The sequence below is a fragment of the Carcharodon carcharias genome, chromosome 3 (genome assembly GCF_017639515.1).
Source record: "Carcharodon carcharias isolate sCarCar2 chromosome 3, sCarCar2.pri, whole genome shotgun sequence".
NCBI lineage: Eukaryota > Metazoa > Chordata > Chondrichthyes > Lamniformes > Lamnidae > Carcharodon > Carcharodon carcharias.
Window position 1 is genome coordinate 113,413,411 of NC_054469.1, and position 144,179 is coordinate 113,557,589.

General features: G+C 42.6%; 2 protein-coding genes across 2 annotated transcripts in view; one reads left to right on the forward strand and one right to left on the reverse strand.

The window, feature by feature from the left end:
* asb4 (ankyrin repeat and SOCS box containing 4) overlaps nucleotides 1–10,988 on the forward strand; it is an 18,469-nt gene extending 7,481 nt beyond the window's left edge. Inside the window, exons 4-5 of the mRNA XM_041183978.1 lie at nucleotides 5,008–5,121; nucleotides 10,340–10,988. Of these exons, the coding sequence (XP_041039912.1) occupies nucleotides 5,008–5,121; nucleotides 10,340–10,528 (303 nt within the window). The 3' untranslated portion in view covers nucleotides 10,529–10,988. The remainder of the gene's footprint in view (nucleotides 1–5,007; nucleotides 5,122–10,339) is intronic.
* Nucleotides 10,989–28,145: 17,157 nt separating this feature from the next.
* Nucleotides 28,146–108,723, reverse strand: pdk4 (pyruvate dehydrogenase kinase, isozyme 4). Its single transcript, XM_041183979.1, is given in 12 exon segments — nucleotides 28,146–28,310; nucleotides 42,713–42,826; nucleotides 48,546–48,656; nucleotides 50,496–50,577; nucleotides 51,268–51,364; nucleotides 65,228–65,305; nucleotides 67,386–67,475; nucleotides 68,782–68,963; nucleotides 69,388–69,442; nucleotides 69,445–69,458; nucleotides 106,468–106,609; nucleotides 108,582–108,723. Coding segments are annotated over 12 exon segments (1,272 nt in total).
* Nucleotides 108,724–144,179: the final 35,456 nt, after the last annotated feature.

Here is a 144,179-nt window from a genome sequence, read left to right on the forward strand (position 1 = left end):
CACAACTCAAGAAAGAGTAGAAGGATAAACCAGGAAACCACAGGCCAGTCAGCCTAACATCACTGGTGGGAAAGTTATTGGAAACCATTATCAGGGACAAAATAAACTTTCATTTGGAAAGGCATGGGTTATTTCAGGAGAGCCAGCATGGGTTTGTTAAAAGCAAATAATGGGATATTAATTTAATTGAATAATGAGCTAACAGAGAATTTGATTGAGGCAGTGTAAATAGATGTGGATTTTTAAAAGGCATGCAACAAAGCACCACACAGAAGGCTTATGAAGAAGATGGAAGGTATAGGAATTTAAGGGGAAGCTGACTATGTGGATACAAAATTGGCTCAACGACAGGAAGCAAAGAGTGCTGGTGGAAGGATGAGTTTCAGATTTGCAGGTGGTTTTCAGTGGTGTTCCCAAGGGTCAGTTTTGAGTCCATTACTCTTTTCAATGTTTTTAAATAAACTAGATTCAGATGTAGCGGCAGCATTATAAAGTTTGCAGATGATACAAAACTTGCCAAAGTACTAGATAGTGCTGAGAATAGTTATAGGCTTCAGAATGAGATAGGCAGGATGGTAATATGGGAAGAAACATGGAAGATGGAGTTCAAAGCAGGGAAGTGTGAAGTGATGCACTTTGAGAGGGCTTATATGAAAAGATGGTACACTATAAATTGCACAATACTGAAATATATAGGTGAGCAAAGAGACATTGATGTCCACTTGCAAAAATCCCCAAAAGGAGATAGGGCAAGTTGATTAGGTGGTAACATGGGTTTATAATAGAAGGATAGAATATAAAAACAGAGTTTATGCTAGGATTTGGAACTGTTGCGATCCCTATAGAGTCCGATAACTTTAAAAAAAAAAATTGAATTCCAATGACCAACTTAGGGAATCTCACAAGATTTCATGTTTTAAGACTTTTACTCTAACAAACTAAAATCAATATTGACCAAATATTACTTAGTTGGTAACTAATGCACTAAATTACAGAAAACACACCCCCCTTAACTTTTTAACGTAGACAAAAACCCACCCCCATTTATACTTTACACTGTACGCTCCATGGGCAGAATTTTCTGCCTGCTGGGCAGGTGGGCCTGACCCAATCTCCGATGGGCGGGGAGCTGATCCTCACCGGAGAAGTGGGCCCCACTGCCATTTTACATGGGCGGGCCTTGACGTCTGGCGGGAAGCGCTATGCACTTCCTGTACGGGGGGGGGTATTCCTCAAAAGAAGAAAGTGTGCTCTTTCACGCATGTGCACTGATAAAAGTTAGAAAAAAAAATTCCCAAACATGTTCCCCTCGTGTCACATGAGATGGGACATGTTCATAATTTATATTATAAGTTTATTAAACTTTTTAAATCCCTACATGAAACCTCCTCCCGCTGGTGGATGAGGTTTCATGTTTTTCTATTGCCCGCCGGGGCTCCTGGCCTGCCCACCAACCTTAAGTTTGAACGGGCAGGTCCTTTAAGTGTTTCAATGATCCTGTCAATGGCCTCATTTGACAATTGACAGGTCAGTGGGCACACAGCTGATTTCGCTGTGCCCCCGCCTTCATGAAAATTTAAATGGGGCGGGATGACATCGGAGGTTCCCCCCGACATCATCCCGTGTCGTTTTATGTGTTGGTAAGCAGGCCCCACCCCCCTGCTCGCCAATGGCAAAATTCTGCCCCATATATGTAGAGTCTCTATAGGAACCAGTCCAAAGTTACTCCCAGCTTCCAATGGACTTGCTTCTCCTAATTTTGCTGAGCCATAATGTCCAGTGACTGTCAAAAGTTGCTTCCCTCAGTCTTCTGAGATTTCCCAATTAGCTTCCAGCAACAAAGCCCACTTCAGTTATTCTTTCCCCTGGCTATGCCAAGACAAATCTACTAGTGTCATTAAATTTCCACTTGACCAGTCAGAATCCAGCTGTCTGGTTTAAATTTCAAATAATGCTTGGTAGTTAACTGTCAGTCGCAATCAACTGGTGCATTGCCATGGCAATGCCTCTACCAGAGCCCACTTGCCAACCAATCAGCACTCTCTTCTCATACAATATAAATATGTTGTTTCCCCTGACATTGGTATTTGCTTTTGAATTGTCCCAATGAGTGCAAGATGAAAAGCTTTAACAAAAAAATTATCTTTTTTCAGCAATACTCAAGATCTGTATTACCAAATTAGTAAACTCAAATGATGTAAAGTCACCATGCTACCTGTGTGCCATGCACGCAAAGTGCAGCAGTACCAATGCCTTTGTGACAGTAATCCATAATTTGCTCACTCTTTGGAAAGTTAAAGGATACAATCTAACGTCCTGCATTTTCAGAAGGCATTTTTGGTGTTACATCATTATTAAAAGAACTAGGCCCCAAATTCTTTCAATACCTGTATAAAAATTTCAGGGTTGGGGGTGAAGACCATCAGGATTCATTGAGTGCCTTCCCCTTTTTTTATGGTATTAACCACCAGTAATTGTGCCAGTTCTGTTGTCTTTATCCCCAGAGCAAAGTATGCCTGAATGATGCAACTGTACTTTGATTTCCAGTATTACCAACTGGTAGAAATGGTGCTCATTTTGACAGCTTCCTAATGGCAAATGCAAGAATAATCAATTTTAAATTAACAATTCCCTCTTCAGCCATTTTGACCAAGACAGCCTCTTTTACCCTGAAAGTGATGAAGTGCTGCTCCATAATTCCAGGGCCAATTCCCAAAGAGCATCATACATGGCATAGGTATCTCTCCTTTACTTAAATGATCCCATTCCATCCCTTGGGACAAGGTCAGTGTGGCGGCACACTGGCAAAGAAATTTTCCCCTCCCCACAATTTCAGGGGCTCAGTTTACAGTATGGCCAGGGAATTCCTAAACTATGAACAAAAATTATTTGATTATGATCATTTGTAAAATTGTGAATGATATGGAATTGAGATTAAGGAGTAACAGCCCTGCCATGGCTAACAAAATGGTAGAGAAAATTTTATTGGGCTCCTATCCTTGTATTCCCACTGATGAATACGTGGAATGATTCCCAGAAGCAATTAACTCTTGCAATTAGGAACTATATAAAAACTTGGTTGGGAATTATACTTATAACTATATAGTGGTGGTGAGAATTTGGTTGAATATTCCAGAATTTTGTTTAAATACCATTGCAGATAAGGGATTGTCTATGCAGAACTTTCAGATGGTTCTGGGTAGGGGAATGTACGTAGTTTGTGATGGAGTGGGATGAAGAGTCATCCGGACTCGAAATGTTAACTGTGTTCCTCTCCACAGATGCTGTCAAACCTGCTGAGTTTTTCCAGCTATTTTTTGTTTTTGTTTCATGAACTATGTGCTACTTTCTCTTTCCACACTTTCTTATATTCCTACAAATCATTATGAAAAAGAAATTCAAATTCAAGGTAGATATGAAAAGCAGAAATACTTTGTAAACACTTCAAAGAGAAATTGGAAAATATCCCAAAAAAATGCATTTCAAAATAGAACATATGATGTTATACTACTTTAACCTTGTATTAGCAAACAGTTAGACATACATAAATGGTGTTAAACATATAGATGCGCATTAGCTGTTGATTAACACACTTTAGCCTATAGTTTAAGCCTAGGGTAATTTAGCAAAATCATGCTCCCAGTATAGAGCTTGCATTTTCAGGTATGTGCACTTAATGATTTTTTATCAATTATTGTTAGTGGATGGAAAAGAAAGCAGAGTACTCATCGGAATTCCTGACATGTGCTAATGTTAGACAGGGCTCCATATTGGGAGCATATTTTCATAAAATGACTACTAGTTTAGCTTGGTCACGACATAATTTACTGTTGTTGTCATAATGACACAATTTCCACAGCTGCAAATTTCAATGAGCCTTTGAGCTATTCTAATCCTGCCAAAGTATTGGGGGTGAGGAGTATGTTCCCTAATTTAAATCATTATCGTAAGCCCCAAATTCTTTCAATACCTGTATAAACATTTCAGTGTTGGGGGTGAAGACCATCAGGATTCACTGAGTGCCTTCCCCTTTTTTATGGTATTAACCACCAGTAATTGTGGCAGTTCTGCTGCCTTCATCCCCAGAGCAAAGTAGCCTGCATGATGCAACTGTACTTTGATTTCCAGTGCCCATTTTGACAGCTTCCTAATGGCAAATGCAAGAAGAATCAATTTTAAATTAACAATTCCCTCGTCAGGCATTTTGATCAAGACAGCCTGTTTTACCCTGATAGAGCGATGAAGTGCTGCTCCATAATTCCAGGGCCAATTCCCAAAGATCACCATACATGGCATAAAAAGGAATGGTATGTGCCAGCACTACTATTGCCACATTTTGAATTCCTGCTGTTTTTGGTAGAGAGATCAGGTGGAGTGGGGGGATTGGGGGTGGATGGGGGCAGGGCAGTGGGGAAGGGCACTGGAAATCAGTACTGTACCACCAGCAACACTTGGTTGGAAGTTATACTTGTAACTATATAACGAGGGTGAGAGTTCGTTGAATGTTCCAGGGGCCCAGAAGAGGACAAAGCTTAGCTTATGTAGCCCCCTTCAAAATGTGGCACAAAAATTGTCAAATCTTTGAGGGTTCAGTCCACATGCCACATCTTGTTGGATTAACTTTGGACTGGGTAGTGTGCCAGTTTTTGCTTTATGAAGCACTGTCTAAGGATGCTGGAAATCGATGAGGCCTTTTGGCCTAATAGCCCTCGTACCTGACAGTGCTCATCATTGACATGGATGATCCTGTTTGGAGCGGGTGAAGCCCAAGGCCACAGGCTGGTGTGTCCTGCTTCTAGCCTATTTTCCCAGACTCTCTGCCACAGTCTTAGCAAGAGTACACTGCAGGGCCTGTGGAAATTTGAGGTCCATATCTTCAAATTGCAAGAACAATAAACTACAGCTTGGAAAACTTTGCATATTTATTCAATAAATCATGTAAGTCAGATTCATCTTCATGAAATAAAATTAAAAAATGAGTAAAATATACTTTTTGTGTATGTTCAGGTACTAGAATCATGCTGCGCCTGTCCAAAGGCTGTTGAAGTTATGGTCAATTCATATGAATCCATTCAATCCACCTCGAAATGGAGACAAGTTATACCTGATCATATTTTAGAGGTAATTCTGTTTGACTTTTGTTTCCTTCCTTTGAGAATTCCATTATCTAACAGAGCAAAAAAAATCAGATTAGAATGAATAGTTTCTGCAAGTTAGTCAACATCAAATTAAACACGATTAAAATTAAAATGGATCAATGCAATGGGACCAAAATTAACCAGCTGCTGATGATATTTGCCATTTTTCCATTATTTTGGAATTTGAGCCCTGATTAATTTTAGAGTGAGCGGTTCATTTGGATCCCAGTTTTATGTCCCATTGAAGACAGTGAAGTGTAAATCGACCTGAACCCACTCTGTTTCTCCTGGGTATGTTAGGCCGAAGTCAGGGTGGAGGTCCCTGGAAGACGACTTCCTTTCTGCTATGAGATTGAAATGCTGTAGACTGTGTGGAGTGTGGGGCTAATTTTAGCCTTCATTATCTATGCTGGGGAAGAAGATTACTTACTGATTTCAATGATGAAAATCGAACAGGCTTTATGGGCAATCCGCTCTGCCGGATTATTGCCCAAATTTTGAAGATCAAAATTACCCCTTGATTTCTTTGCAAACACTGTTCATTTCTGTTTGTAGCTATGAATAAACAATATATTTCGAGATGACTAAATGCCAATTAAGGTACTTTTTGGTGAACAATTCTTACAGGTTCACAGGAATAGCATGACGTATGAAAACAGGGAAACCAGAGAGATATTCAAGAGCTATACAGGGGTGATACTAGGAGGCTTTAATTACTTCAATGAGTTGATATTCGGATAATGTTAAAGTAAAAGGAAAGGAGGAGTAAGAATTTCTGAAATTTGTTCAAGAGAGCTTCTTTGGCCAGTGTATTCTCTGTCCAATTAGGAAGGGGGTATTGCTGGATTTGATGCTGGGGAAATGAGCTGGGCCAAGTGGACCCAGTGCCTGTGTGAGAACTCTGGGGCAAGATTGATGATTGTATCATGGGGTCCAGATTAGTAATGGAGAAGAGCAATGAACGATCAAAGGTAGAATTTCTAAATTGGTAGAGGACAAACTTCAATGAGTTGAGAGGGGATCTAGCCAAGTTAAATGGAACCAAAGTTTGACAGGAAAAGCTGTAACACTCCAATGGATGATCTTTAAGGAAGAGATGTTTCATGTGCAGGCCAGGTACATTCTAAGAAGAGGGAAAGACAGGGGACCTTAAGTCAGGGTTCCTTAACCAAGAGAGAGAGTTAGAGATTAGTTGAAACAAAAAGAGAGTGTATGATGCATATCAGGTGAATTCTTGACGTGAGAACCAGGCTAAATACAATAAATTGAAAGGGGATGTGAAGAGGAAAATAAAACTGGCAAAGAGAGAAAATGAAAACGTAATGGCAGTTAACGTAAAAGATAACAAAAAAATCATCTGCTAGCATGTAAATAGTAAGCAGGAGTTAGATGTGGGATGGATCCAATTAGGGACATAGAAGGTAAAATATGCTTAGGGGCACAGACCAAAGCCAGAATGCTGAATGAGTACTTTGTATCAGTGTTTACGAAGAAAGAAGCAGATTGAGATTGGCTAATCTAATTTAATTTTTTGATGAAGCATCAGATAATGTTGCTGAATGCATCGGATGTTATCTATATGGATTTAAAGAAGGCATTTGACAAAGTATCACATAAAAAGCAGGTTAACAAAATTGAATGGCAGGGTCAGTGTCAGCTAGGACAGAAAACAGCAAGTCATGGTAAATGGTTGATTTTCAGACTGGAGAATGATAGACAGTGATGTTCCCCAAGGATCTGTGTTATGACTATTGCTCTTTTTGATATATATATAAATGACTTGGATATTAGAATACAGAATAAAATTTTAAAATTTGATGATGTTACCAAACTTAGAGGTAGGGCAAACAGTGAGGATGATACTAATAGGCTAGCAAAATGGGCAAACAAATGGTAGAATTCAATGCAGAGAAGTTTGGGACAAAGCATTTTGGCAGAAGATGTAGAGAGCGAGCTGGATGTTCATCTGCATAGATCTTTGATGGCTGTAGGACCTATCGAGAAATAGTTAGCAAATCGTTTGGGATCCTGAGCTTCATATATAGAGCTATTGAGTACAAAAGCAGAGAAGTTATGCTGAACTTTTATTAAGTTCTGGTTAGGCCAAAACTAGAGTTTTGTGTCCATTTCTGGTCACCACACTTTTTAGGAAGGATGTGACAGTCCTTGAGAGTGTGCAGAGGAGGTTTACTATAGTTCCAGGAAATTTAGATACAAGGTTAGCTTGGAGAAGCTTGGGTTGTTCCCCTTAGAGCCAAGGAGGTTGAGAGAAGATCTGACAGAGGTGTATAAGATTATAATGGGTTTAGAAACAATAGACAAAGGAAAGGTCTTCCCCTTAGATGATCATACAAGGATTGGGGAACACAGGTTTAAGGGTTTGGCCAAGAGATATGGGGGCTTGTGAGCAAGAACATTTTTATTCAGTGATTAGTAATGAAATGGAACCTCCGAGGGTAGTGGAAGTGGAGAAAATCAATGATTTCAAAAGGAAATTGTATAGGCTCTGGAGGGAAATGAACTTGAGGCTATGGGGATAATCTAGCTTAATGGGATTTACTGATTGCTCTACAGAGAACCAGTAAGGACTGGATGGGTTGAATGGCCTCCTTCTGGGCTGTAATGACTCGATCACTCTACAATATCTGGTAATAATGACAAGATAATGTAAATTGTAACCATGTTACAGTTGTATATATCTGTAATATATTAAAATTGATAAGCCTATTAATATGCATTCACCTTTACAAAAACAAAATACTGTGAATGCTGAGAATCTGAAATAAAACAGAAAATACTCAGCAGCTCAGGCAACATCTGTGGTGAGAGAAATAGAGTTCATATTTCAAGTTGATGACCTATCATCAGAAATTTTGTCAACATTCATTTTTTGTCCATCACTCCTCAAACATAACACTGGCATTTCATGTCTTGTGCCACACTTTGGTATGTTACCAATGGAGTCATGAATTGTTACTACAATTTAATGTTTCCAAAGCAGTGACAAATCAAAACTCAAATCAGAACATTGTTGTTATTATTAGCAGTAAAAATAATCTAACACCCAAACCAGCAAAACCACCGCCAAAAACTGTCTTGTTTGAGCCACTATCTTGAATTCGAACATATCCCTAGCTGTAAGTTCACAAATAATAGGTAACTCCGGAGAAAAATTTTTTAAATGGTGCCGGCAGCTCATGCACAATAATGACTCTTCTTTCAGCTGCATTCTACTTCTGCATCATTGAGTCTTGGCCCCAAAACATGCGTAGACACCATAAGATCACCTCCAGTGCCCATCCCACGATCATTTGTGGTGAATATAGGAAATAAGAGCTGGAGTAGGCCATTTGACCCTTCGAGCCTACTCTGCCATGGCTGACCTTCTACCCATTGCCATTTTCCCTCACTACCCCTGTACCCCTTGATTACTTTACTATCTAGAAATCTATTGCTCTTTTTCTTGAACACTCTGACTGAGTGACCACAGCCCTCTGAGGTAGAGAATTTCAAAGATACACCACTCTCTGAGTGAAGTATTCCTCCTCATCTCAGGCCTAAATGGCTGACCTCTTATTCTGAGACTGTATCGCCTGATTCTAGCCTCTCCCATCCAAGGGAATCATCCTTCCTGCATCTACCTTGTTGATTTCTGTAAGACTTTTATGTGATTCAATGAGATCATCTCTCATTCTTCTAAACTCTAGTGAATACAGGCCTAGTCTCCTCAATCTCTCCTCAAAGGGCAATCCTGCCATCCCAAGAATCAGGCTGGTGAACCTTCACTGCACTCCCTCTATGCCAACTTTATTCCTCCTCAGGTAAGGAGACTAAAGGTGTGCACAATATTCCAGGCGCTGTCTCACCAAGGATCTACACAATTAGAGCAAGAGATCTTTAGTCCTAAACTTAAAACCTCTTGCGATGAAAGCCAACATACCGTTTGCTTTTGTAATTGCTTGCTGCACCTGCAGCTAGCTTTTAGTGACCCATGAACAAGGACACACAGGTCCCTTTGGACATCCACACTTCCCAACCTCTCACCATTTAAGAAATACTCTGCATTTCTGTTTTTCCTGCCAAAGTGGATAGTTTCACAATTTTTTCTTGCATTAGGCCATAACTTTTGAGCTCCAGGGCAGTACCCCAAAGATGTACTAGGGAAAATTACCCCCCCACCCCCCACCCCCAACCTCCATCTCCCACTCCCTGACTCTGGAAGTTCCCAGGTAAGGCTTGCATGGCAATTACCTGGGAAGTGCAAACTTCTGATGGGCAATTGCCCTGCAGAGAGAGCTATCCGAAAATGTGATTTAAACCACAAACTTAGGATGGTTCCGACTGTGTTACATCAATAGTTACCCAGATAAAGCTAGAAGAACTAAAAACACTTCTAGCTTCTGAGTAACTATTATACAGACCAACACCAACCACCACCCCCCCCCTTAAAACAGGACTCCCGCTACACCCCAACCCCCAGCAAACTACCCCCACCCACATCCCGACTATCACCCAAACAGGACTCATCCCCCGCCCCTCCACAGGACTCCCCACAGCCGTGGGACTACTCCCCATCCCGACTACAAGCCCCTGGGACTCTGCCCACCCCTGACCACCCCTCCCTCCCCAGAGAACTCCTCACCCCCATGGGAACTGCCCTTATCAAAGCCTGACTGCCAACCTCCCCCCCACCACCACCAAGGCCCAACTGCCGACCTCCCCACGCCCTGCTGACCTGATCCAACCCTCCAAATCCTATCCACTTACCTTATACACTTACCTTCTCCTTGGCTTGTCAAATCTTGCTGGATCTTTAAACTTACCTGGTTTACAGCAGCTTTTGCCATCAAAAAAAAGGGTGTAGCTTACTTACCTTCAACTGAGCTGCCCTCGGCAGGAGGTCCTGGGAGTGAGCTGCACTACACAGATCTTGCCTGGCCTGAGTCAGAAGGTTGGGCGAGATTGGATCCCCTGGATTTCCAGGTAAGCACTTTCGAAGGGAGTGGCAATCCGACTCAATTGCCACTCCATTGGATAATACAGTCCATTATATTCCTTCTGCTATGTTCAGCCTAACACCACCCCCCCCACCCCCACTCCCCTGACTAATCCTGTCACATTACCCACCCCCATCACCCAGTTTGGGAACTTCTGGTTTCGAAAGCCAATCTGTGACCTATAATATTTTCTTGACTTTGCAGCAACACTGGGCGTTTTATAAATCTCTGTTTGATGTCTGTGGAGGATCTCCACGCTCTCTGATGCACCTGACTAGATGTGCTATTCGAGCAGTGTTATGGAAAAGGTGTTACAAAGCAGTGCCAAAACTTAACCTCCCACTTCGACTTAAAAAATATCTTCTATTAGACCCAGAAGGTGTGTTCTACTGAGTATCAGAATAGATAAATGAATTTGTACACACCATATGATTGTATTCTCCTGAGTTATATTGATCATTGCACAAAGTTAATGGCCCGGATTTTGTAGTCAGCGATGAAGGAACTGCACGCGCCATTTATTATGCTTACAGCTTTCACAGGCTTATTGTGGGCTTTTGAACAGCAACTTACAATTACTAGAGATCCTTTTCAGCAAGGTGCCCTCTTCAGGAGGTCTGTAGCACATGTGATCAGGGAAAACAACAGCACAACTCTTAAGACAATCAGGTAAAAGAATCCTCACTGGGTCATGCAGAGCCCAAACCAGGAAGTACAAATTAGAATATTTAATTCAATGTAAAATGATGTACAGAAAGCAAAACAAACTGAGGGGCAAAAAAGACAGACTTGTATTTATATAGTGATCTTCACGATCATTGGATATCTCAAAGCGCTTCACAGCCAATGAAGCACTTTTGAAGCATAGTACTATTGCAATGTAGGAAACAGCAGCCAATGTGTGCTCAGCAAACTCCTGCAAACAGCAATGTGATAATAGCTAGATAATGTTTTTTTTTGTGACATTGATTAAGGGATGAATGTTGGTCAGGACACCAAGCAAAACTCCCCTGCTATATTTTGAAATATAGTGCCACGGGATCTGTTACATCCACCCAAGCAGCCAGATGGGATCTCAGTTTAATGTCTCATTCGAAAAGTTCTGCTTCAGTACTGCATTGGAGTGTCAGCTTGATTTTTGTGCTCAAGCCCCAGAGTGGGACTTGACCCAGAACCCTGGGATTTAGGGGCGAGATAAAGGAAGATGGGATTGAAAGATAAAAGAAATAGAAATAACAAGTTACACAAAAAAAAAAAAAATTTTAAATCTGCAACAATAATTAAAATGTGAAGGAAATTAAACTCCGCATTCATAAGAGTAAGATCACAGTATCAGTGAGGGTGTTTGGATGTAATTAAAATTTTCACTGCTGTTAAAAATTCGCTTACACCTGAATGCACCAGCCCTCACTTTTTCAGACTGGTTTAACAAATAACTAATAGGTAAATACCACAATTTCACAACCTTTGTGTATTTTAATGCTGAATCCGTTGGCGAGGTACCAATGTAGCAAAGCTATGGAAGAGTCGACAGAAATTTCTGGATTTCCGTAGTTAACTGCATGTGTGGAACTCAACTGTTGTCCGATTTACTCCATAGTAATGATGAGCACTGATAGCCTCACCATTATTCTTAATGCAAAATCCAGGCCATCGGGTTTCATTTGGAGCTTTCTGAATATTAACTGCATGTGTTTATATGTGTTGGGTGAAAGTAATTTTTTAAAGACAATGAGCAAATGCAATTGTGTAGAGTATGAATACACAAATATATAGTAAATTGTATTGTCTGTTACATTATCCCATTACATTTGTCAAGAAAATATTTGTGACCTTAAAAAAATAGTGTTTAACAACAAAAACTCATTTGATCATTTAACTTCACACACAGTACGTTAGTAATGTTCTTTGACATGGGATATACCTATTTTTCTAATTTCCTAAGGGATTCAAACAACCAGTTGAGGTAAAACTTCCAGGATGTTACTCTAACATTGCTGAATTTTGTTAGTCCCACATTCAAAATAAGAAGGTATGAAATATTTTATGACCATTTCCATATGTAGACCTATATGAGACTTATTGAATTTATACTTTGTCTTGCGATCACAGTTTAACCCCTTAGTCTGTCCTGCCCAAACCACCACAAGTCTAATAATTTGACGTGATTATCAAATCACACCTTATTCTCAACACCTACTTCTTTATTACCACCATCTCCGTCAAGACGCTCCCCATATTGTTCCATGCTGTATGCTTCCCCTTTAAATTCCTCCTTGTCTACAATCTCCACATCCCCAACCCCCATCAAGCCCTGCCAGATGTCTTCCTTTCTTTTTTATCACAGATTGCCAAGCTACTACTCATCCTGGGTAATTTCAGTCGCATTCTGCCATGCCTTCTCTCCTCTGATTTTCCTACACACCTGATCTACTGTAATCTTTCCCTACATATAGACTTTCCTACTCATGTTCACTGCCACTTCCTCAACTTTTTTTTATCTCATGTGGCCTCTGTACTCTCATATTCTTGATCATATACAAGGCCATCTCCTGATAGTCCTCACCACCCACATCCCCCTTCCAACCCAACTTTTTCTTCTGCTTACAGCCTGGAAAAACTCCCAAAGCCACTTAAAACAGCAAACTCCCAACTGTCTGGCCTTGGCCTCCTGTTTTTCACAATACCTCTGCACATGTTCACCTGTCAACCTGTTTCTCTTCTGAACATTTTTTGCCTTTTGATCCCTTGTAAACTCTTACTCTTTCCAATTATTATTTCCTCCTGGCATGTTTAAAGTGGGCCAAATTAGCTTGCAGTCTCAAAACATCAAACTTAATATTGTTGTGGCCTGCTTCTCCTTTACTCCTCCGGCCCAACAACTCTCAAAACTTCTGACACTGGCCCTTTATGCTTCTCACCTTCCCTTCACCTCACCTCACCATTTGTGGAAGTTTCAATTGTATAGGCCCCAAGCACTGAAATTCCTTCCTTAAACTTCTCCACCTTTCCATCTCCCTCTTCTTCTATGAGATGCTCCTTTAAAACACATGGCAACCAAGCTTTAGGTTACCCCTCCCTAATATTTCTTCTTTGGCTTTACATCAAGCTTTATCCAATTAAACTTCACAGAAGCACTTTGGCACATCTTGCTACATTGAAGAGTGTATATAAATGCAAATTGTTGTTGTTGATGTTGCCTTGTGATCACTGTTTAACTGCTTAACTACTGGTAGCTGGAGGAAATTCTGTCCTCCCTCGTCCATTCCCTTTAACGTTTCAGCTCATGCAATTACAAGGAAGACAATTCATTGTAATGTTAGTTATAATGCTACTGGGATTCCATGTGCATCTTTATTGTTGTAACTTTAAGGAAATATATACTTTTAAAAATACTAAATAAAATTATAATGTATGCACTCTCTTGTCAATTTTTTCCTATTTTCTTTATAAATTTACTTTTAAATTTTGGTTCATATTACTTTCTGGCATGCCATATATTTCAAGTTCATTATATATTAATTTTCATTCATTTAATCAAATGTATGTTTTTCTAGCTTGATTCTGTAGCTGTGATTAACACCTCTGAAATTCCAGTTCTGGCTGACTGAGGAATTATTACCCAGCCATTGAGAGCACTTATTGTTAATACTTGAATGATCATATCATTGGAGTGAGCAGACCAGCCTCTGATCTCATTTTGGGCAACCTTTCACAAGCACAACTCATCAACATCCTCTGGAGGTGGGACACCCAATGGGTTATTCTCATTCAATGCCCAAATATTAAGTTTTAAAAAACCCCTGCTCACACTTGCATTATCTATCCATTCATTAAAGATCAATATAATAATCTTTTCTCCATTTATGCAAAGTTATTTCTTTCAGATTATCCTCATACATTAATATACAATGTCCACTAATCTCATCTTTAAACTCTCCATTGTACCAATGTTTTTTAAAAGGTAAGGAGGGGCAGTGGTTTATATTTGGTCTATCTGATGCTCAATGCCTTGGGCAGTTATGTACAAGCAAGAAGATTGACATACCCCCCAATCAGAACATTTGTATTCAAATATTGGAAAAACTGTAATGAGAGGAGCACCATAAGGGTCAGTGCTCTGACCTCAGATATTGGGTGGCCGGCAGCTCTGCAGTCCCAGCAGCACCTGGAGAAGTGGCCACTGCTGGGGCTACAGGCAATCCCACCACACTGTGGAGCTCAGCTAAGTATAGTCTCACTGAGGCCTGCCAACTGGGGCCCAGCAAACAGAGAAAGTCGGGGTTTAGGGGGAGAAATTACTTTGTGGGGGATGAGGGGGGGCTTCTGATGGGCCAAAGGGGCAAAGAAAGGAGGTCCTATGTCTTTCACCCCCCCCCCCCCCACCCCACCTTGCCCGACACCAGCAGAAGCTGCTAGGCTTCCTGCATGGCATAGGCCAATTTCCCCCTGTGGGTAAAATACCAGCGGTGGCAGAAAGGGGCATTTAAGGGCCTCAATATGTTGGTGGGCAGCCCAATTCTTCCCCTGCCCCCTGGAAATTTTCAGAGGGGTTGGGGCTGAGTGGGTAAGCAGCAGGAAGGCCACCTGCTGGTTTTTACATGCCCGCCTTGCCTTCAAACCTGCTAGAGGGGGAGCGTAAAATCCAGCCCTAGATTTCAATGAAATTTCTAAGATTATGGACAACTTTGACAGGATAGATGCTGATAGATCTTGTCTCCCCAGCCAGGGGGGACAATCTAAGAGGCATAGGGCTGGATTTTCACCATGGAGATAGGAAACTCAAATTGGGAAATCTCCTGTCTCATTAGGCCCATCTCCAAGAAAGTGAGCCCTGCCTGTACAATTTTCGCTGTGGGGGGGTGGGTGGGTGATGGGGGGCGTGGGGAGCACAGGGAAGGAGCTCCATGTGGGGACATGATCATTCAGCCCTGCCACCTCTGGAGGCAGTTCAGAGGCGACCATAGAGGTGGGCAAATGCCAAGGCGGGATGGATAGAAGGCCTGCTTTGATTCACTGAAACTTTAGCCCAGTTTTATAAAAGGCTGTTAGGCCCTCTAGTCTTCACCCTCTCCCCCATCCACCCCCTATATCCATCATACCACATGTCACCTCATACCTCCATGCCACCTCCACAACCACTCATCCAGTATTGACTGTGGGAAAACCTCGGAAACCATGTGGAGATGAAAAAACAACTTCTAACAATCTAAGAACACAGGACTTGGAAGCAAGAATAGGCCATTCAGCCCTTCGAGCCTGCTCCACCATTCAATAAGATCATCACTGATCTGGTTGTGGTCTCATCTCCACTTTGCCATCTGCCGCCCATAACCCTTGAATATAAATAATAATAATAATAACAGTCTAAGAGAGATCAAACTCAGACACACTTGTTACAGAAAAAACTCTCATTCATGAAACCCATTCAAAGATTTTTAAATCCCCTCAAATGGTCAATCTGTTCTAAAAGCAAACAAACCTCTACTCAGTAACCACATCAAAAAAAGCTAAACCTTTAATAAACTCTTAAAAATCTGAATTAAATTGTGAACGCAGAGCCCCTACTGAGATAAGTGGTTCTGGAGCTTTAGAAACCCAGCCAAGCATTCAAAATGGATTTGCTGTAATAACTGCCCCTGGCAAATGTCAACAATCAAGTCCATTAAAACTGCATAAATAGATGGTAATGTTTTTTTCTAAACTACATTAGATGGCCTGTTAATGAGTGCACTCCAGCAGCAGGTGTTTTTATTCACCCTGACAGCTGCAGCCAGTTTTTTGTTTGTTTGTTTGTTTTTGTAGAGCCAGGGATTTAAATAACTTTAGATCGTGATATTTAAACAGATTTTATAAAATATATCCCTAAAGAGCTTTTACGCATCCTCTATAAATTTGGGATTCCCACATTGTGGGTGAAGACCTTTGGAACAGCGAAAATGGACTCTGTTTGAACTCAGCACTAATTGCAAATATTCTTGCTGAGTTTGGGTTTCCCATCTGTATGATTCACACCCTGACCCCTTCCCCCCACTAGCAGCAATGGGATCTGCTGGAAATGGGGGCGAGACTTGCACATCTGGGTCTCAACCTCTATTTTTAAAGGGCTTCAGAATCAGACTGACTCCGCAAAAATCCAGCCCAAGTCTCAAAATATGGGTCGATCATTTAGGACTAAGATGTGGAGGAATTTCTTCATGCAGTGGGTTGTGACTCTTTGGAATCTTCCACGTCAGAGGTCAGTGAATGCCCTCATTGTATATATTGGAGGTTGAACTAGACAGATTTTTGGCCTCTAAGAAAAATTCAGGGATATACGGATCAGGCAGTAAAATCAAACTGAGGTCTAAGATCAGCCGTGATGATATTGAATGTCGGAGTAGGTTGAAGGTAGATATGGTCAACACTTGCTCATATTTCTTACATTCATATACTTAATTCTTCACAGACTAAACTGCATAATCTTAAGGTTAAAAGTTCATCTGAGTTAAAACTCCAAAATTAGTCCTTGAGAAAAAATGTTCTTCAAAGTACGGTGTACACGTTTAAATGATTCTGTGTTTGGTTGAGGTTGTGGTAATGTTGCTAATCTTAATGCTTCCTTTGCACATTCATTTGCTGGATTTTCCAACCTGTGCTGCAGAGGGCAGCAAATCTCTATCATGTGCATGATTCACCACTTCAATTTGAACATGTTTAAATTCTGGAACTCAGATGCTTATGTGAGAAAATTCAGAAAATAGATTGATGAATTGGAATAAAAATATATATACGAGAGACCATTATAATCATTGCAGTAACAGATACATCTTAAAAGAAGCAGAATTACATGTCAATAGATTGACTAATGTGTCAATAGAAAGGATATTTGATTTGTCTACAGTTGGAAGTTGGGATTTCATTCTTCTTATGTGAGGGTACAGTCTCTCTGAATCATACTTTTAAAACTATTCATGCTTTTTATGTATTACATCTAAGCTAATGTAACATATTAGGATGTGCTGGCCGTGGAGAGGGTCCAGAGGAGTTTCACGAGAATGATCCCAGGAATGAAAGGCTTAACATATGAGGAACGTTTGAGGACTCTAGGTCTATACTTGATGGAGCTTAGAAGGATGAGGGGGGATCTGATTGAAACTTACAGAATACTGAAAGGCCTGGGTAGGGTGGACGTGGGGAAGATGATTCCATTAGTAGGAGAAACTAGGACCCGAGGGCACAGCCTCAGAGTAAAGGGAAGACCTTTTAGAACAGGGATGAAGATAAACTTCTTTAGCCAGAGAGTGGTGAATCTATGGAATTCATTGCCACAGAAGGCTGTGGAGGCCAGGTCATTGAGTGTATTTAAGATGGAGATAGATAGGTTCTTGATTGGTAAGGGGATCAAAGGTTACAGGGAGAAGGCGGGAGAATGGGGTTGAGAAACTTATCAGCCATGATTGAATGGCGGAGCAGACTCGATGGGCTGAATGGCCTAATTTCTGCTTCTATGTCTTATGTCTTATATCTAAATGATTCTACTTTTCTCAAGATCACGATACAATGCACCATATAAACTGAGTCAAGCAGTTTTGGTTTAACTCATGCAGTCAGATTCCAATAGATGGCTGGCAAGAATGCTCCTTTAGGTTATTTGGTGAAGGAAACAAAATATATATCTAATAAGAGCAACAATATTTGCACATACATTTCTTTATCACAGGAAAGTATCTAATACAATTGAACTAATATTGAATTCCAGTGACAAGATATGTAGGTAGATGTCATTTAATATAGATGACATTATACCTATGGATAGGGCTTAATGCCAGCAGAATTGCATGTGTACGCAGTACAGGATTCTGGACTAAAGCCTGTTGATAAGGAAGATAACCTACCTGGAGTTGTTATGTTACAAATCCCCAAATGTTCATGAGCAGTGCCAAAAAGCTATAGAAATGATGATCAATTTTTTTAAAAAAGTGTCCTCATTAGGCCTCATCTAGAATTAGTCATCCTGCTTTGGACCCCTCACAACGATAGATGATGTAGGGGGCCTTGAAAAGATTCCGAGGAGGGCTATTGCATTGAAAGCTAGTTTAAAAACCCTTATAAACAATAGGTTTACAGTACTGCCTCTTTATAGTCAAAAAACAGACTTTGGGGAGATCTGATTTATGTACTTAAAATGATGAAGGGGCCAGCCTATGATCATGTGGATAGATCATTGAAATGTACATGTTATAAGAATGTCTCCTGGTTACTTCTAAGTTAAGTAGGAAAAGGACTAGGTTAGGTGAGCAAGCTATTGACCTTTGGAACAAGTTGCCAGCCCACATAGATCACTGCAAGCATTCAAAAGGAGTTGGAGAAATTCCTGACTGTGGCTGAAATTATGGTGTACAAAAAGGTGGGAGGCTTGGTGATGTCTGTCCACTCCCCGAATCTCTGCAAACCAGGCCTGAATGCCCAAGTGCACCCTACTTCTGTTGGATATTAGGGCGGTACATTAGGTGAAACCAGGCATATCTCGGGCAACATGACACAAGTTTCCAGCTAAGGGCGAAATGTGGGAACCTCTGACAGTGAATCCTTTCCATCAGCCATAGTTCTTATAATAGGGTTGCCAATTGTGGTTAAATGTATTCCTGGAGGTTTCATCACATGACTTCCCCAATGCTCTGGCCAACATATCCATCTTCTGCCTTCGAATGGATTGGAAAGCAAAAAGATTCATTACCCAATTGGATGATGCTTGACTGTCAGCCAAGCAGCCTTTTAGTTCCCCACTTTCAATATCTTTATATCCGGTAAAAAGAAATGTTCAAAGAAAATTAAAAACAATTTTTAAAGCCCCTATGATTTTTTTCCAGGGTTGCACACAGCAGTGTCCTAGAGATTGATCATCAATTCTTGGAGACACCAGGCCAATCTTGGAGGATGGGCAACACTACCTCATATTGATAGCTTATAGGTATTGGCAGAGGTTTTGCCTATACAAGGCCTCAATAGAAATCTCCAACATAAGGTGACATTAGGTATCCAGATTCTGGTTGTGTTTGTGGCTGTTTCCTGCTAAACCCCCGCCCAAGTTAGGGCAGTGCGCTGTTGGAATGGCCTGGATCTTTGGACATCAATATTTTGGAAGAAACATGCAAACTGCAGTTAAACACTAAGTGGTGTGTGAATTACTTCAAGCATCAGCTGTACATGTGTGGCCCAGATAAATCTTCCTTGGTTAGACCAAGAAGAAGTTGTGATGCAGATAGCTGAAATACCATTAGCATTTCCTAATAGTTTCCTCTCAGTGAGAATAAAATAGATCCAATGAGCTTTCTGGAAAGTCTCCCTCAGAAATCAGAGCTTTAAGGCATATGGGGCTGGATTTTCAGCTTGTTGTGCAGACGTGCACCCGACACGCACGAGTGTGAAATTGCGCGTGATGACTTTGGGTAAGCGTCCCAACATCATCGTGCACTCGCATGATATTTCAGTCAGTGGGCTGTTAAGCCAAGCAGTCTTTGGATTTTTGAGGAAACCTCATCCACGGGTGGGATGAAGTTTCCGATGTTAATTAAAATGAAAATAAAAATGTTTAAATCTAATTTTTAACATGCCCCTGCTCACGTGACAGAGTCACATGAGGGGACATGTTACCTTAATTTAAAGACCTTTATTTTGAAATATTCAGCTCCATGCCGCAGCTGCCTTCAGAGAGCTTTCACTGCACGCTCCCCTGAGCCTGCGCCCTTCTCCCGCAACCCTACCCCCACCCCCGAGGCAACACTGAGCATTGCAGTGCAAGATTCACGCTGGTTGCCCATTAATTGGCCAGCCAGCATGAAATTGTGGTCAGGGCTCGATCGCAGGCAGCAGTCGATTTCTTGGCTGCTCCTGGGCCCACCCAGTGAAGTAAAAATCCTGCCCATGGAGTTTGATGCTAACAGCTGTTGAGTTTCAAAGTAATGTGCACTTGTTTTTGCTTTAGGAGACCAAAGTACATTAGTATTTGACTCTTCACGGAAGTTTCATCCTTATTACAGTCTCACTGTTTTTAATTCTAGAAACATCCTCAAAATCCAAGAACTCAAAACTATGAAATCCTTTATTCAGTTTTCCATGCCATTAGATGTCAAGCTTTGCTTACAGCTAAACTCTTCAGGGAGGATTTTCCACCCAAGTTATGCCAATTTTTCAATGCAACTCTGGCCAGTTCTGAAAATTGGGTGGGGACCTATCCTGGTTCAGGTTTCTGCTGGCCACCAGAAGCACTTGTCCAAAATGGAACAAGTGTGCCCAGATAAAGCAGGAATGACAGAATGGTGCCATTTGTCACATTTCATGTCATTATTGCTGAACAACAATAGATATAAGATATAACATTTGCATATATCTCTGTATACAGAAGATATTGTTAAGGCCAATGAAGGCCTTTTGAAAATTAATACGCTCACTTCAGGAAGTGCAATTGATCAGAATTCTCCCATACTAGCACTTTGCACCAAATCTAACAGAAACTAGACACTTTTAACTGGCCAAGAGGAAGGCCATTTTAATTCACTCAAGTCTTACAGAGCAGGGATTTTCCACATTTCCTTTTTCTGCACCATCAAAAAGGGTCTCTATGATAAAAAGTTAGCATTGTGTAGCTGAGTTTAATATTTCTTGCTTTGGCACATACCCTTAAAACTGTGGACTGTGAATTAATGTGACAGACCATGGTTGTGTTCAGTTCACACCTTATATTTGTTTAGTACTCAATCTTCAACATTTTAGTGTCCCATGGCAAAGTTTAAGTCAGCTGTATGAACATAAGAAATAGGAGCTGGAGTTTGGTCCTTCGAGCCTGCTCTGCCATTCAATAAGATCATGGCTGATCTACTAGCACAACTATATCTTCTAGCACTATCTATATATCCATTAAATCCTTTTATGCCCAAAAGTTATCAACCTCTGTCTTGAATTTACTCAACAACTGAGCATCCACAGTTCTCTGGTGGTAGAGAATTCCAAAGATTCTCATCCCTTTGAGTGAAGAAATTTCTCCTCATTGCAGTCCAGTTCAAGATTTCTGGTCAGGAGAAACATTTTCTCAGCATCTGCCCCTTATGAAATTTTATGTTTTTATTAGATCACCTCTCAGTCTTCTAGCAACTCCAGGGAATAAAGGCACTAGTCTACCCAATCTCTTTTCATGCGACAATCTCCTCACCTCAGGATTCAGTCTTCTGAACCTTCTTTGCACTCTCCCTAGGGCATGCATGTCCTTCCTTAGGTAAGGAGACCATACAGTGGACCATTACGTTCGGCGTGTGGGATAAGGTTTCCTAAAGCAAATAAACATTAACTAAAACTTTATTTTTTGAATTAAAAAATGTCCCAGCTCATGTGACAAAGAGGGGACATGTTTTATTAAATTTTTATTCTCTTCAGTTTTTTTGTACCCAGTGCTTCAATCTCCCTGAGGCAGCTCCGTGCTGCGGGGAGATTGAAGCGCTCTTTCTCGCACTTGCACGAACTGCATGCTAGGCCTGGCTGTCCCTCCTCCCCTGCCCACACAGGCAGTGCTGAGTGCTGCTGCTCGCGATCCAAGCAGAGTGGGCCTTAATTGGCCCGCCCATGTAAAATCGCAGTGCGGAGCCGATTGCAGGCAGCAGTCGGCTTCCGACTGCCCCCGCCGTGTACCCCCGCCAAAGCCAAAATTGTGCCCAGTAATTGAGATATGGCCTCACCAATGCCTTGTATAATTGTAGCAAGGCTTCTTTACTCTAATATCCCAATCCCTTTGTAACAAAAGCTATCATACCATGCCTTCCTAATTGCTTGCTGCACCTGCATGTTAATTTACTGTGATTCATGTACAAGGGCATCCAAAACCCTCCATGTGTAAACATTTCCCAGTTTCTCACTGTTCAAAAAAATATTTTTTGTTTTTCTTTTCCTACCAAAGTGGATAACTTCACATTGTATTCTATCTACCTAGTTCTTGCCCAGTCACCTAATCTGTCTATATCCCTCTGCATCCTCTTTGCATTCTCTTCACCACTTCCTTTGCAACCCAACTTTATACTGCCAGCAAATTTGGATATGTTATGCTCAGTTTCCTCATCTAAGTCATTAATATAGATAGTAAGTAGCCTGAGTATTGACCCTTATGGCACCCACTGGTTACAGCCTGCTAACCCCAAAATGTCCCATTTACTCCTACTCTCTGTTTTCTGCCCACCAATTAATGCTGAAACTATGCCAATACACTGCTCCCAACTCCAGGAGTCCTAATTTTCCTAATAACCTTATGCGGCGCCTTATCAATTGCTTTTTAAAAATCTAAATACACTACAACCATTGGTTTCCTGTTATCCATCTTATTAGTTACTTCCTCAAAAGACTCTAATAGATTTGTCAAACATGGTTTCTCTTTCATAAATCCATGCTTACTGATATGATTTCCTAAGTGCCATGTTACCTAACAAAAGATTCTAGCATTTTTCCCAACAAAGATGTTAGGCTAACTGCCTATGGTTACCCTGTTTTCTCTCTTCCTCCTTTCTTTAACACCATGGTTATGTTTGCTACCTTTCAATCCTTGAGAACTATTCTAGAATCTAAGGAATTCTGGAAGATCAAAACCAAGTTCCGATGATACAAAGCTATGGAGATGCAAGCTATGGGAAGGACACAGAGGCTGCAATATATATAAACAGGTTAAATGAGTGGGCAATAAGGCGGCAGACGGAGTAAAATTTGGAAAGTGAGAGGTTATTCACTTTGATATGAAGAATAGAAAAGCAGATTATTGTTTAAATGGAGAATGACTACAGAATGCTGCTGTACAGAGGGAGCTTCAAATCTTTGTAAATGAATCACAAAACATTAATATGCAGGTACAGCAAGTAATAATGAAGGCAAATGGAGTGTTGGCCTTTGTGCAAGGGAGATGGAATATAAAAGTAGAATATTTTTTAAAAGGCATAAAACTTGTAAATGTTGATGTTCAGAAAGACTTGGGTGTAGTCAAAAAAGGAGCACAGTCAGCATGCTGGTACAGCAAGCAATTAACAAGGTAAATGGCACGTTGCCCTTTATTGCAAGGGGATTGGAATACAAGAATATATAAGCCTTGTTATAATTATACAGGGTTTTGGCAAGATTGCACTTGGAGTACTGTGTTGAGTTTTGGTCTCCATATTTAAGGAAGGATATACTTGCATTGGAGGTAGTACAGTGAAGATTCACGAGATTGGTCCCAGGGATGAAAGACTTGTCCGACGAAAGGCTGAATAAATTGGGCCAATGTTCTCTGGAATTTAGAAGAATGAGAGGTGATCACATCAAAACATACAAGATTCTGCCAGGACTCGACAGGGTAGACATTGAGTTGTTGTTTCCCCTGGTAGGAGATCTTGAACATGCAGGCACAGTCTCAAGATAAGGGCCTCATTCTCGCTAGATCCTTTGTTCCACATTACTTCTGGAATCTTTTCTGTGCCTTCTATCATGAAGACAGATAATATGTATATGTTTAATGTCTCCACCCCTTTCTTTTCTCAATTATAGTCTTACCTGTTTCTGCCTCTGATGGGCCCATGTTTACTTGTACTAATCTCTTCTCATTTACATACCTATACAAACGTTTACAATTGGTTTTTATGTTGCTTTCTCATCTATTCACTTATCAATTTCTTGATACACCTTTGCTGAATTCTAAACTGTTCCAAATTCTTAGGCCTACTAATCTTTTTAGCAACATTATAAATCTCTTCCTTTGATCTAATACTATCTTTAACTCCTCTTGTTAGCCATGGTTGAACCATGTTTTCTGTGGGGTTTTTGTGCCTTAATGGAATTGTAGTTGTTGTAAATTATACATTAATTCTTTAAATACTAGCCATTGCTTATCTACCATCATATCTTTTAACATAGATTGGAAAACTTATGTTAGCTAACTCACCCCTCATACTGACGTAGTTTATTTAGTTTAGATTTAAGACCCTAGTTTTGGACTTAAATTAGTTTCAAACTCAATACAAAATTCAATTATGCTGTGTTAATTCTTCCTTCAAGGCAGCTTTACTACAAGATTATTAACTAACTCTTTCCTCTTTGCACAATAGAGATCCAAAATAGTCTGTGCCATAGCTGGTTCTTTGACAAATTGTACAAAATTATCTTGTGTACATTCCATGAGCTCATCCTCCAGACAAACTGCAACCTTGGTTTGCCTGGTCTATATGAAGATTAAAGTCCCTTATAATTACTATCCCATTCTCCTTAGTACCAATAGCAAGACTTTGTCATGTTCATGTGGTCTCCTAACCATGTGGAAAAGGAGGTAGTGATAGATGCTAGTGAGTGCACGGACCTCAACTACAGACCAGGGAAGCATCTGATGCTGAGCAAATTTTTTTTTAAAAAACCTAATAAAAATAAAATAAACTGTAGAAAGTGTAACAAAAAACCAATAAATAAATCTGGTGTGAGAAACATCTTACTGACAAAAGAATGAAAGCAGAGTGAAGGACTATGGTTTTAAGAACCATTGCTTCTAGCTCAGAAGATCTTTTGACAGGATTGGATGCCATGATTTTAAGCCGGGAGTTCAGCAGGCCCAACACAAATTTCTGCACATTAATTTTAGATGTGCTGTTCTCTGGGCCTGAATGTCTATGTGCCAGCAATTGTAATTCATAAAATCTATGCCATACACAGATGTTAAAAGATCACCTGGGGGAGGAGAAAGATTACCTGGTTCTCCTATGGGCAGGAATTATAAAGGGACAAATGTGCCTGGGTGATTTTTCACCTTCTCTCTGAGATGGATGATAAATACATCAGTAGCCCCAACTTTCTTTGGTGAATTGTCAGTAGGTACTTTCGTTATTTTGTAAGTCTTTTTTCGCAAAGATAATGCTATTTTGATATTTATTGATTTTAAATGTCTTCTTTCTATGCTGCAAAACATCGAAAAAAATCGAGCATCGCAAAAGTTGTAAGGATTGTTTTGAATTAAAATGCTGCTTCTAGAAAGCACTGTGGTTTATTTTATCTGCCAGGACATTCCATTAGTTGGAGAGGAGCACTGACATTCATCTGGAAAAGGCTGTAGAAACATTTTCATCAAGCTCTTCAGCTCAATTTACATTTTGCAGTTAACAAGCTATTCTGTTAGGCTTCTTGCCAAGAATCAATTCTAATAGCACAGAATCAGATGCAGGTAACCAGGAATATAAAAGCAGGTGCTAGAAAGGTCAGGAAAATTACAGCCACTACTAAAGGCAGTGGCACTAATGCAAAAACTCATTAGTAACAGCCCGACTTTTCATTTCCTTTTCAAGCCTTTAACATTAGTCCATTTTCTGTTCACATTTGTAGCTCCTTACTACTTATTTTGTTCAGATGTGGGTCAAAGTGAACAAATGTAAGTTAGTTAACAACATACATTTGGTAAGAGATTTGTAATCAAATTGTAATTGACAAAACACAATGGGTACAAATTGCCTGGGCTGGAGAGTTTTATTTAGGAGGAGAGATTGGATAGACTGGGGTTATTTTCCATGGAGCAGAGGAGATCGAGGGGGGACATGGTTGAGGTGTATAAAATTATGAGGGGCATAGATAGGGTAGACAGGAAGGAACTTTTCCCCTTGGTGGAGGGATCAATAACCAGGGGGCATAGATTTAAGGTAAGGGGCAGGAGGTTTAGAGGGGATGTGAGGAAGAATTTTTTCACCCAGAGAATGGTGAGAGTCTGGAGCCTGAAAGGGTGATAGAGGCAGAAACTCTCATAACACTTAAGAAGTATTTGGAATTGTACTTGCAATGCCATGGCATACAAGGCTATGGGCCTAGTGCTATAACATGGGAGTAGAATAGTTAGGTACTTGTTTGACTGGTGCAGACTTGATGGGCCAAAGGGCCTTTTTCTGTGCTGTAGACCTCTATGACTCAAATGGTCTCAAAAAGTACAGAACATAATTTTTAAGTTATTTTAATTATTAGAACTGGAAGATTGAAATTAATACTTCAATACTTTAAAAATAAATTCAATACCAATTGCTGTCATCCTGACAAAATCTCAATTATGTAATCAACAACATGGAGTAGGCAGGCATAGTATTTGTAGTAAAAGAAACTTACAAAACCCAATTAGCGATCGGGGGTGCATGGCTCTTCTCTTCACAGTAACTTAAATCAATGTGAAATGTAAGCATTTTTGTGAGTTTTTAAGAAATATTATTTCATGGGATGTGGGCATCGCTGGCTGGGTCAGCATTTATTGCCCATCCCTAACTGCCTTTGAGAAGGGAGTGTCTTGCTAGGCCATTTCAGGGGGCATTTAAGAGTCAACTACATTGCTGTGGGTCTGGGGTCACATGTAGGCCAGACCAGGTAAGGAAGGCAGATTTCCTTCCCCAAAGTCCTTAATGAACCAGATGGGTTTTTACAACAATAGACTTTTAATTGAATTCAAAGTTCACCATCTGCTGTGGTGGGATTCAAACCCAGGTTCCAAGAGTATCTGGAGTACTAGTCCAGTGACAATACCACTACACCACCACCTCCCTGGTACTAGTTGTTGTCCAACAGAAAACCATAACCGTCACATTTCAACAGGTTACAAAAATTTAGATTCATTTCTCTGAATATTCAAAAAGGAGATTTTTATTTCAACACCAAACGTGCCTTTGTTCTGAAAGGCTGCTCACATTGGTCTAACCTCAGTTATCACATTTCAATAATTATGCACCAAGTTATTATAAAACTATTTCATATTTTAAAGTAAGCAGTCCATCTGCATTTTGATTTCACAGATTCAGAGGCACAATAAAAAAGCTCCAATTATTATTTCCGTGGAACTTCTACATCCTCTATTCCAGTACGTACAAGATATACTAACAGATTTACACCCAGTTGTTCAGAATTTCACAGATCATTTAACAGTAAAGCTTAATATAATTTTATAACTAACTGCAAGGCACACTGGTAACTAGCAGAACCACAAAAATGCTTATATGTATACTTCGCATGGTGTCCAAAGAGTAGGATGGAGGTGAAAGTTGAATTCAACTGCAGCTAAAAAAAAAGCAAAAGCTGATAATTTCCCCAGTTCTATCTTTCACTGATACCACCCTAACCCAAGTCCAAACAAAAAGTGATAAGCTGACTCTTTTCTGAGATTCCTGCCAGAAGTCACTATTTTTCCCCCTTCAATGACTTTTTTTTTACTTGAAGTCTTGAAGGACCTTTTGTCCCTCACCCAAAAAAGCATGGATTGACATCATTGAAATGAGAGAACTTGGATTTATATTGTATCTTTCAGAACCTGAGGATGCCCCAAAGTGCTTTACAGAAAGTGAAGTGTTTTTTTGAAGAGTAGTCACTCAGCAGCCAATTTGCACACAAAGTTCCACAGCCAACTGTTAGATAAATGACCAGTCTTTTTTTTGGTGAACTTGATTCAGACATATATATTTGGGCCATTAGGGAGAACACCCCTGCTCTTCTCTTGAAATTATGTTCAAATCTCTGGTGCTAGGTGATGAGGTTGCAGACTGGTCACACTAAATGATATCCTGGTCCATATTTACCCTCAAAGAAAGGGAAGTATTACCATCTGTAAAATCATCAATTAGTTCTAACCCAGACATTGGTGCATAAAGATACAGGTTCAAACCTGTCATTCCCACATTAGCAAGTTTCTAGTTTAGTCAAGCTGATGAAAAAAAACAGCCACAGACAGGATTAAATAACTGCAAGTCTAAATATGTTGGCCTTACTTCTCCCTCCCCATTTTCGTTTTGTAAATAAAGCATTCAATTCACACATTGCTGTTCCCTTTTGTTTGGTGAACACTGGCTAATTCACTAATTCAAATACAGTTCCGATATACATATAATTATTATCAACTAAATATGTTTGAATGCTTTGCACAAGTCCATACAATCCAGAGCTCACCACCAATTCACTTCCACAATAAGAGCAATTTCCTTTGGTAGTTTTATCCAGGAAGGCCATGGTCTGATTGTAAACATCACTTGAACCTTCCACTCCTTTGAATGTGATGATCAAACTTAGCCAGGTTCCTGGGCTCACTGCTAGGAATACACCAGTCATCTGCTTCAGTCCTACTTTTGTAATGTTTCCAAGCAGACTTATTGAAGACAGGCAATCTCTCCACTGAATCTGTAGATAAAGCCTATTAAAATATTTATAAAAGTAAGCAATTATTTGGAAAGATTTCTCCAAATTTAAAACATTTAAATAAATATCAAATAGATCACTATAGTTCTTTGGTACCCACAAAAAATCATTTAAAATAAATTACAAGAGTTTGTCCTGGTGATTGAACAAAGCAAAAATGTTACATAATCTGGTATCTTTTAAGTGATCCCTAAATTAAGATGCTATTTTGTTAGTGCACAAAATGGTTGACACTATACCTGAACACTACGAGCGTACGAAATAGGAGAAGTAGACCATTCTACCCCTCGAGTCTGCTCTGCCATTCATAAGGTCATGGGTGACCTGTTTGTGTTTCGAGTTCCACATCCCCATCTACCCGCGACAACTTTTGATTCCCTTGCCTGACAAGAATCTATCTACCTCTGCCTTACAAATATTCAGCGACCCAGCCTAGACCACCTTCTGAGGCAGAGTTCCAAAGTTACACAAGCCTCAGAGAAAAAAAACTCTCCTCATTTCTGTCCTATAAGGGCAACCCATAATTTTAAAACTGTGCGCCCCAGTTCTGGACTCACTCACAAGAGGAAATATCCTTTCCATGTCCAGCTTATCAAGACTATTCAGGATCTTATATACTTCAATCAAGCCACCCCTCACTCTTCTAAACTCCAGTGGAAACAAGCCCAGTCTGTCCAACCTAATTTCTCATAACTTGCTCATCCCAGGTATCAATCTAGTAAACCCCCACTGAACCACCTCTAATGCATTTACATCCTTCCTTAAATAAGGACACCAAAACTGCACACAGTATTCGGGGTGCGGTCTTACCAATGCCCTGTATGACTGAAGCATATCATCCTTAATTTTATGTTCAATTCCTCTCATAATAAAGGATAGCATTTCATTAGCCTTCTTGATTACATACTGTACCTGCATAGTGACTTTTTGTGACTCATGTACGAGAACACCCAAGTCCCTTTGCACCTCGGAATTCTGTAGTCGTTCTCCATTTAAGTAAAACTCTGCTTTTTTATTCCTCCTGCCAAAGTGAACAACTTCACATTTCCAACATTATGCTCCAGCTGCCAGATTTTTGCCCACTCACTCAACCTATCTGAATCTATCTGCAACTCCACATCACCACGTCGTTCAGATCTTCAGTTCGGCGGGTGCGTGGCTGAGTTGGCTGCATGCCTGCCGAACTGTCAAAGGCCTATTAAGACCTTTTAAGTAGTAAGTAATTCAATTAGCTGAGCTGCCCGTCCAAACCAATCGGGTTCGCTCCCACGCCCACACAAACCCTCCCCCCAAACCCCCCGCCCCCCCCCCCCCCCAAACTGATGGGGGGAAAATTCAGCCCATTATGTCTTAAAATTTAGCTACCATGCCTTCGTTCCTGTCATCTAAGTTATTGGCATAAATTGTAAAAAGTTGAGACCACAGCACAGAGCCCTGCGGAACTCCGCTTGTCACATCCTGCCAATCAGACAAAGACCCATATATGCTTACTCTCTATAATAAAAGCAAGATACTGCAGATGCTACAACTCTGAAATAAAAGCAGAAAATGCTGAAAAAACCTAGCAGGTCCAACAACATTTGTGGAGAGAGAAACAGATGTTTTGAGTCTGTATGACTTTTCTTCAGAGCTAAAATGAAGTAGAAATGTGATGACATTTATACTGTTTATGGGGGGGTGGGGGAGGGTTGTGGGGGGGTGGGGGTGCGGGGGGGAGCGGTGCGAGGGACTGCCCACCGGCCTCCGCATTTAGAGTATCATCCTCCACCATTTCCGCCAGCTCTAGCATGATGCCATCACCAAACACATTTTCCCTTCACCCCTCTTGTCAGCATTCCATAGGGACCATTTCCTCCAGCATGCCCTGGTCCACTCCTCCATCACCCCCAATACCTCATCCCCTTCCCACGGCACCTTCCCACGCAATTGCATAAGGTGCAACATCTGCTCCTTTACCTCCTCACCATCCAAGGGCCCAAACACTCCACTCAGGTGAAGCAGTGCTTCAGTTGCACCTCCTTCAGTTTGGTCTACTGCATTCGCTGCTCCCAATGAGGTCTCGTCTACACTGGGGAGATCAAACGCAGACTGGGTGACCGTTCTGTGGAACACCTTCAGTTTGTCTACAAGCATGACCAAGACCTCCCTGTCACTTGCCATTTCAACACACCACCCTGCTCTCATGCCCACATGTCTGACCTTGGCCTGCTGCAATGTTGCAGTGAAGCCCAACACAAACTGGAGGAACAGTGCCTCATCTTCTGATTAGGCACTTTACAGCCCTCTAGACTTAACATTTGAGTTCAACAACTTCAGATCATGAACTCATTCCTCCATCTTCATCTCTTTTTAAATTGCTTTTTAAAAAAATATTTTTATTTATTTAATTTTTTTTATTTGCATTCATTTGTTCATTGTTTTATCATCTTTTTTTATCCCCTATCCCCTTTTCTCTCCTTTTTTTCCCCAACCACCACTCCCTCTCCCCACCCCCGAAAGGGCCACCGGTTACTTGTTCCATATTGTTCTTTCACACAGTGCTGACCCTTGTTCTGATATTCACACATTCTGCTTTCTTACCTTTATGCCACTATCAGCACCTTTCTTTAGCCCTTACAACTACCATTAGCACTCTCTTTGTGTTGTGTCCATGGCATCTTTGTCAAGCTGTCTTTAGCTCCCACCTATCGCTGACCTTCTATCCAGCTTCACCTGCTCTACCCACCTTAAACAGTATAAATTTCATTACATTCCTGATTCATTTTAGCTCCGAAGAAGAGTCATACGGACTCAAAACATTAACTCTGTTTCTTTCACCACAGATGCTGTCAGACCTGCTGAGTTTTTCCAGCATTTTCTGTTTTTATTATGTATATTTTCTGTTTTCTGCCAGCCAGCCAGTCTTCTAACCAGGCTAATATGTTACCCCCTACACCATGAGCTTTCATTTTCCACAATAACCTTTGTTGTGGCACCTTATCAAATGCTTTCTGGAAATCCAAGTACAGTACTTCCGCAGGCTCCCCTTTATCCACTGCACATGTTACTTCTTCAAAAAGCTCCAATAAATTGATTAAACACGATCTTCTTTTCATAAAACCATGCTGACTCTTCCCGATTCCCTTGAGCTTTTCTAAATGTCCAGCTATAACCTCTTTAATGATCAACTCTATCACCTTCCCCAAGACAGACATCAAGCTAACTGCCCTATAGTTTCCTGTTTTCTGCCCCCCTCCTTTCTTGAATAGAGGTGTAATGTTTGCTACTTTCCAGTTTGATGGAACCTTTCCAGAATCTAGGGAACTTTGCAAAATTTACACCAACGCATCTACTACCTTTTCATCCTAGAGTCTCAAAAGACATGGGGGCTAAAGTCCCAGAGACTTGTCAGCTGCAGCTCCATCAGTTTGCTCAGTACTGCTTCCCTAGCGATTGTAATTTCACCAAGTTCATCTCTCCCCTCCACCTCCTGACTTACAGCTACTAAAGTGAAGACAGAAGCAAAATGGTGGGTCCTCCCTTTAGAATTTTTCTCTGTATTAGGAATATACCTACTCTGAGTATTCAGAAAAATCCCCTTAAAGAGGCCTGCCACTGCTTCTCTATTGATCTATCCCCTAGCCTAATATCCCAGTTCAATTCAGCTAGCTCAGCTTTTGTGCCCACATAGTTGCCCTTATTTAAGTTTAAAATACTAGTCTTACACCTACTCTCTTTCAATTTGGATGGAAAATTCAATCATATTGTGGTTGCTGTACCTAGGAGTGCCTTTAGTCTGAGAGCATTAATTAATCCTGTCACATTACACAATACCAAGTCTAATATAACCTGCTGTCTGGTTGGTTCCAGAATGTACTGCTCAGAAATTATCTCGAAAGCATTCTATGAATTCCTCATCCAAGCTACTGCTGTCAATCTGATTTTTCCAGTTTATATGTAGATTAAAATCACCCATGATTATTGCTGTCCCGTTATCACAAGCACCCAATATTTCTTCTTATATACTTTGTCCTACATTGTGGTTACGATTTGGGGCCAATAGACCACTCCTACTAGTGACTTCTTTCCCCTACTATTCCTCATCTCCACCCAAACCAATTCTATATCCTGAATTCCAAAGACTCATGACCCTCTAAGTGAAAACATTTTGCCTCATCTCTGTTTTATGGGCGACCCCTTATTTTTAAACAGTGACCCCTAATTCTAGATTCTCCCACAATAGGAACATCCTCTCCACATCCACCCTGTCAAGACCCCTCAGGATCTTCTATGTTTCAATCAAATCGCCTCTTACTCTTCTAAACTTCACTGGATACAACCTAACCTGTCCAATCTTTCCTCATAAGGCAACTGCCCATTCCAGGTATTAGTCTGGTAAACCCTCTCTGAACTGCTTCCAACGCACTTACATCCTTCCTTAAATAAGTTGAACAATACTGCACACAGTACTTCAAATGTGGTCTCATTAGTGCCCTGTATAACTGAAGCATAACCTTCCGACTTTTGTATTCCATTCTCCTTGCAATTAATGATGACATTCTATTAGCTTTCCAAATTATTTGCTGTACTTGCATACTAGCCTTTTGTGATTCATGCACTAGGACAAGCAGATCCCTCTGCACCTCAGAGCTCTCTCACCATTTAGATAATTTGCTTCTTTTTCATTCTTCCTGCCAAAATGGACAATTTCACATTTTCCCACATTAAACTCCAACGCCAGATCTTTTCCCACTCACTTAACCTGTCTATATCTACTTGTAGCATCGTGTCCTCGTCACAACTTACTTTCCTACTTATCTTTGTGTCATCCGCAAATTTGGCAACCATCCCTTCATCTGAGTCATTTATATAAATTGTAAACAGTTGAGCCCAGCTCTGATCCCTGTGGCACACCACTCGTTACATCCTGTCAATCTGAAAAAGTCTCATTTATGCCTTCTCTCTGCTTCCTGTTAGCCAGCCAATCTTCTATCCATGCCAATATGTTACCCTGTACACCATGAGCTTTTATTTTCTGCAATAACTTATGATTAGTGTCACATCCTTTGCAGGTGCCGTTTGTCACCAAGGAGTCAAGTCCTGGTTCCTGTGTGGCCCCTGAAGATGTCCAGGATCTGTGATCTACTCAAGGTTTATGAGTCATGGATGCTTCCTGGGTATCTGGTGCAAATCTGCATAAGTTTCTTATGGTGGCAGAGCAGCTATACATTGAGCGAGTGGAAGCCTTTCCTGTTTATGTATTGGAGAGCCTGTTGCTAAGAAGCTTTCATAGCCACGAGTGTAGTTAATGACACCCTGTACCTGCAGGAATCCATAAATCTCAGCAAAGGCAGTTCTCTGGGGTCCTGGCTTGCTTGATTTCTGTCGGAGTTGATGTAATTATGGGCCTTAGCAAAAAGGGCGTCTGTGACCTCATGAATGCATTTGTGCATGGACACTTGAGAGATCCTGCAGAGTTCCCCCGTGGAGCCCTGGAAGGAGCCACTTGGTTAGAAGTTTGGAGCAGCCGTTACTTTCAGAGCTACTGGCAATGGAGGCCCTCCCAGTCCCCATGGTGCCAATTCATGGAGAATGTAGCAAGCGTGAGTCACCAGATCCCTGGACCTGCGGCGGAGTGGGTGACACTATCTCCTGCTCTTCTACAGATAAGACATGTGAGTTCCATATACCCTTGGTCTTACGAGGCACCTACACAGGACGTCTCTGTGAGCCTCATCTTCTGTGTCTGAAGGGGGCCCTGCTGCCCCTTGGTATTGAGGGTTCTGCTTCTCCCTTTGGTGAGCTTGGCACCTCTGTTGCAATCTTCTTCTCTTTCTCTCTTGCCTGTATGCAATAAATCCTGGCACCATCTCCCTGATGGTCCTCTCTCTGCAGCATCAACAAGAAGCAGACAAGAGTCAACATTTTTCTCCAAAGATCCTATTTTTGTCAATCTTGAGGCCACCTACACTGTTAAACATATACCCCCCCTCCCAACCCACACCTTTGGATGCCCCCACAATACCTTCTCCCCATCTAAAAGCTGCAGATATCTCCCCTGACTGAGTATGCCATCTGCAGCCCAGTATGATGCCAGAAACACCATGGCGTAATGTTACGCCAACGGCCTACACACAACAGAGACTGGATTGACATGCGCCCCCCCCCCCACCCCCTCCACCATTCCTGGACTGGAACAAAGGCAATCTTTGCAAATTCAACAATGTAAACTGAAACACTTCTTCACTCAGTGATCCTCCCATTCTGGCTTATGTCATTGTGCATAACTCACAGATCTCTCTCTCCATCATTTTGCTAAGGATGCTAACCCCCCCCCCAAACTCATGTGTTTGACTGCAACCTTCCCCACTCTTACTCCCCAGTGCAGCCCTTGCCCTTCAGCCCATTAAAAGCCACCCCCACCTTACTGCTGGTCTGGTAGTTAGAGACTTACCTGTGAGATCCCCCTGAAGGTGATGTGGTGCTGCCTGTGAAGCCTGGTGCTGTTTACCGTGAGCGCTGCATGATGCAAGGTAGGCGAACGAACCTCAAAGGCATGAGCAAAGTGCAAATTGTCGGGTGCACGTTGCTTATGTACAGTTGTGAAACACATTGTTCTAATTGCATGCTGACGTGCGCTGAATGTCCAACACGGGAGGAATGATTCCAGTAAGCAACCCTTATAATGAGATGCAAATTTATTGAAATGACATTCTCTATGTGCTGTGGCAGGAAACACAGGCGTTGAAGGCTGCAATGCACAATTGCAACCTGGTTTTATGATGACGTAAAATTGATTCTTGGCCTTCTTGCAATATTTTCCACTCCTGCCCGCCGTGGGATTGGAAAATCCCGGCTATAGTCAGTTTTAGTGTAAGAAACAGGCAGCCAATTTGCACACAGCTAGGTCTCACAAACGGGAATGCGATAATAACCAGGTAATTTTTTTAAGCAATGTTGGCTGTAGGATATATATTAGTCAGGACACCAGGGAGAACTTCCATGTTCATCTTCAAAATAATGCATTTGGATCTTTTACGTCCACCTGAGGGGTCAGGCAGCACTTCGACCTAACATCTCAACTGAAAGAAGGCATCTTCAACAAGGCAGCGTTCCCTCAGTACTGCACTTGGTTATGTGCTCCAATCTCTGGAATGGGAATTGAAAGCACAGCTTTCTTCCTCAGAGGTGAATGTGCTAGCACTGAGTCAAGCCTGACTTCTTAACTATCTGTAACTAAATCAGCATCATTATTAATTAGTTTCAGAATTAAGGACAGTTTTGAGCTGAAAGACAATGAGAAATTGGATTGCGAATGCTGGAATAAAAGCAAAATACTGCGGATGCTGAAAATCTGAAATAAAAACAGAAAATGCTGGAAAAACTCAGCAGGTCTGGCAGTATCTGTGGAGAGAGGAACAGAGGGTGGAATTATCCCAGATTTTCACTAAGTGCGGTAGCAGCCGGGAAAAAGAACATTTTATCCACTGGCCGCAATGACTGCTTTCCATGCCGTATTGTCCCAATTCCGTCCCATTAATTATTCAGTGCTTCCAGCACAGAAGACATGGTTCAGAAAGGCAAGATGACTGCAACCCCACCCCGGTTCAGTGACGCATCCTGGAACACCTTTTAGACACTGTGAAGGCCGATCATGATGTCCTCTACCCTCCTTCTCTGGCTGCAGGAGGGGCAGCAACATCACCAATCTTGCTTGGGAGGCGGTGGCAGCGGTGGTCAGTGCCAAAGCCCTTGCAAAACTGGAAAGCCACCCAGTGCAAAAGAGGATGAATGATCTCCTCCATTCTGCCAGGGTAAATCACTCTTCTCATCACTCTCAACTCACAAATTTACAAACCCATCACACATCCTCAGGGATCTCATTCACTGCCAGTTCAAGGGACATCACCGCTACTCTCTCACATACACCTTCATTGTCCTCGTCCCATGCATTGGCACAACTCACTATCCACACATGCCAGCCATACTTATCATCTGGCCTGGCAAGTGTCCTGCTTATACTCTCTCCATCTGTCTTCATGCAGGACAAGCTGGCAAACAACAAAAGTAGAGATCGCAGACTGGTGGAGGAATGTCTGAAATCAAGGTGTCAAGAGCTTTGAAAATAGAACCATAAAGGTGGTCAGCGAAGATCTGGACTGTTCCTGGGCTGATGGTGAGGTCGGCAGTGCTCTACCAAATGAGGATCCAGCAGTGTCACATCCATTTGACAACCATGCTGTGAGTGATGTGTTTCGCAGGCCACTGCCATGCACTAATTAAATCTCCTTGCTTTCAGTGGCACATCTGGGAAACAGCCAAGGGAGTCCATGACCCACTTCATTGACTCAAGCCCTGGAGACACCTCGGGAGAGGAATCTGCTGAAACCCCAATTGAAGACCTGTCACAGTGCTCACCGACACCCTCCAGCAGCGCAGAGACACACATCTAGAACTTAATTCTAGAGCACCCTCGAGGTCACAATCTGGTGAGCACATCACACTGTCTGATCCACAGCAGGTGGCAGCAGGGGCTTCGCAGGTTTTCGGCACTTAAGAGGCATACTGGAGGCCAAAAATTTGAGGAGTCCGAGTCAGATGACAAGCCTCTGGACTCAGCCACACCTTAGGTGATGGAGCTGCAAAGACAATCATGGGAACATCAGGAAGGGATGTCCACTCCACCCCTCAGATTGCAAGACACAATGGAAGAGTCCGTCTGTCTTCAGGCTAGGGTGATAGCACTGGCATGCCAACACACCGAGGTCTACACAGGTAGGATGGCAGCCACCATGGAGACCTTGGTCCAGGACATTGGTATTGCAGTGCTGTGGAGGCCAAACTTCATCGCTGATGCCACAGTTGGACTCCAGCAATGTCAATGTGAGAGGGGTGTGGGGCAGCTTGACCTCACTCCAGCTTCCTCTTCTCCCCAAGGAGGCAGCTAGGGACTCTTGGCCATCCACAGGGAGAAAGGTCAGCAGGTGCACACCCTGAGGCCATGAACCCAGGTGACTCCAGGAGTGTCTAGCCCATTTGACTCACCTCTTCTTGTGACGCCAACAACTCCAGCTCCACAGGCCAAAGAGGGTTCCACTGCCACACAGCAGAACCCAGAAAGCAGGACAGGCCCTTCCAGGTCTTGGCCCTCCAAAGGACGCCCGTCAAGGTCATCACAGACAGGGCGAAGCAGTCAGCAGGCTGCTTCCACCTCCGCTATGGATGTCAGGGGAGCACTGAGACAGGTGCTAGTAGCAGAGTTAGGAAGGTTAAGAAGACGTAGTTGAAAAGGTGTTAATCACATGTACGTAATGTTCACTACTATAAACAAACTCCCAAGAATGTCTCCTTGCCTATGGCTCCTTGTTATGATGAGCAGCATTCGTGTCACTCAGATGTAAAACCTTGGTTCCTGCACAAGATAAAGGCAGGTGTCTCAGTCCAGGCATCTTCCCTGTGTAGTGTGTAACCTTCACACCAAAGTGATGGTCTGCTTCACATTCACTTGACACATTAGTGGTGACACCTGCTCCTCGATGGTGCTCGTCATTGCTGCCAGAATGTCGTGGACAGGCGTCACAGAGTTCTGTCATTCTCAGCACTCAGCACCCTTGAGGTGGGGCTGGACCCCCATCTCTTTAGGATCCATGACCGATGATGCTGTGCTTCTGAAGGGGTCAGGTGCTGAAGGCTGACAAAGGGTCAAGTGCATTAATGTTTCATGGCTGTACCTCCATGATAGAACCTGATCACAGAGCGCAAGTGAGCTGCCCTCGGCCAGACTGGAGTCAAATGTTCATAGATGCAATGTGAGGATCTGTGGTGTCTCCTCGCTATATGTCATCATCATCCTCCATGAATCTAACAGCTTATGAGGGCCGCCCGAGGGCACCAGCCTCATTCGGCCAGTGCGATGGCCTCATCACCTTTGAGGACCTCCTCATCCCCACCAACATCCTCTTTGTCGCAGGAGATGTGCAGTTCCTCCATCTCCTCCTCAGCTAGCTCTTCTTCCTGTTTCAACCCGGTGCTGCAAAGTGTGCAGCAGAAAACGACGATGCGGGACACCCTCTGGACTATATTTCAGGTCTCCACCAGACCGGTCCAGCCATCGGAATCTCATTTTCAGCATCCCAACGGTTTGCTACACCAAGTTGTGAGCTGCAGCATGACCCTCGTTATACCTTCTCTCTGCTGCAGTCTGAGGCCATTGCAAGGGTGTCATCAGCCACATCCTCTGTGGGTAGCCCTTGTCCCCAAGGAGCCATCCCTACAGCTTCTGTGCACCCTGGAAGCCTTCAGGGATCTAAGACCTTCTAAAGATGTAAAAGTCATGGACAGTCTCTGGGGATTGTGCGCAGACCTGCAGGATGCGTTTGTTGTAGTTACACAACAGCAGAACATTGAGGAAGTGGAAGCCCTTTCAGCTGACATAGTTGATTGCTTGTTGCCACAGAGATCTGAGCACCATGTGAGTGCAGTCGATGGCACCCAGCACCTTTGGGAAGCCTGTGACCTGGGCAAATCCCAGTGCTCTTGCGTCCTGGCTTTCCTGGTTCTGGGCGAAGTGCACAAAGTTGTGTGCTTCGTGAAGATGGTGTCCATGACCTCATGGATGCATTTATGGGTGGAGGCTTGTGATATCCCACAGAGGTCACCTGTGCAGCCCTGAAAGGAGCCACTGGTGTAGAAATTAAGCGTCACGGTCACTTTCACGGCTACTGGCAGTGGATGTCCTCCATGTCCCCGTGGTGCCAAATCCTGCAGTAGCTAGCATGTGTGACCAACCAGTTCCCTAGACAAGTGCAGTCTTTGGTGACATTGGTTCTCGGTAATCTGCAGGAAGGAAAGGCGGCGTCTGTATGACCCTGGATCTAGCTAGGCGCCGACTAGCGACAACTCGCTGTGGTTCTTCAGCGGGGTGGGCAGGAGCCCCAGCCACCTTTTCATCCTGAAGGTGCTACTCCTCCTTCTGCCCAGCCAGGTGCCGTGGTCACTCTCTTCTCTATCGGTTCCACTCTCTGTAAGCCATGCGGCATACAGCTGGTTCACCAGGCTCTATGCTTCTAATGTATTTCTCCTGCAGAATCAAAAAGAGATGTGCATGGGTTAGATTGTGTGTTCTAAGAACCTCTGTTGGTTAAGTCTGAAGGGCCTTTAATGCATCCCCAGAGAGTGCTAACATACACTTGGATGGCCAGAGTTTAGTGCTCTGCATAGCTGCCTGAGACCCCACCCACTTCCACCCCACTCCACCTGACCAATTTGCAGCAGCTTTGCCCATTGGACTGCAGGCTGTGCTCTCAGCTCAGGTGCAGGCATTCTCTGAACCAGCACTGCAAGGCTGCACTGGTAGCCTGAACCATGGGGGAGACTGGTCCAAACCTGAATGATGACTTTGCAAGGGGCTATGAGCAACTCCACCAGTGACTGCTCCATGGCCAGCTTTCACAAGGAGATTGTACAACGTGCGTAGTCATTTAATTGTTCTGGGTCCACTGAAATGCTCATTAGTTGGCACTCTGTACCCAAGGGACACATTCAAGCCTGTTGCTTGAATGGGCAGATAAGCTAGTGGCCCGACTCCAAGCATGTCACTGTGGCTACACCTGAGCTGTCTCAGCTGCAGGGGAATGGTCACTTTATACAAGGTTTCCTAAAGCGTGGCCGCTTCCCTCAACTCCACCCCACACATATTTGTGCACTACCATCAACAGCAGGGCAGCTCTTGCCCAACCCTCCCAAATTCACCTCAACCACAGGACAGCCCTTGTCCTGGCACTGCACTGTCAGCCAGCCGGGAAAAAAAACAACCTGCCTGTGCCCTCATCTGAATGTGCAGTGCCTCAACTTGAGGTCCAACAGGCGATCCTTGCGAGCACTGGGCAATGTTACTGTGCACTCACCTCTGAGATCCCCTCCAAGTGCAGCTCACCAGCCCCACTCCTTATAAATGCTGTTGTGAAACAGGTTGGTGTGATTCAGATGATCCAGTGTGGGGGGATGATTCCAGCGAGTTGGATGTGCAGATGTGTTACAATGAAGTTCCCAACGTCCGGTGGACATTGATGGGCAAAGCGAACTGCTGCAAACATGTTTCACAATGGTGCGAAACCGATTTTTGGCCTTCCCGCCATATTGTCTGCTCACGCCCACCATGATGTCTGACGCCAATGGGCATGGAAAATTCCACCTAGAGTCTTTGGGCTGAATAATATGCTCTGTGATCGGGAGCACTTCACGATTCACGGAGCATATTATGTGGCATGATGACGCTGGACAACGTTTACAATGTCATCACGCCGTTTTATGATAATCCAACACGTGTGCAGTTCAAAAAGTCAGGAACCTGTCCACATTATTTAAATCTAAATTTAAAAGGAATTTGAGCTAATGAACTAACCATCTCACTGCAATAATAGTCAGAAGGTAATAGTACCCCTTCAGGGTGAGATTCACAACAGTTGTGGAGTCCATTTTTTTTAAAGGCAAGCTTGTTTGGGCGGGTTTTAAAACTGCAGCTGAGATCAGAGTCTCAGCTTTGCAGTTCAAACTCAATTTCCTGCAAGGACTGTCTATTTGAGTGTGCACAGTGACATTTTGGATGTTTTTCATTAGGAGGGATCTCCTTTCATTCAGAAAGATCTGTTGATTGTTAATTGAATATTCTCCAGTCTGTAACCTAGGGGCAAAGGGTGAAAACTCCTGGAGACAGATGGGGATTGTGGTCTCAGTTGGAGACACAACCTCCAGTGAGGAGGAGAGAAGGATTAGAAGGAGGAGGAATAGCGTGAGAGGAAGAAGGGAACACAGGGATGCTGTTATTCCTCAGGGAGTGGATAGAGCAGCATCAGACCACAATGGTGTGGACAAGCCCAGAAAGTGTAATTGGAGCTGCAAACGAGCTTAAACTGCCCCAAGGGTGTACAGGCAGCGATTCAGCTACCGGCAACTGAGTGAGACTTTGTGCAGAAGACGACTCGGGCTTTCAAGGGTGATATCATTATGTGAGATGCTCATAGGGGAGATCTCATCCAACTGCATTAGGAGCCACCTGATGCCTGTCAATTTGAAGGTGACAGTGCACTTTACTCCTTTGCAACAGAGTCATCCCAGGCACCCTGTGGAGGCCGTAGTGACATAACACAGCCTGCTGCACACCGTTGCAGATGCAATGTTCTGAAGGGCTGGGAACTAAATATCCTTCGCACAGGATGTCCAAAGTCAAATGGATAGAACCTGAGGTTTGCACCAATTGCAGGTTTGCCCAGAGAGCAGAGACCCATTGACTGCACATATGTAGCCATTAAAGTTCCTGCTTGACAGCCATGTATCTTCATGTGCAGCTGGTGTATGACCATAATCAGCGGGTCACGCAGGTCTGTGCCAGGTACATTGGCAGTAGTCACGACTCCTACAACCTTAGGAACTCAAAGATTCCAGGCCTTTTCACTGGCACAGATTCCTTGAAGGGCTGGTTAGTAGGTGATAAGGGCTATCCGCTGAAAAAATGGCTAATGACACCTGTGAGTGTGCCCAGACTTGAACAGAGAGGAACTACAATGAGAGTTACACCAGCACCAGGGCCATAGTGGAGTAGAACTTTGGTTTTCCAAAGATGTGATTCCTATGCCTGGATAGATCTGGAGGTGCATTATATTACTCCCATCGTGTGCGTCCCTGATGGTCATGGTTTGCTGTGCACTGCATACCAATACCCTTTGAAGAAGTGATGCCCTGGAGGATGGTTAGCTCAGTTGGTTGGATGGCTGGTTTGTGACACAGAGTGATGCCAACAGTGTGGGTTCAATTCCCATACTGGCTGAGGTCATCCAGGAAAGCCCTGCCTCCTGAACTGTGCCCCTTGCCTGAGGTGTGGTGACCCTTAGGTTAAATGCACCACCAGTTGTCTCTCTCCAATGACAGCCATCCAGGACTATGGTGACCATTCTAATTTGCCCTCCTTCATTTATTTTTCAATCCTTTAATCTCATTGTTTGAGACAGGCAGTTTGTCCAGTTATTCACCAAAGTCCCAGATACCCTGTTGCCCTCACTGCATCATTACCAGTTCAGACTTCCAGCAGGTTTGTGGGCATTTTTTTTAAACCTACATATGCAATTGTAATTCTATCCAACAGGGCACACCCTCCAGCAAAATCTGGCCCAACATATTTGTGACTTAAAGTTGTTATTTATTTGCACTCATGAAAGAGCTGTATATAAAGTTCATTTTTTGAATAATGTATTGACTAGCTTCACATAGAGCATCTTCTACTTCTTTCGTTAACTATACCCCTGCTAAGGCAATTATCTTCTGTGTATTTATAAATTCCTTAAAGGAAATTTAAAGGAAAGGCAAAATCTTCTTTATCTGCACACATTTTTTATAATTAACATTAGATTACATTTATATTACCTTTAAATAAATAACTGCATCTGTACCATGTCCTTCCATAGAGTACAGGTTAAGGTCCCCTTGAAAATACTTAGCATTGAGGCGAGAAATAGGGAGTCCATATCCAAAACCAGCCTGTTAAAGAAGTAGAACCATTAATTCTTTTGGCATCCAATGCAAGGTAGTTCCAATACTCAAATAAACTGCTTAGCATAAATTTCTGTAACAATAAAAAATGTCTTCTAATCTATTCACTAAATGTCAACATTCTTGGCATTAGATGTTGTGACCACCTGTTGTATAAAGGCTTTTCATACAGTTTTCTGCTGTGAGAGCACATATTTATTGTCCAGTCTGCAACATTGTATATTCTAAGTCTCAGTATCTTAAACTCATTAAGTCATTAAGTCTTAAGCTCATTAGTCAAAATTATTCAAAATTCACTAGGCTGATACATGGGATGAAGGGTCGGTCTTATGAGGAAGGGTTAAGTAGGTTGAGCCTGTAGTCATTGGAGTTAAGAAAAATCAGAGGTGATCTCATTGAAATTTATAAAAGATTCTGTGGGGGCTTGACAGGGTAGGTGCTGAAGGGATATTTCCCTTTGTAAATGAATCTAGAACTAGGGGGCACAGTCTAAAAATAAAGGGTCTCCCATTTAAGACTGAAATGAGGAGGAATTTCTTCTCTTAGAGGGTCATTAGCTTTGGAATTCTCTTCCACAGAGAGCAGCGGAGGCTGACCCATTGAATATATTCAAGCTGAGTTGAGTTACACAGATTTTTGATTAACATGGGAGTCAAGGGTTATGGTGGGCAGGGCAAGGAAAGTGGAGTCATGGCCACAATCAGATCAACCATTATCTTATTCAAAGGCAGAGCAGGTTCGAGGGGCTGAATGGCCTACTCCTTCTCCTAGTTCTTATGATCTTATTCTTTTGATTATGGATAAATGTTCATTGACCTGACCCTCAGGAAGCATGTCATTTAAAAAGTTATGTGGGGAATCCCCCATTCGAGATTCCCCACCATATTGGTGTAAGTGATTGGTTCCCCATCCAGAGGTCCAGCTTGATTGGCAGGGGTGGGCAGCTGGTCACTGATGGCCACAGTAACAGGTAAGTCCAAGCCTGGAGCAGGGCCAAAGGAGGGGGCTTCTGAGGGAGAGATCAGAGTTCTCTTTGGGGGAAGATAATCGGGCCCTGGTGGTGATGAGGAGAATCAGGGCCTGGTTAAAGGGGAAGGTCGGAGGTTTTGGGCGATGGTGGTAGTGGGTTGTGGGTGGGGAATGAGGTAGACCATTGGAGGTATGATCTCGATCAAAGAAGTTCCTCAGGCAGACCTCTGGATCCAGGGAGTAAGTCAGAAAGCGCTTCTTTTCTGAATCCACCAAGTCCATGCCTTCAGGAAAATGTTGGATTTCCCACGGCTCGTGGAAAATCGGGCCAGCAGCAGCAAAAGTCTAGGCTACGTATATCATATTTAAAGCGGCAACCCACCTCCTTGGATTGGATTGGTTGCCTGCCCACCTTTCAGCTTCAGTTCACCCAGGTGGAGGTGGGTTTGGGTCGGGAAACAGATTTCTGACACTTCAACTCCTCATCCAACAAAAATCTGCCTTTTTTTCTCCATTAAGCTTCAGCCCTATATCTCCGTCATGTCTAAAATACCCAGCTAATCATTGCCATTGAAAGGGATACACAATACTATTGGTAGTATAGGGTATAAAATGGTGACCAAACAAAGTACACTGAGGAGCATGTTTGATTACAGATATGCTGCTAGTTATGTTAAACTGTAGCTCATGTTTTCTTTTCTTTAATTCCTCAGTACAAAAGCAACATCACTTGTGACAGAATACGGCTGAAAGGCCTGAACGATCACTGTATGAGAGCTAGCAGCTCCCAAAGGGTTAAGTACAAAGAAGTGTAGAAAAAATATTAGCAGCTTATAAGTGCCTGAAAATAAAGTAGCACATTATTTTCAGCAGAATATTTTCAAATGAACAAAGCTACAGGACATAAAACACACTTAGGCAAAAAAAAAGGCAGCAAAGAACTTCGATTTTCTGGACTGTGCAGCAGATCTTAACTTTTCTAAGCCCAATGCAAGCTCAAGGAACAGTACCTCATCTTGCGATAAGGCACTTTACATCTTTCTGGACTCAACAACTTCAGCCCATGAATTGTGTCCTCCATTTTGTAATTCTTTTCTCCCAGCGTTAGTTTGTATCTCGTTCTCATGTTTTGGTTTCAGACAGCATGGACCTTTATTCTGCTATTAATCTACTCTGGACCAATGCTTTGTTCCTTTACGACTCCTCTCTTGGCCTTTTGCTCCATGACACCTTTGTAAGTTAATCTATTCCACCCTCTAACCTATCCGTGATCTTCCCTTTTAGCTCCACCTCTCCCTTTTTCAACAGCAGAAAGCCCATCATATTTCTGCCTCTATTGAGTTCTAAAGAAGAGTCATATTGAACTCAAAACATTAACTCTGTTTCCCTCCCCACAGATGCGGCCAGAGCTGCTGAGTTTCTCCAGCAATTTTTGTTTTTATTTCAGATCTCCAGCATCCGCAGTATTTTGCTTTTATTAACTTGTATCAATTAATTTTTTTAAACCAACTCATAGTAGTATACGTAAATGATTTGGAGGGAGATGTAACTGGACTAATTAGTAAGTTTGCAGATGACACTAAGGTTGGAGGAGTTGCAGATAGTGAAGAGGATTGTTAAAGGATACAACGGGATATAGATCGGTTGGAGACTTGGGCGGAGAAATGGCAGATGGAGTTTAATCTGGACAAATGCGAGGTAATGCATTTTGGAAGGTCTAATACAGGTAGGAATTATACAGTAAATGGTAGAACCCTTAAGTGCATTGATGGGCAGAGGGATCTGGGTGTTCAGGTCCACGAGTCACTGAAAGTGACAACGCAGGTGGATATGATAGTCAGGAAGGCATATAGCATGCTTGCCTTCATTGGCAGGGGTATTGAGTATAAAAGCTGGGAAGTCATGCTGCAGCTGTATAGAACCTTGGTTAGGCCACACTTGGAATATTGCGTGCAATTCTGGTTGCCACATTACCAAAAGGATATGGAAGTATTGGAGAGGGTGCAGAGGAGGTTTACCAGGATGCTGCCTGGTCTGGAGGTTATTAGCTATGAGGAGAGGTTCAAGAAACTCAGATTGTTCTCACTAGAGCGACGGAGATTGAGGGGCGACTTGATAGAAGTTTACAAAATTATGAGTGGCATGGACAGAGTAGATAGTCAGAAGCTTTTTCCCAGGGTGGAAGAGTCAATTACTAGGGGACATAGATTTAAAGGTGAGAGGAGAAAGCTTTAGAGGAGATGTGCGGGGCAAGTTTTTTACGCAGAGGGTAGTGAGTGTCTGGAATTCGCTGCCAGAGGTGGTGGGAGCAGGTACGATAGTGGTGTATTAGAGGCAGCTTGACAAATACATGAATAAGATGGGAATAGAGGGATACGGACCCCAGAAGTGCAAAATGTTTTAGTTTGACAGGCAATATGATCGGCACAGAGTTGGAGGGCCGAAGGGCCTTTTCCTGTGCTGTACTTTTCTTTGTGCTTTGTTCTTTGTATCAATTAATTTTTTAAACCAACTCATCTATAAAAAGTTTCCTGGGTATTTACAAAGTCTTCACACTGTAAAACTATCAATAATAATCGGAAGTGGAACGACTCAAGTCTATGCTGGTTACTGTGCACAAAGTTAATTACATTAATTATTGTTTCACTGTCTTCAGTTGTGCAGTAAACACATCTACAGCCCACAATTGATCAATAAAAAGATTCATTGATAACTTTACATAGTGTACCTTCCTTCAGTTTCATAGATTCATGCGTTAGTAACTATTGCAATCAGAGAGAGTAAAGGGGTATTCAAAAGCACATTAACAAGGAACAATCAACACTCATGGACTACTTCTTCTCACTACGCTGTCAATGGCAGGAAGACTCTGTACCTCAGTAAATTCTTCTGGGATACAGCTACAATCTAAAATAGATGAAAATGCACATCAGCCACAGAAAAGGTTTATTGCCCCTTTACAGGCCACCACACTTCGATACACTGGTGGTCCATAAGAGGCCAGTAGAATGGTTCAGCAGCACATCAGAATTGCTAGCACTCAGCATGGTAACATCCAGATGCATTCGACAGGGGTACATGCAGTTATGTAATTTACTTAGATACCTGTTGGTGAAGCACAGTGACTGAGAGCCAATCTACTTAGCACAATTGTCTGAAACCAACTTGTCTCCTTCCTGCAGCTCCAAATGCTGCTTTTCAATGGCACTGCAAGGTATTTGACACCCTATGTGAGAGCGCTCTTGAGCCAGTATCCAGTTCTTCAATGGCTGAGGTATTTTTCCCACTTACCCATTCAGATAATTAATATATAAAGGTTTCCGGTAGTGGCTTAGCAGCATTACCCTTGGTTTTAGAATGTAAATCATGTCAAAATATACTTTAATGACACTTTTTTATTATTTATAACTTATTGAATATATTTTCCATTAGTGAAATGAATGGTTTTGACACTGCAAACATGCAGAAATGCTAAATCTGAAGTATTTTCTACAGTTTAACATAGAAACTATGATGAGGTGAAAAGGAAATATTTGCAGGACTATGGAAAAAAAAAGGGAGTGGGATTAATTCGATAATTATTTCAAAGAGCAGGCATATACATGTTGGGCCAAATGGCCTCCTTCTGTGCAGCCCAATTCTACGATAATTCCATGGAGATTTATGTATGTTTCATAAGAATTTATCTTTGATACTTCTATATTTCCTTAAATAAAAATAGCTCCTTTCCTTACTTCAGTATTGAATGACTTTCCCTTAATGCCAGTTTCCAAACCATGTTCAAACATATTCAACACCTTTAGCATTGGCCTGTTCATTTTCCTGTAAATGATTCCGTTTCTTAGACTGCAATACAAAAGTCTTGATTCTATGACTTTCACTCCATGACAATGGTTTCTTAACTAGGAGCACTGGATTGCAGAATCATCTCTACAATAATGTTTTGTCATTTCTAACTGCTCAGATTACACCTGGTACTGCCTGTGCAAAAATTATTTCACGGTTGGATAAATTGGTTTTGCTGTCATGAATCCAAGTTTACATGGTTGCACCATAATTAACTTCCACAATGGTCTGTTTCGGAATGTCCAATTTGAGACCTGCGGATTAAATATGGTTCTGATATCAGGAATCTAACCCTCAAAGCCCAGGTACCTCAATCTTATTCCTTATTCAGCGTTTGAAATTTGTAGACCTGGGGTTTAGAAATGACTGGCAAGGGTGTCTAATGGATAGATAAATCCTAAATCAGAATATGTAGATCTGTTAATTTGGGCAACTTGAAATGTATGCAAACTAATGGAACAGGGAGTTACATTTTAAATATTACCCAGAAGGCTCTGTGCTAATGCAGTCCACAAAACAAAGCCTTGGACACATCTAGTATTCCACAAAACAGAACAGAAAGCCACAGATTTGAATAATCAAATGACCCTACAGGAAAGGGTAACAAAATAGCTGGACTTCTTTCTGCTGATAGCTATTCTGCTGGAAAACGAGTGTGTGTAGCATCAGAAGACAACAAAATTGGGTCTGCCAAAACTGAAATCTGACATACAGTATCCAGGTTAAAGAATGGACAAGGTACAAGAAAGCTTCCGAGATCTGTGCAGTCAGGCTCCAGCAAACATTTTAACAACATGAGGGGAAAAAATTAGGGGGTGGGATTGGGGCTGGTGGGAAGGGAAGAAAAAAGGAGATGCACATTTATATGCAATTATCTATAAGGATTTCTTACTAGAGGAGCTGTATGGACATTCTGTACTACTGGATTAGGAGCTGTGGAATTCATGTAGCTGAACAGTCAATCAATTTTACGGAGAGGGACGCCACTGGCTCTGTCAGAAATCTAAAAATAAATATAATTTTGATCATTATCACTATTGGTTTCAGAAAACACAGAAGTAAAAACAAAAAGTAGTTAGCAAAATCCATTTTTCTCAAATTGGAATACAAGTCAAGCATATATTCTGCCAAATACATGCAGAAAATAATAATGGGAATGAGAAAGGTCATTCGGTCTACTTGATTTGTCCATACACAGCGATCCCAAGGCTTCCCCCTCATAACATCCAACTGCTTCCTAAGTGATTCAAGAGTTTTACCTTGACTAGTTTATCTGGATGCTTGTTCCATATGTTGATCATTGTATGCAGATAAAAAATGATTCAGATACCTGTCCTAAAATTATCCTTCTCTAGTTTGAACCTGCATCTTGCTAGTTCTACTCCTGCCAAATAAAATTATATCCAGGTTAATATTTTCTTGACCCTTAGCTATGTTACATACTTCTATACAATTACCATTTAGACACCACCTACGTAATAGCATTTCATATTTGTCTGTATTAAATTTCATCTGCAATTTTTCTGACTTGAATATCTTCCCCAACTTATTCTGTAGTTCATTAGTTGCTGCGTCCAATTGCAATACCCCACCCCCTTCTTGGAGGAAGGCACAAATAACTTCCAAGAAATGCTAGGGAATCAAAGTTCTAGTGAGAAGAAGGGACTGTAGGAAATTAGTATTACTAAAAAAAGTATTGGAGAAATTAATGGGACTGAAAGTCGATAAATCTCCGGAGCCTGATAATCTATATCCCAGTGTACTAAAGGAGGTGGCCATAGAAATACTGGATGCGTTGGTTGTCATTTTCCAAAATTTTGTAGATTCTGGAACAGTTCCAGTAGATTGGAGGGTGACAAATGTAACCCTACTATTAAAAAATGGTGGGAGGGAGAAAACAACAAACTTCAGGCTGGTTAGCCTAATATCAGTAGTAGGGAAAATGTTAGTGTCTATTTTAAAGGATGTGATAACAGGACACATAGAAAATACCAACAGGATTAGACAAAGTCAACATGAATTTATGAAAGGGGCATCATGTTTGACAAACCTTCTGGAGTTTTTTGAGGACATATCTAGCAGAATAGATAAGGGAGAATCAGTGGATGTGGTGTGTATGGATTTTCAGAAAGCTTTTGATAAGAAGTTAGTCCCACATAAGAAGTTAGTGTGCAAAATTAAAGTACATGGGATTGGGGGTAATATTTTGGCATGGACTGAGAATTGGTTAGCAGACAAGAGACAGAGAGTAGAGATAAATGGGTCTTTTACGGAGGGTAGTGAACCTGTGGAATTCTCTACCACAGAGGGCTGTGGAGGCCAAGTCACTGAATATATTTAAGGAGGAAATAGATTTTTAGGCTCTAAAGGCGTCAATGAGTATGGGGAGAGAGTGGGGGTATGTTGCTGAGATAGAGGGTCAGCCGTGATCACACTGAATTGTGGAGCAGGCTTGAAGGGCCGAATGGCCTACTCCTGCTTCTATTTTCTATATTTCAGTGTCATATGAAAGTTTCTGAATCTCAGGTCGATAATGTAAATTAGAAGCACCCTTGGTACCCAACTGTATCCTCAGACATCGCACTCAGTACCTCCTCCTTCCTGTTTTTTAAGAAGGAGTAGTAGACTAATGGATCAGTAGTTACCATTGACTGCATTGAGCAACTCCCCCATAATTATTTCCAATGCTTCACAAATCTGTTTCATAGGCCCTTTCAGCACACTATGATTGATACTACCTATCCCTGGTTTTTTTTTGAGCCAGTGCAGGACTTTCATCGCTTTTATAACAATGTCAATCAGGTCTCTATGACCATGTCCAAGCTGAATTCATTAAACTTACTTTAATGGTAAGGTCTTCATTTCCTTAAGTGGCCATTACTTTAATAGGAAGGAGAGTGGTGCTAGATTTGTTTTATTCTTCACTGTAGCTCGCATTGCATTCTGAAATAGAACAGAAGCCCAGAGGCACAGTTTACATAGGGATTATGATATTTGTGGGGTAATTTTCTGATTGCACACTTTCAGCAGGGAGAATATTCTAATCAAATTACTAATATGTGCTATTGCTGTATGAGGCTCCCAGTCTCACTGTTAAAATGAAGCATTACCTTCTTGATCTTGGCTCAGGTGAAAAAAAACAATACTCTATAGTATCTGCAATCTATAAAACTTACTTCTACAAAACCTATACCCAGTGAAGTTCTGTTCTAACCACATTAACTTGCCCCAAATTGCCAACTCTCCCCAATTAGTGGTCCTGTTTGATCATAGGATATTCTTCCTGACATTTTAGTACTTTTCTCACAGCCAACGTGAAATTAATTCTGAACAAAAATAGAAATCTGACACAAAAACAAATAATTATCCCAATACTGCTCGGAACGATATATTAACTGTGGAATGCACTTGACTGCTTTATCGGAAGTGTAGTGAATTTCAAATAACAGAATTGAAGGGCGTTTCTCATTCCCACTCTGCACAACCTCTGTGGATTATAACTGTGACCCCTGCATTAAATTTCATTGGACTAACCTGTCAAACTAGTTGCTAAATAGCTTTACTCAGATACCTGTTGTCATGCTACCACACGTCACAATTAGTCGACACTCTACAATAGGTTGTTGATCCTTCCTTTAAAAAGTTCAAACAACATATGTTGCAAATGGGAAAGAACATAGACAATTTGAATAGGATGACCCGAGGCTTTTCCTATGGAACAGAAGGGAAGAATGTTCATGCATGTAAGTACTGGCAATTGTTTTGCTGTACTTAGAAGGTTATGAAGTTCAATATTTACATCTTCTCTACTTTCAGTTATTTGTATCATATAAAAGGAAGCAAACAATATTGTGCTGCTGCTTTGGTCACAAACCTAATAACCTCAGTGCTTAAAGTTTGCAGTTTTCAAAATTCATACATCACATTTAAATGACAAGTTGGCTTTGGTGAATCTCTTAATTATGAAGCAGAATTCAGGAAACATGCACAATATTTAGTTCATGATTTACAAGAGAGGGCAAAAGGCATCAAGTCAGTAATTTTAAGAAGTTTCTCTGTTAGCAATCCATCCAGTTTTAGCAGCATCTGTGAAAGGGCTCTGAAGAAGAGTCATACGGACGTGAAACATTAACTCTGTTTCTCTCCCCACAGATGCTGTCAGACCTGCTGAGTTTTCCCAGCATTTTCTATTTTTATTTCAGATTTACAGCATCCGCAGTATTTTGGGTAGGGTATACATACATTTCTAAAGCATAACCATATTTTAATAAATATTTTCCTATATATTTGTATAAATCACAAAATTTGGGTCTAAGTCCCACAGCAGAACTTGAGGCCATATTCCAGGCAGACATTTTAATGCAATGCTCAAGAGTGTTGGAAGTACCACATCCTTTTGTTGGAGATGTTAAACAGATGCCCTAACCCTTCTTCAGGTGGATGTAAAAGATCGCATGGCATATTTTCAAAGGAAAACAAAGTTCTCCCTGTAGTTTCACAAACTTTCATCCCTCAACCTTAACAGACTTAGATGGCCATTCATCTCACCTGCCTGTATGTAGGTTAGTTCCTGTGTTTGCCTGCATATAGTGACTACTAAAGTAATTAATTGGCTGGGAAGCACTAAAGGGTGCCAAGAGGTTGCAAAAGGCAAAATAATTCATTCATTTAATTCAATTATCAGATAATTAGCATTAAATTCCCATTTTGTTTACACTTCTCAATTCAAGTTATTGTACAATTCAATTTTTTCAAAGAAACAGAATCACAGAATTGTTACAGTACAGAATGAGGCCATTCGTCCCATCATGTCTGCACCGGCTCTCCGAATGAGCAATTTGCTTAGTGCCATTCCCCCACCTTCTCCCCATAGCCCTGCACCCTCTTTCTTTTCAGATAACAGTCTAATTCCCTTTTGAATGCCTCAATTGAACCTGCCTCCAACACACTGTTGAGCAGTGCAATCCAGACCTTAACTACTCACTACATGAAAAATGTTTTCCTCATGTCACTTTTGCTTCTTTTGCCAATTAACTCAAATCTGTGCCTTCTCATTCTCAAGTCTTTCACAAGTGGGAAGAGTTTCTCATCATCAATTCTGTCCTGACCCCTCATGATTTTGAATACCTTTTCTAAGCCTTTTCCAAGAAAAATAGTCCAAACTTCTCCAATTTATCTTCATAACTTCTGCACCCTCTCTAATGACTTCACATCTTATCTAAATTGTGGTGCCCGGAAGTGGATGCAATACTCCAGCTGAAGTTGAACTAGTGTCTTATACAAGTTCAACATAACCTCCTTGCTCTTGTACTCTATGTCCCTATTAATAAAGCCTAGGGTACTGTCTGCTTTATTAACTGCTCTCTCAACATTCCCTACCACCATCAATGACTAATGTGCATATATATCCACGCCTCTCTGCTCCTGCACTCCTTTTAGCGTTGTACCCTTTATTTTACATCATCCATAGAAGTGTCTTTAAAAGTCTGTAGCAAAGTGATACAAGGTGTTGCCAACAGTGCTATCAAATGGCATTTACTCAACAACACCCTGCTCATTGATGCTCAATTTGGCTTCTGCCAGGGACACTTGGCTTCAGACTTCATTACAGTCTTGGTTCAAACATGGATAAAGGAGCTGAATTCCAGTACGAAGATAAGAGTGACTGCCCTTGCTATCAAGGCATCATTGCATCAAGGAGCCCTAGTGAAATTGAAGTCAATGGGAATCAAGGGGAAAACTCTCCACTGATTGAACTCACACCTAGTACAAAGGAAGGCGATTGTAACTGTTTTGAAGCCAGTCAGATCATCCCTAGCTATCGCTGTAGAAGTTCCTCGGGGCAGTGGCCTAAGCCCAACCATGTTCAGCTGCTTCAGTGGAGTTTGCTGATGATTGCACAGTGTTCAGTACCATTCCCAATTCCTCAGACACTAAAGCATTCTGAGCTTGCTTGCAACAAAATCTGGACAATATTCAGGAACAGTCATGCCACACAAGTGCCAGGAAATGACCATCTTCAATGAAAGATGCCTTGACATTCACTGGCATTACCATTTCTGAATTCCCCACTTCAACATTTTGGAGGCTTACCATTGACCAGAAACCTAACTGGACCAGCTACTGTGGCTACAAGAGCAGGTCAGAAGCTGGAGATTCTGTAGTAACTCACCTCCTGACATTCCAAATCCCCACTCCTCCACCTCAAAGCCTTTCTACCAATTTCAAATTATGAGCAGACTTACAGCAGGGTAACTTTAAGATATATTAGTTATACACTTTCAATTAGTTTTCAATAGCAAAGAAAATAGTTAAATTTGATATCCTTGGAAAATAGGCACAGGGATTACAATGTGACATTACCCAGTGCTTATTCAATGTAATGCAGGTACCATACCAATTTCGTGCTACCGTTTTTAAAATTCCTTCACGGATGTGGGCATCGCTGGCTAGGCCAACATTTATTGCCGATCCCTAATTGGTGTGAGCTGCAGTTGGGCTAGTGAAACTGTGAAAAAACTCGAAGGCAGCCACCGGGGCTGGTGGCTGCCGAGATAGGCTGTTTAAAAGTAGCGCCTCAGTGCTGTGAGACTTTGTCCCAGTTAAAATAAAAATGCAAAGCCCTCCAGCCCTTGCCCCTCAGCACCCCACACATTCCCCATCCATGCCCCATGCTAGGCTATGTCCACTGTTCACCATCCACCCCACAAACCTCCATGCTCCACATGCCTCCAAGCTAAGCTATGGCATTCCACCCACTCCCCATGGGTCCTCATGCCCCCTTTGCCATTGTATGACATTTGCATGTCCATTGACCCACTATATGTATTGAACCAATGAACCAATGATAGTAGGATGTGTAAAAAAAAGGCTTTAAAAATAAGGTCATTCATTGATTACTTTCCAATACATTTAAAAAGTCATTTCACTACAAGGCAATAAAAGCGTCAATCATCCAGACCCTTTGAAGTATCAATAACAGAAACCACAAACTCTTGAAACCACTTAACATTATGTAAATAAACATTGTGAAATTGACTGCATACATCAGAGACCCACAGCTGTCAATCAAGCAATGTTTTCTCTGGTTGCAGCATGTTTCAACAAGAGTAATGGATGTTGGGCTCTCAGTCAAGCATGCATAATGAGGTTTGCCATGAGTTTAGCCCCAAAGACCAGTATGTAGCTCTGCAAGAAATTTAATGACCCCAGTTGAGTGGTCAAGGTCAGTGAATGTATCTTCAAATGCCAAATCACTCCTAACCTCAACCACTGCTTAATTCACCGCACCCCCTTCACCTAACTGCCAAAAACAACTGAGAGATGTTACAGGGGAGAATGCAGATAGTTTTTGACAAAATGACAGTATGGGGCCAAAAGCTTAGTTTGCAGTGAAACAGGAGAATGAAGTTGTGAACAGTCTGATTCAACATAAGACAGTGGTTGAGCGTGGTATGGATTCTGCAGCAAAAGTATGGGGTGGAATTTTACGAGCCTATCGAAGTCAATGGAATTTTGAACGAGTCATTGCACTTTATGGCTCTGTCCCCACCACAATGAGGCCATCAAATTATGCCTACGAAGTTTGTGACAGGGGTCAGAGGATGGCTTCCGCCTTCCCATTCATCACCTAAAGGAAATGGAAGCTTCCATTATGCATTTCTTCTGTTCAACGTGAGTGACAATGTGAGATTTGTAATTTAAATAAACCAACTTTTTATATTTAGTTACAAAAATTATAAAATTGTCAAGTTCCCCAAATTTATTAATTTCCCATGTCCATGGTGCCATTAGTTATCTACTCATATTCTCTTTTAACCTTCAATAGAGAATTTTTGTTAGCTTTTCTGTTCCATTTCAATTCTAGTAATTCACCCCCTTTTCTATTGTTTAAAGTCTGAGCCACTTGCTGTTGGGACCGTCCTCCATAAAAACCCTCTTCACTGGAAACTTCCCCCCATATGATTGAAGTTGGAGCCAGTTTTCTGCAAGTCCTACTCATTAGCATTATCCCATTGGGATTAACTTAGGGCCAATTTTCTGAAGGCCCCATCAGCCTACCTCTGCCTCCCCACACCACCCCCACTCCTCCAAGAGATCAAATTCAGGTCCCACTTTTGGGAAAGCCCCCTTAACTTTACACCATCCTGTCACAATCTCCTCTTGCATTCCTTGCTTTCTTATTGCCTGTCCCCACATCCTCCTTCTCCCTTCCAACAGATAGTTTAACTTTCTCTGCTTCCCCATCTCTTTCAATCTTTCTTCTCCACTATACCTCCTCTTTCCCACAGCCCTCTAAATCTAGATCCAATTATGTCCCTGCTGTTTCAGTGATGCTGCATTTGACTGCCTCTTTAAAATACCATGAGACATTAACTCAAAATAATTTAAAAATATTGTTTAAGTGCTGATAAACCAATACGTAATTCACAATGTAAGACAGATGAATGTTCAAAAAAAGAATGAAGACAAGGAACACAGAAACAGGAATAGGCCTGTTCAGTGATTCATTGAGATCATGACAGGCCTGCATAAAATTCATGTATTCACTTTATTTCCCTGATTGTAGCAGGGCCATGAGTGGCTGCTGCACTACCCTGGATTCCAATGCGCCACCGATAACCTCTGTGCCCGGTAGGGGGTTTAGTAGCGTAGTGAGAAATCACGTGCTCCAGGCAATCTTCTCTTTAAAAAGACGTAATCCCTATAAATGGGAAGTTGCAGTAATGCAGACTGCTGGATTCACACATTTTGGCACAGAGTATGAAGGACGACAGCACACCAGGCAAAGAAAAGGGCTACTCGCGTTAGCGACACTACCCTGGAGACACAAGTCAGAAAGCTAAAGGCCAGTAAGAAGGGCAAGTTTCTGCTGGAGGGCAGGAAGCCCCCAAGACTGAGCATCTGCAGGGAATGGGAACATGTGGCAAAGGTGGTCAATGCTCAGAGTGTGGGTCCCAGAACACGGTAGCATTGTGGGAAAAAGTTTAATGACCTCATTCAGTTCGTGAAGGTGAAGGGAATGCATCTGCACATCCACCACACCACACTACACATCTCTTACACTGCTCAATGTAATTTTAAAGTAATACATTTTTAATAACATTTAAATTTTAAATTTAAAAATTAAACATTTTTCAGTCGCACACTCATCACTCACCCAGCAGCATTCCATTACACCCTGGACTCACCCTTAACATTCTTACACTACAACAGCTGAAAAGTCAAATACTGCAGGTGCTGGAAATTTAAAATCAAAACAGAAAATGCTGGAAATACTCAGCAGGTTCGGCAGCATCTGCAGAGGGAAAAGAGTGTTAATGTTACATGTCTGTGACCTTTCAACGGAACTGGAAAAAGTTAGAAATGTAATAGATTTTGAGCGAGTGAAAGGGTTTGGGGGGTGGGGGGAAGAGAGGGTGGGAAGAAGAACAAAGGGGAAGATCTGTATAGGGTGGAGGGAAAGAGAGATTAAATGACAAAAGTTCTGTCTAGAGCAGTTGCAAATGGCGGGGTACTGAATAACAGAGAGAAATGAGAGAGAAAAAACAAAGCCAGCAAAGAAATGCAGAACAAAATGGGAGTGAAAGCTATGATCTAAAATTACTGAACTCAGTCCAGAGGCTGTAAAGCGCCCACTCAAAAGATGAGGTGGCATTCAGTTTCATTGGTATGCTGTAACGAGCCAAGGACAGAAAGGTCAGAGTGGGAGCAAGATGGAGAAATAAAATAACAGGTGACTGGAAGCTCAGGGTCATACTTGTGAACTAAACTGTTGTGCAAAGACATCACCCAGTCTGCGTTTGGTCTCTACAATGTAAAAGGAGATCACAGAGTGAGCAGTGAAGTAGTACACTTAATTACTTTACATCTTTTAGTTTTTCCTTTACTGTAGTGCCAAAAGCACAATTTCTGACGATTGCTCTATCTTCCCTGTCATTTGTTTTGAAACTGCATTTCAGATCAATGAGTCTGAGCCAAAGAGGTTCAAGATGGAGACATTGACTGCAGATATGTTCGCTCAGGACAGTCGCGCTGTCCACAAACTCCCACATACTACAGTTCAGACACAGGGTGGGATTTTCAAGCCCCGCCTGCTGCCGGGATTGTCCAATCCTGCCAAAAGTCTCCTGTGGCGGGTCTCACCACAACAGAGCTGGAAAATCCCAGTGACAAGCTTCTCTGCCACAGCTTAGTCAAAATTATTTATATCTATTTTTAGATGAATTAATTTTAGATTATTTTCTCAAACAAACACTTCTTTCTTTTTCTGCATACTTGCACTAAGCACCAAAACATTGGACAAAAATTTTAAACACTTATTGCCTCATGCTTACAAGAATCCCTATAAGTATTGAAGATAAAAAGCAGCACCTCCTTCCCCCTCTGCACTAAATTATCACTCTTACCAAATTCCCAACTTTTGCACTATTTACAGTGCATTTCTTTCACATCCACACCGTGCATCAGCACATACTGTTAAATCAAGAAGTTATGATAATGTGATGCTAATCCTGTATTACATCTTACAGTGCAGGATTTCAAAGAGTTCCACAATTCTGAGCTCCTGAGAATGAGTTAGTGTAGGATGCAGGGAAGAGAAAATAATTCAAGATAGTGTTTTAAGAGCTAAAGAAGAACCAGGCAGCACAGTAGCGGGAGAGGTGGATAAGGTTGGTAAGAAGGCATATGGGATACTTGCCTTTTTAGCTGAGCATAGAATATAAGAGCAGGGAGGTTATGCTGGAACTGTATAAAATGCTGGTTAGGCCTCAGCTAGAGAGCAGTTCTGGAATCTGCATTATAGGAAGGATGTGATTGCACTAGGGAGAGTGCAGAGGAGATTTATCAGCATGTTGCCTGAGCTGGAGAGTTTTAGTTATGAGGAGAGATTGGATAGACTGGGGTTACTTTCCCTGGAGCAGAGGAGATTGAGGGGGGACATGATTGAGGTGTATAAAATTATGAAAGGCATAAATAGGGTAGACAGGAAGGAACTTTTCCCCTTGGTGGAGGGATCAATAACCAGGGGGCATAGATTTAAGGTAAGGGGCAGGCGGTTTAGAGGGGATGTGAGGAAGAATTTTTTTCACCCAGAGGGTGGTGGGAATCTGGAACTCACTGCCTGAAAGGGCGGTAAAGGCAGAAACCCTCATAACAGTTAAGAAGTATTTGGATGTGCATTTGTGATGCCATGGCATACAAGGCTTTGGGCCTAGTGCTGGAGAATGAAATTAGAATAGTTAGGTACTTGTTTGACCAGTGCAGACTCAATGGGCCAAAGGGCTTTTTTCTGTGCTGTAGGCCTCTATGACTAAATTCGGAGGGCCATCATGATACTAATGAAATATAGAAAGGCAAAGAGAGATGCTGTAATAAGGGAGAAAATAGAGATTACATCCACCAGATAATTTAAAGCACAAAGCTGTTCATAATGGTTGATAGATTCAAGCAACTGGAGAAAATTTATTTTATATCAAAATTGGAGGGGGAAAAACATGAGCCATAAAGGTCAATATTCTCTTCGGTAAAGTTAGCACTTTTCTCCATCAGAACTGTAAAGGAATGGAGAACAGGAGTCACAGAAGTTACAGGAGAGAACACCAGGAGTGGCTGCTGAATGGGCAGGCAGGCAATAGTTAGTGTCTTTTCATTAACTTTGCATTTACCTGTTGGGGACAATTTTACAAATGCACGCTACTGGGAGGGAGCCTCCCCAGCCAGCTGTGCAATTATCAGGAAATCGCACACTATTTTCCAATGATTAATTTTAATGTGTGTGCAATTTTTCAATATGGCTGCAGTGCAGTCAAGCCTCAACGGTGGTGGCATACATAATATGAGGACCACTGCAGAGCTACCATTACTCACAATGTACAATTGTGAGAAATACCATTCTATAGACATAGGAGATTTTCAACTATTTTCCACAAATTATTATAATTTTCATGCACTGCAATGAGTTATTTGTGGTAATCTCAAAGGTTTAAACACTACAAAAAAATGCAAAGTTTTACCTAGATGCAATTATCTTCTACACTGTATCAGAGGTTAATTTTAATTGATCAATTTCTTGTTTCTAAGACAGTTTTAAACTGGAAACTATTGATTTTCCTTTCTTTCAATACAAAAGTCACTTAACGTGTAATAAAACAAATAAAGGAGAGGGAGAAGTATCTGAACAGATTGCTCCAGACTTCAATTACACCTCATAGAGAGGTTCAAACAGGGCTGGTGTTGACCAATAGTTTGCAGAGTAAGGGGTGGGATTTGCAAAAACATCCTTTCCAACAGGTATAATGTACCTGTTACCTGTGCAGATAAGGATAAAGACTGTCAGAAGGAAACCACTGCTTCTCCCCTCCTTCAATACAAAAATCAAATTACTTTACAATTTCATAAAACTGATAAGACAGGTTTTCCTAATTAGTGTGGAGGGAAATGTATGTTTGCTCCTCGTTACATTTACACATTAATGCTATAACTAAGCACCTAAAAGTTTACATTTAGATGGAGTTGGATCAAAGCTCAATCTGCTGCATGCCACAGAATAGCTTACCCATCTATGCAAGGCGTTTACATGACAGTTATTGACAAACACACTTTTCTACCTTACAACAGTAACTACTGTTTTTCAAGAAGTACTTCACTGGCTGTAAAGTGCTCTGAGACATCCAGCGGTCATGAAAGGTGCTACACAAATGCACGCCTTTCTTTCTACTGGCAGGAAGAGTTAAACTAAATGAAACTGATATTCCAATGGCAGGGCCGTGGCAGTGCAAGATTTACTCAGATGGACACTATTCTATCTAAAAGCATTAGGGGAGGGCACTAGACTATTTGCCAGCACCATGCCTATAAGGAGGTGGGGGGAGGCGGGGATAATGGGTTTGGGCTGCAATCTACCCCAAATGAGCCCTAGAACATTTGAATGGCACCATACTGCACTGATGCCACAGGAGAAGCCTGGAAAGGTCAAACTCCCAAAGGAGCTGTTGGATTATCTCTGTGAAGTAGCATTTACCAGGAATGTTTATTCTCCACTCAGTGCTAATGTGGAGTGCTGGTTAGCTCAATTGGCAAGACAGCTAGTATGTGGATCAATGCCAACAGCTTGGCATTCGATCATCGTTCCAAATTAGGTAGACTTGGGATCTGCCTCCTTGCCATACCCATAGTGAAAAAATCACAGCACTCAGCCGTGGTTTGTCGAGTAATTGCCCAAAGGCAGGTCCATGGTGGAGAACTAAAGAAGAAATGCTGATGTATTTGAATTTTGGGGTGGGGCTGGAGGATTTGTGGAGAGGGAGAAAAGAGACTCATATATTTTTTGAATTCTCTTGCTTCTCTTAACTTAAATTGAATATTAACTGTTGCCAGTCTTCAGCCACTGGTTTGCTTGGAGAAGTGAAGAACATTTTTCATTAATTTCGAGTTAAATACTAGGGGTGCAGAAAATATGCAGTGGCATTTTAATCTGCTGGTTTTAAGTACTCATCTTGAAACTGCTTTCAGACTGGTACCTCATAAGTGGAAACAGTGTCAGTGCTAAGAGAAAACACATGCAATGTAGTGAAATTTTATTAAACCTGATTCTGCTGCTCTGATTAACATTTTACTTCATTAAACTCTAGTGTGAACATGCACAGCAGCAAATGATATCTATGGCAAGAGAGTTCTTGGAGTCTGTGCCAGGATCTATAGGAATTGTGCATATCTAATAGTTCTGCACTTTTGCCTTAGATTCCAATACCTCTAAGACAGCAGATGTAAAAACCTACACCACAGATAAAACTATAAACAACTGAGTAAAACAATCTTGTGTTGGTTTCTGTAATTCTTAACTGACGTCTGAAATAACTTGTATTTATGCAGTGCTTTAATGCAAAGGGGAATCTCAAAGTGTTTCACAGATACAAGGAAACAAATAGGAAAGCAGGACTTAATGCAGACTAGTACCTCTGTGTCAAAATAACGACATCTGTGTTTAAGGAGGGTGGAAGGTGGATGCTGTAAGGCACTAAGGAAATAGTTTAAAAAAGTAGTCAATTCTGGAGCTGAATAAGGGTTTCAACAGTAGAGGGGTTGAAGCAGAGATGGAGGCAGATAATATTGTGGATATGGAAGCTGCATTAATGATGGGTTGGATACAGGATTAAAGCTCAATTCTGAATTGAACAAAATATTTAGAACATAAATGGTTAGGTTGACTGGAGTCAGTGCTAAGAGAGTAGTTTGTGGGGGACCATTCTGATGTCAGAGATATCAGAGAAAAAGTCTTGCAGTATAAAGGCAGTCAATGGGCCATGAACAGTGATAGAGAGATGAGGCGGAGTATCATTGACATCCATGTGAAAGATGATCTTAGGTTTGTGGGTCATGTTGCCAAGGACAGCACGGTGATATACAAGAGGCAGTGGCCAAGGAATGGATCCAAGAGGGACCCCAGAGGTGATGAAACAAAGTGGGAAGAGAAGCCATTGCTCGAGATGCTCCAGGTGCATTGTAACCTCTCTGATTTAGAAATCTGAAATTCAGAAACACCAACTGTCCGTAAATCTTTTCAGCAGGTCCCGCAACCTTCAGACTCGCAACTCGTGAAGCTGCAGCCATTCTCGAAATAGGAAAGAGAGAGACAAGATGGATGAAGGAAGAAGAAAAGATGGCAAATAGGTATAGAATGTTTATCATGACCCTACTTTATCCTGCCTAGGCCTGTTGGTAGTTCTAATTCTGGGGCCTCAGTCCTTTTGCAGATCCAGGGCATACAGTCTCTTTCAGCCTGCTCCTGTCCCACTGAACTTATTTCTTCCTTTCTTTACTTTTTTTCAACCCTCGTCCAGTCTCTTCCCACCTACGTTCATGATTCTTCTGATGCCCTAAATCATTTCAACAATTTCCAGATTCCCAGCTCTGACTGCCTCCTCTTCACTATAGACATCCAATCTCTCTACACCTCCATCCCTTACCAGAACAGTCTTGTGGCTCTTTGCTTCTTCCTTAAAAAGAGGCCCAAACAGTCTACGTCCACCACCACCTTGTCCACCTGGCTGAATTGTTCTTTCATTGAACAATTTCTCCTTTAACTTGTCTCACTTCCTCCAAATGAAAGGCATTGCTATAGGTACCCACATGGACCCTAGTTATCCCAGTCTTTTTGTGGGTATGTAGAATATTTCTTGTTCCAGTCTACTCAGGCCACCTCTCCCACCTCTTTTTCCGGTACATCGATAAAGTACCAGTGCCGCTTCCTTCACTCGCCAGGAATCATCAATTTTTCTTCCTATTTCAATCCTTTTCTCATTTCCACATAGTCCATCTCCAACACTTCCCTTCCCTTCCTTGACTTCTCTGTCTCCATTTCTGGGGATAGGCTGCCTATTAATATGTATTATAATCTCACGGACTCTCACAGCTACCTCAGCTACACTTCCTCACATCTTGCTTCCTTTAAGGACTCCGTTCCATTCTCCCAGTTTCTCCGACTCCATTGCACCTGTTCTGATGATATTAGCTTCCAAATGACAATTTCATCAACGAGGATTCCACTCCCCACTGTGTTTGACAGAGCCTTCAATCGTGTTGGACCCATTTCACACATGTCTGCTTTCACATCTTCCCTTCCCTCCCAGAACTAGGAAAGGATTCCCCTCATTCTCACTTTCTACCCCACCAGCCTCCACATTCAAAGGATCATCCTCCACCAACTCCATTACCACTGGCATGATGTCACCACGAAATATATCCCCCCCTCCCCTATTCTCTCCAACATACCCTGGTCCACTCCTCCAACATCTCATCCACTTCCCATGCAATTGCAGGAGGCATCACATCTACCCTTTCACCTCCTCTCTTCTCACTGTCAAAGGCCCCACACAGCACTTTTACTCTGACTTCTTTCAATTTAGTACACTGTATTCACAGCTCACAGTGCAGTCTTCTCTACACTGGGGAGACCAAATGCAAAATGGGTGAACCCTTTGCTGAATACCTCTGTTCAGTCCGCAAGCATGACCCCGACCTTCCAGTTGCTTGCCATTTTAATTCACCATCTTGCTCTCATGCTCACCTTCCTGTCCTCGGCCTGCTGCAAGGTTCCAGTGAAGGCCAACACAAGCTTGAGCACAAGCACCCCATTCCAATGACACACTTCATTGGAAGTGTGGACTCAACATTGAGCTCAACAACTTCAGACCATGCATGCTGGCTTCCATTTTGAGTTTTATTTTGCCATGTGCCTTTCTGTATCTTGTTTTCATGTTTTTGCTTTCAGACAGAACTGTTTTTTATTCTGCTATTCACAACTACTGAACCAATGCTTTGTTTCTTTACTACAACCATTACCATTCCCTTTGCCTTTTGTTCCACAACATCTTTGTTATTTAATCTTTCCCATCCTCCAACCTATCCCTGACCTTCACTTTTGTTCTACCCGACCCTCCCCTCTTTTTTACAACAGCATAAAACCCATCATATTTCTACTTCTCTTCAGTTCTGAGGAAGTCATATTGAATTCAAAACATTAACCCTCATTTTCTCTGCAGATGCTGCCAGACCTGCTGAGTTTTTTTTCCAGCACTTTGTTTTTATTTCAGGGAATACAATAGCTTGGTTACTTTAGTACAGTGTAGTACTTGGAAACATGGAAGATACAGTATTTAGATAAATAGAACAATTTTTATTTGTGCTTTATAATGTTTTGTCATTCAAATGTTATTCTATAATCCAGAAAATTCCGAAGTCCAGAGGTGCCTTGGTTCCAAGCATTCCAGACTGGAGAGGTTACAGTGAACTAGATATGGAACTATAGGAGAGCAATCCTAAAAATTTGAAGATGGTAGAAAGGAATCTGAGGAGGCTGGCATGGCCTATGACATTGAATAACGAAGAAAAAACAAGGTCAAGAAGGGTAATGCATTGTGGTCACAGTGACAATGGACTTTATTGTCACCTTGGTTAAGGCCTTTTCAGTGCTAATGGAAAAGGTAGAAGTTGAGGGATTCAAACAGGGAGTTATGAAATAGACGGGGATGGTCCTGGTATACATCTGAGGACAGAAAAGTGGGAATTGTGGTTAGAAATGGGGATTAGCTGGGTGAATGATAGGTGGGTTTTCTGAGCAGGACTGATGACAGTACCTCAGGAAAGGTACTGAAAGGTGCCAGCTAGCATGGAAACCAGAGAAGGAGCATTGGGTGAAAAGTAGTTGGGTAGGTAGGAGACTGAGGAAGGAATGGGTGGATCTCATGGATGAAATGAGCTAGGAAAGAGCTAGCAAGATGGGGGAGGGAGAAAAAAATCACAAAATGAGGAGGATTCAGGGTCAGAGTCGGTAGGAGGCTAGAGCAAGGGTGGGGCTAAAGGCAAGGAAAAACAATGAAGACAGCTGCATGGATGGAATAGATCTTAAAGACCTGGAATTTAGTGTGAATATGAGGGGTCAGGGAGTCATTAATCCTCAAAGAAAGGAGCCCGAGTTTCCCTGTACTTGAGGATGATTCAGGAATAGTAGAATGATCTGAATATCTTGAAAGCAATACTCTAATGAAACAGAAAGATAGAACTGCAACTTACCATTAGATTGATTAATCATCACCTCAGGAGAAGTCATGTAATACTGATCACAAAGCATTTTTGCACTTTCACAGGCATCTAAGAATTCACCAGACATAGGAACATGTTAATGTCCATTTGCTTAACTCTCTTAAAATCAGAATTGTGCTCACCCAATACACACAATATTGTTAGAAATCCTTTATATCATTTTTATGTCTTGAGTCTATGACTTCACCAGTCAAGTAAACTCGAATTGCACGCCTTAGCATACCGTGATGCTCGCTATCAATAATGGAGACAGACCGACATAAGAACAAGCTGTGATTGTTTATTGCAACAGAAGGCAGAGCACTAAATCCTTGCGAGCTCCCACAACCACCTCCAGTTCTAGACTCCCAGTTAACCAGTAGCCTGCATTGTACAGTGATTGGTCAGTGCAGTCACATGGTTAGTCCACTTGCATTCTCTTAATGGTACATGGTACTTCACCTTACCGCATCCCTCCCACTTTACTTAAAAAATACAGTTGACAAACTTAATAACATGAACTTTTCACACTAATAACTATTTACAAATCAAGTCTCTCAGGATATGCATTCTCTTAAAGGTACATGGTACTCCATTTTACCAAAGCAATGTCAACATTTTGAGCACAAAAGCTTTTAAAATACACATTCAGCAACATCCTTTCTCGGAGAATAAGGTGGCATTTTTAGATTAAACAGATTATTTTATGATTTTTTTTCCCTTTCTCTTAGCCTAAAGTTCAACATCAGAATATCATTTCTTTAACTACAACAAACAGAATGACTTTGGGCAACATTCCTGAAACTACTTGAACAATATGGCAGAATACAAGGCCTGGATGAGAGTGGAACTAACAGGAGTGACAATGTGTCAACTTAATCTAATGCAGCGGTTTCATTCTGGCAATCCCAATGAGATACAAAACATTTGTGTTAAATCTGAATGGAACACCGCAAAACACTAGATCTAGTCAGGAAGGAAATCACAGTAATTCTATTCAGGATATCATTAGGCAGTGGAGTTGAAACATCCTGACAAAAGGTGTGGGGAGAGATATGGGATTAAGTAGGTAGCTCAAAATGGACAATAATGAACAATCAGCCAGTTTACATCACACCCTATTTTTCCCCCCACTATCAAAGGCAAATTTCACCCACACATTAATCTAGAGATTTAAATAAAAAAACAAACTCCCTTGGTTTCTCCTCTGAGCCACACATTTCCTTTATCGGACAAGATGACCCCAAAATGTCTGAAGATAGTGCAACATTATATCAATGTCCCTTTCTCTAAACAGATTTAACTGGTTTGTTCTCATCACCTCCCAGAGATAGTACAATGAGATTTGGAACTTACTGGAATTGGAGAAATAAAGGAAGGAACATAAAGTGGAAGCATTTCCTGCCATTTAACTGGAATGACTCTTATAAAAAACCATTCCACTGACAGTGGCATGTTTGCAGTGTACATTCAGGTACTTCAATAGCTATGTCCCGGAGATACCTGTAATCCTGGGTGGGTTCGAAACATGAGGGGTGGAATTTCAGTTGAAATCCACATGGGGTAAGTCGGAGACGGAGACAATCGAAGGGTCATGAGGACTCGAAACGTCAACTCTTTTCTTCTCCACCAATGCTGCCAGACCTGCTGAGTTTTTCCAGGTAATTCTGTTTTTGTTTTGGATTTCCAGCATCCGCAGTTTTTTTGTTTTTACTTCAATAGCTGTTGCTGGCCAGGGCAGCAATTTTATTGTCTATCCCTAATTGCCCCTGAGAAAATGGTAGGAAGCAGCCTTCTTGAACTGCTGCAGTCAATCTAGCGTAGGTACGCCCACAGTGCTGTTTGGGAGTGAGTTCCAGGTTTTTGATTCAGTGACAGTGAAGGAATAGTGATTTGGTTCCAAGTCAGGATGATGTGTGGCTTGAAGGAGAGTTTCCAGGTGATGGTGTTCCCATGCATCTGCTCCCTTTGTCCTTCTAAATGATAAAGGTCGCAGGTTAGGAAGGTGCTGTTGAAGGAGCCTTGGTGAGTTGCATGCTGAAGGAATATCTTGTAAATTTATATAATGATCAACTATATGGAAATAATAATGTGGTGTAGATAATCAACATTTAGAACATTCAGTACTGGATTTCATACAATGCATTACCTTTCACCACTTCTACCACATAGCAGTTAGGGTCAATGCTACCTATGTGTTTGGGATGGGCTGGATTATGTCGGCCATCAAAAATAAGGGCTGGTATGATAATAAAGTAACAAAAAAATTGTCTTAGGTGGCTTTCTTACATTGCATACCAAGAAATCCATATCCAAAAGAAGTTTTAAGTAATCAGAGTCTTCATTCAGATATAAATTTCAAAAAGGTGAAAGTATGAAAGGCTATGCCCCAAATTTTTCTGGTACGATTTAAATGACTGAATATCAATTCAATTCTTTCAACTATTAAATATTGCTCAATTCTATTCCAAAACCAAATTAGTGTGTAGCCAACTCACATTGATAATGGCATATTATACTTCTACGCCAAGATATCACCTCTCAACTGATACTATCAGAAGTAGAAAGAAATAAGAAGAACAAAAAGGGAATATGGACAAAAACTTGCCACATTAACAGCAGACGTGTTTATAAGGACATGAAGAGAAGGAAACTGATGAGGGTGAATGTGGGATCATTAAAGAACAATGCAGATAAGACTACAATGGACGTAAGGAAATAAATAATGTAAAGAGAGCATTTTATATCCATTCTCAAGGCAGAGGAAGAGGACAAAATACCAGAGGTTTAATTAAACCTAAAAAATAAATAAGTTATTGAAGTTAATAAACATAAAAATAATATGACTGAATATAGGCAAATCTCCAGAGCCTGTGGGTTGGTAGTCAGGGCAAGGCTGGTGCAACAACTATTTTGATGACAAATGGGTGCACCTAACATTTTTAGTTAAAACAATTTGACATTAAAGAATTTGTAGTCTACAAGTATTTTTAAAATTTGTAAATCAAATCATTTCTGGTCAGCAAACAAGGGACAGGAGTCTGTTCTGCTATTCAGCGAGATCATAATTGATCTGTACTTCAACTGCATTTGCCCACCTTTGGTCCATATCTCTCATACCCTTACCCAACAAAATTACCTATCTCAGTATTGAAAATTTCAATGGACCCAGCCTCCACAACTGAAACGGCACGATCCAATTTCCACTAACTGATTTCACTCCTAAATAGTCTATTCATGGAGGTGTGGATCCCCTACTGATCTACCAATCTTTCTCCGTCATATTCCAGGTTGTGGAAGACTTCCCCTCTTCCAGATTTCCCTCCCCTCCATTAACCTCTCTCTTTCTTTGTCTACAGAAGTTGCTTGACCTACAGAGTGCTGTCCAGCACTTTCTTTTTATTTCAGATATCCAGCATCTGCTGTATCTTTTGCATGAACCCTTTAATTGTTTAGACATGGCAACAACAGACAGCATACTGTAGTTAAAGTACCTTTATGGTAAACCTTCATTGTTCACTATAAGGCTTTCCACTCATACTCACTGTGCTGGTTGATGAGCATGCGGATAGAGATTCAGCTCAAATAGAATCGGTCTAAAAAGTATTGCACATTCTGATTAGTTATGGGATCCACCCCAAATCCCTTTTTATACTCTATGACTCCCTGGGCCATAGTTGGGACGACATCATTGTGTCGATTTCAAATGCTCAGTGTATCCAAGAAGCTAAAACACAAAGTATTAATCAATCATCAATGATAATTTATATCAATTAAAATAACTCCACTTAACTGGTGTGAATAATTAAGACAAGAAGTCAAAATGTCTCGGTACTATGTTAATTGGGATATAATATATCACTAGCTGGGTTCCCAAGGCATTCCACATGGTGAGTCAAGAAATTAGCAGTAAAATAGCCAAGCAAGGTATAGGTCAGTGGAATAACTGAACCCAGCCAGGGATGGAAGGAGAACGATTAAGGTGAAGGCAGCAGGATGCACATAGGAAAAAGAGAGAAGAGGCTTAAGAATAGGGAGGGCCGGGAAGGAGTGATGGGCGAGGGTGGAAGAAGGGATGGGGGGATGGAGGGACTGGTGGGCAGAAGGAGGAGAAGAGAATTTTGATTTTTTTAAAAAAACATTTCACTTACTCTGACAAAACTCTGTAATTATCAGGGCTTTTACCCAAAAACTCCAGAATTTCGGGAGACTTTGCACATACCTAAGCAGACAAAAAAAGGGATGAAATGCATTGTAATTTCATCTAAATACACAAAAAAATCAGATTTAATATGCCAATGAAATTTTAGTAATTCCTGCTCAGAATACCGCTCCTTGATAGTTATACAGCAGTGTCCAATTTCCAGTCCCTTTTTCAGATCAGAAGTAGAACGTAAGTATAATTATTTTCATTAGCTCATTCATCCAATTGTTCATCTAATTGTCGAAAAGATGGTGTGAACAGGGCAGTTAAGAGGATATGGGACTGCACTCAACGTACTGGATAAATAGTTCTGTAAATAGCTTTTATTTCCAGAATTTTTGAACTGAATGTAAATTCCCAAACTGCCATGATGGGGTCTGAATTCAAAATTTCTTGGTTATTAGTTCAGCTCTGTGCCTTACTAGTGGCATCTCTAGTTAGGCCAGCATTTATTGCCCTTGTTCAGAGGACATTTAAGAGTCAATCACATTGCTTGTGGGTCTGGAGTCCCATGTAGATAAGGTAAGGACGGCAGATTTCCTTCCATTAGTGAGCCAGATGGGTTTTTACAACAATCAACAGTGGTTTCATGGTCATCATTGGACTTTTAATTCCAGATTTTTATTGAATTCAAATTCCATCATCTACCATGGCAGGAGTCGAACCCGGGTCCCCAGTGACAATACCACTACGCCAGCATCTCCCCCCAGTTATTGGCTATGCAGTTATTAGTACCATATTCAGGTCAAAAAACAGTGCTGAATCAAATATTTGTTTTCTACAAAAGATCGTCTTTCCCCATCTGAACGTGATCTCATCCTTATACATCACTCAGGACTTGTTTTATTTTTGGAGATGATTTGCCATTAAAGCTCAGCAAAGATGAAGAACAAATATCATAGAAAGTCAGTTGCTGGCAGCATTAAAAACCTTTCCACCAATAATGCTGGGAAGCAATGAAGAACAAATTTGCTGTAAGTATCCCATATTACAGCAAACAACTGTCTAAGAAAAATAAGCCCCCTCCCCAAACCGCCTACTCTCCTCGGGGTGCCAACTACTGCAGTTCCATTCATATCAGTCATGTAAGCCTCAGCAATAAGGCTTAAGATTTTCTATCTGCCTACAGAAAATTGCTCAGAATCATGCTTCACCAGTCTATATATGGGCAGGAATATTGAAATTAAATGCAAATTAAGGAACCACATCCAGCAGCGTATTTTCATCCATTTGCGTCACCACTATACGCTGGCACATTAGTCCCAGGCACCTTCCATAACAAAGATTGCAGGGATGTTTGGCCAAACCATTTGGCCAAATTGCTGGTGTTCATGCTACACATGCCTCCTTTTTTTTATTCATTCATGGATTCAGGCGTCGTTGCCTAGGCCTGCATTTTTATTACTCATCCTGAGATGCCCATTGAGAATGTGGCAGTGAGCTGCCTTCTTGAACCGCTGCAGTCCACGTGGTGTAGGTACATCCACAGTGCTTTTAGGGAAGGAGTTCCAGGATTTTGACCCAGTGACAGTGAAAGAACGGCCAATATATTTCCAAGTCAGGATGGAATGTGGCTTTGAGGGGAACTTACAGGTGGTGGTTTTCCCATGTGTCTGCTGCCCTTGTCCTTCGAGATAGTAGAGGTCATGTCTTTCAAGGGGATGGATTGCACAAGCTAAAAGGTCAAGGCAATTTTATAAAAACTTTGTGAAGATTACCCACATCTCAACAAAGCAGCAGACCACCAAGCAGAAATCCTCCCACATTTCAGCTGGACTATCGGACAACAGTCAAAATTCATATGGTCACAAGGCCAGAAAAAAATAAAATCCTGGGTCAGAGGTACAGATCTAGTGCACAGAAGCCTAGTATCTCCAAGAAATAGGACAGGAAGATATAAAATTCAAGTGCAATGTTGGGAGGTTATTTGACAGAGGAGGGGCATCAAATCTATGCCCAATGTTATCCTTAGTCATGCTCCAAATAAAAACATTTTCCAGCATGGTCAAATTGATTGTAGTCAGGAGAGGTTGTCATGTCTGATAATAGCTGCAGGTTAGGGAGTGGACAGAAACCAATTGCAGTACCTCTGACAACATTATGCTCACATTAGCTATCTCAATACACTCTGGTAATTGAACCTGGAGTATCCTGTTCTGTTTATGTTAAGCCATTGGTGCGGTTCAAAGAACAGTAACAATTTTCATTGATATAGTATTCTAACATGGCAAAACACCCCCAGGCACTTCAGAGGAGCGGTTGTCAAACAAAATTTGACTCCGACTAGTTATTAGGACAGGTGCCAAGAGCTTGGCCAAAGAGATAGATTTTAAGGAGTGTCCAAAAGAAGTGCAAGGTAGAGAGGTTTAGGGATGGAGTTTCACAGCTTGGGGCCTGGAAAGCTGAAGGTACAGCCACCGTGATCCAAACAGTGGGATGCAGAAGAAGCCAGATTTGGAGAACTGCTAAATTCTCAGGAGAATGTAGAAGATTATAGAGATGGAGAATTGCTAGTTCTACAAATAATTTTCTGCATTCCAGGAATGAAAACTCCAAATGGTAATGCTGTCTGAGGCAGATTTTGGGCAGTAGGATAGGGTGCATGTGGTTCTGTTGTTGTCACTCTCAACAGGTTGATAGCGAATGCCAAATCCATGGCATAAAACAGAAATCTGGTTTAAACACTGTTCCAATGTTTCACAGGACTGACAGCCAACCCTTTCCACTAAAGCTGGAGATATACTGCTGGACATTCTCAACAACACTGACTTGCATGACATTATTTGTGTAAAGGCATCATTTCATCAGTAATAAGAGCAGAGAGCCAAGTTACACATTGCTGTAGAGGGCCAGCAGAGCACACGGCGTTATCTAGGAGCCTGTGGTCAGTTTTTCTTCCTCTTCCACTTCCGAAAGTATTGGTTTCTTGCTGGAGTATGGCACCATTGTCATGATAATAGTTGATTGTTGTAGTGGACTCCAGTATTAGGTACTATATGGTACTCTGTACTAGATAGGGGGTCACCTGACCTGGGGGTTTACAGGTCAGATAGCACATGTTGGAGCCTGTCTTGATAGAATTCCATTAGTGCAGATACATATGTTTGTGTTAGGAAAATGTGTTATCAATAAAGTTAGCTCAGCTACAATGTTGACAGCCTGTGTGCATCATTGAAACAAAAAAACAAGACATGGTATCAGAAGCAAACTAAACACAACAATGGATGTTCTGAAATCACTGACAGAGCTCAGTTTGGAGGGAAATCTCGCCAAAAGCTAAAGGGGGTTCTGACAGCGATTTGAGCTGCACCTCACAGCGATGGGCAGTGATAAATAAAGACCCGCAGGTACAGACTTCCATCTTTCTTCACTTGGCAGGGGAAGCAGCCCTAGAAGTTGATAATACATTCACGTTTGAAAGTGATGAGAAATGAAATGACCTAAAAGAAATAATGGAAAAATTCGAAGCCTTCGGCAACTCTAAGAAAACCATCACATATGAAAGATACCGATTTTTTACGTGCATGCAAGGCAGTGACAACATTAGTCATACATAACTGATCTGAGAAAACGAGCTAAATCGTGTGAATTTGGAGAGCTTGAAGAATCACTCATCCAAGATAGAATAATTTGAGAGATCGCAAATAACACTCTAAGAGAACGGCTTTTGAGAGAAGTTGATCTCATGCTGGATAAAGCAATAAATATCTGCAGAGTGGCAGAGACAACGAAATGTCAGACTAAAGAGATGACAGAAGATGATAAGCTGCACATGGTCAAGCAGTTAGATGCAGTTAAACAGAAACATCCCCGAGAAAGAACAAATAGACAGTCTGAATGTAAAAAGCATAAAACAGTTATTAAAATGTTTAAACGCAGCTGATGTAGAACACTGCATTTACCACATAGTTGTTCAGCCTACGAAAAGCTGAGTAAGAACTGTGATAAACTAAATCACTTCGTTAAGATGCGTAAATTGAAGAAAGAGCACACGGTTGACACAGACACTGAAACAGAACTTTGTTGGTGCAGTAACAACAAATTCCAAAGAAGATGAATGGAAGGTTGATTTAAAAATTGCCAACATGTTTGTGAATTTCAAGCTTGACACAGGTGCACAAGTAAATGTCATTCCCATAAGCCTGTATTGTAAGAAAAGCAAAGAAAAACAGCTAACTAAAACAAAAGTGAAGCTGTCCACTTATGCAGGTGAAAAAAATGTTGTAGAAGGCAAGTGCACATTTAAAGTGAACTATAAAAATCTCTAGAACTTCCATTCATAGTGGTGCAAACTGATGCAAAACACATTCTTAGAGTCAAGGCTTGTGAAAATCTGAAGCTAATCAAGAGAATAATGATTGTCGCTACTGATGACACCCTGAGTGAGTCTAAAGATATGTTCCAGGGGATTGATTGCCTAAAAGGAGAACACACTATTATGACATGGCAGATGATGTGTGCCAGGCGGATCAAATTCACGAGGGAAACTTGATCACATGGTCACAACTGTTTTGCAAATTTTATTTTATTTCGAGACGCATGCCCTGAATTCAGAAGTAATAAGACTTCGGGAACTTCAGAGGTGTTTAGAAATCTAAATTAAACATTTGTTAACAAAAGAAAAGATTATAAGCACATACATAGGTCTACAAATTACTACTATAACAACTCCTAAAAAGCCTTTCAACCTGGCTCGCAGTTACACCTCCGTTAAGGCAATAGTTAAAAAAAAGAGATTTAAACAGACCCAGGCAAAGCAACACAATACCCTGGATAGGAGAATTCAAGGTGAGTTTTCACGGCTTCGGTTCCTAAGATAGCAACTTGATGCACAGAGGATGGAGGTTTTTCACACTTGTTTAGATCTTAGAATGCCTTCTCTTCTAACACATAGCCTCATCTCCTTTATATATGTTTCTCCCTTTTTAATGCAAATTCCATTGTTCTGACATGTCTTTGGAACTTTATCTTTCTCATAATATAAATCTTTTCATAATGCTCATGTTATCAATAAGCTTTCAAGAAAAATAAACACGCTGTTTGGCTTAGCTTCTTCTGGTTAGGTGTAACATCTTACCATCTCTTTGAAATTCAAACTAACCTGATTTGTTTAAAATTGCAAAATTTCCTTGCACCTCACATTCTAAAACTTCAGCCATGTTTGAGTATTTGTCATTTCAAACCCACCTTTTTGTTTGATGAGTCAAAGCCTCCAGACCAGCTGTCTCCAATTTAATTAAACTCCCCACATACACACAGAGAAACTATCCAAACCCCACTATTAACCCACTTTTACAATAAGTCACAATAACATTATGAAAATTACTATATTTTCATGACACCCCTCTCCTTATGGGAAAATGAACCGTCATAATTTAAAAAGACAGTTTCATTTTCTTAACCCGTCTTACACTAGCTCCTATAATTATCTATTTACTTGCACGATTACATTACCAGATGCCTGCATTAACATAACAATATATATATACAAATCCTTCGTATCAACAGAGATCATTCCAGTCCAGTGTCCAAGTTTTTAAATGTCCAATTTTCCCTTTGAGCTTCAAACTCCTGACAATGTATCTGCATTTAGATTTTCTCATCCAGCCACATGTATAATCTGTAGATTAAATGGTTGCAGTAATAAACTTCATCTGAACAACCTTGCACTTCTGTCTCGAAATTTGTCCTGAAACTTTAAAAGGATTGTGATCTGCATAAACAATTGTTTCTGATGAATTGTTTGCAACATAAATCTCAAAATGCTGCAATACTAACACCAGACCCAGAATCCGCTTTTCGACTATTGAATATATTCTCTGTTGTACATTCAACTGCCCAGAAAAATATCATATCGGTTTCTCAATTCCAGTTTCACATCTTGTAACAGTATGACCCAATGCCTATATCACTTAGCATAATTGGGTACTGCAAAAACTGGTGTCGTAGTCAATACAGTTTTCAAACAGTCAAATGCCTTCTAACACTCCTGTGTCAATTGAAATTTCTTGTTCTTTTTTAATAGTTCAGTCAATGGAGCAAACACACTGCTAAAATTTGGTACAAGTGTCAAAGTGTCCAGAAAATTTCTGGTAAAACCCACTCATGCCCAGAAATCTCAAAACTTCTTGTTGTGTTGCATGCACAGGGAAATCCACGATAGCCTTGACTTTCACACCTCTTGGAGGCATCTTACCATGTCCAATGTTATGGCCTAATATGTAACTTGCACTTTTGCAAATTCACTTTTAGCCAAGTACATCACCAAATTAGCTCCATGTAGTCAACTAAATAATTCTTCCAGATGATGTAAATGCTCATCCCATATTTGACTGAAATCTATCAAGTCATCAATATAAGCAGCACAATTGCTCAGTTCTGCAATTACTTTGTTTGTCAGTCTTTGCAGGTGCATTTTTTATACCAAATAGCATGACTGTAAACTGATATTGTCCATCTGGCATCACAAAAGCCATTACCTCCTTTGCTCTCTCCACTAACGGTACTTGCCAATACCCTCTCAGCAAGTCAATCTTTAGGATAAACTTTGATTGTCCACTTTCTCAATGCAGTCTTCCAACCATTGTTTAGGATATGAATCCGCTCTTCTCTCTGCATTCACCTTTTGATCATTCACACACAGGGCAGGATTTTCCACACCCGCCCGCCACTACCATGATCTTCCAGTTTTTCTGCAAGTCAATGGACTTCTGGCTGGGGCACCTCCTCACCCGCAGCAGGTCCCACCCGTGATAGGGCTGGAAAATCCCGGCCACAGTCTTTGTGTTCCATCAGCTTTTGGTACCATCGTGATAGGCGAACTCCAGTTACTGCAACTAGACTCAATGATGTTATTTTGAAATATTGATTCAATATTTTTACGTCCTGTGGGCAGGGGCACATCTGGCCCAATTGGGCATAAAATAGTGTGCGATGACATTGGGCAAGTGTCCTGATGCCATTGTGCACTCAAGCGGTATTTCAGTCAGTGGGCGTGCATGAGAGTCGGCAACATACCCGCTAACAATTAAGATGCCTATTAAGGCCAGTAATTTATTAATCAAAGAGAGATTTTTCACTGCCCATCCAACGTTACGGTTGGCGGGCGGGCGAATTGGCCAGGCGGCCTTTGCATTTTTCAGGAAACCTCATCCACTGGCGGGATGGGATTTCTGACATTCATTTGTCCTCCCCAGCTTATTCCCAGCTTTGTGTGACTGTAATAACTTGTCCAAATCACTTTGACACTTGTCTGGTAGGTAACTCAATATTATGTTTAAATTTTCAAGTTTCGTTTCCCCCCCCCCCCCCCAACAATTATCCAATTTGATTAGAGGAAAATCAATTTCACAACCCTTCACTTCTACCTTTCTCCTTATCTATCACCACTAACACCTCTTTTTGGTCCTCTTCCCTGTCAAAGTACTTTTTAAACATATTTACAAGACACACCCTCTGCTTCTTTTTTCTATCTGGAGTATTTATTATATAATTTACTTCACTCAGTTTCTTTTCAATCTTGTAAGGCCCATGAAACCTTGCCTTTAACAAGTCATCCACAGAACTAGCATTTCTTCCCCAGCAACAAAACTATGAGCTGTAGCTTTCCTGTCTGCCTTCACTTTCATCACTTGCTGTGATATCTTTAAATGTTCCCTAGCCAACTCACATGCTCTGTCCAATCTTTCCCTGAAATTTGAAACATAATCCAGGAGAGTAGTTTCTGAATTTTCACCCACCAATTTCTCATGAATCAATTTCAGTGGTCCTCTTACCTCATGACCATAGAATAATTCAAAAAGACTAAATACAGACAGTGCATTAGCAACATCTCCAATAGCAAATAACAAGAATAGAGTTCCCCTATCCCAATCCTGTGGTTATTCCTGACTATATACCGTCATCATAGTTCTTAAGGTTTGATGTCATCTTTCCAACGCCCCTTGTGATTCAGAATGATAAGCTGTTGACTTAAACTGTTTTATCCCCAAACTATTCATTACTTCCTTAAACATCTGTGAAATGAAATTTGAACTCTAATCTGATTGTGTTTCTTTTGGTAAACCATATCCTGTAAAAAAAATTTAGTCAACTCTTCCAGAATTCTCTTTGCTGTAATATTTCTCAAAGGTATCGCTTCAGGAATCTCGTAGACACATCCATTATTGTCAGTAAGTACTGATTTCACTTTTAGTCTTAGGAAGGGTCCTGCACAATCAATCATGGCCCTAGTAAAAGGTTCTTCAAATGATAGAATTGGAATTAAAGGTCACTGCTTGTGGTTTACCTATCATCTGACATGTGTGACATGTTCTACACAATTTGACTACATCTCTATGCAATCCAGCCAATTGTTTTTTTTTTTGCCTATGTGTCTTTCTAATTTCTAAATGTCCTCCCATTGGAATTTCATTAGCTATTCTTAGGACCTCATTTCTATATCCAAATGGTACTATAATCTGAAGCATTTCCCTCTAGCTTTCATCTGCTGAAACATGATACGGCCACCACTTTCCCTTTTACACGTTACCCATAAGATAATAACATTCTGAAATACATTCTGCCTCTATTTTCGAGTAAGCTGTTGATATAACTGTTTTATTTGTGAACCCTTTTTCTGTAACTCTACCAACTGTCGTGAGCTAAATACCTCAGCTGTATTATCCTCCATTCTTCCTGAACAATCATATCAAAAACAGTGTCAGCTAATTGGACTTTCACACCTTCTCCTTACCTTTCAACATCACCTTTCAACTATAAGCCTCTGATCTTGTTATCACACAATTTAGATACAATCCAGGATGCTATCTCTGCAACATTTCTGTTGAAAACACCTCTACAGACAGCCCAGCTACCATAGGCATCACCCACAACTGTGACCCAGCTATATCATTACCTAAAATAAATTGAACCCCTACAATGGTCAATTTTTCCACTATTCCAACAATTGCCTCACCTGTTTTCCACGTACTCTTTAAATTTACCTCCCACAATGGAATAGGTTTAGAATCTCCATGAACCCCACTTATTATCACCTGTTCCTGCAATACTCCCTCTGAACAACAAATATCACTATTTCACAACATTAAGGAATGACTAGCTCCTGTGTCTCTTAAAATTTTAAGATCTTTACCTATTCCACCCTGTACGCATGGAAAGACTTCCCTTCACACACAAAATCTTTAAACATTTCTGCAACCTGCTCCTCAGAACTCACTTGGGTAATTGTGAACACATTCCTATTTCTTTACCTATCACTGATTCTTCCTGTTTTACCTGTGCACAAACCACTGTTTTTTCCTGTGCCTGTACCTCAGAACCCACAGTACTTTTACTTCCAGAACTTTTCTGCATCCCAATAATCCCAACAGATTTCCCCTCTAATTTTCAACACACTGACTTCATGTGCCCAACTTTATTACAATGAAAACACTTCAAGTTCTGAGTGTCAATTCTACCCTCAGCGCTTTCCTTTTTAGTCTGAGAAGAAACTTCATGGGAATTTTCACCCAGTCCTCCTCTTCCCTGACTACCCAACTTCCTTTCACCTGCCCACTTTCTATCCTTCTCTGATTTAAAAGGGTGATGAAAGGAAGTTTTAGATCTATGAACTAACTCATAATCAGCAGCTATCTCTACTGCTTATCTTACTGTTTTTACCCTCTGTTCCTCCATATAAGTTCTCATTACTGAAGGAATTGAATCTTTAAGTTCTTCCAAAAGTATTACTTCTCTATGTTGTCTCTATCTTTAATGCCCATATCTACTGGTCAAAATGACTTTGTTTTAATCTCTCAAACTCAACATAAGTTTGGAAAGAAAGAGTAACTCTTTCTCTCCACAGATGCTGTCATACCTGCTGTCATAATTGCTGAGTTTTTCCAGCAATTTTTGTTTTTGTTTCAGATTTCCAGCATCCACAGTATTTTGTTTTTACCAATATAGGTTTGCCCAGGCAGTTTTCTTACATTCCTAAATTTCTGCCTGTATGTTCCAGGAACCAATTCATATGCGCCCAAAATAAACTTTTTTTTTTACCACATCATAGTCCACCGACATGTCTTCTGATAGTGAAGCATAATCCTCATGTGCTCTACCCACCAACTTAGATTTTAACAACAAAGCCAGTTTTCCTGTGTCCATTTCATCTGTTTAGCTCTCTACTCAAACAAAATAAAGAACGCCTCCACATCTATTTCCTCAAACTTCGGAAGAGCTTGCACAAATTTAAACATCTCCCCACTAGGTTTTAGCTGAAAGAGTTTCTCATCATCAGGACTTTCCTCAGCATCTGATGTTGCCTTTTAAAAATCCAGCATCTTAAGACGGTACTCTCTGTCTCTTTCCTTCATTCTCTCTTTCTTTTCTAACTTCACCATCTCAAACTACTGTTCCTGTCTTTTTTCTTTCTCCTGCCTTTCCATCAGTTCCCTTTGGTATGCCCTTTCTTTTTCCTTTTTATTCTTTCTTTCTTTCTTTCTTTTCCTTCACTGTAATAAATCATTTAAAATCAATATTTGCTCGCCACGGTATACCTGAAGTGTTCATCTCAGATAACAGTCTACAATTCTCAGGCACTGAGTTTCGCAAATTTACACAGGACTGGAATTTTGCCACACTACATCAAGTCGCAAATATCCACAATCCAACGAATGATGGAACGTACTGTGCAGACCTTAAAACAAATGTTCAAGGCAGCAAAGGTGGATTGAAGAGACCCTTACCTGGCTTTGCTGGATTTCAAGAATATTCCATTAGAGGGCATTAGATCGTCTCCAGCACAGCTCCTGATGGGGAGAAGGCTAAGAACTAAGCATCCATCTGTGCCTCAACTGTTATTTCCACAGCCAGTCAGCTACAGTGCGCAGGACCTGCTCAAACTGAGACCCAGAAGCAGAAGCAGTATTTTGATCGAGGCGCCTGAACTGGACATGGGAGAGCCAGTGAGGATTCAGCATAAAGGGGTCTGGAATCCTGCTGTTGTCACAGCAATCACAGGAGAACCAGGGTCTTATATAGTGCAGACTCCAAACGAACAACAGTACAGGAGAAACCAGAAATTCTTATGGAAAACAAACGAAATGCAACCCTGCTGTGAACCAGAAAGTGTAGCTGAAGATCAAAAACCAGAATGCACCAGTGAAGCAACAGATAACCAGACAAAACCTGAGAGCCCTGATAAGTATCCAAGGGGCGATAGTGACACAGAGCTGGAGAAGGCCGCTTGTCCTCCAAAATCACCTCTGTCACCATTCAGAACATCAGTGGAAGAATTGTGAATAAACCACAAAGATACAAAGATGAGTAAAAGGCAAAACAGACTGATCAAAACAGAGTGAGAAAGAATAGATAAGATACTTTGTGTACTTGAGTTGTATAAAAGTTTTTTTTAAAAAACAAAGGGAAATGTCATGATAATACTTGTTTGTGGTAGGAGACTTCAATATTAGAGACAATACAGTACTCTGTACTACATAGGGGGTCACCTGACCTGGGGGTTTGAAGGTCAGATAGCACATGTTTGAGCCTGTCTTGATAGAATTCAGTTAGGGCAGAGATATGTGTTTTTGTTAGGAAAATGTGTTATCAATAAAGTTAGCTCAGCTACAATGTCAACGGCCTGTGTGCATCATTGAAACAAAAAACAAGACAACCATCAGCATATCTGTTGCCCAGGGGTCATCCTTTATGTGCAGGTCCAAACTAGGAGCATTAGCAGGTCAGAAGAAATCACAACAAACCTGCTCATGCTCCTGTTTTCTTGCACACTTTATGGCAGAAATCACTGGATTGCAATCTAGAGCATGAAGCCAGGCTGACTTTGCAATGCTGCATTTAATTGTAATGCCCCATTAACTAACTTAGCCCCAGATTCACTCCCAGTTTGTGCTTTCTAGTTTATATGGCATAGTACTATATGGCACAGTGCTTTTAATCAGCAGGCAACTCAGGAAGCTTCATTTAATTACTGCTAATTGAGAGGTGTGATTGAACATTCAGAATTTGCAACCCGTGGAAATCAGTTAGGTGCCTGCTATGGCTCTGGTTTTAAAAACATTAAAACAAGCTTAAAAGTAGTTTGACCTCTGATAGCAAAAATGAGGAAAGCTCAATTCTGGGAGATAAACTGGTTTAGATACAGGTCCATGTCAACAATTTTCTGCTGTAAATTCCAAAAGTATGGTAAATTAGTAATGTTGGGGAGTGGGGTTGGGGGTGGGGGGTAGAAAGGAGAGAGAGAGAAAGAGAGAGAGAGGTGGACTCTCTTCAACCTAAACAACTCACAATAGTCCATTATTAGTAACAAAAACAGAATTACCTGGAAAAACTCAGCAGGTCTGGCAGCATCGGCGGAGAAGAAAAGAGTTGACGTTTCGAGTCCTCATGACCCTTCGACAGAACTTGCGTTCGAGTCCAAGAAAGAGTTGAAATATAAACTGGTTTAAGGTGTGTGAAATATAAACCAGTTTATATTTCAACTCTTTCTTGGACTCGAACGCAAGTTCTGTCGAAGGGTCATGAGGACTCGAAACGTCAACTCTTTTCTTCTCCGCCGATGCTGCCAGACCTGCTGAGTTTTTCCAGGTAATTCTGTTTTTGTTTTGGATTTCCAGCATCCGCAGTTTTTTTGTTTTTAAGTCCATTATTAGTGTCAACCTTGGCTGAGTGATAGCACTCATCTCAGTCAGAAGACCTATTCCAGAGACTTGAGCACAAATCAATGGCTAACACCCCAATCCAGTACTAAGGAAGTACCACACTGTCAAAATTTCAATTATTCAAATTGTTAGGGGAAAAACAGTAAGAATTTATTGAAAGGGAATTACTTAAAAACCCAGACAGTCACTGCCATCAAGTACATTAACAGTTAAAGGTTACCAGATGAACTTTGCACACCCTTAGGACCTGCAATCACCAGAAAGGTCCTGGGAGCCAGATTGGAGACAGAGAAAAAAACAAGATATATTAAGTGTGCTCTTCAATGGACAAGGAAAGGACAGCTGGTACCAGCTCAAATAGGGTGACAAGGCTCCAGCTGGTTGAAAGGGGTTGTATGTACCTGGAACCAGAGATATCTGTTTAATGTAAACCTATATGCTGATGAGATTGGAATTTGAACAATGTCCTCATGCGTGACCAGTAATGTATAAATATGCTTAATGCTTGTAATTTAGCAGAGTGCTATCTCAGGCTGCTTTGAGGTGGTTCTCTCCTTGTAATTGCTCGAATAAACTATCATAACCTGTACCTGAGCCTCCTGTGGTTCGTTTGTCATAGATACCACAACAAAATCAAATGTGTACCAAAGAGGGAAGATAGATCTCAGTCTGTTACAAATGATCCCATGGCTCTACTCAAATAAGAGCTGTGGAATTTTCCTGGTGTTTAGACCAAAATTTATCCCTCAACATCACCAAAAATGAATTGGTTTGATCCCAGGGGAAGTGAATGAACACTCAAAATATAGGGGAATTCTTGGGGAGGGCTACACGTCGAGTGGAATGGGGAGTGTTCTGTTGAGATTTTCGGATTGAAAGTACAAAACACGAACGTGTAAATACGATAGTAAAGATTTTAAGGATAACTGTTTTAAATGGCATATTTCTGTTTCAAACCTTTCCATTGAATTTAAATGCATTTTTTAAAATGGAAGTATGGACAGACAACATGGCACCTCCTGGTATTTACTTAAACCTAGTCAGACTCATATTTCTAGAGCTGGTTATGAAGAGTCATTAAAAATGCAAAGACCCCTCCAGAGAGAGCAACTGAATTCTAAAAGGTGTAAAACCCTTTTACTTCTGAGGGAAAATGAGACAGGAAGGGACTTTAAAGGACCTCAATATAATTAACTTCCTTACCTGGTGGAACAATGCTTCATCAAAATTAACAAAGCAGCCATTTTAAGTTTTGGAACTGTATAAACTCTGTTGGAGAACAGCCATTTTGTGGGCAAAACCCCAGGTAGACCTCTGAGAAACAACTTAAGAAGGGGTTCTTGGCCAAGGAAGGATAAACAGGAAGGTATTAAGAAATCAGCTGCTGTTCTGCCAAAAAGGAGTCCAGGCAATACACAAGTGCTGTAACCACAGTATTAGTGAGGAATAGCAAACATTCTCTCTTCCCCCAAAAACCTGGTGAGTCCATCTGAAAAAGGCAGATACCAACTGGTCAACTGCAGAAGCCATCACAGCTGCTAAAGTGAACCTCAAGTTTCAACCCCTTCACTTTGGAAAGAAAGAACTCAAGCAATGTGCCCGCAATGAAATCTCAGGGAGACTGGTTTTAAATCGCAGCTTTAAACATCTTTTTATTTTTATCTGTTTTTAATCTTTGTTTCTGTATTTTAGTTAATAACTTTATCACTTGTATCCAAGTAACTTACATTAGTAGATTTTGTAAAAACAAAGTTACCTTTATCTTGTTTAAGACTAAAGCTTGTCTGCTGGGTTATTTCTAAATGGAACCACTCTAATTAAAAAGGGGCTAGATACACACACACACACACACACGCACGCACGCACGCACACACACACACACACACTCTCTCTCTCTCAGTTCACGGTCCATTTTAAGAAAACACTTTTGACGTGGTTATGACAATAAGTGATTACAAAATATAGTGTTAAGTTAGTAGCACTTGCTTTGTTTAACTCCTGTACAGTAAAAGATTTTTGTTTAAAATGTGAAATCTTGTGGCGTAGTTCTATCTGTTAATAACTGAAGTTCAAATTTCTTTTTACAAGTTACTATTCCCTAATGAGATTGTGACAAAATCACCAAGGCTCCTTTGATAGCACCTTCCAAACCCGCATCCTCAACCATCCAGAAGGACAGGGCAGCAGATGTATGGAAACACTACCACCTGCAAGTTACCCTCCAAGCCACATGCCATTTTGACTTGGCACGCTATCCCCATTCCTTCAATGTTGCTGGATCAAACTCCTGGAACTCACTTCCTAACATTATTGTAGGTGTACCTGTACCAGATGGACTGCAGCAGTTCAAGAAGTTGGCTTACCACCAACTTCTCAGGGCAATTAAGGACGAGTAACAAATGTTGGCCTTGCTACCAATGTCCACATCCCATGAAAGAATAAAGAAACAGCCTTCTGAACTTCCCTGACACCTTCAAAGATTTGTGTACATACACCAATTAATTTTGTCCAGGATTATTGTCTCTAAAAATTTTTATACCTCCAGAATTGGGCTGACTGGCTATAGTTTATCATGCCACTTCTTTTAGCTTTAAATAGAGGTCTAACATTTATAACGCCCCTGTCCCTGGAACAACCATATTGAAGGCAGGATAGACGATTGTGGCCTGAGCGCCTGCAATTTCTACCCTTATATCCTTCATTAAACTAAGATACATCCCATCCACAGCAGTGACTTTACTACTTTGATGGCTGCCAATCTTTTAAATACTTTCTTTTTACCTAATTTTACCCTATCCAATATTACTACTGTCTTCTCCTTTACTGTTACATTGGCAGTGAAGACAGATGAAAAGTGCCTCTGCCATGTCCTCCGCCTCCACAAGGTCTCCTTTTCATTCCTCAATTTCCGTAATGTTATAGCACAGCAGGTGGTAAATGTTGAGTTGTTCAAATCCCAGAGAGTAAATTGAAACAACTGCCACAACTATTTTACAATTTGTATTTATTTCGAGATGTGTACCTTGAACTCAGTAGTAATAAGACCAGTATTATAGTATTATGAGTATTATAGGTTTCTTACAAAATTAAATTAAACATTTATGAATAAAAAAATGATTTTAAGCACATGCATAGATTTACAAATTACTGCTATAATAACTCCTAGCTCCCCTAGTTAATCCAACTCCCAATTACACCTCCGTTAAAGCAACAGTAAAACACAGATTTTAAAAGACCCAGGCAATATAACATGATACCCTCAACAGTTGAATTCAAAGTGAGTTTTCTTCACTTCAGTTTGTGTAGACAGCAACTTGAGGCTTAGAGGCTGGAGGCTTTTCATACTTGTTAGATCTTAGGATTCCTTTCTCTTACATATAACCTCATCTCCTTCAGAGAAACACAGGTTTCTCCCTTTTTATTGTAAATCCCATTGTCTCAATATGTCTTTTCAACTCTACTTTTCTAATAATAAAAATCTTGCACAGTACCAATTTTATCAGTAAGCATTGGGAAGAATAAACACACTGTTTGGCTTCTTCTGGATAAGTGTAAAATTTCACCACCTCTTTTGAAATTCAAATTACTCTGGTTTATCTAAAAATACAATTTTTCCCTTTACACCTACATCTTGGTGCTTGTTCGAAAGTTCTGGTGATGAGGCATTCTGCCAAATGACTGACAGTCTGCTTCAGGGAACCATCTGACAGGATCCACCCTCTCCTTTTCTTGCAGGGTCTCTGGGACATTTTGTGCCAACTACTGCCTGATGGACTTGTGGTCAAAGGTGTTTCTCTGCATAAATTTTTCCCCAAGGGACAGGTGGTATGGCACAGTCCAACTACTTGGAGCGTTCCGTGGCGGTGTGGCCAGACCCATCCTTCGCAATACCGGGGGCAGGTAGAACCTCAGGAATAGTGACACTTGGTGCTTGCGTACCGAGGGTCTACGCACAGCTTGATGCAGCCACACACAAAGGTGGCCATCAGGACAAGGGTGATGTTGGACACATTTTTTCCCCTTTATCCAAGGTTTTCTACATGGTATCCCTGCGAACACGGTCCATTTTTGACCTCCAGATAAAACGGAAGACGGCTGGGGTGATCGTCACAACATAGGAGTAAGGAATGGGCTAGACCTTCGCCATGCACAGCAACACCGAGAGTGCCTCACACCTGATGACCAGGTTCTTTTATTTTTATTCATTCACAGGATGTGGGTTTCGCTGGCTGGACCAGCATTTATTGCCCATCCCTACTTGCACTTGAGAAGGTGGTGGTGAGCTGCCTTCTTGAACCGTTGCAGTCTATGTGGTGTAGGTACACCCACAGTGCTGTTAGGAAGAGAGTTCCAGGATTTTGACCCAATGACAATGAAGGAACAGCGATATATTTCCAAGTCAGTGACACTCCTACAATGGAGAGGGAGCATTGCTCCCACATGCCCAGTTTTCCTTTCACCAGAGCCACTCACTCCTTCCAGTTTCTAACGCATGCCCTGGTCCCTCCGAACCATATCCCCAGCACCTTTAGGCAGTCTGACCTGATGGTGAAGGGGACATAAGATCGGTCAGCCCAATTCCCAAAGAACATGCCCTCGCACTTGCCATCATTTACCTTGGCCCCTGAGGCCAATTTAAATGGGTCGCAGATGTTGTCAGATAGCAGATCTGAGCAGAAAACGGTGACATCGATCATGTACAGGGAGGCTTTGACCAGGGCACCTCCACTGCCTAGGATCGTCACTCCAGTTATGCCCGGACTCTTCCTCATGAACTTAGCAAAGGGTTCTATGCAACACATGAACAGGACAGGGGAGAAAGGGCAGCCCTGCTTGACTCCAGATTTAATTAGAAAGCTTTCTGATTCCCACCCATTTATTGAAACTGCGCTACAGATTTTCTCAGAGCAGATGGGTTCAATTGCAGATTCCCTCCCAAACCCCATTTTGGAGAGCAGATCTACCATGTGGGTGTGTGATACTCTGTCCAAGGCCTTCTCTTGGCCCAGGCTAATGAGGCATGTGTCCACATCCTTGTCCTGTGCAGAGACGATCATATCCCTGAGTAGCGTGAGGCTGTCAGAGATCTTCCTGCCGGGTACAGTGCAGGTCTGGTTAGGGTGGATTAGCAGCTCCAGAGCAGACTTTACCTAATTGGCAATGAGCTTGGATGGAATTTTATCGTCCACTTTCAATAGTGAAATGGTTCCCCAATTTCTAATTTCCTACCTTTCCCCCTTCCGCTTGTAGGTGAGGGTGATGATGCCTTTCCTCATGGATTTTGACATGCTGCCAGCCAGAAGCATACTCTCATATACTTCTAGCAGTTCTGGGCTGATCCAGTCCCGCAGAGCCAAATACATATCAGTCGGCAAACTGTCATTGCTCGAAGGGCTCAAGGGCTTTAGTCAGTTCATCCAGAGTTAGCAGTTTGTCCAGACTGTCCCGTGTACTCTCATCTAAGACCTCAGTGATAGGCAACAGGAAGGACAGGGAGGCTATGCTGTTTGTGGGCTTCACATCATACTGTTCAGCTTAAAAGGATTTGCTGATTTTCAAAGTGTCAAATGGTGATGAATTTACTAAGCCATCTTCTTCCTTCAGGCTGCTGATCACAGAGCTCTCTCTGTGTACCTTTTGGAAGAAGAAATGTGAACATGTCTCATCCTGTTCCACGGAACGGACTCTGGACCGGAAGATTATCTCAAAAACCTCCGAGGCAAAGAGCAAGGCTTGCCCGCTCTTCACCTCTTGAAGGTCCTTGACATTGATCCCCATCAACTGTAGCCGGAGCAGGTTTTGCATGTTTTTCTGGAGTCGGGATATTTCCCTCTGTTCCTTTCTAGCCTTCTGAACACCTCTGAGGATGACAAACTTCTTGGATGTTCTCCTTGATAGCTTCTCACCAGTATGACAGGGACCCAAAAGAGGGGTTTCACTGGTTCTCCAACCTTTGCAATTCCTCTCAAGTTCCTCAATATTCTCTGGGATCAGCAGTTGCATGTGCAGCTTCCATGTTCACTTTCAACCCTCTGGTCTTCCTGTAATTGACAGTCGGCCACTAGGAGGCAGTGGTCAGAGAAGAACACCAGCTTGATGTCAGTTGATCTAACTGTGAACGCTTGGGATGAAGTCTATCCTGGAATGGGAGGACCCACCTGGCTGTGACCAGGTGCATCTATGCTGTGCTCCATCTGCAGGGTTGCTGAAGACGTCATGCAGCTTGGCATCCTTTACTGTTTCCATCAGGAGTCTGGACGTGGTGTCCAGTCTGCTGCCGGCCCTGCTGGATTGTCCAGCTGCGTCGATGATACGGTTGAAGTCACCACCCAGAATGACCAGCCTGGAGGTCGCCAGCAGCAGTGGGAGCTGCTGATGGACTGCCAGCTGCTCGCCGTTTTGAGCCAGGGCATACACGTTAATTAACCAGAGTGGAGCATTCTTGTCCAATATGTCTGCTACAAGGAGGTGCCCGCCCATCACCTCCTTAACCTCGGAGATGGTGAAGTTGCCCCCCCCGCCGCAGCAAAATACTCAGGCCAGAGGAACCTGAGTCATTTCCTTCTGAGCAGATCGATGGCCCATGGGGGGCCATCATCGTGAGCATTGCCTATAGGAGCTGAGGTGCGGTATCACACACTCCTGCAGAAACAGGTCAACTTTGACTTTGGCAAGGTCATCCAGAGTTACAACACATCGCGTAGTAGATTTAATACTATGCGTGTTAATGGACACAATCTTTATCCCCATTTTTAAAGCATTTTGTTGCTTACCAGACCTGTCGTCTTTGACAATTCCAGTCCTTTGGTCTGCTCCTGCATATCCATTGTGTTCGCAAATTGTCTCAATTTTGCTGGGTTGAGGGAACCATCCTGAACAGCGCTGTTGGAGATGTTCTGCTCAGGTGGCATCAGGGGGTTCGTGCAAGGACTGAGGTTTCAATTGTTCTCTGCTGGAGAAGTCTCTCCAAACCATTCCCCCTCCGGAGCATTGCTGCTCCTGGCTTCCTGGAACTGGGATGCACTGAGCACTTCATTGCTCCCAGCTTCCTGGGGCTGGGGTGCACTGGCCTCTTCAAACTGAGGGTGAAGTTGGGATATTTTTGCCTCTTTGCTGTCTCCAATGCTCTGGAGCTCGAGTGTTTCCTCCTCCAGCTCCCTAGAACTTTGTCGCTTTTTCTGTAAGAGCCACCCTTGCCCTTCTTAATCCGAAGAGCAGCAGCCCCTGTCATCCGTGTCAGATGGGAGTCGCCTCTTGCCACTTGTCTGAGAAGTGGCTTAGTCCCTTCTTAGCCCCTTCTTTTTGGTCTTCTTCACCAGCTGCTACTCCCCCAGTTGATCACCTGCTGGTTCCTCCTCCATTGATTCACTCTGCTGAGGAGTGGGAAGATCAGGGGGGTGCGGTGTAGTTATTTGGCCATCTGCTGCCTCAATCTTTTCCTTCCTTTTGTCTCTCTCTGTGTCCTCCTTTGTCCCATTGTGCTTGCTGGAGGCCTTGGTAGGTGGAGGTTTGCAAGTCTCCTTGGCAGTAGTGACAGTTACGGTTTTGTCTGCTGCCCCTCCTTGGTTTTGGCCGCCTGTGCATAAGCGAGGCAGCGTTTGGGACAGGTCCTGTAGACGTGGCCTGCCTCACCACATATGTTGCAACAGCTAGTCTGTTTACAGTCTTTTGCCTGGTGCCCTTCATGCTTGCAACTCTTGCAGAGGATGGCGTTGCAGTTGGCTGCCACATGACCAGATTTGCTGCATGAGCCACAAACCTTGGGCTGCCCGGCATAGGTAAGGTACCCATGGTTTCCCCTGATAGGGAAGCTGGAGGGGGGTGGAGGATTGTTCCCTTACCATCCATCTTGAGTATCACCTTGACCTGCTGTTTGCTGGTTCAATTCCTGAAGGTGTCTTTAACCTCAGTGCAGTTCCCAACCATGTCAACGTACCTGGCAAGGAAGGTGAACACATCGACAACAGGAATGTGGGGGTTGTACAGGTGCACAGTCACCACAAGGTCCCTTTGCAGAGTAACAAGTGGCTCTGCCGTGAGTATTCTCATCTGTGGCTGGTCAGTCTTCTCCTTGAACACCTTCAGGAACTTGATGCAGGCAGCAACATTCTTGAAGGTCACCTTGATGTTTCCAGTGCTGGGGAAGTCCTGCAGGCAGTAGATCTCCACAGCTTTGAATCCACAGGATTCCAAAAGGATCCTCTTAATGAAGAAGGCATAGTCACTGGGTGTAACTCCTTCGCTGTCTTTCACTGCCACCCTAATGGTGTTATGTACCTCCTGGTTTGGGGCTTGACTGGTTGCAGTCATCGCTCTAAATTCCCAATGTTAGGCACTGAAGCCCCTTCAAGGAGAACTGACAATCACAGGAGAGATTCCAATACCAAAGGGCAAAATGGCCAAAGCGTTTGCTGAAACCCCCCATAAATGATACCTACAAAAACAACACTCACAGACAAGCAGAGCCAACCATGATCATGACCTCTCCTCTGCCACCATCGCAGCCTGCATTCCCTTTACCCCCCCAACAATGAACCCTTTACTCCACAGTGCTCTGGAATGCACTTTAGCGATCAAGATACTGGAGTGATGGGTGAATTTGCTCTCATTAGCGCCCAAAAAGCCCATGAAATTTCAATCATAGGGGGTGATCAATAAGACAGAAGTCACCCCCTTACATGGAAGAGACAGAATCTATGAGGAGCTGCTCCTCCAATCACAGATTCTGTTTCTTCCATACTCACTGCTCCAGGTCCTCCAATGGTAGGTTCTTTCCCTCCTGCCCTTGCTGCTCCTCAAGAGACAGAATCATGATTGAAAGAGCAGCAAGGGTGGAAGGGAGGGAGCCTGCGAATGAACTGAAGCAGTTATTCTGGCTGGTCTTGCTGTTGCGAGGCCATTTTGAAGAGAAGTCAGAAATGACTGTTGCTGTTAGGCTTAGAGAATCTAGGTAAATTAGGGTAGGATTTGTGATAGGGTTTGTGTTTGGGTTTTACAGGTGAAGTTAGATAAACTAAGTAAATTAGCTATTTTAGGCTCAGTGTTCATTTTTTTTCAACCACTGAATCTGTACAGTATCCATCCCTGCCAGTTCAGGGTATACACCATATCCAGGACAGCGATTGTCCTGCTTTTGGTGTGTTCCGTGTTCCTCTGATATCGTCACGAGATCTTCAGCATGCCCTAGGTCTCACCATGTTTTAAAATGGAGAAAGGTATATTTAATCCTTCTTTATAAAAGTCTGGGAAACATGCTGGAATAGTATGGTTTTCCTATCAGGGCTGGAATCTTCTGCCAAAACAATAACAATTGACTTTAACAGCAAGGACTGTTTTACATGAAAGTGTAATTTTATTATTTTGCAGTTTATTCTCCAGTACCAAGCAGCAGCCCATACAGATTAGAATTCATCTGGAACTCCATTGGCAGTGTCTATCCTATTCTAAATTCCACTTACTTCCCAATCTCATGGACCTCTACTGATTCTGCATACTCCAATACTTGGATTTCAATATGCTCATTCTTGATTACAAATCTTTTCAATAGCCTTTCTCCATTCTACTTCCTCAATCTCTTCCAATCCTAAAACCTATTTTGCACCCTCTGGTATTATTAATCAACTGTTCATTCCCCAGAGGCCGGAAATGGGCTTGACACAGCTGTGTCAAATGATTGAGGCAGTATGTGGGAGATTAGGGGTCTAGGGTGGGAGACGGACTCCAGTCACAAACAACACTCCTTGGTCATTGATATGTTGCAAGACAGAGGGAGAGAAATGCAGACAATGTTCTCCAAGTGATACTAGAGTACACAGACGCTCCATTTTAATTGAATTTTTAATCCTAAGAACCTAATCCTGCAAAAACTCAGTCACTTGTTCCTTCCCAGCATAGGATCTGGGGCTGGGGGTGGGTGGAATAAATTTGCTCCCTGTGGTTCAAAGCGAGATAGGTGACCCCAGATTGGACGCTTTATAGAGGGAAATTAATAGCCATGGATGTTTTTAGGGTTTGCACTTGCCCAGGTCTGCAGAATGGCCTTTGCTCTACACTAGCCCCTCTGTGATGTTCCAGGCTTGTCTCAATGGGGCAATATGCAATTCACTTTGCAAGTCCAAGGGGTTTAGGAGAAGCAACAGTGAAGGTATCCACCAAGTTATCATCCTAATCAAGAAATAGGCCTGTCCAGGACAGGACCCTGAAATCAGGATGTTACTCACATCTGACGGATGTTCTCTTTGAAGACGATCAAAAAAATGAGACAGTATGGATCTACGCTGGTGTTGGTCAGTTTTAAGGATGGATGGCACTTTTGATAGGATGCACCCTTGTGAGTTAAAGTGACCCTTTTGTGTGTATCTAATATTGCTTGCCTCCTAGTTTGTAGCAAGGTGTGAAGAATTGGATAAATATTCAAAGCAAAATAAAAAGAAATTGAAGGGCCATGGGGAAAGAGTAAGTGAGAGTGGGGACTAATTTCATAACTCTCTCTCAAAGAGCTGGCACAGGCATGAAAGGCCAAATGGCCCCTTTCTCTGCCATAACGTTCTATAATTTCTATGATTTCGGACAGCAAGCATACCTCTGTCTGTTTCTATGTTTGTGTACAGACTTTCAATACCCATTGTAAAAAGTATGGAATGGGTTAGTGAGTTAAGCACCTCTATAAAATGTTATGTGTCTTTAATATAACTAGAGTGCTTCTGTGCTAAGAGGTTCCAGTCTGTGTTTCGTTAAAGCCAGGATGATCATGCAGGGAGATGCATTATCTTGGAAAAGAACCAGTGAAGTTTGAAGTATAAATGAATTAAACCATTTGATACCCAATGGTTAACTTGGTGAATTAATTTGTGATTATTCCCCTTGTTGCGCAGTAGGTCCTTTGGAAGTCAGTGTCCTGAGGTGTTTGTCAGCACTCACTTTAAACAGGAGTATTGAGGGGAAAGAAACTTGAACTGGCAGAACAAAGGCAAAGAACGATGGAGAGTGTGAATTGCATGCAATTAATTTTTAAAAGGGCTGCAGATATAGGAGTCTCATTCCCAACAAGTTAACCTTGTGCCAAGTAATTAGAATTTTCATTTTCGAACTGGAGTATAGGAGATATATTTATAATAAATTGACAAAAACATCTTATTTACAGATTCAAAGCTAAAAGATTTAATCATATATATTATTATACACACAAACACAGTTTTTGATATTTCTGCTAGCTTATCTAAAGTAGTAAACCCTAAAAAAAATTAACACAAATACAGAGGGTAATAAGAATGGAAAAGGAGCCCCTGAAAACCAAAAAGTTGTCCCTAAAAATTAAAAAGTCACCCTCCAGAAAATCTCAAGAAGAGCCCTTGGAGAATAACATATTTTGGTTCCTGCTGCACTTCATGATGATGATATATCTGCACTGCAGACAGTACAGTGAAGGTTCACTAAGTTGGTCCCTGGGATGAGGGGTCGTCCTCTGATCACAGGCTGAGCAAATTGGATCTATTTTCTCTGGAGTTTAGAAAAATGAGGGGCGATCTCATTGAAAAGTATGAGATTCTGAAGGGACTTGATAGATTAGACACAGTTAGTTTCTGCTGGTCGGGGAATCTAAAATGCGGGGGCACAGTCTCAGGATAAGGGGCCAATCATTTAGGCCTCATATGAAGGAAAATTTCATTCAAAGGGTTGTGAAGCTTTGGAATTCCCTGCCCTAGAGGATTGTGAATGCTCCATCATTGAATACATTTAAGGCTTGGATAGACAGATTTTTGGTCTCTCAGGGAATCTTGGGATATGAGGAACAGGCAGGGAAGTGGAGTTGAAGCCGGAGCTCAGCCATAATCATGTTGAATGGTGGAGCAGGCTCAATAGGCCATGTAGTCTACTCCTGCTCCTATTTCTTGTGCGTTCATGGCTTTCATTTTTATTCAGAGCTGAAAACCAGTCTGAGTGTGCCACAGTCCTGGAGGATTCCTCTGTCGTATGCCTCTGTCTACCCTGCCAGATGGCCACCTACTTATTGTTAATTTTAATTCTGTGTACCTGCAGCTGACCACCTTTTCGAGCATGCACTCTGGGAAATTTCACAGTCTCCAATATGTCATGCAGCAATTTCAGCCACTCCCCAAACTCAGAAATCCCAAACTCAAGTTCAAGCAATTGGAGGCGCTTGTTGTGTACAGCTTTATGTAGGACAATTAAGTGCCCTGTGCTTCTAACATGGCTCAGCAATTGCAGCCAATTGGTCTTGGCTGCCCCATAATGTTTCTTAAAATGATCCCTTTAGATCCTATTAATTACTTTGAATGCTTATATATTTATTTTTGCCCCTTGGTTTAAATTACTTAGTGCAGAGGGGGAAGGAGGTGCTTTCTTCCCATTTCTACCAAATTCCCATTGCCACTCTGTTTAATAATATAAATGCAAATTATTTTGTTCTTTCATTGGATTTGCATGTGGATTACAGAGCTGTCAAGTTGCTAATGTTATTGAGCCACAGCTAAATGTTATTTGGAGATCCCAATATTCTGTTGGTTTCACCCATTTTCAATGCTTCCAAGGAATTGAATGCTCATAACTGAGGAGAGTTTGCCATCCATATTCAAATGAACAGTCTGAAATTAATATAAACTAAATGGTGGCAGAATAATACTTGGTAGCAAACATATTAAGTGCCTGAAGATTTGAATCTTACCTTTAATCATTAACGCAAGGAACGGTGCAGTGGGCACTCTATTGGGGGCTATGAAACGAACAGATTAGGTTATGACTTACCACATGTAGGTTTTTCTGGCTTAGATTTGTAGCACATTTGCCAAACACTCCATTCATAGTTCTCCCTATAAAGGCCTCTCTATTACTGACTCTTCCTCTCTCCAGGTTACTCTTACTCAAGTCACTGGCAGATTTTCCCTGCTATTTTCAAACTAAGGACGGAATCGTTCCAGATTTGCACCAAGTGTGGTAGCGGTCAGGTAAAACGATGTTTTACCCACTGGCCGCAACACAGCTTTTCACGCTATATTGTCTCAAACCTGCTGCATTAATTATGCATTCCTTGGAAACATGCTGTGTGCTCTCATTTGCCCGCCACACCATCACCTTACCGTTTCAGCACACCGAGCACTAAAATTGAAGACCAGCTGTGCTCACATATCTCAGTGCTTCCAGTCCACGACTGCTGCAAAGACAACATGGCCCTGAAAGGCAAAAAAGACTGCAGCCCCCAAGTTCAATGATGTGTCCTTTGAGCGCCTTTTGGATGCAGTGGAGGCTCGCCGTGATGTCCTCTACACCCTCCTCTGGCCGCAGAGTGGGCAGCAACCTCACTAATCCGGCTTAGGAAGCAGTGGCAGTGGTGGTCAATGCCAATGCCCTGCAAAAGAGGACAGCCACCCTGTACCACTAAAGGATGAATGGCCTCATCTGTCCCGCCAAGGTAATTCACTCTTCTCATCGCTCTCAATTCACACACTCACTAACCCATCACACATCCAGAGGGATCTCACACCTCAAGGGACAATATCACTAACTCTCACACACACCTTCACATCTCTAACAGGCTCATATCCTCTGGAGCTTGTGTCCTCATCCTATCCATGGACCTGCTCACCACACAAACATTCCACGCAGTGCCATGTGTCCTGCCCACACTCTCTCCATCTGTTTTCATGCGGGAGACACCTCCTTACATTAGCAGGAAGAGGTCCCAGGTCGGGAGTGGAATGGCCCACATTAGGCCCCACACTCACTTTGAGGAGCGTGCCATCGTGCTGACTGGTGAGGACATGGACCGTGCCTGCGGTGACTGTGAGGTTGGCCCTCATAAGGATCCTGCACCACATCATCCCTCCCTCAACGCAAATGTGAGTGTTCTCTCTCCTGTTTTTGACTCTGCTGCTGTGCACTACTTATCTTTACTTTGGTTCACAGTGACCTCTGCCAAGCAACCAGCACCCTCAGCCAGCCAGTCCCTCAGCTTCATCCAGGTCCTCATCTGCAGCCAAGAAGACTCGTCCTCCATTGAAGAGCTGGAAATAAGTAGCCTGGAAGGTCTGTCACAGCACTTACCAACATCCTGCACCAGCGCAGAGACACACACACCTTGGTGGACCTGGATCTAGAGCAGGTTCGGGTTCACAATCTGGTGGTCACCACACGGGCACATGTCCGCAGCAACAGGAGGCAGGTTCAGCCGAGCTCCTCGGCACTCAGAGGACTGCTGAGGAAGAGGCATCTGTGAGGTCCGAGTCAGATGACAAACCTCTGGATTAGGCCTTCCAACTCATCCTGGAGAGTCAGCAGAAGGAGTGGGAACATCATGCAGAGCTATTGGAAGCCCTCAGCAGATTGGCATGTGAGTCAGAGGAGTGCGTCCATCTGCTCTCTGATGAAGTGGTGCCCACATGTACGCATATGGAGGTTCCATGGGGATGGTGGATGCCATCGAGACCCTGGTCCAGCAGGACACGGAGATGCATGCAGACCTGCACTCCCATTGTGGGAACCATGGATGAGTTCCTGCAGCAGCAATGTGAGAGGGAAATGGGGCACCTCAACATCCCTCCAGGTACTCCTTCCCCTCAATGAGTCAGGCCAGGGTCCTGGGCACCCAAAGGGAGAAGGAGCAGCAGCTGGACACCCCTGGATCACCCACTCAGGAATCTCAGAAGCTTTCTTCTCCTTCTGAGTCCCCTTTGCCTGTTAGCCCTTCAACCTCGTCCTTTGTCACTACAGAGGGAGCAGCTGGCCAACGAGTGATTCTGGAGGGAGAAGTGTGTTTGTGTGTGACAGGGCCTTTCAGAGTCTCATGCAAGCACTCTCCCACGCACACAGATCTTTCACATATCATACTCACCTCAAAGTCCTGAGCATTTTGAATACTGCTTGCTGGGGTCATTTTCAGTTATGCATCTGAGCTGACCTGTATCTCTGCTCATCCAGTGATCACACACCCATGCAGCACCTGACCTCGCCCACCACGACTGTCGTTTCACTTTCGATTTGGACAGAATGGCCTGGATTCGGCTTTTCATGCACTTCCCCTTGTTTTCCCCTGTTAGGGAGGGAGTTCCAGGATTTGGACACAGTGATATTGAAGGAACGGCGATATATTTCCAAGTCAGGATGGTGTCTGTCTTGAAGGGAGCTTGCAGGTGGTGTTCCCATGCATCTGCTGCCCTTGTATTTTTAGGTGGCAGAGTTTGTGGATTTGTAAGGTACTGTCTAAGGAGCTTTGGTGAGCTCCTGCAGTGCATCTTGTTGATGATACATACCGCTGCCATTGTGCGTCGGTGGTGGAGGGGGTGAATGTTTGTGGAAGGGGACCAATCAAGCAGGCTGCTTTGTCCTGGGTGTTGTCAAGCTTCTTGAGTGTTGTTGGAGCAGCACTCATCCAGGCAAGTGGAGAAGGTATGCCATCACACTCCCGACTCGTGCCTTGTAGATGGTGGACAGGCTTTGTGGAGTCAGGTGGTAACGTACTCACCACAGGATTCCTAGCCTCTGACCTGCTCTTGCAGCCACAATATTTATATGGCCAGTCCAGTTCAGTTTCTGGTCAATGATAATCCCCCAGGATGTGGATAGTGGGTTGGGGGAATGGGGATTCAGCGATGGTAATGCCACTGAATGTCAAGGGATGATAGTTGGGTTCTGTCTTGTTGGAGATGGCCATTGCCTGACGCTTGTGTGGTGTGAATGTTATTTGCCATTTGTCATCCCCAGCCTGGATATTTTCCTGGTCTTATTGCATTTGGACATGGGCTGCTTCAGTTTTTGAGGAGTCACAAATGGTGCTGTAAATTATGCAATCGTCAGTGAACACCCCAACCTCTGACCTTATGATGGAAGGAAGGTCATTGATGAAGCAGCTGAAGATGGTTGGGCCTCAGACACTACCCTGAAGAACTCCTGCAGTGATGTCCTGGAGCTGAGATGACTGACCTCCAACAACCACAATCATCTTCCTTTGTGCTAGGTATGACTCTAACCAAAGAGTTTTCCCCATTCTCATTGATTCCAGTTTTGTTAGGGCTCTTAGTTGCCATACTTGGTCAAATGCTGCCTTGATGTCAAGGGCAGTCACTCTTATCTCACCTCAGGAGATCAGCTCTTTTGCCCATGTTTGAACCAAGGCTGCAATGAGGTCAGGAACTGAGTGGCCCTGGCGGAACCCAAACTGATTACCAGTGAGCAGGTTATTCCTAAGCAAGTGCCACTAGATAGCACTGTTGATGACTGCTTCCATCGCTTTACCGATGATCAAGAGTAGACAGATGGGACGGTAATTAGCTGGCTTGGATTTATTCCGAGTTTTATATACAGGACATACCTAGGCATTTTTCCACATTGCTGGATAGATGCCAATGTTGTAGCTGTACTGAACAGCTTGGCTAGGGCCACAACAAGTTCTGGAGCACAACTCTTCAGTACTATTGCTGGACTATTTTCAGGGCCCATAGCCTTTGCAGTATCCAGTGCCTTCAGCGGTTTCTTGATGTCACGTGGAGTTAATCTAATTGGCTGAAGACTGTGATGCTGGGGACCTCCAGAAGAGGCAGAGATGGATCATCCACTTGGAACTTCTGGCTGATGATGGTTGCAAATGCTTTAACCTAGTCTTTTGCACTATGTGTTAGACTCCCCCATCATTGAGGATGGGGATATTTGTGGAGCTTCCTTCTCCAGTTAGTTGTTAATTGTCCACCACCATTCACAACTGGATGTGACAGCACTGCAGAGCTAAGATCTGATCTGTTGGTTGTGGGATTGCTTAGCTCTGTCTATTGCATGCTGCTTAAGTGGTTTGGCATGCAAGTAGTTCTGTGTTGAAGCTTCACCAGGTTGACACCTCATTTTTAGGTATGCCTAGTGCTGCTCCTGTCATACTCTCCTACACTCTTCATTGTACCAGGTTTGATCCCATGGCTTGGTGGTAATGGTACAGTCGGGGATATGCCGGACCATGAGGTTATAGATAGCAATCGAGTACAATTCTGCTGCTGCTGATGGCCCACAGCACCTCATGGATGCCCAGTCAAGTTCAAAACATCTTCTCCTTACAGCATCTATACATTGTTTTTAAGATGAAAGCCTGGTTTTAAAAAAAATTGTTTAAATAAAAAACACAATTATTCTTTCTCATCGAGATTTTTAACTTTGATGTCTTGTGGTGCTGTGTTAAGCATCCTTGCCTCTAAACCAGAAACTTCAGGTTCAGGTCTCACTCCAGAACTTGATAGCCAAGGAAAGTGCCTTCACAATCTGACCAGACAGGTTCAGTATCAATTTGTAAGTCCTTCCAGCATATGACAATGGCAGGCAGTAAGCATGGGAGAGATTCCTGATCAGCCGGGAAAGAGATTGGAGCCTCTACCATCACTATCCATAGCTCCATGCTACAAAGTGCATGTAAAAATGTATGTACAAATGTAGAATTGCCAGAGCAATTCTAAATCCTTGGGGGCCAGCTGGCTGGACAGCTGGAGTAGATCAGATTGGCACCGTCCAGCTGTGTTACATTTGGGACCTGCCTCCTTGCCCTACCTGTGGTGGAGATCATGGTACTGTGGGTTGGATCTGCCTTGTAAGCCAAAATATTAAGGTCATTTTTTGAGTACATCTTACTTCCCTCCCAAACAAATTAGTGAACATAGAAACAAGAGTAAACCAGTTAGCCCCACAATCCTATCCCACCATACAATGTGACCTGCGACCTACCAACAAATATTGGCCTTGCCGGCACTGCTCACATTCCATGAACAAATGTACATTTAAAAAAGCCTTAATACCTTTACCTAATAAAAATCTAGTAATCTCAAAAGAAAACTGCCATTTTCTGAAGAGAGTTTCAAATTTCTACAACCCTTTGTATGAGGAAGTGTTTCCTGATTTCACTCTGAAAGGTCTGGCTGTAATTTTTACACTATGCCCCCCCGCCCCAATCCTAGATAACCAGGCTAGTGGAAATAGTTTCTCCAATCTACCTTATCTCTTCCCCTTAGTATCTTGAAAGCTTTGATCAAACCATCTCTTAGCCTTCTACATTCCAGGAATACAATCCTAGATTATGTACTCTCTCCTTGCAATTAAGCCCTTGGAGTCCAGTTAGCATTCTGAAAATCTACGCTGCATTGCCAAGACCAAGGTGTGGTACCCAGAACTGCTCACAATATTCCACAGCTCTCTATCCACAGCTTTGTATAGCTGAAGCATGACTTTCAACCCCTTGTATTCTATTCCTCTGGATATAAAGATAAAGATTCCATTCGCTTTTTAAATTATTTTCTTTACCTGTTCATGGCATTTTAACGATCTATGCACCTTGACTCCCAAATCTCTTTGAACCTCCACTGTTTGTAACTTTTCACCATTTAGAAAGTTGAGGTCCAAAGAGGATGAACTCACATTTGCTTATATTGAAGTTTATTTGCCAGTTTTGCCTATTCACTTAATATATCAAAACGTTTCCATCTACATTGCTTACAATATTTTGGTGCCTTTTTTGGTTTTGGTTTTGTTTTTTTTTTGGTTACAATCTTGTTGTCATCTGCAAATAGTAAGATTCGCACCACACATGTGTCAGGCAATGACCATCTCCAACAAGAGAAGAATCTAACAGTCACCCCTTAACATTCAATGGCATTACCATCACCGAATTCCCCCACTACCAATATCCTGCGGGTTACCATTGACCAGAAACTGAACTGGGCCAGCCATATATATACTGTGGCTACAAGACCAAATCAGAGACTGGGAATTCTACAGAGAGTAACGCATCTCCTGACTCCCCAAAGTCTGTCCAACATCTACATGGCACAAGTTAGGAGTATGATGGAACACTCACCACTTGCTTGGATGAGTGCAGCTCCAACAACACTCAAGAAGCTTGACACCATCCAGGACAAAGCAGCCCGCTTGAGTGACGCCCTATCCACCCAACTTCAACATTCAATCTCTCCATCACTGATACACAGTGGCAGCAGTGTGTACCATCTACAAGATGCACTGCAACAACTCACCAAGTCTCCTTCAACAGCACCTTCCAAACCTGCCACCTTTACTGCCTAGAAGGACAGGTGCAGCAGATACATGAGAACACCACCGTCTGCAAGTTCCTCTTTAAGCCACTTATCATCCTGACTTGGAAATATATCGCAGTTCCGTCACTGTCACTGAATCAACATCCTGGAACTCCCTCCCTAACTGCACCACATGGACTACAGCAGTTCAAGAAAGCAGCTCACCACCACTTCTCAAGGGCAATTAGGGATGGGCAAAAAATGCTGGCCTAGCCAGTGATGCCCACATCCCATGAATGAATAAAAAAAATGTGGCTATGTGGCTTTCTAATATCATCTAAATTGCTAATGAATACAGTGAATAGCTGATGCCTCAACAGATTCTTGTGTGATACCACATGTCACATCCGGCCAATTATCTGTCCATTACCACCACTCTCTTTCTCTTTCCAATTAGCCAATTTGCTAACCCAATCAATAATTTACTTTTAATTCCATGACCTCAACTTTAGCTAACAGTCTCTTATGAGGGACTTTATCAAATGCCTTCTGGAGGTCCATATTAATAATATCATAGACATTCAGTACACTACTTTATCACCTCTTCAAAAAAATTCAATCAGATTCATCAAGCATGACTTAAACCTTTACAAGTCCATGCTGGCTCTCTCTGCTCAGCTGAAAATTTTCAAGGATATCAGTCAGCCTTAACCTTAATTACAGACTCTAGCAATTTCTGACAACAGCTGTTGGTAAACTGGTCTATAATTCACTGGTTTCCTTCCGTCACTCTTCTACTGTATTTAAGAAAGGTGACATGTGACTTGTGGAATTTTCCGATCTAAAGGATCAGTTCCTGATTCGAGAGAACTTTGGAAGATTATAGTTAGGGTGTTTACAATGTTCTCACCTTTTAAAACCCTGGGATGGAAACCATTTGGTCATGGGAGTTTTTTGCATGTTAGTGCCATTAATTTGTTCATTACTGTTATCCTGCTTACATTAATTTTGTTGAGTCCCTTCCCTGGTTCAATAATAGTTTCCTTGGAATATCTGGCAGGCCCGACCTCCTCCTCTACTGTGAATACTGATGCAAAGTAATTATTCAGCATGTTTGCCATTTCCTTATTTTCATTGACATCACTATTATCTGTTTTCAAGGGACCCACATTGCTTCTGCCCACCTTCTTATTCCTAATGTAATTGCAAAAGATTTTTGTGTCACTTTTGATATCCTTTACAACTTTCTTTTCATTCTCTCCTTTTGTGCTTTATCACCGTGTGCTGTATGTCCAAACTTAATTCTGAAGCCAAGAACCTTTCAACAAATCTTTGCTGATGTGAGATAATCCAAAGTGCTTTGTAGTGCGCAGAGATCAACTGAACTTTACAGTCTCAGGCTCTCCAGTTTGCTTCCTGATCCTGAAGCCAGTGAGCCCTTGCAAAAAGAGGCTTTGCCTAACAAAACAGAAGTTCATGTTTTTTTTTTAAAAGTGGTCTGCAATATATCGCGAGGCAGGCAAAGCAGTCACACTAAAGTACTCCAAAATTTGAGAAACACCAGCAGGGGAAATTCCAACTGAATATCAATGTCCCACTAGTCTATTTTATTTCAAAAGCACCTTTTTTGCATAATGCAAGGAAAATGCTTCTATTACAAATTCATCATTTCAGGAGTGCAATTTGATTGTTCTTCTCTTTAAGGAAAAGTGGTAACACCACTGAAATGATTCAAAACCTTGCACAAATCATTCCAAAATAGATGAGTTCTACTTCTGGTAAGTTAACAAAAATATTGCATACAGATAACATACACGTGGCATGGAAAAAATATCCTTTCATTAATATTGGGATGTGTTCAGCATTAAGGTATGCACATATGCTCTAGAAAGATCTTTTTGACAACAGTTTATGATTACATACAGCATTAAAAAGATGTACGCTTATATTTAGAAGTATTCTACACATCTAGAGTAGAGGAGACATCTGTTTTCAATGGCTGAAATAATGAGAGAATTGAATTGCTAAGGAAAGGGTAATGTTAAACCCTTAGAATATATCATGTCAATGACTAATGCTCACTGATCAGATTATCCTATTTTTAAGAATAAATTTATAACCATAAACTGGGGTAAAATGGCTACAGCGATCTCAGTATTTGTTGTTGACTGAAAACTATTTATAAAAATATAAACATCTGGTCCTCATGTTACTTGCTTTATTAGTTTCTTGATTTAACTTATCTTAACAATTCAAGAACTGTACTTTTTCACAGTGCTTTCAGAAATTGTGGAATATGCCTAATATTTCAACAAAATACTAGTTTGTATATTTTCCTGTAGTCCTTGATACAAGCTAAGGCTATCTTCTGAAACATAAAGGGCCACAGTCAATTACAGGACAACACTAGACCACAAACACATGACTTCCTGAGTGGTCTGAACCCACCACCTCCACTGTTTCCTCTTAGATCAGCAACGGTCAGGAGATGGACCAAAACGTCATGATGCTCTTCATGTGATGTGAAAAATCAGAAATCAGAAAGGTCAAGTTCAAGTCAAGCAGTCCTATTAATGCCTTTTTCCATTCCCCACTCAGTAATACTAAACAGTCTGGGAAATAAAAACAAAAACAGAATTACCTGGAAAAACTCAGCAGGTCTGGCAGCATCTTCTCCGCCGATGCTGCCAGACCTGCTGAGTTTTTCCAGGTAATTCTGTTTTTGTTTTGGTTTTGGATTTCCAGCATTGGCAGTTTTTTTGTTTTTAGTCTGGGAAATACACGGGTCTTTCCTGTAGAGTGTGGCAGTTTTCTATGAAAATAGATGGCCTGAATTTTACGGTCCCCTCGCAGTAGGTTCTTAGGTGGGTGGGATTGCCTCTGGGTTCCCTCCTGACTCGACCAAGCAACGATTTACTGCTGGGGCGGGCAAGGCCTCAGATGGGAAACCTGCCCTTGCCCCACTTGAGGCCCTTAACTGGCCAATTATTTTCTACTTTAGGGCTGTTTCCCACCTAACTTCAATTTTTAGGTTGACGGGAGGATTGACCTTGCGTGGGGGGAGCCCGAAAATCAATGGACTTAGATTTCGGGCGGGAAGTGGGGGGCGGGGGGGGGCGCCTCCATCAGAAGTCCCCTTCTGAAGTCAGGTGCCTCCCCCTCAGGGTCCGGTGGCCTCCAGCCGCCCCCACCCCTCTCCCCCAAACCCCTAGGGGCTTCCCTGCCCTGAGACCCTTTAAACTCATCTGGGCCTCCGTTGTCAGGACTTAGTCTCTGACATCCTCATGCACTTCCTCTTCTGTCCACTGCAGCTCCTGTCACTCAGGCTCAGCACTGGATCTGTGCTAAAAGCAACAAGCAGCAAAGCAGGAGAATGAATTCATCCCAACAATTTTAAAAAGTTTATGCAAAATTTGCATTTCATGACTAGAGTATTTATATGTAGCTACAATTTGCAGAATATCGATCAATACATACTGCATAAAACCCATTGTGACTCAGAAACAGAAGTTAGAGTTTTGGTGAGCAACTGAGTGGTAGTTTTTTTCTTGAGATGGTGGAATATCTCCCTTAACTGCTGTTTTCGTCTTAAAATTCCATTTTGTCCTTCTTGACAGTCATTATTTTGGTGTAAGGTCTACTGCAGCATTTAAAGGAAGTACATAGACTCAGTATTGATTTGTTTTACAGCTGTCTAGTAGTCTCAAACCTCAGCGGAAATTCCAAGTCTGCAGACTCAGTGGCAATACCATGAAGCTTATGCTACAGAAGGTAAAAATTTCACTCACTCGCTCACAAAGTTTAATCAAAAATTCAACAACAATAATTGGGCTCAAATTAATAATTCTATCTTTTTCATGCAAAAATATGAAATATTTTGTTATTTTGCCAACAAGTTCAATGGCAAGGGACCAATGAATTCTGAATGCTCTGCCAAGCTACCCATCAGTTTCATCTCATTTTCTATTTTGCAACATGTTCTGTAGCAACCAAGATCAACCTTTTCGTTAATACAATTTCAATACTTTATGGGTGATCTTTGCAATTCAACCAAAAGATTTATTTTCCTTCTTTTGAAACTACCATAAAATATTTAAAAGAAAAAATGCTTTCAACATCTATATAATGAAGGCGACAGGGGTCTCAGCTGGCTGGACACCTGGCATGACTCCTGCATTCCTGCATCACCTTCCCCCTGGGAGAGTAACTCTTTTGAGTACAAACCTGTTTCCATCTGTTTCAGATGAAGTTACATTGTTTCATAGTTTGCCATTGTGAGATTTGAACTCTTGATCTTGGGGTTACAAACCCAGTACCATAACCACTTGGCTATTTAGGCCAAGCCCCTGGCTGAGTAAGTCTCACCCAGAGAGCTGCCAGCCAATCAGAGGACGGCAGCTCTATTGAACGGCAGCGCCACTAAGCGGCGGTGGCTGCTATTACCATGACACCCACCCAAAGACGTGAAACATCGCTGGATTGCAGGCCACAGATGAGAGCACGAGGAGAGCGGAGGGGAGGAGGGACCTGAAAGGGCGGGGCGGAAGACTGGGATGAGGGCAAGAGCAGATGTTGGGGGGGCGAAGGGGCCATGAGCTGGCAGCAAGGGCAAGGCAAGGATCTCAGCGGGGATCACCCCACTTCCTGCTATCAGGGCCTTGCCCCCTCTGCAGAAGCCCGCAAGCAACTGTGAATGGGTTTGTTCGTCATGCTCCCTGCATGGCGAGCATCCCATCTGCCGCTTGCTTAATACCATTGATTGCCTCAGTTGACAACAGGGCGGGAAGTCTGTCGGGTCTTGCTGCCAAGGACTTAATTGGGATGGAGGCAGGAAGGTGGCAGGATCCACAATTGCATGATTAAATGCCCCCTCACCACAAAAGCCGCCCTGGGGAAGAGCATTAAACACTCATATGATATCCATCACCAAAAACCTCTTGAACAATCAAATTTACTGACAGGGCTGCAATTTCTTCAAATGTAACACCAGAAAATGGTTAACATTCAAGTAAAAATTTAGGAGTTGAGATGGTGCTTTTTGCTATTCCCTAATGATGTTACAGATGATCACAGGAAATAGTGCCAAGAGTGATTTTTACTCTATTGTATCCTGACAGAAAAACAACTAACATCATCAAAAGCAATTATTATGTTTATAGGGAAGTTCAACTAATTGTCCAGAAAAAGTAACATGCTGAAAGGAACCAGAGAACCAGAAGGATACTGCTGGCTACAATGACGATACCTTCAACAAAAAAAATTACCCAAATTCAATCTTCATGCAGCGTATAAAAATCTAAACATAGGGCTCAAAACACATTTTTATAAATGCTACCTATTTTTCTCATCACTCACCAACTTTGAACAGTTTGAACAGATGGAGTTCCCAGCAAATTATCCTGAAGCAGATTGATTTCCTTCATGATATTGGAAAGCCACACTGGAAGTTCTTGTTGTAGAAATGCAAAGGACGTCTTCTCACAAGCATTTCTAGAACCTAAGAGAAACAGTACCATTCAAATCTTCAGCAAAAGTGTTTTGGATCAGGAAGACTGTACAAATTGCCATGTAATCAACGTGGCCAGGGAAAAGAGGGGAAAAAAATCCTAGATTAAAATACTCTCAATTTTATTGATAAGCTCAAATGCAGTAACAAGGCAGTGTGCCAAACATTCTTACACTATGTGCCATTGGAGCTTGATACCTTTGCTTTATCAGGCACACAGTGATACATATTGTAGAGGCATGTATTCCAGTACATATCTAAACATTGATACAACTAAAATCTGACTTGTATGGAACATCCATTTACATTAACTTATTCAACAAATGAAGTAGCTTGAGCATTTTCCAGCTCACACTACTAAGCACAATTAAAGATGTGAACTGGCAAACACCCATGTATGTGTACTAAAATCCCTTTGTTAAAACTTTACAAGACTATTAGATTACTAAAGAAAAATTCTTCTTGCTTCCTGCTTCTATTCAAATATAACCTCCTGGGTTTTTATGATTTTTAAATACTGACATTTTTATGTAAAGAACTGCTTCATTTCTCCAAGGTACCTTTAAAATATTGTCTTAATTGAATTTTTATTTTTAATCCCCAAACTAGAAAATGGTCATGCTTATTTGAAGCAGATAGGATCATGATTTCAGATGTTTTAGAAACTGAGACATATAAAGATTTTCAAACTTTCCTTCTTGAAAATGCTTATGCTGCTTAACATTGTGGCATTGCATATAACAATATGGATATGCACTGCTTATAATAATAGCTTGGGACTGACTTTTGCTTAGCACAAGTTCAGCTAAATATGGCTCCTGTTACAGCCAAGAATGCAAAGAACCCAAAGTTGTATGTCACTTTGAAAAGGAACTGTAGAATGTACCTACGTCAGTATACAAACATGAACAATGTAATCTTACATTACTGTTACAATAAATTGCTTACTTTGTACACAGTGTCTTTGAAAACTTTCAATGATTTTCAAATATCCCAAAATAGGTTCTAGGTTATGGCTGTGTTATGAGTATGATGATAGCTACCCTTCTCATTGTGTTAATTTTATACTGTGGCTATTTTTGCCACAAAATAATTCATAGGATTGTGATTAAAGTTTATTCAAGTGTTTACGACCAGTAGCAATGGCAAAAGCCAAACATTGAACAAAACCGCTGAAACACTCAAAATTCAATAACCAAAAGCAATTAATGAAGTCTGTAGCAAAAATTGATGTAATTGTTTCTGGATTAGTTCTTGCTGCTGAACAGAATTTCCTTTTTAAAGTGGTAGGGCTAACATTTTTTCCAGGCAGGGGGAAGCAATCTTATATCACAGGGAAACCCAGAAAGTGGAGGGATTCACATAAGGATCCAGTGGGGAGAAGGGAGGTTAAAGGGCACAGGGACCACCCCATCTCACCCCAGCACAGGGTCCTCCTCTCCAGGAAGAGGGGCAGATGCAGGATACAGGAACACCTCTGAAAGGATTGCTGCAAAATAGATGAAACCCTGGAGATAGGTGAAGCTACAAGACACAGGGGTACCTAAACGTGAATATAAGCAGGTCCAGATGCTGGGCCTTGCTAGGATTCCCTCCCAAGAGACGGGTGGTTGCAAGTAAATGAGATATTCTACGGGAGATGGACAGGGTGTAGGAAGCTTCACACCTGAGAACGGTGGGTATAGTGCACAGGTCATCCTCGGGGTGAGTGGCAAGTGGGGAGAAAGGGAAACCCAAACTGAGGGGCAATTCGGGACAAGAGAACTCCCTCAAAGAGACAGATAGGATATCTTCCCCTCAAGGAAATGAGGGGGGTGAAATCAGTAGGAAGCAGTGCCACAGTGACAGTGCATGGGCACCCCGGGTGAGGGGCGGGTACACGGCACGGGGATCCCAGGAGAAAGAGGGGTACAGGTTATGGAACTGCCCGGCTTCGCACAGCGAGCTCCAGTTTCTTTCTTACCGAAGTGCAGGAACTGCTTCATGGAGAGCGGCAATGGCAAAAGCTTGGAGAAATGCTCAAGCTGTCTGGGAGCCGTAGCCAGAGTCTGGGCCGGGGTTGGGTCTGAACCCCAGCCCTTCAGCAACCAATGCACTATCCTCATCCGCGAGCCCGAGCTGCTCACTGTGAGTGACACTGATTACATCCAAAAGGGACTGGGGATTCCTGAGATCTCATTGGACAACACCTGACAGGTAAGTGGAATTCTGGTACAAAAAAAAGCTGGAAAAACTCAGCAGGTCTGGCAGCATCTGCGGAGAGGAACACAGTTAACGTTTCGAGTCCGTATGACTCTTCATCAGAGCTAAGGAAATATAGAAAAGAGGTGAAATATAAGCTGTTTGAGGCGGGTGGGACAGGTAGAGCTGGATAAAGAGCCAGTGATAGGTGAAGGCAAAGAAGAGACTGCCAAAGATGTCGTAGACAAAAGGACAAAGGGGTGTTGACGGTGGTTATATTATCTAAGGAATGTGCTAATGATGACATTAAGGGTAGAAAGCAGGACCAGCAAGTGACAGATGGCCCTAGTCGGGGGAAGGGATTGAAATAGGCTAAAAGGTGGAGATAAAACAACGGATGGAAATAAATTTTAAAATAATGGAAATAGGTGAGAAAAGAAAAAATATTTAAAAAATTATAAATTATTGGAAAAAGGGGTATCGGAAATCTGTTGTTTATTGTGCTGTGTGATTCTAAGGACAGCCAATCGGATTTGCTGTGAACAGTAGCGTTTCACTATTGACCACTCACCCATAAACATATGGTGACATGATATCAACAAGGTATTTTGGGCAGAAAGGAGTGAAAACAGTCACCAGGTGAGGCAGTATCTGAGAGACAGTGTTAACAGCTGTGATGATCTGATATTGCCCTGTAACCCCCTGACATTTTCCTGAAATTGTAACCAGAATTCCCCTGCACTGGTGTGGTCAGATTTCCCACTCTGCCACTTTTCACATAACCTACCTCTCCCTGCTTATTTCCTTGGACTAGGTTCGCCATGTGGAGGTGACAGCCCTGAACTGGAAAGCTCAGGCAATGCCCAAACTGAGCTAGGACTTCACATGGTACACATGGACCTAAACCAAACTGAGATCCCACAAAAGAGCAGCGGACTCATGCTGTGTATGAAGCCCTTTTCTAAGGGCATGACATTCTAAACTCAGTTCGGGATCAACATTTCTGAACCATTCCCTGAGATTAGACTCAATAAAGGAAAGTTTTGGCACTCTCCTGTATCCCCATTCCGCCCCCCCACCCCCCAACCCAAACCCCCTCTCATCACCAAGATATTTTTCTATTCATTTTTAAATATATCCCATTCCATTTGAAATTATGTATACCTTAATCCCCACATATACTGAAGTATCTGCTGGTCCAATTGTCCTCAGTTCAAAGAAGTTCCTTTATCCTCGTTTCCTCGATTGCAAATCTTGGTTTTCCATTGCCTAGTTCCTTATTCACTAATGAAAATAATCCTTCACCATCCACCCCACTGTAAGTTCTCTGGATTTCATTCAGCCTTTTAACTTGTAGTTCTGTGGGAAATGTTATGTTCTATGCCCACGCTAGCCCAATTCTACCCCCAGTTACTTGAGCCCCAATCCACCGATTACTAATCCCTTTTTATCTCAGGCCTCCCATCCCTAATTCCTAATGAGCCCCTATTCCCAACTCCCTCTCCTTGAGCTCCCATTTCACAATTTCTATCTCTCCCCACAGCTCCCATTTTGCAACGTTCCCCCCATTCTCATATCCCAGTCTCTCCTTAATTCTGCAGCCTCCATCCATACTCACCCCCGAGTACCCCCATCACTGCCCATCATCTGCATCAGTGATTTCAGAGGCTTTGATGAATCTGGAACCTTCTGATTCTCAACACTCCAGCCCCCTGCTGACTGCTGCTCCACGTGGTCACAACTGTCTGTAGTGGTGGTTAATGTCATCACCAAGCCTGAAGATTTAACAGCCCTCGTGTCATGGAGTTGGTGTTGGGGAGGGATTGCGTCTAGAAACTATGAAGGTGCTGGAGACACAGCTCAGGTGTGGAAACCCCAATTTTGGCAAACTGTCAGTCATTCAGGAGAGTTGGGAACCTGAGATCAGTGATTGATTGGTGAATATATGGCTCTTGGGAAGCACAACATCCAAGTAAGTAAATAATCATCTGATGAAGGTTTCTGATTAAATGGTGAACCTATCATTTTGGAAGTATGCAAAAGGTTGATGAGGGTAGTGTAGTTGATGTTGTGACTATGGAGTTTCAAAAGGCATTTGAAAATGTACGACATATTAGACTTGTTAATAAGATTGAAGCCCATGAGTTTAAAAGGGACACTGACAGCATAGATCTGAAATTGGCTAAGGAGCAGAAGGCAGAGAGAAGTGTGAATGGTTGTTTTTCAGACTGGAGGAAAATATACAGTGGTGTTCCCCAGGAGTCGGTATTTGAATCATTGCTTCTTGGTATATATTAATGACATTAAGTGTGAGGTTGAGGATGGATTGAAACAGCATAAAGGCTAGGTTAATTGCGAATCAGTAAACTCAGTGGCAGAAAAGAGATTGAGGAGTTCATTCAACCTGACTGCCTGCCCTCCCTTCTGTGGTTGTGCCCACTCCTGGATGTTCCTGGAGAGGGGGCACATGGTGTCCACTTGCTTGAGGCCTTCCGCAACCAGTGGGCACATCAGGGGCTGGAGTGCACCATTAGCCCTGGTAACAATATTTTTATTTGATAAGTTTTCTTTGTATTTTTGTTTCAGTTACAGTACCCCTTTGAAGCATTGTTAATTAATTTGTTTATTCTCTTTTGAGCAAATAATGAGCAAATAAAGTGACATTTAGGCCCAGATTTCCACCACGACAGAGAGCCTCTCCACCATGACAAAATTAGTGAAAATGGCTGAAAATCCTAAGACCCACCCCTGAACATGGCATTTCCTATTTTCACAGAGGCATTTTATGGAGGCAGCAGACTATTTAAATCATCAGCTGCCTCACTGAAATGGGATTTTGGTAAACCAGCAAGCAGTGTGAAACCCAAACTGTGCAGACTAGACCAGGTAAGAGCTGGTCAGAACTTGGTGGATTCATTGGATAGCTAGGGTACCCCTTTGGAGAGGTAAGGTACCCTTTTGGATATGGTCCTGGTGTACCTTTGGGAGAGGTAAGGCACCCTTTGGGATAAAAGTAAACATGATGGTGCATAAAAAGCATATAAACTCATTGTAACTGTCACATTTGTTAAAAAAAACTGTCAACTGGGCTTTAAATTTAAAAACCAACAGTCTGGAGCTCAAAAAAAAATCAGTGCTTGACATTTCATCCTACTGTTGACATAAGTCTGAAGTTTATCATTACAGGACTTACACTGCAATGACTGAATTTACAAACTAACATTATCACCGTGGGGTGCCTGTTAAATAAGCAGTTTAATTGACAGATCCAAGTGGTTATGGAATAGAAATGTTTGTTTTTATGAGATTAATTGAAGGAATTTCTATCTATTGATTTTTTTTAAATCAGTGAGTGCATTTTTTGTTTGAAACAGTGATGTCATCAATAGACACATAACCTTATTTTATGTCAGCATGGCTCATGAAGTTTTCCCATGGTAGATACTAGTTGAGTAGCATGGAGGGGGGTAAAGTCAAAGGGTGGTGGGCAGAGGCATGGGTTGGCATGAGCTGGCATTTCACATATAAAGGGCCATGAAGATTTGAGGAGCATAGTGTGTATGAGGGGCCATGGGTGGTGGGTATAGGACCATGAAAAGGAAAGGAAACAAACTAGGTGAGTCCAAATAGCTGTTAATTTTCCTCTCCTAGCTCCTGTTGAAATGAAAGGCAATATACATTAGAACTGGCAGTTTTTCCACTTGCAATGGCAAAACTATGAGGTTGCAACAGATCTAATTAACAAGCTGGGGCCAATACGAGTAGCAACACTTTTAACACTGTTGGGGAGAGACTGCTGCAAAATATTTTCCACCCTAAATCTCTCCAAAGAACAGGAAAAAATCTTGAAAGCCTTGAAGGCACACTTTGAACCCGAGTGAATGTAACTCATGAATGCTGTGTGTTTAACATTAGGACTCAAGGTGAAAAAGAGTCTATTGATCAGTATGTGTCTGCAGTAACATAGCTGGCAGAATCCTGTGAATATGGCAACTAAAAGATGATCTCATTAAAGATGGAGTTGTCTTAGGTATAAGAGATCCTGCAGTGAGAGCAAGTCTACTGAGAGAGGAGAAATATACTGTCAAGAAAGCAATTGACATGTGCAGAAGCGTAAAGGTTGTAAAATGTCAGCTTGAGCATATGTATGGCAGAACAGACTAGGCTTTGCATTATGCTGATAGCCATTCCAGGTTGAAAGAGCAGGATGATCACGGATAAAGGGTAGGATACAATTAATGGAGAGGACATCACACAAAGGAAAAGAAGGATTGTCCAGCATGGGGAAAGCAGTGTTCTAACTGCAAGAAGCCAAATTATTTTGCACACAAGTGTTTGGCTAGAGAGAAGCAAAACAAGCCTATCCATATTACCACTGGAGAGATATCAGCTGATGGGGCCTGATGCATCACTATACACCACACAGCAGGTTGGTTCCATCAAGTCTATAAGGGATGAATGGTTTGTGACTGTTAGAATGGTGACCACAGAAGGAGACTATTAAGTGAACATAAAGTGTCTGTTAGACACTGAGCATTAGGCAACGTATGACCTTCCCAAGCCTGTGGAAATGACTGAATGTGACAATCCAATAATTAAGTCCTTGTAAGTAAGCCTGAGGCTATATGATGGCATGATACTCATGCTGAGAAGACAAATTAGTCCAAGGGCCCAATGCAATGGCAGGAATGAAAATCTAGAGTTCCAGATCATAGACGGTAAGCAAAAGAAACTCATCTCAGTCGAAGCAAGTCTAAAGCTTGGACTGGTAAACCTAAACGTATCAAAAGAGATTTACAACTTGTCACAGCACACTAAACCACTGACCGGTGAACAGGTCCTAGTGTGCGATCCTACTGGGAGTTAGACCAGCTGACTTTAATGAGTACTGGTGAAATTATAGAATGCCTGAAAGCATACTTCAGTCATTAAAGCATTTCAAACATTGTGATGAGAGACAATAGTCCCCAAGTCACAAGTGAAGAATTCACCCACTTCACAAAGGATTGGAAAATTCAACACTACACATGATCTCCGTACTATCCCCAGTCAAATGGAAAGGCTGAGTCAGCGATGTAAATTGCCAAAGGAATCATCAAGAAATTGAGCGAGTGTAGCACAGATGTATACAGCGCAATTAGAGTGGAGAAACATGCCAACTAAAGGCATGGAAAGTAGTCCAGTCCAAAGAATAATCTCACGCCACACACAAACTATTCTTTCAATAGCAAAAAACTACTGAAGCCAGAAGTAGTAACAGACATGAGTGAAAAAATCAAGGTGTAACAGCAGAAAGCCAAATTTCATTTTGACAGAACTGCCATTGGAAAGCTAGTCAGGGTACAAACTTTCAATGCTCAATGCTCTCAACAGGAATCAGTCCACGTGGCTACTTGGGACATGTGTGGAGCAGTTGTCATCTCGATCGTACGCAGTGGGTGTGAATGATCAAATACACTGGCATAACTGCAGGCATATGTGAACAACTAAAGAAGCTGTTCCTTCACTGCAGGCACTGCAAGAGGCCAACCAGGAAGATGGGATCTTACCAGTCGCACAGAGCACAGAACAACCATCAATACCAGAGGTCCACCAGTCCCCAGCAACAGAAATGGATCAACAACAAGTTACCAAGGCAACAATTGCCATGGAAACAACACTCCCCAGAGATGCAACATCACCCAGACAAGTAGCCAATAACAATGCGCATGCATTGCATTAAGAGACCGGCACGATTTAATGACTATGTATGCAATGCATGTGCAGAGTCTCACTAGAGTAACAGTTTGTTAATGTATGAGAACAGTTGTTATTTAGTGGGTAACTTGGATAACTCACAGTTACACATGATAGTGTATGTAAATTTGTTTTTTGGTTGTTATGAAAAGGGGGATGTTTGGATTGAAATGTAATCATGTACCAAAGATCCTAACTGGCTCACTGTAGTCATATGACTCTACCATGAGGCACAGGCTGGGGGCAGCCATGTTGCATTCAGTTCTAATAAAGAATTGTACCAGAAGCAATATACTCTTTGAGCTTGTAACAGTGGTAGCGAGCCACCTTCTTGAACCTCTGCTTCCATGTGTTGTAGGAACAGCCACAGTACTATTAGGGAGGGAGATCCAAGATTTTGACTCAATGACACTGAAGACTGTCATGTGAAGACTTCAGTGAAGACAGTGAAGACAGTGAATGACAGTGATATACTGTGGTTCCAAACCAGGATGGTGAATGACCTGGAGGGATGCTGTTCCCATGTGCCTGCTATTCTTGTTCTTCCAGGTCATGGGTCTGCAACCTACAGTTCTGGAGCTGCATGCAGCTCTTTATTATGTAATTTGCGCCCCCCCCCCCCCCACCAAACTTCTCCAGTTGGATGACATTAACATGAAAAAAGCAGAAAAAAATTAAGTGAAGTAAAGTAAGAGCCATGTTTTTATTGTGGTGATAAAAGACTAATTGTGATGCTGCACTTTACTGTTTCAAATATTATTTTAATGAAATACATCATCATGCTCTAAATAAATGTATTTGAGAGGTATAGTAACACCTTAGTTATAGAGAATGCCTTTGGTTCAAGGCACAGGTTGTGTTTCTAATATAGCTGAGGCAATAAATTATTCTGAAGGTATTCATAAAAGCTTTTTTATCATGAGAACCAGTAACTGAAAAAATTGACTTTTGTGCAACTTAAGTTAAAGTTTTTATTAAAGATGACTTTATTGACAAAATTATAGTAAAAATATTCAAAAAATGTGATAATTCAGATTTAGGTCTATTTTATTTTTGTATTTTTTCCTATTGCTGCATAGGACTGGACTTAATGCTCCTTCATTGCAGGTTTGAAGGTGGAGGGCTTGTTAAATTCAGCAGGGCTCTTACCCACCATCTACCCTGCCACCACCTAGTGGCAGGGATGGCATCAGGTGGCCCACATACCAGTGGACCAATAAAACCCTTAAGTGGGCAATTAGTGCCCATTTAAAGGCCTCATCCCTCCATCCCCAGGATTAAACTGATGGTGGGAAAGGCTCATGCCGAGTGGCCAGCCTGGCAAGTTTCCTTGCTGGTAGTGGGCAGGGTGGGGGTCCTGCATTAACTGGTCTCCTGGGCCCAGCATAGGGCCTGTAGAAACACACTCTGGGAGGCCTTTTAGTCAAACAAAACAAACTTTATTTATATGAGAGCTTCCAGGCCTGCATGTAGAAACCAGCCCCTCGTACAGCCATTTTCTTTTCCTAGGAAACCCCTCCCTAGAATTTATTCCCCTACACTAGCCATACATTGGTTGAACATATCACATGACCCCTACTCAGTTGAACTGATCTTTAAAGTGACAGTCATCACATCTCTCCCGCTGTAACTCCTTTGTACATCTTTTCAGTTGAAAATTGCTTTATACAATTGAACCAAGTGTTTTGTGAGTTCTAGAAATAATTACATATGTTGTTAGCCTGGACTTCAATTACACAATTTATAACTATGAGGTCTATTGGTATGTATTAAGTCTTTGGTGTGGTTTTCAAACCAATAGCTGAAAAAATTGACTTACTTTTGTGCAGCTTAAGTTAAAGTTTATATTAAAGATGACATTACTGACAAATTTATAATAAAAATAGTCAAAAAGTGATAACTCAGATTTAGGTTTATTTTATTTTTGTGTTTTTTTCTATTGCTACACAGGGCTGGATTTAATGCTCCTTCGCGACAGGTTTAAAGGTTGGGGGGGCTTGTTAAATCCCTCCACTTTCAAACCTGCAGTGGTGTAGTTTGTGAGGCTTCTATTTGATCAACCTTTTCCAGAATTGTCCTAACGGATATCTCCTGGAGGACCTGCTCAGTCCTGACCCTTTTGTGTGGGCCTGCAGGCTCTGCTCCCTCTTGCTCAGAGCTCCTCCTTTTGCGGGCACAGGGACAGGTCACCTCCTGCTCCCTGGCGTTCCTCCGCTCCAGCCATCCTGGGCTCGCAGCCACATCTGGTACGGATGAATCATTATCATTAACTTACACAGGGATGCCCTTGATGTTTGTTACAGGTCAACCAGGATCTTCGGTGTACACAGGTTCACCAACACTTGGTGGTAACACTGACTGCAAGAGTGCCTCTCTACCCCTCAAATAGTCACTGTGCTTCCAAACAATCCATCTCTCTAGCCTTACTTGATACGAAAGAGTTCAGGTCTCAGGGATTACCCTTCCGGGGATCCACATGGGACTGCTACCGAAGGTTTCTCATACACGTTTTCATTAGTCAAGAACCTTATGGCTCTATTGTGAGAATCATGGCTTGTCTTTTGGTTGCACTGACTTGACTCTATTCTCCCCTGCAAATTTGGAAACACAGGACTTAACCTCATCCTGAGGTGACGTTTCATTAACAGTTCAGCAGGAGGAACACCTCTTGTTTTGTGTGGGGTGGTACAGTAACTTAGCAGAAAATGTGAGACACTTGGTATTAAAGATCTACCTACTAGTTTTCTCATGCCAGATTTAAAAGGCTGGACAGCTCTCTTGGCTAAGCCATCTGATGCTGGGTGCTAGAACGCTGTCTTTATGGGCAGGATTTTCCGTTTGTCAGGCCCGACCCAAACAAGCGTAAAATGAAGCACGATATTTTGGTTGGAGCCGCACCTGCCATTAATTAAGAGGCCAGTTAAGGCCCTTGACAACCCAGTTGACAGAGATTTAATACAAAAACAGAATTACCTGGAAAAACTCAGCAGGTCTGGCAGCATCGGCGGAGAAGAAAAGAGTTGACGTTTCGAGTCCTCATGACCCTTCGACAGAACTTGAGTTCGAGTCCAGGAAAGAGCTGAAATATAAGCTGGTTTAAGGTGTGTGTGTGGGGGGCGGAGAGATAGAGAGACAGAGAGGTGGAGGGGGTTGGTGTGGTTGTAGCGACAAACAAGCAGTGATAGAAGCAGATCATCAAAAGATGTCAACAACAATAGTACAATAGAACACATAGGTGTTAAAGTTAAAGTTGGTGATATTATCTAAACGAATGTGCTAATTAAGAATGGATGGTAGGGCACTCAAGGTATAGCTCTAGTGGGTTTTTTTTTTTATTTTATATAATGGAAATAGGTGGGAAAAGGAAAATCTTTATAATTTATTGGGAAAAAAAAGAAGGGGGAAACAGAAAGGGGGTGGGGATGGGGGAGGGGACTCACGACCTAAAGTTGTTGAATTCAATATTCAGTCCGGAAGGCTGTAAAGTCCCTAGTCGGAAGATGAGGTGTTGTTCCTCCAGTTTGCGTTGGGCTTCACTGGAACAATGCAGCAAGCCAAGGACAGACATGTGGGCAAGAGAGCAGGGTGGAGTGTTAAATTGGCAAGCGACAGGGAGGTTTGGGTCATTCTTGCGGACAGACCGCAGGTGTTCTGCAAAGCGGTCGCCCAGTTTACGTTTGGTCTCTCCAATGTAGAGGAGACCACATTGGGAGCAACGAATGCAGTAGACTAAGTTGGGGGAAATGCAAGTGAAATGCTGCTTCACTTGAAAGGAGTGTTTGGGTCCTTGGACGGTGAGGAGAGAGGAAGTGAAGGGGCAGGTGTTGCATCTTTTGCGTGGGCAAGGGGTTGTGCCATAGGAGGGGGTTGAGGAGTAGGGGGTGATGGAGGAGTGGACCAGGGTGTCCCGGAGGGAGCGATCCCTACGGAATGCCGATAAGGGGGGTGAAGGGAAGATGTGTTTGGTAGTGGCATCATGCTGGAGTTGGCGGAAATGGCGGAGGATGATCCTTTGAATGCGGAGGCTGGTGGGGTGATAAGTAAGGACAAGGGGGACCCTATCATGTTTCTGGGAGGGAGGAGAAGGAGTGAGGGCGGATGCGCGGGAGATGGGCCGGACACGGTTGAGGGCCCTGTCAACGACCGTGGGTGGAAAACCTCGATTAAGGAAGAAGGAGATTTAATGTTGCCCGGGCAACTTTTGCTCATCGCACAGGCAAAACGGGCAGGCAGCCCACAATTTGCAAAACCTTATCTACGGGCAGGATAAAGAGGGTCAGCAGCATCGCCAGTGTGAGTAGTGAGGAGTTTTGGTGATAGTTTGCTGCTAGTTGCTTATTTGTACTTGACAGCTTAATCTCTGATCGGGGCTTCATTCTTAGTATTTCCTAACATCATTTCAGGGCTCATTGGTGTCCTCAAGACCCCCAGAGGATTCAGACTGCGTGGACCCTTCCAGGTATCAGACAGCCTTCTGTTACCTGGTAATGGGGATTGTGGTCTCCTCCTGGAGGCACCTCCTGAGGAGGAAGAGAGGGGCACAAGGGAGGGGGAAGGCCAGGTGTCCCATTGCAGCTTCCAGGGGAGGGACTGGTGAGGGGAGAGGTGCAGGCATAAGGAGCACAGGAAGTCCGAGGTGGAAGCGGCCACAGAAGATTCCAGTATCCTGCTGCCAGGGTTTACAGGCAGTGATGCAGCTACCTCCATATGTCCGAGGTGCAATGCCAAAGGAGGCTCCTCCTCTCAGGGAGACCATCATCTCTATTTGTCAGATGATTGAGCCTGAGATCAGCTCCGACTGTGTGGGTGGACATGCCAGTGGCTCTGAAGGTCACAGTGGCCCTCAACTTCTATTCCTCCAGCTCTTTCCAGGGCTCAGTGAGGGATCTGTGTGGAGTCTCCCAATCAGCTGTCCACAGTTGTGTCAAGCTGGTGACAGAAGCTCTGTTTTTTTTTATTCATTCATGGGATGTGGGCGTCACTGGCTGGGTCAGCATTTATTGCCCATCCTTAGTTGCCCTTGAGAAGATGGCAGAGAGCTGCCTTCTTGAACTGTTGCAGTCCACGTGGTGCAGATACACCCACAGTGCTGTTAGGAAGGGAGTTCTAGGATTTTGACCCAGCGACAGTGAAGGAACATTGATATATTTCCAAGTTAGGATGGTGAGTGACTTGGGAGGAGAACTTCCAAGTGATAAACGTTCTATTTATTTGTTGCCCTTGTCCTTCTGGGTGATAGTGGTCGCGGGTTTGGAAGGTGCTGCCTAAGGAGCCTTGCTGAATTCCTGCAATGCATCTTATAGATGGTACACACTGCTGCTGCTGTGTGTCGGTGGTGGAAGGAGTGAACGTTTGTGGAAGAGGTGCCGATCAAGCGAATTGATTTGTCCTGGACAGTGTCCAGCTTCTTCATTGTTGTAGGAGCTGCACTCATCCAGGCAAGTGGGGAGTCTTCCAACACACTCCTGACTTGTGCCTTGTAAATGTTGGATGGGTTTTGGGGAGTCAGAAGGTGAGTTCCTCGTCACATGATTCCTTGCCTCTGACCTGCTCTTGTAGCCAGTGTTTATATGGATCGTCCAGTTCTGTTTCTGGTCAACGGTAACCCCCAGGATGTTGATAGTGGGTGATTCAGTGATGTAATGCCATTGAACAGCAAGGGGCGATGGTTAGATTCTCTCTTGTTGGAGATGGTCATTGCCTGACACTTCTGTGGCACAAATGTTACTTGACACTTGTCAGCCCAAGCCTGGATATTGTCCAGGTCTTGCTGCATTTGGACGTGGACTGCTTCAGTATCTGAGGAGTCATGAATGGTGCTGAACATTGTGCAATCATCAGCGAACATCCCCACTTCTGACCTTATGATGGTAAGAAGGTCATTGATGAAGCAGTTGAAGATTGTTGGGCCAAGGGCACTGCCCTGAGGAATTCCTGCAGTGATGTCCTGGAGCTGAGGTGACTGACCTCCAACAACCACAACCATCTTCCTTTGTGCTAGGTATGACTCCAACCAGCAGAGAGTTTTCCCCTTGATTCCCATTGACTCCAGTTTTACTGGGGATCTTTTATGCACACTCGGTCAAATGCTGCCTGATGTCAAGGGCAGTCACTCTCACCTTTTGTCCATGTTTGAAACAAGCCGGTAATGAGGTCAGAAGATGAGTGGCCCTGGCAGAACCCAAACTGAGCATCAGTGAGCAGATTATTGCTAAGCAAGTGCCACTTGATAGCAGTGCTGATGACCCCTTCCATTATGTTACGGATGATTGAGAGTAGACTGATGGGGCGGTAATTGACCGGGTTGGATTTGTCCTGCTTTTCGCTTACAGAACATACCTGGGCAATTTTCCACATTGCCAGGTAAATGCCGCTGTTGTAGCTGTACTGGAACAACTTAGCTCAGGGTGCGGCAAGATATGGATCACAAGTCTTCAGTACTATTGCCGGAATATTGTCAGGGCCCACAGGCTTTGCAGTATCCAGTGCCTTCAGCCATTTCTTGATATCACATGGAGCGAATCAAATTGGCTGAAGACTGGCGTCAGTGATACTGATGACTTCCGGAGGAGGCCGAGATGAATCATCCACTCGGCACTTCCGGCTGAAGATTGTTGTGAATGCTTCCACCTTATCTTGTGCACTGCTGTGCTGGGCTCCTCCATCATTGAGGATGAGGATATTTGTGAAGCCTCCTCCTCCAGTGAGTTGTTTAATTGTCCACCACCATTCACGACTGGATGTGGAAGGACTGCAGAGCTTAGATCTGATCCGTTGGTTGTGGGATCGCTTAGCTCTGTTGATCACTTGTTGCTTATGCTGTTTGGCACGCAAGTAGACCTGTTTTAACTTCACCAGGTTGACACCTCATTTTTAGGTATGCCTGCTATGGCTCCTGACATGCCCTCCTGCACTCTTCATTGAACCAGGGTTGATCCCCTGGCTAGATGGTAATGGTAGAGTGGGGGACGTGCTGGGCCATAAGGTTACAGATTGTGTTCAAGCACAATGCTGCTGCTGCTGCCCCACAGTGCCTCATGGATGCCCGGTCTTGCGCTGCTAGATCTGTTCGAAATCTATCCCATTTAGCACAGTGGTAGTGCCACACAACACGTGATGAAGGGTATCCTCAATGCGAAGGCAGGACTACGTCTCCAAAATGACTGTGTGGCGGTCACTCCTACCGATACTGTCATGGACAGGTGCATCTGCGGCAGGCAGGTTGGTGAGGATGAGGTCAAGTATGTTTTTCCCTCTTGTTGGTTCCCTCACCACCTGCCGCAGACCCAGTCTGGCAGCTGTGTCATTTAGGACTTGGCCAACTCGGTCAGTAGTGGTACTACTGAGCCACTCTTGGTAATGAACACTAAAGTCCCCCACTCACAATATGTTCTGCACCCTTGTCACCCTCAGCACTTCCTCCAAGTGATGTTCAACATGGAGGAGCACTAACACAAAAACAAAAATACCTGGAAAAACTGAGCAGGTCTATGGAGAGGAACACAGTTAACATTTCGAGTCCATATGACTCTTCAACAGAATTAAGGCTCCACAGGCCACAGATGATGAATCCAGTAATGAGTCAGAAGAGGAGCATGATGAAGGCATGGAGCCAGACCTTGGTAACCTCCAGGGAGGCAGGGACATCAGGGATGCCTTGATCCAATGCTCCTTCAGCTAGACTGCCAAATAAGAGCTACCACCTTATACCAGGGCTGCCGCCACCATCCTGGATCGCAGAAATGACCCTTTCCTTTGCCTCCAAGATACACTCAGTGCCTGTGCAATAAAGTTTCGAGCCTCCCATGTCCAGTATTACATACCTGCAAACACTGCACCTACGAAACAAATGAAACAAACTCAGGCCAATAACACAAAAGCAAGTGTAATTTAATGTTGGATCTCAGATTATTGAACAGAACAATATCTGGTGTTGATGGTCACAACATTAAAAAAAATAGAGAACAAAAGATCACCCGCGATCCATCCCTTTGGTGCTTAAGGTGTTTTAAACTTACGCTTACGGGTACTACCTCTTCTCCCCGAACCCCCCTCACTGGCACTGGCATTGGAGACAGCCTGCTGACTCTGCTGTCTTATTGGCCTTGGCGGTCGCCCTCTGGCCAATAGAGCCTGTGCTGGCCCTGCCTGGAAGGGAGTGGCCAGTGCCACACTTGGATTCTCCCCAGTCACTGCAGCCTCATGAAATGCCACGGTCACTGGCAGAGGGGCGGAGGAGTTGCTGCCATCATCCAGAGTGCCCGGAAAGGAGCCCACAGAGATGACAGTGATCACGATCCACAGGGACTCTTCCACTACGGAGATCATGGCACACATACCCTCTTGGGTCTCTGCCAGATTCTCCCACACACCTCGCTGGACATCAAGCATCTGCCGACTAATGGGACGACTCCAGAGGCTCATCATCAGCCTTTGACAGAGCATCGTCCTGGTCTCCACCAGTTCTCCTGGAGCTGGAGCTCTGGGCATTCTCTGCCTCCGCCTGCACCTCAAGCGAGTGTGAAGTGCCCTCATCAATGTGCACCGAGATACTAGCCACCGAACTAATGCCCACTGGAGGTGCTGGTGCCTGGTTCAGAGAGTGGGTGTGACACAGGTGCTTCTGGAGCTTGGCGGTCCTCCAGCATCAGGGGTAGCACCTGGAGGACCTGTGGTTGGCTGCTTGGTGGCAGATCCAAGGGAAAAGAAGGACACGTCATTAGTTTAAGTCATCACACTTTCACTGTGCATTCCAGGCACCCTGGTGAGACAACGGAGATCTGCATCATGGTGCCATCGTCTTTCAATGATCAATGAAGAATCCAATCTGGAGGCTCCCATCAATGATGAGACTGCACAAGATTGTTCCCTGCATCCGAAACTCTCACCTCAGTGCCCAGCACTCTTATCTTTGTCTGACACCCCAGCCTCTCCGCGGCTGGTTGATCGAGGTGCATGGCAACTCTCACGCTCCAAGGCCTCCTATTCGTACCTGGAGAGGATGAGGAGGTGTGGGGGTCCTCCGCCAGTTCATGACCTCTCAGTATTGTTATGGAATACCTTCTCCTGAAAGACAGGAGAATTGATTAGTACACTCTACCTGCAGCACCATAGCAGCATGGCCAACTCCACCTGAGGAGCACCTTAGAGTGCAGCTCTGAGCCGTGGCCCTCAAGGCACAAGGCACTCTGTGAAAGCAACCAAGGCTCAGCCCCTTGGCCAGTTCCAGTGTCATTAGCAGTTAACACTCAGAATCTAACACCCCTGAGCTCAATGGGGGGGTAGGGGCATGGCCAGCCCAAAACAATTCAACACACTGACCCATGCCAATATGGTACTCTCCCTTCCTGAGTGTAGCAGGTCATTGAAGTGATTCTGGCACTGCATCCAAGTGCGCCGCATCATGTCATGGTTGCTCACCCAGACTGCCATCTCCTCCCATGCCCTCTTTGCGAGGTACTCCTCCCACCTCTGGGTACAAGGCTGTCCCTTCTGGCAGCCACTGCCTCCAGGGAGGCAGTGAGGCACTCAATAAATGCCCAAAAGACACCCGCCCCTTCTCGGAAGTCCTGCAGTCGACGTTCATGCTGTTCGGGCCTTAATTGGCCTGCCAGTGTGAAATTGTGGTCGCAGCCCGATTGCGGGCAGTGGTCCGCTTCCCAACTGTTCCCGCTCACCCAGCCGAGCCTGCCCAACAAGGGCAAAATGTATTTTATACTATTTAGAGTGGTGAAGTTTTGAAACTCTGCATTTGTGAACACTGCCCCATTATTGGACACAACTACATCAGGTAAACCATGAGTTGCAAAAGCCACAGCTTTTCAATGGTTGCCATTGATTTCAGTGTTTTCACTTCAAAAATCTCTATCCACTTAAAAATGTGCATCAATTACGAGGAGAAACATTGTGCCCATAAATGGTCTGACATAAATCGACATGGATGCGGGCCCATGGCTGGCCAGGCCATTCTTAAGGGTGTAGTGGAGCTGTGGTTGGCAGGTTTTGATGCTATTGGCACTGTTTGCATTGCCTTACCAGGTTTTCAATATCAGTGTCAATTCCAGGCCACCATACATAACTCCTGGCTAGCATTCTCATTTGAGATACCAGGGTGGCCACTGTGTAGTTCCATCAGGAGTAGCTTCTGGCCCAGCATAGGAACGGCCACTCGCACTCCCCATAGCACAATATCATCTTAACAACTAAGCTCATGTTTACAGATGGAGTAAGGTTTCATGTCCTCTGAAACTACCTCATTTCCACATCCAGTAAGGATTCTATCCCGCACTCCGGATAACAGTGGATCCCGACTGGTCCAGGTTTTGATTTGTTTCACACAGACTAGTGGTGTATCCAAAAAGTTTAAGGTCATGACAATTTATTGAGGAATAGGTGTAGATGTTATGCTTCCTCTCAAGGGTAGGTGACGCAGGATGTCTGCCTTCGCAATATGTACCCCTGGTCAGTGTTTGAAGGTGTATTCATTTGTGGCCAGGATCAATGCCCACCTCTGAATCCTCGCAGAGGTTATTGGTGGAATAGCCTTGTCCTCCTTTAAAAAAGCTCAGCAGCGGTTTGTGATCTGAAACAAAAGTGAATTGTCTCCCATGTAGATTCTGATGGAAGTTTTTGATGCCAAAAACTATTGATAGGCCCTCTTTTTTGATTTGTGAATAGCCTCTTTCAGCTACTGATAGTGCTTTTGACATATATCCTATTGGTCTTTGAGCCGCCACCCATTTCATGGGACAACACTGCCCCAATGCCATTTGGAGAGGTGTCACACATCAGTATTAGTTCCTTCGGTGGGTCAAAGTGTACAAATAGGCTTGAAGACTGCAGCAATTGCTTCACCTCATTGAAAGCTGTTTCCTAATGGAGTTCCCCAAGACCTGCAGTGGTGCTTCTTTAGTAGGGCTTGAAAGGGGGTCAGCACAGTGGATAGATTTGGCAAAAACTGCCCATAATAACTGATTATTCCTAGAAACGATTTAAGTTCAGACTTGTTCATGGGGAAGGTGCTTCCTTTATGGCCCTGACTTTCTCCTCATAACCCTTGAGCATTGATCCTGTGTCCCAGGTAAGTTACCTCCTTGGCTTGAAAAGTGTGCTTTTCTTTCTTGAGGTGGACTTCAGCCTCCTGAAATCTTTTTAACACCTCTTCTAAATTTGCCAGATGTTCAGTCTCTGTGGCCCCAGGGATGAGTACATCCTCGGAGTATACCACAACCTGTGGCAATCCCTGTAGTAGGCTCTCCATTCTGCATTGGAATATTGCATGTGCCAATGAGGCACCCAAGGCAGGCGCGTGTACCAAAAAAGTCATTTGTAGGTGTTTATCATGACATATCCTCAGGAACTGTCAACCAACTCAAGGTGTTGGTAGGCGTGACTCATGTCCAGCTTGATATATGATTGATTCCTGGCCAGTTTTGTATGAAGATCTTCAATTTGTGGAATTGGATGCTTGTCCAGCTTTCCGGGCGGATTGATGGTTTGTTTGTAATCAAATGTGATTAGTCTTGTAGGGCTTCAAGACAGAGACAGATGGATGCAGCCCATTCCGAAAACTGAACCGGCTGGATAATACCTAGCTCTTCTAACCTCTTTAGTTCAGCATCCACTTTCTCATGCTGGGCAATGGTACCGGTCCATCTCTGAAAAATCCGGGAGTGGTTTCCGGATCCACGTAGATTTTGGCTTGTAAGCCTTAATTTTACCTAACTCGTCCCAGAAAACACTGTCGTATTTTCTTAACAGTTCTGACAATCCCCCTGCCCTCCCCTGGAAAATGTCAGCCCAATTTAGCTTTATTCCCTTGAGCCAATCCCAGCCCAGGAGGCTTGGTCCTTCACCCATTACTACTACGATAGGTAGCTGGGCAGGCTGCTTTCCATAGCTTACAGGTACAATGGTGGTACCCCTCAACTTAATTTCTTCTCCAGTGTATGTTTTCAGCTTGGCTGAAGTGCTCTCTAAATTTAAAGGCTGGGCACTCCCTCTCAAATACTGGAATGTGTATTCACTTATCACAATGACTGATGCACCTTCATCTATTTACAATTTAGAGGTTTCCCATTTACACAAAGTGTTATGGTGATTGGGTCTGGTTCAACATCCTTGAGGTTGGAAAGAGAGTAAATATCAGACTTATTGTGTACGTGTAACATCTTGTTGGATTGACTATACGACTGCCTGGATCTAGCCCTGCATTGTCTCCTCAGGTGTTGTTTTTTTAATAATGGCACTCAGCCTCCTTAAATCAACAAGATTCTCAAGTGTGGTTACTCCCACATCGATAACATTGGACCTTAGGAATTACTGCCTGACTGCCCGCACTGTATCTTTTAGTTCTGTACCTCACTGGAACTGCTTCGCTTTTTCCAGTGGCCTTGGCCGACTTGGCACCACCGGTGATGTAGTTTCTCAATTGTAGCGGCCAACATTGGTGACTTCACCTCATATGAATCCAACCATTTTGAATGGGCATCGAAAATGAGCAGAAACATTGTTTCCAGGAAAGGTCCAATGTAGTCAATGTGTAACCGCACTCAGGGTCTACCTGGCCACTCCTATGGGTGTAATGCAGAAGTTGCGGGTAACCTATGCAGTTGCTGATATTGCACCCAGTGCTTTACTAAACTCTCTATTTCTCCATCCATCCCTGACCGCCTTAGATAGATTTGTACTATGGTCTTCATTCAGGAAATTCCTGGATAGGCACTGTGTTCAGTTAAAAGTGGCTACTTCCCCTTTGGAGGAACTATCACTCATGCTCCCCACAATAAGATGTCATCCTGACTGGCTATTTCATGTCGTCTGTTGAAGTACGGTGTCATTTCATCAGATACGGGCTCCTGTGACCAACCACGTAGCACTTGTTCTTGTACCTGAGATAGGACTGGGTCCCGACTTGTCCAGTCTCTGGTCTGTCAAGCACATACCAGCGAGGAATCTAAGAAATTTAACAGTAAAACAAGTTCCTGTGGAACTGAGAAGTGCTCATCATTTTCTTGTAAAGGCAAATGACTAGGGGCATCAGCATTTGTGATTTGATTGCCAGGCCTATGTACGAAAGTGTATTCGTATGCTGCCAGAATTAAAGCCCATCGTTGTATTCTTGCTGAGGCTATGGGTGATACAGCCTTGTATTCACTCAACAATCCTAGCAATGGTTTGTGGACTGAAACGATTGTAAAATGGCAACTGCGTATGTTCTGATAAGATTTCTTGACACCAAAGATGATGGATAGGCCTTTTTCTATCTGTGAGTATCTCTTTTCCTCCGTGGTTAGCATTCTTGATACGTAACCTATTGGCCGTTCTGTGCTGTTGTCCATCCGCTGAGAGAGCACTGCTCCCACTCTGTACGGAGATGTGTCACATGTCAGCACCAATTCTTTCCTCTGGTCATAATGCACTAATAGATTGGATGAGTGCAACAATTATTTCATCTTTATGAAAGATTCTTTCTGGAGCACGTCCCAACACCAACATTGCTTCATTTTGAGTAGCGAATGCAGAGGGGGACCAGTACTGTAGACAAATTGGGTAAGAACCGCCCATAATAGTTGATCATTCCTAGGAACGATTTGAGCTCTGAGGTGTTCTTTGGCGCAGGTGCCTCTCTTATGGCTCTCACTTTCTCCTCAACTGGGTGACAGCCCTGTGAATCTACCCGGTGACCTAAATAGTTTACCTCCCTTGCTTGGAACATGCACTTTTCTTGTCTTAAACGCACTCCAGCTTGCAAGAATCATTTTAAAACTTCTAGTTTGCCAAATGGTCTTACTCAGTGAATCCTGTAACTTAAACATCGTCTAAATAGATTACAAACTGAGGCAGTCCCTGCAGTAAGTATTCCATTGTTCTCTGAAAGATGGCACAAGCAGAGGAGACACTGCAATGCAATTGAGTATATTGGTACAACACTTTATGGGTATTAATTATGACAAATTCCCGGGAGGCTTTATCCAAGTCTAGTTGTTGATAAACATGACTCATGTAAAGCTTTGTGTACACTGTCGTCCCCCCCTGCCAACTTGGTATACAGGTCATTGATTTTTGGACTGGGGTGCCTGTCTAGCTCAGCAACTTTATTAACCGTCAGTTTGCAATCTCCACAAATTTGGATACTTTGGCCGGGTTTAAGGATAGGGACTACGCCTGCTGCCCATTCTGAGAACTGAACAGCTTGTATAAAGCCCAGTTTCTCTAATCTGTTCAGTTCAATGTCAGCTTTTTCTCACAGGGCATATGGCATCTATGTCGCCTTCACAAAATGAGGGGTTGTGTCAGGATTCACATAAATCTTGGCCTGCAGGCCCTGGATTTTCCCTATTTTGTCCTTAAAGTTGGTGGTGTACTTTCTAAGTAGTTCCGGTAGCGCACTTGCTCTCAACTGGAAAATTTCAACCCATTCTAACTTAATCTTCTTTAACTAATTTAGCCCCAGGAGGCTTGGCCCTTCATCTGCTACCACCATCAAGGGTAGCTTTGCCGATTGGCTTCCATAATGGACAGTTACTCTGCTTATGCCTTTTACTTGAATGTCTTCACCTGTATATGTTTTTAGCTTGACATCTGTTTCTTCTAAACTTAATTAATGTCCAATCAGAAGGTATGTTCCCCAATTACTGTAGTGGAAGCTCCCATGTCCACTTCCATTCTAACGGGTTTGCCATTTACTTTCATTGTGACAAATATTGTTTCTGTCTTTCCAACTTTCAGATTAAACAACGAGTAAATGTCTGAATTTGTTGTTTCAGGCTCTTCTACATTGTAGATTTCATTGGGTTTCTTCTTTTGTTTACAAGCCTGCTTGAATCTTTCCTTGCATTACCTCATCATATTCCATTTCTGTGACAATGGTAGCATTTGATTTTTTTAAACTGCCAATTGCTAAAAGACTGATTGTTTCCACTGCTATGAAAATTATTCTTTAATTTCACTGATAAGTTATTTTACTTTTTTGTTCAGCTAGCTTTTGGAGTTTCACATTTTTGCACCTCTTTCAGCTGAGGTTTCTGCCCAATGTGGAGGACGGCACCATTTTGCACACCCTATATTGCTTTTGAATCTCTTACTGCGCTTTACAAGGCCAATGCTGTCTCTGGTTCCTTCTTGAAATCCAGATCCACTTTGGATAATAATCTTTTCTGAATAGTGTCCTGTTTCACGCCACACACTAAACGATCTCTGAGCATGTCATTCAGAGTCGTACTGAACTCATGATGTTCCATTAGCTGCTCCAGATTTGCCACATAGAATGGAATTGTCTCTACCCATTTCATGAATTAAGCCTGAACATCTGCATCATGACTGAGGGCTTTGGTTGAAAGTGACCCTTCACAAAGTCCACCAATTCAATGGAATTCTTCAAGCCTGAGGCACTGGGTGCCGTCAACCTTTGAATCAGCCAGAGGATCGCTTGCCTCTTCTCTTCCCCCGTAATCTTGGTTGCTTGAAAAAAGAATGTGAGATGCTCTACATATTTGCAGCAGGTTTAAATGGATAAATTCTCCAAAATTGTGGCATTTTGCGAGAGGATAACTTCTTCAATTCTAACGGAATTTGCTACTTACAATCATTGGGCGAGGTAAAGTGTCGATTTCTTCCTAACTTGATTTCTTCTGTTCAATTCTGTTTTATTCTCATTGCCAGTTTGTTGTAGGGTGGCTGACTTGTGCTATTAATGATATAGTTGATCTCAGACACTTCTTGGGTGGAAACGTAAAGTTTATTTTGCAATATATTCAGCAGCAACTACACATGTGCTTTCAACTCCAACTCTATTTCTATACTGACTGCTGTGGTAGCCTGCACTACTCTCCCATTGGTTACTATAGATCATGTGATCTTCCTTGACAAGTATTACTCTTAAAACACACTAAATAAAAACATAATTACTACAATTATATATACAAATTATTCATTCAATCAGAGACATACCTGGACAATTTTCCACTTTGTTAGGTAAATGCCACTATTGTAGTTGAACTGGAATAGATTGGCCAGGGGCACTACTAGTTCTGGAAATCAAGTCTACTGCAGAATGTAGTTGGGGCCAATAGCTTTTGCTATATCCAGTGCACTCAGCCGTTTCTTAATATCACATGGAGTGAATGGAATTGGCTGAAGACTGGCATGTGTAATGCAGGGGACCTCAGAAGGAATTTGATCATTCCCTTGGCACTTCTAGCAGAAGATTGTTGCAAACGTCTCCACAATCATTAAGGATGGAAATGTTCATGGAGCCTCCTCCTCTTCCCATTAGTTGTTTAATTGTTCCACCACCAATCATGACAGAATGTGGCAGGACTGCAGAGCTTTGATTTGATATATTGTGTGGGTTTGCTTAGCTTTGTATATAGTCACCAGGCCTAATGTAATGGTAGAGTGAGGGGTACGTTGTGCCATGAGGTTACAGATTGTGGTGGAAATAAATTCTGCTATTGTTGGATGCCCAGCTTCGAGCTGCTAAATTTGTCCTGAACCTATCTCATTTAGCACAATGACAGTGCTATACATCATGATGGAGGGTGTCCTCAGTGTGAAGCAGAGTATGGTGGTCACTTCTACCAATACTGTAATGAATAAATGCATCTGTGAGAAGTAGATTAGTGAGATGAGACCAACTAAGTGTTTTTGCTCATGTTTGTTCTCTCACCATTTGCAGGGCCAGCCTGGCAGACATGTCCTTTAGAACTCAATCAGCTTGGTCAGTCAGGGTGCTACTAGCCACTTTTGGGGATGGACCTTGCAGCCCCCCATCCAGAGCATATTCTGTGCCCTTTGTGCCTAAGCACTTCTTCTGGGAGGTGTTCAACACGGAGGAATACTGGTTCATCAGCTAAGGAGGACAATAACTGGTAATCAACAGTGGTTTCCTTGCTCACACTTGCAACACTACATAGAGTTCAGGATCAGCACTGGGGACTTACAGCATCACTGCTTCCCAATTGTACACTGTTGTGCCCTGCCAGAGGGACAGAACAAACCCATGGATGGTGATGGTCAAATCTGCGTCAATGTCTAAAAGCATGATTCTGTGAGAATGACTGTCAGGCTATTGCTTGATAGCTCTCTTAACTTTGGCATGAGTCCCCAGATGTTAGTGAGGAGTATTTTGGAGTGTCAATAGGGCTGGGTGCACCTTTGTCATTATTGTTCTTGGTCAATGCCAGATGATCCATTAGGTTTTATTCTTTTTCGGTCTTTTTGGTAGCAGTTTGATACGATTGTGTAGTTTCATGGTCATCATTTCTGAGACTAGCTTTTTATTCCAGATTTAATTGAATTTAAATTCTTCAGCTGCAATGGCGGGATCTGAACTCATGTCTCCAGAGCATTATTGCTTGCTTCTGCATTACTGGTCCAGTAATATGACCTCTATGTTACTGTTCTCAAATGCTACAATTATGAAGGGAATTCAAGAACATAGGGCAGGATTTTTAGTTCGGCGGGCGCCTGTGATTGGCAGGCCTGAGAGAGCTGCTTCAGGGAGCTAAAGAATCCAAAAGACATAAATAAAGATTTTGCAATGTCGAGAAAAATGTCTCGCATCAGAATCAGTCATCTGCATGTATGGATGATGAAAATTCTGTCCAAACATATTTATTTTAAAAAATTATTATTGGAAACCTCATCCCGCCCTTGGATGAGGTTTCTTCAAAAGGCAAAGGCCACCTGGCCGATTCGCCAGCCTGCCAGCTGTAACTTGGACGGGCAATGAAAAATCTCAATTGATTACAACATTAATGGACTTAATAGGCCTCTTAATTGTCAGCCAGCGCGTTGCTGACTCTCGCGCGCGCCCAACTACATAAATGTCACATGAATGCGCAATGATATCAGGACGCTCGCCCTCGTCATCACGCGCTATTTCATGCCCAAGTGAGTTGGCCGTGCACCTGCACGCCGAGCAAAAAATTCTGTCCATAGAGATCTGGGGGATACATGCATAAATCTTTGAATAGGGCAGTAAAAGTTAAAAAGGCTGTTAAAAAAAGGCTCATAGGATCCTAGGATCATAAATGGGAGGCGATCGCCTAGTAATATTGTCGCTGGACTAACGATCCAGAGACCCAAGGTAATGCTCTAGGGACCTGGGTTCAAATCCCACCACGGCAGATGGTGGAATTTGAATTCAGTAACAATCTGGAATTAAAATTTAAGATGACCAACGAACCATTATCGATTGTTGTAAAAACCCATCTGGTTCACTAATGTCCTTTAGAGAAGGAAATCTGTCATCCTTACCTGCTTTGGTACATGCCTAGCCTACATTAGACTCCAGGCCCACAGCAATGTGGTTGACACTGAAATGGCCTAGCAAGCCATTCAGTTTTATCAAACCGCTACAAAGTCATGAAAAAGAAAGGAAACCGGACGGACCATCCGGCATGGACCTAAGCACAAGAAATGACAACAGCAATCTCAGCCCTGTTGACCCTGCAAAGTCCACCTTACTAACATCTGGGGGCTAGTGCCAAAATTGGGAGACCTGTCTCACAGACTAGTCAAGCAACAGCTTGACATAGCCATCCTCACGGAATCATATCTTACAAATAATGTCCCAGTCACGACCATCACCATCCCCGGGTATGCCCTGTCTCACTGGTAGGACAGACCCAGCAGAGGTGGCAGTACAGTGGTATACAGTCAGGAGGGAGTTGCCCTGGGAGTCCGGACCCCACGAAGTCTCTTGGCATCAGGTCGTACATGGGCAAGGAAACCTCCTGCTGATCATCATGTACCGCCCTCCCTCAGCTGATGAATTAGTGATCCTCCATGTTGAACATCACTTGGGGGAAGCACTGAGGGTGGCAACGGCGCAGAATGTACCCTGAGTGGGGGATTTCAATGACCATCACCAAGAGTGGCTCAGTCGCTGACCAAGCTGGTTGAGTCTGAAAGGACATAGCTGCTACACTGGGTCTGTGGCAGGTGGTGAGGGAACCAACAAGAGGGAAAAACATACTTGACCTCATCCTTACCAATCTGCTTGCCAGACATGCATCTGTCCATGACAGTATCTGTAGGAGTGACCACCGCACAGTCATTGTGGAGACAAAATCATGCCTTCACATTGAGGATAGCCGCCATCATGTTGTGTGACATTACCACCATGCTAATTTGGATAGATTTTGAACAGATCTAGCAGCTCAAGACTGGACAACTATAAGGCACTGTAGGACATCAGCAACAGCAGAATTGTGCTCGAACACAATCTGTAACCTCATACCCAACTCTAACATTATGATCAAGCCAGGGGATCCACCTGGGTTCAATGAAAAGTACAGGAGGGCATGCCAGGAGCAGCATCAGGCACACCTAAAAATGAGGTGTCAACCTGGTGAAGCTATAACACATGACTACTTGCATGCCAAACAGCCTAAGCCGCAAGTGTTAGACAGAGCTAAGCGATCCCACAACCAACGGATCAGATATAAGCTCTGCAGTCCTGCCACATCCAGTCATGAATGGTGGTGGACAATTAAACAACTCACTGGAGGAGGAGGCTCCACAAATATCTCCATTCTCAATGATGGAGGAGCCCAGCACAGCAGTGCAAAAGATAAGGCTGAAGCATTCACAATGATCTTCAGCCAGAAGTGCTGAGTGGATGATCCATTTCGGTCTCCTACGGATGTCACCAGCATGACAAATGCCAGCCTTCAGCCAATTTGATTCACTCCTCGTGATATCAAGAAATGGCTGAAGGCACTGGATACTGCAAATGCTATGGGCCCTGACAATATTCCGGCAATAGTACTGAAGATTTGTGCTCCAAAACTTGCCGCGCCCTGAGCCAAGCTGATCCAGTACAGCTACAACACTGGCATCTACCCAGCTATGTGGAAAATTGCCCAGGTATGTCTTGTACACAAAATGCAGGACAAATCCAACCCATCCAATTACCGCCCCATCAGTCTGTGCTCATTCATCAGTAAAATAATGGAAGGGGTCATTAACAGTGGTATCAAGCGGCACTTGCTTAACAATAGCCTGCTCAATGACACCCAGTTTGGGTTCTGCCAGGGCCATTCAGCTCCTGACCTCATTACAGCCTTGGCTCAAACATGGACAAAAGAGCTGAACACCCGAGGTGAGGTGAATGTGACTGCCCTTGACATCAATGCTGCATTTGACTAAATGTGGCATCAAGGAACTCCAACAAAACTCAAGTCAATGGGAATCAAGGGGAAAACTCTCCACTGATTGGAGTCATACCTAGCAAAAAGGAAGATGGTTGTGGTTGTTGGAGGTCAGTCATCTCAGCTCCAGGACATCACTGCAGGAGTTCCTCAGGGTAGTGTCCGAGGCCCAACCATCTTCAGCTGCTTCATCAATGACCTTCCTTCAATCATAAGGTCAGAAATGGGGATGTTCATTGATGATTGCAAAATGTTCAGCACCATTCATGACTCCTCAAATACTGAAGCAGTCCATGTCCAAATGCAGCAAGACCTGGACAATATCCGCACCACACAAGTGTCAGGCAATGACCGTCTCCAACCAAAGAGAATCCAACCATCACCCCCTGACATTCAGTGGCATTACCATCACTGAATCAACATCCTGGTGGTTGCCATTGACCTGAAACCGATCTGAACTAGCCATATAAATACCGTGGCTACAAGAGCAGGTCAGAAGCTAGGAATCCTGCAACGAGTAACTCACCTCCTGACTTGCCATAGCCTGTCCAACATCTCCAAGCCACAAGTCAGGAGTGTGATGGATCACTCCCCACTTGCCTGGATGAGCGAAGCTCCCACAACACTCAAAAAACTTGACACCATCCAGGACAAAGCAGCCCGCTTGATTGACATCACATCCACAAACATTCAATCCCTCCACCACCAGCGCAGAGTAACAGCAGTGTGCACCATCTACAGGATGCACTGGAGGAATTAACCAAGGCTCCTTCGACAGCACCTTCCAAACCCATGACCACTACCATCCAGAAGGACAAGGGCAGCAGGTAGATGGGAACACTACCACCTGGAAGTTCCCCCCAAGTCACTCACCTTCCTGGCTTGGAAATATATTGCTGTTCCTTCAGTGTCGCTGGGTCGAAGTCCTGGAACTCCCTCCCCAACAGCACTGTGGGTGTACCTACACCACATGGACTGCAGCAGTTCAGGAAGGCAGCTCACCACCACCTTCTCTAGGGCAACTAGGGATGCACAATGAATGCTGGCCCAGCCAGCGAAGCCCACATCCTGTGAATGAATTTTAAAAAAAGAATAAATATACAGAAGCATGGAATACAAAAGCAAGGAAGTTATACTAAACCTTTATAAAAAGGCTGGTTAAGCTTTATCTGGTGTATTGAATTCATTACTGTGCATCACACTTTAGGAAGGATGTCAAGGCCTTGGAGAACGTGTAGAAGAGATTGATCAGAATGGTACCAGGGATGAGGGACCTCTGTTATGTGGAGAGGCCAGAGAAACTGGAGTTGTTCTGTTTAGAGCAGTGAAGATTAAGCAAAACCTTAATAGATGTGTTCAAAATCATGAACAGCATTCATAGAATAAATAAGGAACGACTTTTTTCTAGTGGCAGAAGGGTCAGTAATCAAAAGAGACAGATTTAAGGCAATTGGCAAAAGAACTAGAGGTGACATGAAGAAACTATTATTTTGCATAGTGAGCTGTTGTGACCTGGCATGCACTACCAGAAAGGGTGGTGGAAGCAGGTTGAATTGTAACCTTCACAAGGAAATTGATAAACAATTGAAGGGAATAATTTTCAGAGCTATAAGGAAAGAGCAGGGGAGTGGGGCTAGTTGGATAGCTCTGCCACACACAGTCATAATGGGCCGAATGGGCTCCTTCTGTCCTGTGCCATTTTAGGATTCTATGAAAGGAAAGAAAGTTCTTAGTCCTGAAACACTGATTGACTGACTTCTATTTCTCCACAGATGCTGACTGATCTGTTGAGTCTCGCAGCATTTTCTGTATTTTGCTATTTGTTTATCCATATTTTGGATTCTGACACCTTTCTGTGTTTTAATAGCATTTCCTATTTTATTCCCAATTCCCGTCAATTTGTCTTTAATTGCTCAATAAATAATATGATTATTTCACCCCTGCAAGAAAACATCTGAGATAGAAGAAAAGAGAGAACAATGAGAGAACATATGCTGGAGCATATGAATTATATAGATTACTCCCAAACTCTGCTGGTTACCCCTGATAAATGCTGGCCCAGCCAGCGAAGCCCACATCCCGTGAATGAATAAAAGAAAACTGTCTGGAGCTTAGAAGAATAAAAGATAATCTCATTGAAACGTATATGATTCTTTAGGGGCTTGACAGGGTAGACACTGGGAGGTTGTTTTCCCTAGCTGGGGAATCTAGACTATGTGGGCACACCCTCAGTGTAAGGGGCTGATCATTTAGAGCATAATGAGGAGAAACTTCACGCAGAAGATTTTGACTATTTGGAATTGTCTACCTGGAGGGCTGCGGATGCTCCAAATTCAAGACTAAGATTGATAGATTTTTGATCTGTCAGGGAAACAAGGGTTATGGGGAGCAGGCAGGGAAGTGAAGTTGCAGTAGAAGATCAGCCAAGATTGTATTGAATGGCAGAGCATTTCTATTTCTTGTGTTCTTACGTAGAATGTGAGCAACCAAATCTTAGCTACCAAGGACTTTCAATGATCTATCCTGCCCTGAGGTGTGAATATTAGCCAGTCTGGAATGTATATTTCCTCAACTTGCAAAAATACCCCACAATAACCAACCTTTCACCCTATTTGTGTATGGAATTAGAATTAAAGAATCTAATAACTAAACCATCATGATAATAATGCTTTATTTTTATTATAGAGATGTTATCTTGTTTTATTTTAGGCAGGTTAACCAGACCTTCATTAGATCAATGGATGAATGAATTTAATACAATTTTGTTACAATCTCGGTGGAGATTAGTAACTTAAAAAAAATCCAAAATCCCAGTTGTTTACTAAAAAGAAAGAATCACAAGATTCCACAGTTTAAAACATAATAATTTTTACTTGACAAGAGTCAATCAAAAAAACACTAAATACTATCTTAGATAACCTCCTATACTTTAACATCTAGAATCTACGTGAGTTAAACATGAATTAACAGGCAAATTGTGGTTGATTATAAACTATAAATTGCACACTAAATGGCAGATACAACTAAGACAGATCTTATGAATTGGCTTGGAAGTCCACACACGTGATTAAACTCAGTCACAAAGTCCTTCAAAACTCTGAATTCCTAATAAACAATGTTAGCTTCTCTCTTTCTTGAATGTAACCTGATCCCCAGCTAACAGCAGAGGACAATCAATCTGAGTTCCACAGGCACGGTCTTCACTAAAAATGGCACATGTCTGAAGAACCTCCTCAACTTGGTCTGGATGGAGTAGATCCAGCAATGTTATCTTCAAGTATTGGAAACAGCTACAGCTACAACAAATTATTCACAGCTTCTGGATCTGGACTCTCTTCTTCAGCTTGCCTGTACTATCCAACTGAACCCATCAACTGCTACAACCGAGCTTGGATGGCTCTGCGTCAAGTGAGTTTAACTGCAAAAGGCACATCTGACCAACCACACCTCTAGTCTTATCCACTGCAGAATTTGAAAAATGTGTTATTAATAAGATTGGAGTAGATTTTAAAATTGAGAGCCCCAGGTTGTGGGGCTTTTAAAAATATTGGTTTAGATATCAAGCAAAGAAGCTTTGGAATAACATTAAATCAACAATCCATTTATAGAATATTGTAGACTCATAGATGTCTACAGCACAGGAGGCCATTCGGCCCATTGTGTCTGCACTGGTCAACAAAGATCTGACTACACTAATCCCATTTTCCAATGCGTGGCCCATAGCCCTGGAGACTATGGCAAAGCAAGTGAATATCTAAATACTTCTTAAATATTACAAGAGTTTCTGACTCAACCACCCTTTCAGGCAGTGAGTTCCAGACTCCAACCACCCTCTGGGTGATAAATTTCTCCTTAACTCCCCCCTCTGCCTTCTACCTCTTACCTTAAATCTATGCCCCCTGGTTATTGACCCTTCTATTAATGGAAAATGTGACTTCCTATTCACCCTATCTATGCTCCTCATAATCTTATACACCTCTATCAGGCCCTCTCTCAACCTTTGTCATTCCAAGGAAAACAACCCCTGCCTATTCAATGTCTCCTCATAGCTTAGGCTCTCCAGCTCAGGCAGCATCCTGGTAAATCTCCTCTGCACCCTCTCCATTTCAATCACATCCTTCCCATAATGTGGTGACCAGAGCTGCACGCAGTACTCCAGTTGTGGCCTAACCAGCATTTTATACAGTTCCATCATAACCTCCCTGCTCTTGCATTCTATGCCTTGGCTAATAAAGACAAGTATCCCATATGCCTTCTTATCCACCTCGTCTACCAGCCTTACTGCCTTCAGGGGTCTGTGGATATGTACACCAAGGTCCCTCTGACCTTCTGGATTAATTCCATTCCAGTTAATTGTACTAGGTCATCAAAGAAAAAATATATCCATAGAAGGGACAGAGCAATTACAAAGCTTAATTGGTCAGTTGAACTGGTTGGGCACTCAGACTAGATTGGGTGCTTGTTTTGATGTGTAGCAGTTAAGTACCATGATGAAACACCCTAAAGAGGGGACTGTTTTAATGGCAAATAAAACACTTAAAAAATTAAATCCAGAGAAATACATACTTAAGTTACCATTCTTGGGTGACCCAAATTAATCATTTTTAGCAATGCTTCAAATCTAATCTTGCTGATGAGTATTTTGGTACATGTAGTTTCTTAGGGTAAGAATGGGAAATATTGTCCTTTAGCTTGGGAAACTAAGAAAATAAAAAAGGTTGTTTAAAGTCTTTGGTGGCTGAATCACTTGTGGAGGCAGTGAATATGGGATTCGATTTGTCAAAAGTTAATTTGAGAATTAAAAATTTAAGTGAGATTGTGTACAATTGTTGTACTGAAGAAAGTACATCCATTGAATGTTATGTAGATATTCGTTCATTATGGGTTAATGTACACCCTACAACATGCGTGAGTCAGAAAAGGTCATGGAATAGCACTTCTCTAGAAACAAATGTGTAGAGAAAGGAAATCTCTAAATTTAATGGCTGGGTGCATGTCATCAAATGTCTTATTGCTTTACAAAATTAAATGGATGAACTAAGAAATTGTTAGGGTTCCTAGATGGGGATCAAATTATTTTTTTTGAGGGCTCTTTTTGAAAAAAAAACTAGTTTAAGTTTCTCAAGGGCTACTTTTTGAATTTTGGGGGCTAGTTTTTCATTTTCAAAATCTCCTTTATTAGGTGAAGTCAATTTATGCACAGCAAGTTCCCACAAACAGAAAATTGAAAATGACCTGATAGTCTGTTTTTGGAATGTTGCTCCCCTGAGTGGGAGGGTGAGGAGGAGGAGGGGAAGGGGATTAAATTTAGGGGACTTGGTGATGCCAGTGTTCTTTCACTTCATGACCTACGTTTAATCCTAGCCTTATGGAAGAGATGGTCTCTTTTCCCTCTGCCGTCTTAAAGGGCAATGCATGGAACAATACTTGGACAGCCTTAAGCTCAGTGCACATTGGGGCTTGGGACCCACCAAGTCTATAAATACAGTCCCAGATTGCCAACCTCAATCTGACAGGCCATATGAATGGCTGGTGCGCAAAATGGAAAGGTCACATTGTGCCAATCGATGTCATCTTCATTTGGAACGGAATGGCCCCAACTCCACATATCTAAAATTTGTTTATTGATGGATAGTTTCTTTCTGTCTTTGGTCCATTCTGCAGGGTTTCCATGGCTGCAGAAAACATTAACATTATGAACAATTTTTCAGGAGTTATTCAACCAAACATTGACAAAATGCTGCGAAACCAATATAAGTATTTCAAAAGTAATTGAAGCAAAACCTCCGGCAACATTTCTCAGTGTTGTAGCGTCCCACCATACCTGCCGCACAGCATCACAGAAGCACACAACCTGCTCCCTTGACACTTGTCTCTCTCCTTCTACAACTGGGAAGATGAACTTTCAAAATCGAAGGCTCCACCTACCAAGAGAGTTATTTGACTAGTGATGGGAGGAGAAGCTTACCCCACACCCTTTACACGTGACGCAATAATGAAGGGCTCCTATCAAGAAGAACTCTGAAGACTGAAGCAGCCAGTCCCAGTTCCCCCAATAATCTCTGTCTGCCCCAGAGCTGGGGCAGCAAAATTCCATTTCCAATGAAACCCTTGCCTCTTGCGCCAGATGCTGCACTTGGCCTTGACATCTTGTTTGCAATTTACAAAGAAGAACAACTGCCACATTAAAACAACACTAGAGTTGACAGAACCAAGGTAGTTTTATATTAGAAAAAATTGGGTAGAGCTACATGTGACCCAGTGAAAACATGACCTGACCTGGTCTGTACGCCATGCCTCATTATTGGGTTTCCAACCACCGCCTCCCTCCTCTCATTGTTCAGCAATTGGTCAAAGAAATTGGTGACGGTGCAGCCAAAAGTCTCCTGCATGGCTGTTGCGGGACCAGCCAGGATTACTGCTCCTTGGCCTTCAGTCATAGGTTCCCTCCCTCCCTCCCTTGCAGCGCTTTCAGTCATGGTCTCTGGAGAAGCAGCAAGAGCAGAAAGGACGGAATCTGTCATTGGAGGAGCTGGAGCAGCAAGCATGGGAGAGGCAGAATCCTTGATTGGAGGAGCAGGTCCTCACCGATTCTGTCTCTCCCATACTTGCAACTCCTCCAATCAAAATACACAGAAAGAAAAATTTTTCTTTCAATCTTTGAATCTTTCACCCCTGTCTTTTATTTTTCACAGGCTATTTATGAAGTTTCGAGGGCAAGTTCCCCTGGTGCTTATGTGTATTTTGAACCCTGCTCCAAGAGGGGCTTCTCACAATGTAATGGTTTGTACAGAATAAGGAGGCTTTTGATCTAATTTATTTTGAAACTTTGATTGACACATGTAAGCTCTCATTTTTATTTAAGGAGAGAAGAAAATCTGTTATTTGCATATTAAATGTGTTTAATTTTATGTAGGTGGTGGACATTAACTGGAGATTTACTTGGGCCTCTATAAATAGACAGGCTGGTTGAGAGGTGCAAGTTTGTAATGTGTTACTCTGTAACTAAATGGTTATAAAAGTGTGTAAAGATCGACTCCAGCTCTATCCTTCATCAACTGTCTTTCTAGGTTTGAATACTTCATGCCTTTCAACGTTGTATTCAGATGTGTGAGGCTGGATGCAGTGTTTGAAAATGGGAGCAGTGACATCAACTCAGCATTGCACACTGATTGAAGTCATGATCTGCCTGCTCTGCAGGCCGGCAACAGATGTTGGTGTGGCACATGCAAACCCCTTTATCAGAATAGAGTCCAGCATACTTCCTGTTGGCACTGTGAGTGCACATTGCAGACTCCATGGGCTGAATATTCCCCCTGTTGGGGGGGAGGTTGATGAGCGGGCATGCTTCCAGTCGGCACCCCCGATCGGAGGCGCGCCGCCATTTTACATGGGTGAGCCAATTAAGGCCCGCCTAGCATGACATCCGCACAGAAGCACTATGCGCTCCCTGTGTGGGCGGAGGGGGAATCCCAAAATCAAGACTGTGGTCTTTTGTGCATGCGTACGAAAGAGCGCACTCATTTCCCTGAGGCTAAGTGCAGCCTCAGGGAGATAAGCTCTAAATGTGAAAAAGACAAAAATAGAAAAATAAAATTTCCTTTACATGTCCCCTCATGTGACAATGTTACATGAATTGGAACTGGTCCATAATTTTCACAAGACCTTTATTTAAATTTTTTAAAGCTTACATGAAACCTCATCCCGCCCATGGATGAGTTTCATGTTTTGTCTAGTTGCTGCCAGGGCTCCTGGCCTGCCTGCCCCCGCTCGCCGACTCGTAAAATTCTGCCCATTTTTCAGTGTTCAGATGCACCTAAAAGGTGGGTGCTACAGAGCCTAATTTCTACACAACATATTTATAGCTGTAGCTTGGTATATAACTTGTTTTCCAACAAATGGAACTTACTACAACAATTTTCTACAAAAAATATAGAATTCCTGAGGTTCCCAAAGGCTTTAATAGAGCACCTTTTATACATCCTATTCCCAGGATATTCTAAAATGCTTTACAATCAAAGGATTACTTATCAAATGCAAATACTGCTGTTATGAAGGCAAACACAGCAGTCAATTTTTGAACAGCAAGATCACTCACAGAATTACAGAATCACAGAGCAGAAGAGGCCTTTCGGCCCATCAAGTCTACTCCGACACGTGAAAACAGCTAATGAATGAATGAACAGATTATTTATTTTTGATGGCGGGAGGAATGTTAGCCAGGTCACTTCCTGCTCTTCTCTGAATAATACCAGGGGTTTTTCTCTGCATCAGAGCTGGCAGATGGGTCCTCAGTTTAACATTTCACAGAAAAGAACAACTCCAGCACCACCACCCCCCCCCAACCCCCCACCCTGCATCCCCCACCCTATCAATCCAGCACTCAGTACTGAACTGGAAAGTTAATTTAGTGGCCTATAATTGGCTATCAATGGTGAAGCAGTGATCTCTTTGTGAGAACGTTAACTCTCCTGTTGTGCGATTCATTACAGCGTAGTTTACTGGGGATTTCCAGCGTTGAGCTGTAGTGATTTCATCAAAGTATCTACGCGACCAATCACTTTAGAGAAATTTCACAAACAGCAAACCAGAAAATGAAAAGCGCCAATAACAAGTGCACTTTTTATAAAATTTACAGACAGCAAAATGAAGATTGGGACATACACATGGGGCACAATTTTCTGCCCGTCGGGCGGGAGGGCCCAACCCAATCGCCAGTGGGCACAGAGCCGATCGCCGCCAACGAAGCAGGCCGCACCGCTATTTTATGTGGGTAGGCCAATTAAGGCCTGCCCAGTGTGACATCCACCGAGAAGCGCTATGCACTTCCTGTGCGGGTGGTGGGGAATCCCTGAAATTGAAAGTGCGCTCTTTTGCACATGCGCACGGAAGAGTGCACATCTCCCTGAGGCTAAGTGCAGCCTCAGGGAAATTGCCTGGACTTCGAAAAATATTAAAAATAGAAAAAAAAAATTCCCTTACATGTCCCCTCATGTGACAATGTCACATGAGTTGGGACATGTTCATAATTTACAGAATAACTTTATTACAATTTTTAAAACCCTGCATGAAACTTCATCCTGCTGCTGGATGAGGTTTCATGTTTTCTCTATTTGCTGCAGGGGCTCCTGGCTGACCTGCCAACCTTAAGGTTGGATGGGCAGGTCCTTTGATAGTTTAAATGATCCTGTCAATGTCCTCAAGGGGCCATTGACTGGTCGGGAAGCCCGCAGCTGATTTTGCTGTGTCCCCGCCCTCCTGAAAATTTCAATGGAGCCGGGTGACACCGGGGGTTCTGCCCAATGTCATCCCGCCCCCTGATCACCAACGGCAAAATTCTGCCCATGGAGTTAAAGTAAAATCTAAAAATATCTGAACAAACATTAACAAGACGTTTTAACAAATCTAATAATTAATCACAATGGAGAAATTTAACAACATTCCACTATTTTTTCAGGGCCAGATAAGTTGCTCAGCAATAGTTG